Below are 142,737 nucleotides of genomic sequence, written 5' to 3'. Positions count from 1 at the left end.
GCGCTCACTTTGAATATCCTTCTTTCAGTCTCTCTCCTACTATCTATTCCTACTCGCTGCTCAGTTAAGTTGAATATTCACTAATCATCTGAAAAAAACACATTATAGAGCTGCAGGATATTAGATGACGTGCCATTAAGAAAATATTATTGGGTAATGACATAATTACTCATGAATACCAACAGTTAAGGTGTGAATGTCTTTGGGACTAAATAACTGTGCATCTTGCATGATACTGTTTATTGGAAATACACCAGAGATTGTTATTGTTGCATAGAATGAATAAATGAATAATGCACAATATTTTGCCAACAATACAAATAACTACAAGTTCAATGCTAAAGACCAGTTTTCAAAGTTCTAGTTGGACGTATGCAACATGCATGAAGACAAAAGAGATGGAGATCAAGACACTGGGTCAGCAAAACCAAAGATAAGCAGAACGCCAACAGCTGAAAATAAAGAAATCCAGGTCTGTAACACTGCTACATGAAAATACGACTCTCCTTTGGTGAAGGTGAAGACTGTCTGAACCTGGTGATCTAGTTTAATCTAATAACTAAACCAGGCACTGACTGACCTTAAAGCCAGGCTTCCTGCCTCTCTTCTTGGGGACTTTGAGTGGCGACAGCGGCTCAACATAGCGACTCTGTAACTCCAGCTTGCGTACAGGAGGCCGTCCTCGCTTCCTGCCCGGCACCTTACCCTGGGGCCCCACCATGAACTGAGGGCCGAGAGTGGACGTCTGCATCTGCGAGCTGGCGGGAAAGCCACTCATTAGACCTGAGAGGCGGCAAGACCAGAGAGAGAAAAAACCGAAAGTAAGAGGCGTCAGCGTTTATAAAGCTCACAACACTGGTTCAGCAGAGCTGCAGCGGAAACTTTGATATGCATTTGAGATTGACTGCATATAGACACACACACACACACGCACGCACATCAGCACACACACATATAAGCACACACACACACACACACACACAGAAATTCGTGGAAATAGAAGAAACAAAGCCACATCAAGCTTTGTACTACTCTGCACCCCTCCCCCTCTACAGCTGCAAAGATTGCAATAAATATCATTACTGCACTGAGAAAGAGAAAGAGAGAGCGAGAGAGAGACAAAGCACCCCCCCCCCCCCCCCCCCCCCCCCCCCCACACACACACACACACACACACTCACACTCACACAGGATGTGAAAGCAAAGCACATACACCCAGAACACCCACACAATCAAACAATCAATGAAGTGGACTGTCTGCATGGATGCAAACACATATCAGGAGTTTGCAGCGTTTTGTTTTTTTCCCACTCTGTTCCTTTCATCCAACACGGCCATGACTTTCACAATACATCCCTCTTCATCTATTCTGTCTTCTCTCTCCCATTCATGCAACATAATCTCTCACCTCACACGGCCTCTGAGCGCGGCGCTGCTGAGTGCCGCGCCGATCACCTGTCATCCCACACAAGTTGATGCTCCACTAATGAGAAGTACTGACTGAGTCGTCCTTTTTGTTTTGGTTTGTTTTTTTTTATTTGAGGAAAACACCACACTGGTCCAACTTGACTCTATTGCGCACACACACAGACACACACACACACACACACACACACACACACACACACACACACACACACACACACACACACACACACACACACACACACACACACACACACACACACACACAGTGGTGAAAGGACATTTTATTTGTGACTCCTCGTCACGAGCAGAGATTAAGAACGGACCGTGTGAATATGCGTGAAGCTGCGTCCTCCTTTTCAGCAGATTATGACGAAGACATTTTTTTTAAAAAGCTTCAAATTGAACACGAGTTATTGTGAGAGAAAATAAAGCCTACCATGCACACAGCTGTCTGGTAGTTGTGTGTCTGTGTGCTGCTTCACTCCAGCAGCAGGTTTGAGGATGTTTCCCCCTGGTAAACGTTCCTACTCCAATAGTCTGCTGCTGCTTTTCTCTGCCGCTCACACACTGTCAAGACACCGGCAAACTCTGCATGCCTGCTTCTCTCTCTCGCTCTCTCTCTCTCTTCCTCTTTCTCTCTCTTCCTCAATCGCCGAGCACCCCCTCCTCCTCTCTTCTACCCTAACCCCCTTCCTGTGTGTTCCCCTTTCGGTCGTCATGGCAACACGCCTCTAACATCCCGCGGCAGGCGGCAGACGTGCTGAGCTCAAAGCCACGTCTGTGTGTGGCTGTGTGGGACTGTAATGTAATTACAGTTGCTGCAGTTCAGGGTTTTTTTTTTTGGTTTTTTTTTGGTTGTTGTTTTTTTTTGCAGCCTGTCTTAAAAAAAAAAGAAGAAGAAGAAGAAGCTTGAGCGGGTGACAAGGGATTCAAGCTGTGCAGTGTGTGGTGCTCCAAGGTTGATGTTACAAACTGTAATCTGTACTGAAAATGTTCTTTCTTTTTAATGATTTTCAAGGCGCAAATAATTACGCATGATGTAATATGGAATATTTTTCCATCATAATAATTATACAAATTGAATACTTGTAAAACACACTGGCTCTAAAGCAAAGAGGTCAATTTTACACAGAAATAATAACAAAAGAAAAATGGCAGAAATAAACCGTCTTCTCTTCTGCTTTTGAGTGATAATCCACCACCTCCCAAAGCTCTTTGACTGGCGCGTCAAAGAGCTTTTATTTATAAGCTTTTGCTTCAGCTGTAATGTATGCAGCTTTAGTTTTATATATAATGGGAAAAAACAGACACAAAGAAAGAAAAATTTTCAACCAAATCCAACGGCCGTGTCTATTTTCCCCATTGAAAAAATAAAAAAAATGTATTAAAAAAAAAAAGGATTATTTGCTCTTCGGTTACAAGTTGAACTCTGGCTTTTCCAACCCCGCCACCATATTGATTAGTTACGCGCAGGTTGCTTTGCTGATTCCTATTCAAGACCGTATGTGGGTTTTAACACTCAATCAGAATCAGGTTAACCTTTGAAAGGGAGGATCAGGCGCCGGCGTGCCCCCCGCTCCAGGCCCACGGCCTCTGCCAGCATGTAAAGGGATTTGTCAGGAGTCGGCTGTAAAGCACTCGCTCACAAGCAGTTTTTAACAGGAAGTGTGACGGGCCAGACGAATTGCAGTGTTTCATTATGTGAGGGCGACACGTGATAATAATAATAAGAATTTTTTTTTTTAAAAAAGCGACAATAAATGGCAAGGTCAGGACAAGAAGGCTATAATACATGCTGTAGTGCTGGCACACATCCACAGTGTGTGTGTGTGTGTGTGTGTGTGTGTGTGTGTGTGTGTGTGTGTGTGTGTGTGTGTGTGTGTGTGTGTGTGTGTGTGTGTGTGTGTGTGTGTGTGTGTGTAATAGACCCATAAATCATAAAAGTAATTACACAGTGTGATTAATCCTGATGTCCCTCCTCAATCAGTCCCGTCCTATTACAGCGCATCACATTACAGTCAGAGACCGACTGAGAGCGAGCAGATAATCATCTCTTACTTAAAAAGGATTGGATATTAGGAGGGAAGCCCATTAACACTGACTGACAATGTCAGACAACACCAGTTTTTGCAGGCGAGGGGCAGGATCTGCGTCATTGCACCTCACACTGGCACAATACGTTTGGGACCACAGCCTAATTTGTTTATGGCTAATTAAGTAATTAGGTGATCGGTGAACCCCTGTGCATGATTTGATTTAGATTTTCTTTCTCCAACTGAAGGATATTGCCCCCTTTTGGAGGTGGAAAACCTGCAGGAGCCCGACGTTGGAGCCAGAGTGATGCAGCAATGATCAGCAATGATTAGCATAACTTAATCACCAGCTTCGGGGGGATGTAGATTTGTATCTGTTCTCACTTATGCAAAAAGGAAGCGGCCATTGGCCTCACTGAACTGCACACACAATTTACCAAATAATCCAATATGCCACTTCCATCCACACACAAGGAAATGCACGTATACAATAAGTGCATCTTAACTAAAAACAGCATACACTCTCTAATCAATGTAACAATGAGGGATCCCCCCCCCCCCCCCCCCCCCCCCCCCCCACACACACACACACACACACAGATCCACCCCCGAATTTATTTACAGCTCAGGCAGGGTGTCGTCATGGTAACAGACAGTGAAATCGGATCCTGTGCCGGAGTCATGTGATACGGTAGAATAAATAAACACATAAACAACTATGTGTGTGTGCTTAATAGGTATATGCTCTCTCTCTCTCTCTCTCTCTCTCTGTATCTCTCCCTCACTCACACACACACACACACACACACACACACACACACACACACACACACACACACACACACACACACACACACACACACACACACACACACACACACACACACACACAAACCTGCGGCCCCTCCTTATCTCCATTCAGCACCTTAATAACACCACACACTTGAGAAGAAAAGGGAAGGTGAGAAGGGCTGTTCTTTTCACCAGCTTTGGGGGTCGGAGGGAAAAAAACGAGAGAAATCTGGTAAATCACATCCATTAATATTCAAGTGTTCTCTCTCTCTCTCTCTCTTTCTCTCTCTCTCTCTCTCTCTCTCTCTCTCTCTTTCTCTCTCTCTCTCTCTCTCTCTCTCTCTCTCTCTCGCTCCTCCAGACACCCACGCACACTCATTAACACACATTTACCAGTAGACACACCAGACTGCACATTTTTCTTAAGAGGCTTGTGTTTCATTCAAATTGCATGAACAAGTGAGGAGAACTGTTGTACTGTGCTGTTCTCAAGTTTTATGTGGCGGTATCTGGAATTTACTCAGTGTTTGCTGTTATGTTGTGTTTACTGTGTTCATTGATTCCTACTTCCCGTGCAGGCGTCCACATCCCGGCTCCTCAGTCTCTGTCCTGCTGGCTCGGAACTCTGCAGCCTGGTCCACCAGCCGCCAGCGGCTCCGCCCCCGGTGGTCCAGACGCAGCCGCAGTCGCAGTCGCAGCCGCAGTCGCAGACGCTGCCGCAGACGCTGCCGCAGACGCTGCCGCAGACGCAGACGCAGACGCAGACGCAGACGCAGACGCAGACGCAGACGCACACCTTTGCTGAGGACACCGGGCCGCCAGGCAAGAGGAGGCTGAGGAGGAGGAGCCACTTCCAGGTGGGAGGCGGGACTGAAATGCCACCTCCCTGTCAGTCTCATGCCCTCACGGCCCGCCAGAGGACAGCGAGGGACATCACTCTGGAGGAATGAAGGAAAACCAATTACATGCATTATAGAGTCTATAATCCAACTTATGATCACCACATGATCCCTCCTGACGGGGACTTACACACTGGGCAGGTCACCAGGCCATAACTAAGAGTTTAGATCTCGGCAATGAAGCTCAAACATGGACTTTAACTTCAGGAACAACACTGCAAAATCGCATATGCAATAAGTTTGTGGCCCTATTAGACATCATGCAAAGATATTTATTCAAAGTCCTTAAGTTGAAGGCAGTGCTGGCGATAAACATCAACGTCTCTGTAAAACAAAGATGGAAGCCATAAACATACATCACCCGAACAGTTATTAGACAGGTTATTTGTTAATTACCTGTTGTTAAATTGTAGAAAAATCATGCTAATTAAATTCTCAAATTGTCAGGTGCGAGCTCGCGTCGTAGTCGACACCCTACTTAAAAACCACTCACAGCAAATTGATTTGCTCAAACTCACAAAAAGAAATTGTGTGTGAGGTGACACACTTTTCACAATCCTTTAAAAAAAAAATAAAAAAAATTATAATTCCATTTATTCCGAATAAATCCAAGTCTTTTAAAAACATTTAATTAAGACCTTTGAATCCTCAAACAAAAATATGTGTGGAAAAAAAAAGCCTGCAGACAAAAGCACTGAAAAAGAAAAACTGAGTGGAAGATGCATTTAAAAGACCAAAATGAATTGGGGGGAAAAGTGGTTGAATAATTACACCAGCGTGTGTTCAGAGGTTAAAGGAATAAACTGGAGGCTAAAGCGGGAACAGGGCTCCGCTAATGATAAAAGTATTGGGGACAATGTGCCTTTTGTGTTGCAGAGTGAATGCAATTTGGCCTCCGGGGTGCTGGATTCACTGATTAACACCAACTAACTGAGCTTCACTGTCCTCCGTATCGAAAAGTGGATGAGGAAGGGAGGAAAAGAAGCGAAAAAACTCGTTAGAGTTAATGAAAATGTTCACACTATCGCCCCAGTAAAACCATGCTGACGGCAGATCTTACGCTTTGGCGCCTGTTAATTACTATTTACAGTTTAGCAAAGAGCTCGGATTTATTTATCAGGCTCCAGCTTTTGGGAAACAATGCCTTGCAAATTTAGCTCCCGTTTTCCTCCAGCGGGTTAAATTCTCATCAGAATTCACCAACAAAATCCAGCAGGACTGCTAATGCACTCTGTCTAGTAGAAAAACACATTATTGTTTCACTCGATGAAGATTTTCCGTGACTTTTGAATCGTCAGCAAACACAATTTGAGAAGAATAAACGTCGCCAGTGGGTGGTGAAAAGTCATCGCTCCGGCGACATACAGCAGATTCCAATTCTTATCAGATATTTTGACTGAGCGACCGTAATTAACCTTCGACCTCTCGAGCAATTCGACTCGAGAGAGAGGTGGGAGGGGGATATCCTTCAGAGGGGCGGAACGAGATAAACTGCACTCACAAAGAGATTGAAGCATTCTCTCTCTTTTTTTTTTTTTTAAATATCCACCACATCTCTCCACACGTTTAACTCTATTGATGTCAGCGTCAATCAAGGATAACGAGACTCTGCAGCCGTGCAGGCTCCTGTGTGGGATTAAATTCACGTCCAAAACAGCTCCAGGTGATTTTCTGATCCGTTGAAGAATAACGTAAGTCCTTCCCTTCCCCTCCGGTGAAACTGCTGAATGCTCGCAGCTTTTAAACAATAAGGCCAAAGTGCATTCGTGGTTAACGCTCATCTCATGGTGAGAAACTTCCTGGTTCAAGTCCAGGTTAAGTTTTTCTTTTCTCTGAATATAATAACTACACATACTCCAGATATCCAAAAAAAAAAGCCCGTGGACATTTTAGTGGTGATACAGCCAGCCGTCGTAGAGCGACTTCAGACAAGTGAACGTGGAAAATAGAAATAAGAAAGACAGAAAAATAGAAAAGGTCAACAAGTGAAGGAATCCAACAAAACAAAAAAGACATTCAAATGATTTTGCTGTATAAATTAGATCCAAATTAAATACATCTGATGTATGTTTAGCACTGAAAAACACTCGAGGCTGAAGTATAAATGAATAAAATATCAAAGATGCGGAAAACAACAGAGACAAAAAGATGAGCTCTGGAGGGAGAAAAAGCACAAAGCAGATAAAACACTCCTCAGATGTGATCACGGAGTAGATGAAAAAAAATCGACACACAACCTCAAAAAGTCACGTTTACCTAAAAAAGTCTGAAACATCAGTTATGAACACATGAGCACACACACACACACACACACACACACACACACACACACACACACACACACACACACACACACACACACACACACACACACACACACAGTAAAAGAGCTAGAATAAAGGATATGTTAGATTTGATGAAACTCAGTGCAACGCTACACCCCCCCCCCCCCCCCCCCCCCCCCCACACACACACACACACACACGCTCTGGGTCCCATAAGAGTAAAGAACTGCTTTACCTCGCTATTCGACCAAAACACTTGTCGCTTGGAGCGACGCCAGGAGAGATTTTTATCATTTTATTATTTAACTAAATCAAACCTGCACAGACACACAGTAATTCATACTCATACACACACACACACACACACACACACACACACACTAACACACACACACACACACACACACACACACACACACACACACACACACACACACACACACACACACACACACACACAGACACACACACACACACACACACACACAAACACGAGATGTGAAAGACACAAGGAGAAAGTGCTTGAGAGTCTTGAAAAAAGTCTTTCCGGTGTGTGTTGATGAAAGAGTAAACATTCCTCCATACAGGTGGAATGTCTCTGCTACTATGTTCCATGTTGGGATGTTTGTCTTTGTAAACAAGTCAAGCCATTATCAAATATTATTGATTTTTTTTTATGTTTTAGTTTTCAGCATTTCCAATATCCAAGTGATTTGTTATTGTGATATCCAAGAAATATCCAATAAGGAGTCAAATTAATATGTGTGAACTGAATTTTCACACAGTGCAGATAATCTTTGACATGCTGATTGACTCTTGCCGTATATGATTTTCTGGAAAAAGTGTTCATAGGCCTAATTGATCTCGTATATTATAAAGGTAACGACCATTTATCCGATATGTAAACATTGACAGAATCCATTGCTTCCAGGATATGTGTTAATAAACAGGCATGAACCTACATTTTATTTGCACGGAACTATTTTTCCAACAAGTAACTGTGCAAAGTCTCTAAAAGAGAGTTTGAAAGACAGAAAGCTGTTTTCATTGCCAGGTAATATCCTCTGTAATTCTGGTGTATCCGGTTCAGGGCCTTTCTCTGCTGAGTTTGCATGTTGTCCTGTGCACGCCTGGGTTTCCTACACGTGTTCGAGGCTCACTGGTGACTCTGAACTCCTGTATGTGTGACTGCTTTCCCCTGATGTCTGGCTCCAGCACTCTGCGACCCAAAGTCGAATACAGTGGAAGAGAAGATGGGAGAGCGAAGTGCACTAAAACCTCTGCAAAAAAACTTAACTGAAGCAAAGCAAACTTTTAAGAACATACATGGAATTTTAGGAGCTAAAAAGCAGCTTTAGCCGCGCAGCCTGTTTAAAGAGACGCTTTCTCATTGTGATTGATGTGAAGGCCTCTTCTAAAATCCAATAATGTGCATCAATGGACACATTATTCTAGATGGAAAAGCTTTCTGAAACGTTGTAAAGGTGAGGAAAAGGTCAAGGTCAGGTGGGCTAAGTTCCTCATTCGTTCTGCTTAAAGTGTACTTTTAAAAGAGTAGACTTCAGTAAAAGAGAGAATTGAATTAATCAAATTTAATTGGATCACATTGGCCGTAATGCTTTTAATCACACGTTGATTGACAATAAATTGATTGTGTTCAGCTTCAATGTCTCATGTGTCATTCTCCATCTGTTCTTATGAAATTGTGACTATATGAAGTAAAGCATTGATACATGTTCTGTTGTTCCCAGGTTTCAGTCACCAGGCTGAGGTCACCAGTTTTGCTGTGAACTCCAGTGAACAGCAGTGTTGCATTTTAAAGCCTGTTATTTAAACAGTTTGTATTTATGGATGAATATGCGGTTTATGCTTCTTTCAAAATAAAGGTTGAAACAATTGCATGTATATTAGCAATTACAACACAATCACTGCAGATTACATCAGTTAGAAATGTCATGAGAACATTTGACACTATCATCCGTCATGTCAATGTGTTTCTAACCTTGCAAGTTTAACTGCGGATTATTAGAAATAAAAAGTTGCTCTGTTAAATGACGGCTGGAAGTTGACCGCATTTGGTCGACTGTGCAGGATATTTACCAGTCATCGGCGGGGATCCATGTCAGTCTGAGCACAGGGTCGGACTCCCCAGGTCCGGGTGGGTCCCGGTTCCACCGCTGCAGAAGAGGCGCCGCGCCGCGCGCACAGCGCGCCTCCGGACGATCCATAGGAGTCACCCTCACCGGTCCGGACCGGCAGTCAGGAGTTTACATGTCCTCGAGGGTGCAAGTTGAAGACGATGATAGAAAAGGAAGCTGATGTGGATCATTTTCCAATCTGATCTGATTTCCGGAGGCAGAGACGGTAAATAAAAGAGGTCCAGCCTCCTGTGATCACATTAAAACACTGTGCGCCTCCTTAAACTTTACTTATCGGAGTTCAGTTGGTTAAAATACAGAATATATGACAATGACACTCAAATGAGTTATGCCACCAAAATCTGCCACTACAAATGTCAATTTTAAGCGAAATGGAATTAGTTTATTATTTAACTGACTTTTACTATTTTCTTTGTTAAACTAAGTTTAAGTAATTTAATGAAATCAAATTATAAAATGTTCACCCGACTACTGGCCCAGAAGGGCGACCTTTAGGCTGCATTTACACGACAAAGTTCAAAACTGACAACACTACGTCCTTTAAAGAAATGTGCTGTTTACACAACAGTGGCAGACGCGCTCCCAACGATGTAGTTAGTATGTCCACCCACGAGAGGGCGATGTTGCTTGTTTTTGTAATGAAAGCAGACATACTGGTGTGCAGAGAACAAGACGCAGACAAAACGTCAACAAACTTGAGATTACCCGACATTGGTATGGACAGATGACGAATTGGATGCTATTAGAGGAGAATCTCAACTATAAAGCCACCAGTTATTGATTATATAACTAGAATACGTGCCACTAGGGATGCCGCCATGTTTGTTACTCACGCATGGGTAGAGCTATTTAACGCGGTGGTGCGCATGCGCAGTAAGAGCGCTCGCTGCCGCCAAATTTTGCATTACACTCGTTTTCGTGTAAACTGGTCCTTCATCGACAGAATTCTTGATAGAATACTCGATTAGTAAAAATAAAACATAAGTGATGCCCTACCCAACACCAAATTAAAGTTCTATTTTCACATCACACACACAGCACTGTGAGGTTTGGACTCCTGAAAGATGTATATCCACAACTTAAGTGATGACAGAATGAGAAAACTCATTTAAAATTTTTTATTTGAAATGATTTTTAAATACAAATAATATATTTTTCCATTTACAATGACAGTTCCTTTGTAAACAAAAGTGGCAGAGAGATAGTCACTGGGAAGTCGTTTGTCCGAACCGAGGCGGCCTGCTGGCCAGTCGCCTGGATAAAGTCTGTCACGGGAGAGAAGATGGTGTCGTATTTAACCTCACTGCAGTTTCTTGTTTTTGTTTTGTTTTTTCCACACAGCATTAATAACTGATGCTACATTCTATTGCAGAGCGATAAATACTCAGAATACAATATTACCTGTTAGCGTACGCCTGCTCCCAAGTTACAGGAGGGTATACTCTTGTGTATGTGGGTTTGTGTGAGGAGAGCATGCCTATGAGTACTCAAACTTTTATCCCTCCCACATCGACGTGTCAAACTATATACTGTATAGTTTAAAAAAAAAAAAAAAAGTCTTATGGATGGTGAACGATTATGCATTTCTTAAAAAAAAAAAAAAAAAACTGCAAAATAATCAACGCAGAGCTGCACAAGAAAGCTCCGTGGAGTTTCTTGATTTTCTAACACATGTAAAAAAAATCAAGGTTAGATTGCAACAATAACCAGACCCAGACTTGTGTGTAACATTTGTTATAAACTACGGCTCAGACGGAAAAGAAACTAGATTTGAATGGAAAAAGAGGGGCCATTTTGCTTAGCAAGAACCGCTTTTGTATTGCTCAAAAAGAAAAAGGAAAAGAAAGAAAAAAAAAAAAAAACTTTTCCCAGGAGATTTCATGGGGGGGGGGGGGGGGAGAAAAAAACCCAAAAAATACCAAACCACTTTCCATTTTAAATGGCAGTAATCGCAAAGTTCAACCTGTTCAGCTCGAACGAACAATGAGAAAAGGTGCTAGACAAAATACAGTCTCGCACTTAAAGTGGACTCCCAACAGGTGTTTTTTTGTTGTTTTTTTTGTTCAAGAACAGGTTGTGGGATGACGGGTGTCACGTGTCGAGGACTTAATACTCAAACCTCCTTTATACGTTCACGTTTCACAAATAACTGCCAGAGTTGCGTTAAGAGGCGAGATAAGAGATATGTGTCCCCCAAAAACAGAGGAGGAACGAGTTAATATAGAAGAAAAAAAAAAAAAAGAAAAAAATCAGACCGATCTGAAGTAATTGCAGATTTCACACTAAATCTAACAACATTTCCCAGGATCCACCGGTGCATAGCACCCAAGGTTTTGTACGTTGCTGTGTGTCAGTTGTATTCGTAAGGCCTATTTTGGGACGATGAGTGTACACTGGAATGTGCTACAATTGTGTAAATAAAAAGGGATGGAAGTCACCTCTCTAAAAAAAAAAAAAAAAAAAAAGCCACAAGTATGTGTATCTATACATTTTAGCCTCTTACAAGGACTGAAAAGTCACAACTGATTTAATGTACTCTGATTTCAAACCAAACCGTAACACTGCATGTCGTGCCGTCGCTTCCCCCAGGCGTACTTGAAGGTTACGATTCATTTCATTTTTGTCTTTCTCAGAGAAGCACAAATCAACGTGGATCACAGGGCAGGAGATCAGTATTGACTTGTAGGTACAGTGCGTACAAGTACACAATGCCTGGTGTGACAGCAAAAAGAGAAAAAAAGAAAGAAGCAAAATATTATCTGACAAGACTCAACTGTGCCCCCATGCGCGGAAAGAAGTAAACGTCCAAGTGTATTTTTTTGTTGTTGTTGTTTTTTTTCCCTCAACAGAGGAGTAAAGCTCACGTTTCTGCAGTTCAAGTGTACAATAGAAAGTATCATGGGTGTGGAAAACATTGGCGCTGAGTGATTTTAAAAAAACGGAGTACGAGTGTGGATGTGACTTCGATCAGGAAGTCACGTGTCTTTTTGTTAAATTTTGCAAATGGAATTCGCCGTTATACACCCCCCCCCCCCCCCCCCCCCTCCTCTCTCCCCCTCCTAAACAAAGAAGAAAAGAGCCCACAGAGTAGTAGTAGTAGTAATAATAATAGTAGGTCCTCCAGTCCACAGTGTGTGCACCTTTCATACCTGTACAAAGACACACAAGGTTACACACACACTCATACACACAAACACACACTCACTCACACACACACACACACACACACACATGGGCCTGTTAGTATTCACAGAATTCTCTTCCGCCAGCAGCAGAAAGTGAGCGAAAAGGTCTCTGTAGAAAAGGGGAACGCAGGTGGGGGCGGTGGGGTCATGATCACAGTAAATGATATTGTAAAGGTAAAATGGAGGAGGGCTCTGTGTATAAACCGTCCCTGGTGACCGTGGGTGTTGATCCTCGCTTGCAGCTCTTGATCCGGGTGCTGTCGGGAGTGGGGGGGAAGGTGGCCGGTCCGTGGAAGAAGGAACGAGGGAGGGCGGGAGGGGTGGGTGGGGGTGCAGAGCGTGTGCCTCCGTTTGTATTCAATCGTTGTCCTCGTCGTCGTCCTCGCTCTCCTCGATGCCGTCGCTGTCCTCCTGCTCCTCGTCCTCCTCCTCCGTGTCGGGGATGTCCCACTGCGGGTGGTTGTCCAGCATGGCCTTGGCCTCGTGGACCTCCAGCTGAAGAAACAACAAGAAAAGGCCATGTTGGTGTTACGTCACTGTTGGAGGAAGCGGCCATGTTTTACCACGGCGGTTTGCCGTTCAGTTCAGGGGTCTGTGACCTTTACGACCCAAATGGTTTGATTTTCATCCAAAAATTGATTAATCGAATTTGGAGCGAAAAAAAGATTATTCGTTTGCAAATTCAAACCCCCCCAGTTGTCCTCGTGTTCCGTTCCTCCATGTGGGTTTCCATAGTTGCACTTTTGCTCAACCCTTGAACCCTGGGTTAAAGCTTGAACTTGTTGACTGACTGAGCCTCATTTACTTTTTATTTGGGATTGTTTCTATGCATTTTAGCTCCGAGGACAATCGCAGCAATTAAGTTGGACTTTTGACAATATATCTGATGTCTGCAGTCATTTCTGAGTGCATTGAGAGAGAAAAAATTCGAAAATCGAATAGAAACTCGAATCTTTAAAAAATCATTGATTTTTTTTGTTTTTTTAGGCAAAATCACCCAGACTTACAATGTAGGATGACAAACATTTCATTTCATTTCCAGATACCTGATTTCATTCTTCTTTTCCAGACAATAGAATAGAATAGTTTATTAATCCCAGGGGGAGATTCTTTATAACACTGCTCGGCACAGAAAAAATATAAGGTTGAATATCAAATAAGACAAAATGAAAATTAAATACATTTTGAAATATTAATAAGTACAAGGCTCAACCGTTTGTTTATTCTTCTTCCATTTAAGCAGTTTTTGTCTTTTTTAAATTCTAGCCATCAAAGCATTTCTTCTACCCATTTTATTTATTGTGTCTGTTTTTTTAAGACTTTATGACTCTGAGGTGTAAATAAGATAGAAATGAGATAAAGTCTTTGTTTAGGTGTGATTTTGTGAAAGTTTAAGAGAGCCACTACAAAAGGGCCAAAGAGCCACACGTGACTCCAGAGCAGCAGGTTGCAGACTCCCGCTTTCGCTCAAGACTTTAGTTCGCACGTAAAAAAAAAAAAAAAAAAAACTACCAAAGGGGCAAAAAAGAAAAAGAAAACAAACGGTAGAAATTATGCTCCGTTTGTCCTGCACCTGATCCCTTCCCTGCCAACACGCTGGCAGCAGTTACCACCATTGTTTAGCCCGCTCCTCGTACATTTGGGCCCCAGCGGGTCGAGGGTGGCCTGTCCAGCCGCTTTGGCAGGAAATGAACCATTATATCCTGTAGAATTTATACCGATTTGGCTGAAGAAACGACTCGGTTCCTGCCAGCGGAGGGCGACCCCTGTGGGAAAAAAATAAAAATCACACACACATGCGGAGACAGCCGGCTTGGTGATCACCTTGAGTGGTTTGATCTGGTCCAGTCCCAGGTAGGAGTCGGAGCGGAGGATGACGGAGTATTGGTAGTTGCCGGTTTTGGAGGGGGCTGGAAACTTCAGCTCCACCTGGAATACAACACGGGTAATTTACTCCCATTGAAATTCAGAATGACCGATTAGGTTCGTGTAGTAGGTTCTGCATTATGCCACAAGTGATATTGCAGCCCTACAATGGAATAACGTTTATGCAAATGACTCAATGTCTGAACCAGGAATAGGTGGCGAGGGACAGACATCCGAGGTGGGTAATCAGAGGCGTACCACCACATGATGATGGGGTCCAACTGTAAATATTAGGCTCACATTGCCTCAGGATGTCATTACTATGTTGTGCAATTCCGTGTGGCAAACATCTAATTATCAGAACAATGAGGCTAATTATTATTCAGCGTGTGATCGTACAATGAGCTGTGAACATTTTACTGGCACGGCTTGATGAAAGTCGTCTTCCTGCCCGCCCCCCCCCCAAAAAAAAAACAACAACTAACAATAAATACGTAACTGCCACTTTTGCAAATGATCAGCCGTTCAGCAAAATCTGTAATGTTGAGTGACGGAGTAATTGATAGGTCGACATTGACCCGGTCACACATGGGGGGGGGGGGGGCACACGGAACCTCCTGCTGTTCCTTCCTTCACGGTGGAAACAGCCCATCTCGGACTCCATTAGGCCTTTACCTCGCTGTCAATCTGTACCAGAGTTCACCGGGATCAGGGGTGTAACGTTTGCAAAACGAGTCCGCACACAAACACACACACAGGCATAATGACACCAGTGCAAAGGGTTGCCTAGCAACAGGATGTGCCACAGCACAGGAACCAAAAAAAAAAAAAAAAAAAAGTGAACCCGGGCAACTTATTAAGATCTTTGTATCCAACAGGGATTATTGTATAATCTAAACTCTGAGTGCGGTAATGAAACACAAAGACATGATTGCATAATGCTGAACATTCTGAACAACTTTCATGCTCAAACAGTCATTTTAATAAATGAAGAAAATAAAACTGCTCAAGCAGGAACTTTGGGTTCAATTGGAACGTTTTGTCCTCTTAACTATTTTTTGATCAGTTAGTTCTACTGGTTAGAAAATGACTGCAAACCAAAAACATCCAAATAAATAAATAGAAAACGTATGAGATCTGCCACCAAAAACTGTAATTACCAAGTAATGAGCTGATTTTACATTTTTAAATAACAGATTGTTTAGTCTTTCTCAGAAAATGGTTGATTTGGCTTCTGAAAGCCTGAGCTGTCTCCTTACTTTCAATACTTTTCTGTAGCCGTTTGAACAAAAATTGGACAAACCATAAACCCACACATATACAATAGAAATAGAAATACACACATGCAAAGCTCCTGACAATTTAGAGTCACTAAATAATCTCAAGCATCCATTTTTGGGCTGATTGAAGGAAATCTAAACATGCAAACTGCAAAAACAAAGGTCCCTCAAGCCATGACGACATTCTATAACTTAAACATTACTCAAAATCTAATACTTTTTACTTATTTTTGCTTTCCCCCCCCTCCGCCTCACCTCTTCCGTGTCTTTTAGTGTGCAGACGTGATAGGGCATGGACACCAGGGTCTGATCTCGGCGGTCTGCGATGTACAGCCACCACCACTCTTGCTTCTCTTCGGGGAAGTAAAGGCTGTAGACGGGATGCGTCACCTTTGACTTGGTTTCCAACAGCGCCCGCTCTCGCCGCTGAATGCTTTGTTGCAACGCCTCCCATTCCTGCAGAGGGGGAAAGGCGGCGTTACTTTATTCTGCGCCACCTCTGACCTTTTCACGTGAAGTCAATGAGGGTTACTGAATAATGAGTTCCAGCATTTCCCGCCGATACATCTGCCCGAGTGAAGCCGTCTGACCTCCTCATCATCGCCGGCCATCTCGTCAACTTCTGTGTCGCTCTGCTTGTCACTGTCCTCGTCTCTCTCGCTGGGAGAGTCCTTGTTGGCCTCGGCCTCGTCCGACTCGCTGCCTTTGTCTGACGCGTCGTCGTCCTCCTCCTTTGTGGCCGATGCTGCTGATGCAGCCACTGCAACTTCCTGTAGCACCAAGATCGGTCATATTTTCAGCGACATGACATCAACACTGTTGCGTGCGACTGCGGGGGTGACGCTTACATTTCCCGCCACGTTTCCGTTGGCCTGCTTGGCTTTGGCAGGAGCCGGAGTGGCTTTCTTCTTGGTTAATTTTTTCTTCTTGGACTTTGCCGTCTTCTTCGCCCCTTTACTTTTGTTCTGCCACACTTTGGTTTTGGTTTTACTCGCATCTCCCTGCTTTAGAGCATACAGAAAGAAATCATTTAAAAAAGACACTACAAGAGGTATCTAAACTTTGCCTCAATCCCACTGAATTGAATTTGCATTTCGCTGTTTTGTGTTGTACTTACTGCTTCCTCTGTCGATGCTGCTTCTTCTCCGGGACACGGTGTTGATGATTCCTGCTCTTTTTCAAACATGTCCTGCACAGGAGGCACATGCAGGTTTACAACACAGGCACTTTATGCTTTGCACAGTTAATAGCACCCTCTAGTGGCAGTCCCCCAAAAAAGCATGTGCACATGCTGTTCCTGTAACTTTGCACAACATCAGTGTTGAATCAAATGAAATATTCCCTCACCGACATTCGCTTCCTGGTCAGAGTGACGGTTACTGTGACAATTGAGCCTGCTGTGATGTTATTGCTGTCTTCATCATCAAGGACTGCAACGATACGAGCAGACAAAGGTGGTTAATGTCTGCTGGGTGCAAACAAACGTAAACCAGTTGATGATAAAACAGTGTATTTGCATGTGTGTGTGTGTGTGTGTGTGTGTGGGGCTGACCCTGCAGTTTAGTATCCATGGTGAGGTGAGGGAAGCTTCCCAGCACGGCCATGACCTCGTCATACTTTTCCTCCCCGAGGAAACGCAGCATGATGCGTCTGTCCGAGTCCTTCAGACTCACCAGGTCCTGAAGGGTCCGCACCTTATACTGCACAGGGAGATAATGAGGACGGTCAAAAACACTTGAGCGGTTGATCAGCTGCACAGGTTGTACGGTGTGGTATGCCAGCTGCACTGCAAATGAAAAGAAACGACTGCAGCGGGTCATCAAGACTGCTCAGTGGATCATTGGCTCCGCACTACCACGCCGAGAGGAGATCTACCCGAGCCGGCTCCTCCGACGGGCCACAAAGATCCACAATGACCCCGCCCATCCAAGACACACTCTATTCTCCAACCTCCCCTCGAGCAGACTCAGTCATGAGAGCTCGCCCCAACAGACTGAAGAGTAGCTTCTTCCCCATGGCTGTGAAGAGACAGCTGCAGAGATCATGACCCCCCCCCTCCCGGCTTCCACACACATACGGACTACTACCTCCCAGCCAATGGACAATACATTTTGCACTTTAATACCGCACCTTACTATAGACTACTTATTTATTTAACTGTGAATGTGACATGCTGCTGCTGCTATAAGAGAGACGCAACCAAACGGAATTTCGCTGTACTATGTACAAAGACAATAAAGCTTCTTAAGCTTAATCTTAAATCTTTTCTTCACACAGAAAAGAATGGCTTCATCTCCAATACCGACTCAGTGGCTTTGCCATGCTGACTTAGTTCAGGTCATCTCAGGATTTAATTTTTTGGTGGTGGTGGTGGTGGGGGGGGGGGGACGGGGGGGGGGGGGGGGGGGGGGGGGGGGGTCTGCAAATCAATGTTCTAATGTCCTGAGAGGTCATTATCCTGTGATGAACCATTTATTAGCAGGCAGAAGGTTCATTTATGCTCTATAGTTTTGTTAAAACAGGTACTTGATGTAATCCTCACATACGTTATATTTCCATTTGGCATTTAATCCACCAGAGAGCACTACAGTCAGCAGGAGAAGACAGCAGGAGGCAACACTCAGGGTTGATTTATGCTGTTAAATCCATTGAAACATTTTGCCATTTCTGTTATTTTTGCTTCTCATCTGACACACTGGCCTCATGACTCCCTGTGGTACTGCAACGTCCCAGCGGTATTCGTAAACTTCCAGACAGCCAAGAATACACATACAATGAACCCAATGGACAGACGAATGACTGTGCATCCAACTAACGGCACAAATGAGCCTTTAGGGTGGGACACGCCTCCATCCACAGGGGGTCAATGAACACTTTGATGAGAATGAAAATAATGTGTCATCCGTTATGTCATCCGTCTGCAGCAGGTACACAAGAAGGTACGAGCGATGAACACACATTTGGACCAACAGAGTTAGTCAGATGTCGATCATTGGTTTAACTGCTCAGTGGGACTTTCTTCTTGGAAGAATGGTGTTCATTCCTCAAGCTGACTCTCCAGTTGAATTAAGACAAAAATGCACTTAAAGTTGGCGCAGTAGCACAAGGTAACCTGACATTCACGTTCTTTCAATTTGTTCACCACCTGACTGCATGCACCGAGACAATTACCTTCTTAGAAATGCAGTAGCGGAGATGCTCCTCCTCAAAATGAGGCAACTGCAGCAGCGGTGACTTCGACTCCTGCAGGCCCTGCACCGTCATCTGGGTCAGCTTCATACAGTTCTCTATGGTTACCAAACGAGGGGCATGGAGACCTGAGGGGAGGCAAGCCAGTGTCTACATATTAGCAACACAACACCTCCTGTGCTCTTTCAGCAGCCCTGTGTGGAAGTGACCTCATCTGCACGTGTACCTCCTCTGCTGTTCGCCATCATGGTGAGCTGGCAGCCCACGTTGATCATCTCTTGCAGCAGAGCCGGACTCTTCCTCACCACAAACCTCTGATCTGGAGCAGGAACACACAGAATATGTTTAATGGACAAGACCGATGGCCCGCAGTACATTTCAGTATGAGGTTAGCCCCACGAGAAATCTCTGCAGAGACTAGAGTAACTTGCAGATGACTTGTGATCATTGGTCTTCACCTCTAAATCTAATCGGAATTAATGTCGTACACTATCTCAGTAAAATGCAATGCTTCAAATGATAAAGAAATTATGAACAGGATAATGTTCAGTCCATTACTTGCATTGCCTTTTTCCCCCTTTACTGTGTGCAGTGTTGTCCCGACGTGGTACCTGATGGCTTATTCCAATCTAAATCTGATATCATGTAACGTGACCAAAGGGGGCTTATACAAACGAAACAATGCTTAAAACCTATTCCCAAACGCTCTGCGGAAAGAGTCAGGATATGAAGTTGCAATAAAATTATCAAACAGTCACAACTCACCTCCAAATAACTTGTGCAACTACATTAGTAACTGTTTTATTTCCGTATTTTTAAAGAGCCGCCTGCGACACCACAAATTGAGCAACACTTCAGAATGAAAAAGAACATCCTGACACTTCGCAGCAGAAAAAAAAAAAAAAAAGGAGCCTTTTTGTAAATAAAATCTAGTCACTAACAAAAGACTGTCCTACCTTCCTCGATCTCCTCGGACACATCCATGCGGGCCAAGTGTGCGAGCACCAAGACTCTGGCCTTCAAACTGTACGGGTAACAGAAAGGAGGCTCCTTCTTCTTCACATTAATATTCCCCAGCTCACGGATCAACTGCAAATTACAAACAACTCTTTAATAAACACGATAATTATCTTGAGTATCTTTTACCGATATTAGATGGTTAAATTTAGATAGCTAATATAATTGAGAAACTGCACAAAGTTGTATCTAATTTTTAGTGATCGGAAACATGAACTGTTTGTTTAACACCATATTTTACTTAATGTAAAAATAATGCAAACTCTGCATAGCAAGGACCCCATCAGTGTTTCCAGCAGTGGGATTTGGTTGCCTCTTTACTGTCGGGTTGTTTACTGCATTATTGCTGTTAAAAGAACAAGTGTTTAACTGTGTTTATTGCAAGTCCTTGTCCAACAGCAAAGACCTCCAGCTGGGACCTAATAATGCGCTGTCACTGGTTTGCGTCCAGGGTTGGGGGGGTATTTTTGTCAGTGCTACTTTCGTCTTATAAACCGCTCTATCTAGTTCAGGGTCATGGCGGCAATTCAAAGTGACAATGGGTGAAGTATTCTCTGGACTGGTCACCAAGACGCCAAGTTGAATAAAGATGGACAGAAGATGCGCGGGAAGCTGGACACTGGAGCACTTGGATGGGTTTTACCTGTGGCACTTCGATGTTGTCAGTGGGTCTTATGGTGGCTTCTTTATTGCTGCGAGGGTCGAACTCAAACGCTGCTGTCAACACCATGACTAAACCTGGAGGAGGAGAAATGGAATTAGTTTGCAGATAAGAGTATGGTATTCATTACACTGAAGGCGCAGACATTAAACTCTTGCTAACAATCTCCGAAATGACACCATGAGCATATAAATAAAGCAGCACTCACGTTTCATGTTCATGTTTGGCGTCTTGCACATAAAATGCATGAAGAGTTGAGTGGTGTTGATGAGGATTTGGTCTCCACTGTATCGGATTGAGCGGTACCACCATGTGCCCTGTAAGTACGAAGGGAAGCAAACACACACTGAGAAACCCACGGCGCACATAGCTGCGTCCCTCTGTCAGAAGCACAGCGTGAAACAGAACACAACTTGAAATCAGGATGAAAGATTTACCACAACCACAGGCAGGATGACCATGAAGGCAAGTCCATACACCAACAGCACCTGCACAGAGGGAGAACAAAATGTCGAATCAAGTTGTGATTCTGACCTTGACCTGGTCAGGCTGGATAAAATTAGAATGTTCTGTTTTACGGTGTCGCAAGGTGCCGTACAATAAAAACAGAAAACACAGCAGGAAGGAAAAGAGGAACTTCAGGAATAAAATAAAACCAAAACAGAGCTCGACTGAAACGGCGCCTCAAAGATAAATATAAACAATCAATCGTATACAATAATATTGTTTAAACAAGAAAAGTAAATGCAGTGTATCAAAATATAAATGAAGCAAACAAGTGGATACACGATCGTTATCAAGTGAGATAAGAAGTCAAATACACACGAGCATGGAGTTCTTCTGGTCAACAATCCAGGCAGGCAGGGCAATACCAAAGCTGGTTGCTGGAAAAGAAAATACGAGACGCACCAGATCAAAACAGTAATTAATTTCTATTGATATTCATTGAAGAATATAGCAGATGTAAAAACTCCAAAGTGCTGAAAAAGGACAGGTGAGTTTTGCATTTTTGGGTTGTTGAAGTTCCTCCACAGCCACTGACACAGTCTACTCATGAACACAGGAAGGGATGAGCTTCCACGTTTCAATTAATTCTCCACAGTTCAACACTTTCATGATGACGAGGGGCTGAGTCACCAGCATCACTGCAGAAGGTGTGTCAACACATTAAAATGGAAAGAAAAATAAATCTAATGTGTGCGGAAGCATGAAGCTTCGCTCACCTCCTGGGCCATCTGGGTTCCCGTATGTTTCCCAGTTCTGTCGAGACTGTTCATTTGTCAGGCTGCAGGAGAAGACAAAGGAAATGAACAGTTGATCCCAAAGGTTGAGGTGATTACTTTCATTATTACTTCCAGACATTGACACTCACGCAGCGTAGGCTTTGGCAATCCTCATGAATGTGGCCTCATCACCACCTTTGTCAGGATGGTATTTGAGCGACAATACACGGTATTGCTTCTTGATTTCTGACAGCGATGCACCCTAAACATACAAGATGAAGTCACTGCAAATTACCACAAACAATATAGTGTAATAAACACAAACAATCAGGATTTACTGAACGACTTTTCCGGAGAACTAATTGTAGAGTTAGTTGTATGTCTAATGTGCTGAATTTAGTGGCTGTGTGGAATGCACGGGCTGCTTTGTGTGTTTCTTTACCGGGTCTAGGTTGAGTACTTCGTAAGGATTATACTCCTGATACTCTCTGTCCAGCTTGGACACCTTGTAGGCTAGTAGGAGGAACACAGCCCACCCAAACAGCAACGCTGCTTTCCTGAAAAATGTTCAAACACAAACAGAAAGAAAGCACATAAACAGACAATATCAGGGAACAGCAATTGGACAAATCGGCAAAAGAAGCCCATCTCAGTCTGCCGTATGAGAGCAGAAGAAGGGCAAACCAGGTTCAGACGTTGTTGTTGTTTAGTATTTATACATAGAAGTTGAACTTGTTTCCATGACAATGAGAAGAAAAAAAAAAAACGTGGTTTGCTCTGCAGCATCTGTTTCCGTGACAACGGCTCACGAGCCTCGGTGGTCTTGACCAGAATAAATACATGATCGCTTCCTTTAATAAACACCATCACTATGATACAGTCGTGAAAAGGAAATAGATGCGGAGAGTTTGAGGGAAAAGTTGAGACATTCAATTTGACTCACACCGTCCCGATAAGAAACGCGCTGCGCTCTTCCATCACTTTTAGTCACGAACGCAATCATGCACGGGAAGAATTTTTCAAAGATGGCTGTTACGTTTTCGCGAGTAAACACAGGATGTGAATCTCATGATGAAAGGGGAGAGGAAAACAGCGGCATAAAGACACACAGCTGACAAAATGTTTCATTCCAGAGACTGAATAAGCAACACTTCATGCCAGGAGAAATGTCAAGCAGGGAAAATAAACGTTTACAGCTCAGATCACTGGTTTAGGCATAAGGACAACATAAGTAGAAAAATATAAATAAATAAAACAGCACCTGCTTCCTTAGATTTATACAAGCTTAAATTGTGTACAGACTGACATTTGCCTCATCATCCCAGCAAAGTGACAACACCTCTTTGCAGCGGAGAATGTAAGCATGGTGGGAGGATGAACAAGTTTTCTGGGTGCAATTAGTTCAAGCTCGTCACACCCAGGCGACAGCAAAGATGTGGCGTTTGACAAAAGAAACAAGACTTTCATTGCAGAGCCAAAAACATCACAGCTACCTCTATGTCAAAACATCTGCATGAAATTAATGAAAATTTAACAAGTTGGATTTGGGGGTGAAAGGAAGTGTAATCCCATTCATGACTGCAATAATTAATAGTTCAGAGGTGTCTTCAGCTCTCTATCTATCTATCTATCTATCTCTATATATATATGAACAACATTACATTAATTCAGTATCCATCCTCCTTGAATGAGTCAGAGTATACACATGACGATAGCACAGCAATTAAATGAACTCACTTTAATGTTGGAACAATGCTCTGCTGTGATTTCATTAGCCTGAGCCGGTACCACAGACACCTGCCGTGGACCCTCCGCAGGCTCTTCAGGCGAAGTTGTTCTGAAAGACACAGACAGAGAGGCCACTGAACATCTCATACATCCGACAATCGATCCAGACAATACAGACGTTTATCCCATTGAGGAATGATGTGGATAAAATATTCAGTCAGGGAGACATGTACTATCAATGTAAAACACTTAATACATATTGGGCAAAAGGTTCTAGTCCATCAGGACCAGGACCTCACGCCACCAGAACAGAGTCCCTGCTGCAGTCAGACTGCTGGTCCAACTCCCTTCAGTTCACACCCCACCACCTCATAACTCATTTATCTTATTCGTGCAATATATCATTACTTTACATACATATATATACACACATATATACCTCTTTTTGACTTTTGCCCGCTTTGATTTTTTTTGTACCACACCCCACTGTTAAATGCTTAATATGGTACCTGACAAAGTGTTTTTGATTCTGGTCAGATAAATAAACACATTTCACACCAGTTTCCATGTTGTCGTGGATATTTTATCTTTCCAGCAGAAATTACATAAAAGTCAGATTAGCTGTCTTGTTGACAAACTGATAAGTGTACTAAGATAAGGACATATGAAGATAAGGTCATAAAATGCTGACTTCTGGTGCTGCAGCTTCAGCTCAACCAGCCAGTATCGGCTGCATTTATGAAGTTTAGACCGATGTTGAGGGAAAAGTGTGTATTGTTGTTGGTGAAGCTGGCAGAGCAGCGGTGGTAACACTGTCTGGCTTGTAACTGAACAGCCACAGAGACGTGGGCATCATCCTTGTAACGCACGTTCGTTCACACCAACTGCTTTCTGGACTGTAAAGCGTGTCCGTCCAGAACCAGACGCAGCCACTCGCGGACCTCATTCAGTCCTGCCCCCGTGCAAACGCTTCATGTGTGGGTTAGTTAGCGGAGTTAGCTCGGAGCCAGACACAGGGCCTTACCAGCATTCTGATCCCGCGGCCAGAGGTAATAAGTGGCCGGGATCACAATGAGTCCGACGAAGGACGTGAGGAAATAGAAAAAGGTGTTCCCGCTGTCATCGTACTGGAACTGTTGTCCGGCCATTTCGTAGCGGCGCTCGGGTCGCCCTTCTTCTCCACCGCGGCGCTTCCCCCACTTTAACCCGACGTGTGAGAGCTGACAGACCGTTAGCAGCCCGCTAGCATCTAGCAGCGGCAGAGCTTGGTGCTCGGTGTACGTGGTGTACGCATGCGCAATGGACGCGCTCTTCTTCCACTTCTCGGTCGGAGGCTTTTCGCGCATTAGCGCCCCCAGTGCGGGGAAAAGGAAGTGAGCTTCCCCAGCAACTGGAGACCTCCCCACATTCAATTCAATTCAATTCAATTCAATTCAATTCAATTCAATTCAATTCAATTCAATTCAATTCAATTCAAGTTTATTGCAATACGCAACCCAGAAAAAACATGTTGTCAACTGTACATTGAAATTCTTTCTCTTTCTTGCTGTTGAAATGAAGAATGCCAGCAGTAAAATAACATGTAAAAGAACATGTAAAAATAAGCAGTGCAAGACAGGTAAAAACCATGTACAATACATAAGTAGCTACATTTGAACAAATTTGCACACGAACTAAACTAAAGGAAACGTTTGTAGTTGTATTAATTATATATTATAGACTATTTTGCTATTCATATTGCTTTGGCCTAACTAAGATCAAACCGAGTTTGAATGATAATGTGGCTCAACGAAGTATATTAAATGAAATATGAGGATTCACCTTTCTCAACATATCTTAACACCTAATGACAAGAACCAATGTCACAATAGGGAAGACATGAGATTACTTTTTATCAAGAGTTGTATGGTTAAGTCCCACATTTGAAATTAAAGCCTGGTGAAGTTCTTTATTGGGCAAAGTGGTGTCAATTCAGTGGGGGCACACAAAAATACCTGTGGGATTAGGACAGCAGTATCATATTTGGATTAAAACATTATAAAGAACAAATACAACAAATGTTCTCTTCCTGGTTTATTCATTGGGTAATATAATTACTCTCAAGTAACACTCACTCACATTCACACCTAGGGTCAATTTAGGGTCATGAATTAAGAGTACCCAGAGCCTGGCCGGTGTTTGAACCCGCAACCTACTCACTGTGAGATGAGAGCACAAACCACTGTGGCATTTATAATGCCTTGAAACAAGTACATGTCAGATTCTTAATCATGTGTTGTCAATACATCAAGATCAACATATGAAAAACAAAGCACAATGTAAGATATGCCACAAGAAAACAAATTGACATTAAAATGAAGTCTTTTCATGTCATTTCCAGTTCAATTCAAATACAAGAATCAAGTTAATATTCAACAAAAACAAAATTCTCAAAATCAGTTTGTGTAGCCTGAGTTAGTAATTTTCTCAATTTCAGAGCAATTCACCCATGAACATAATTACATTGGTTTGTTTGGTTGATTAGATTTACATGATTGGATTTTGATGGTGTAAAACTGTCACGGTCACTGTGACGATACGCAAATGACTTTTCCTGTTTCACAAGCATGTATGACATTGCGATGACATGATGAGCGAATAGCCAACTTATTTTTCCCCTCTACTTTCTTTTATATGTAACTTTATAAACTAGTTGATCACATTTTTGAGGCAACATACAATGCATATACTCGTGAATTGTGTGCATCATCATAGATGTTTTGTCAGGTTTTCAGTTGAAGGATAATGTTTATTTGAAGGTGAAAAAAAAAACAACCCCGATGCTGTTTCACATCCTATTTGGTCCTGCAGACTGATTGTGTTATATGTGCATCACGATATCCCCCAAAGGCTTGCGTGACAAGTCTGGCACGGTGGCATCAGCGGCTGGGTAACCGACAGGAAGGAGCATCAGGAGCTTCTCGTTGACCGGCCGCTTTAGGAGGAGCCTGAGCCGGGGGCCACAGTTGAGGGGTGTTGATGTGACGGTAACAAGACCAACGTTCTGATTAACAACAACAAAACAAACACACACACACAACAAAAAAAAATTACGTGAGAACTGTGCACTGCATTGAAAGGTCCGTAACTCGGACTAACCACCACAACAGCATGGTACTGCACGTAGAAATGTATGAATCGCTCCAGTTTGTTTGTTTTTACCTGTAAAGCAGCCAGCAGGATCCCACAGGAAATAGAGACGCTAATTTCATTGTAGTAGTGCGTCTTCTTCTTTGAATTTGGCAGAATCCCATAAGTCTGTTTGAAGACGAGGAAGAGATATGGAGCAACATCCAAGTATTCCTTCGTCCAGCTTGTCCTACACACAAGAACCAACTTGTCAGAAAGAGCGAAGGTGTGTGTTGCATTGATACTAATCAGAGTTTTTGAATGAAGTGTATATGTTCACCTGAATTTACCCAAGTCCTGGACCCACTTATCTCCCATCCTCTGCCGGTAGTTTATCTCCTCTTCCTCCTCTACGATCAACCTGACCTGGTGCTTCACTTCAGGATCCGAGACCACAACGAACGTCCAGGGCTCTGTGTGGGCTCCGCTGGGGGCTGTGCCTGCCCAGATTGAGGGGGGGGGGGGGGGGTGGACTGATAAGAGGAGAAGAAGACTTCCAAAGGATGGCTCGGGTTTCATAAGTTCTGGTCAGCGTCATGAAGTGAACTTTATTCTTGTACCTGCAGTGTGAATGACGTTATCGATGACTTCTCGTGCGACCGGCTCTGGGCTGATGAAACGCACGGACCTCCGCTGGTTCATCAAGGAGTAAAAATCTCTGGATTTCTTCAGCATCGTCTCCTCCGAGTAACGCTCTGGTGAATATGGCACATGCGCAACGTCCTCCTCTTCATAGCTGTCCACCCAATCATCCCCCTCTGAACAGAAATGGAGAGAACACGGGGATGGTTACAATTGATCTGTGAGAGTTTTTGTGGGCGAAATTTTTTCTGTTAGTGGTAACCTCCTTTTTTTACATCTGTGTTTTATTCTTTTTAAAACGGTGTTCGTTTCATCTGTACAAGACAATAAATGACACCAACTACATGCGTCTGGTTGAAAAACAAAAGATAAAAAAAACAGAACGAGCACTTAATAGAGTAAATATTATTTACAAATATATACAAATTTGTTTGTGGAACTGAGTTAGCATAGCTAGCATGATAGCAGTTAGCTCCTATCGATGCTAACGAGCCTGTCAAGTAGCAACACCACTGTGTGAAAGACTGAGCAGGGAGAGTCTCCATTGCAACAGACGCTGATCTCCTTTGAGCTCCTCCACAAGGTGCCGCTCTAATCCAATTTGTATGGGAAATCTTTTCACAGTTTTTGGGGAAAATTTCATGCAATAAGGGCGAGTAGTTTTTGCAAAAGGTTGGTAAAATACATTCATACATACATACATACATACATACATACATACATACATACATACATACATACATACATACAAACCAATAAATAATTAAATACATGCAGACGAAAACATTATCTTCTCGGCCCAACCTTCGTTGGGGAAGGTAAAAATGTGAAAAATGTGTAGGCTGTAATAACACTGAAATGTCTTTGTAACTCAATAAGACATGCATGGTGCAGCTGTGTATATTTATCACTATGCTGGATATATGCCAACAATGAGATACGACAGGCCTCTGCGTCCTATAAACCTTATCAACTGCAATATTTTTATATCAAAGCAAAAGCTTTTTTTTTTTACTGCTCATAATGTTATCTTTGGAATAACACATTTTCCATGTACACTTCATTGAAGTGTCATTATCGATAAGCCCTTTCAAACTCCTCAGGTCCAGTACAGTACAGTACAGTACAGTACAGTACAGTGCAGGAAGTACAAACTGCCATAAAACTGCACTATGACAGAACTCTGAGCTTTGACACTATCAACAGAAGAATTCCAGCCATTCAGTAGAGCCAAAGCCACACAGATCATTTTGACCTCTCATTCCTGCAGGCTGAAGAGTTAATATCTTTTCTTCGTTTTTTTAATTTTGGTTAATTTATTTTTCTCAATATAATGTTGTTGTTTTTTTAAATAATAACTGCAAAAAAAAATGTATTCGTTTTATTAGTTTGTTATTATTTGGGGAAAAAATGCGTTAGTTTCTCTCCACTCACAGTCCACTCACACCATCACAGACACAGGACGCTGCACACAGCTTAGCCACACTTGATCCAGGATTTTAGTGTTTTGTTTTTCCGCCAGTGAGTCTTCACTATAAACACTCCTCCTTTGTGCAGTGGCAATGAATTCCCAGCCACTGACCATCCGTGACCTCTGGCTCTGATGTTTGGTCAAACATCTGTACTCCGACTTTATAGTTGTTTGACGGTTCATTAAGGGGCTGCCAGGGGCCACATGCACTCTTCGCAAACATGCTCACTCTCTGGTTTGCAGGGTACAGTGAATGATTGTGCAGTACAAATAGCCATGCGAGAGTTATGAGGCTACACAGACAGGATATGTACATGTGGCTTTTATACAAGTTTTGGCTTTAGGATTAAAGACGGTCAACATTCCCCCCGTGGAAGTCACAGGTAAAATCAGTGATTTTTATTTATTTTGCTTGCATTTAAGAATCCCTAACTTGTAATTTGCTGAATAACATAATATTTGACAAAGTCCTCAAATGAGAGACACCGCTCCAGAACGTGCACTTTGACTCTTGTGTTACATTCACTTTTTCTTTTCCTATTTTCATTCTGTGTTGTAGTTTTGCAATTTTTGCTGTCAATGCAAAACACTAAAAACACTTAAAAACAAACTTTGTAAATAAAGTTTCCTTGCTAACCTATTCAAAATATGTCCAAACAATTGGAAACCTTCTATTCGATAGTTTCCCCTGCTTTGTGCCAGCAGTGTGAAGTCATTATTACAGAAATAAAGAAGGCTTGAGCAGGACTTCCAGTGGATTCACAGGCACAATCCACAGGTCACAAACCGTATAGAAAAATAAAACAAAAACTTCCATTTGCAGAGTGAGAAGCCTACTTAAGTAATTCTGCAGTTAACTTACTGTTATGGGTGTATTTTTAGGTAGGTAAAAATGGAGTACCTGTTTCTTTTGTTGAGATTTCTGAACTGTCCTGTAAGTCCTGGTCCACCCACGGCCTTGAGTCTCTGTTAGAAATCTTCTCCTTCGATCCACCTGAGGATTTAGTGGTGGTCTTCTTCCCCCATGATTTCAGCAGCATTAATCCCACCACCAGGCACAGGACCACCGTCAGGGCCGGTGTGAGGACAGAGAGCACAGCCATGATCACCTGAGCACTGTACTGCAGAGGACACAGTACAACAGCTACGTAATGACTCAATGTCCACACGTCATAAAGCCTGGCTGGGCCAGATTAACCTTTGCCTCGCACTCTGCATGAAAATGGTCTGAACAAAATACACTAATATTGAGTAATACAGTCTGTCCAGATACCTGCAATTGTTTAGTGTAAATAAGTCAGTAAACTACCATGGGTAGGTACTAATAGAGGAATCAAACGTACTTTGAAAGGTTATCAGTCTGTCGCCGAAACAAGGCGTTGTTGAGAAGTTGCAGTTTATTCTGGACCGTCACAGTCGGAGGAGTTGGAATTTCTTCCTAGGAGGCGGGAGTTCACTCATGAAAACGTTGGTTTTTTTTAGACTGAAAACGAGATTCATTCACCTGCATAACACCAACTGACTTTCAGTATCCAAATAAGATGTATCTGCATTCTAATATCAAAACCCATCTGTTCAAACTTGCCTATGCACTTTAATTGGACACTGTATACTTCACTTCACTTGTTTTTATGTTTTGTTTTTTCTTTATTCTTATGATGTTTTGATATCTTGGTGTTTTTATGCTCTTATTCTCTGTAAGGTGACCTTGGGTGACCTGGAAATTAAATTTATTATTATTATTATTATTATTATTATTATTATTATTATTATTATTATTATTATTATTATCAAGTACGAAAGAAGGGGTGCAGAGTACATCCACTCACCCGCATTCACTCCTGTGCAAACAGAATAAAGGCCCTGGATTTGAACCCCTGAACATTATATTATATTATATTATATTATATTATATTATATTATATTATATTATATTATATTATATTATATTATAGATAGATAGATAGATAGATAGATAGATAGATAGATAGATAGATAGATAGATAGATAGATAGATAGATAAGATAGCTCTCCTAATGAGGTGCACGTGTGGTGAGTGAACTTACCTAACAAATTGTATGGAAATTAATAAATGTTATCATATTTCTCTGGTATTGAAACTTAAGTCTTGAATTTTTTGGTCCGATGTATTGGAGCAGTAGTGCACAAGAAAGTGTGAAATTCATCCTGTTGTGGATGTGGATTTTGCAGCTCAAAAGAAAACAATGCTTCTGCAAATGTGATATTGTTGAACCTCACATAAGCTCATCTTCTCAGTCAGGCTCTGCAACCTGCTGCTCTGGACCCACATTTGGCTCTTTAGTACTTAGTGGCTCCCTAAGTGTTTCAGAAAATTATAGATAAATAAACGTTTTCTCTTATTTTTGGCAGATTTACACACCAGTCATTTTCAAATGGACTCACACGCTTACAAGGGGCTTCAAAAAATATAAATAAAATGGGGAAAAATAGCAAAAACCACTATAAAAGGAAAACTGCTAAAACAGAATTACTAAAAAAGTTTTCAAATTAAGGGGAAAACATGCACAACAGTTTAAAAGAGAGCCAACATGGTTTGAAAAAAAAACCAAATAAAAAAAGAAGTGTGAAAGTGTTAAAAGCAGGTCTAAAAAACGGTTGAAAGTCTAATGAAATGGTTCCCATCTTAAAATTTGTAATTGAAACTTCACGAATGAAACTTTTTGTACGTATAGCAAAACTATACATGAAACGTTTGAAGCTGTCTTAGCTTCATTTTGAAGGTGTTTTGAGGCTCCACTTAAACTTGATTTGGCCATAAAAGTCGCAGACCTCTGTTCTAAACAGGACGCTGACATATTTTGGGTAAAGTGGATGAAAGCCTGCACAAGGTGGCAGGAGAGGACAGATAGAAATTGAGGATCAACTTCTCTGTTGTGCGAAACGAAGCACCATTGACATTTCTTTTGGGCTGCAATGTTAAAAAAAAAAAAAAAAAAAGATCACTATTAATGTAAAACAATCCTTATATGTATATTTTCTACAACAAGTTTTTAAATGGTGATTTTGAGAGTTAACTAAAATTCAGTGACTGCTTATTTGTACATATCATATTTGTTTTTTAATTACATCAATATGGACAATGTAATGTCCCGTAGATCGGTGATGTCATGTGGATTATTGGTTTCAATTTTATGAAACGGATGATTATTTTATTATTTTAATTATTAATTTATTTTTTGGGCAGCGTTGGCTCCGCCTCCCCCGGCGCTGCGCTTTAAATAGCAGCTGTTTAAAAGCGCCTCACTTCTCTCCAGTCTGCTGCGCTGCACACATTTCAACCAGGTACCGCGGCCGCCCCATCATCCACACATTTTTAAGTCAACAATAAAGCCTCCTCATCACGCCATGTCGGCCGCCAGCACCGAGACTAGTGCCCCTCTGCCCACCGCCGGGAGCCGCGTCTTCTTCCAAGCTGCGCCCGGAGTGGGCTGCGTCGCGTCCGGCCCCATCACGACGGACGACCCGGTCCAGAAGAAGCAGGGCAAGGTGACGGTCAAGTACGACAGGAAGGAGCTGCGGAAAAGACTCGTCTTGGAGGAGTGGATCATCGAACAGCTCAGCGAGTTGTATGATTGTGAGGTGAGTGGAGAAAAAAAAAAGGGGGGGGGGGGGGGGCGCAAAGTCCGTGGTGCGTTCTTCATCCTCTCTGCTTTAATTAACTTCTGGAGACGAAGCCTGAATAGAGGCTTTGTGAATTCTGAAGGTGTATGACTCAAATGTAATTTCAATTAACCGAATAAAGTTGAGTGTGTCCATCTCCTTTCACTGACTGGATCCAGTTCAGAATCAGGATCAGGCAGACAAGCAGCTCTGAATATGTTGTCTTAGAGCATTGATATTAGGATACAGTCCCACTCCAGTATTTCCAGTGAAACCGGCATCTTACATTGAATACCTCTGTCTAGGCTGTTGGTTTATTGATCTCTTTGTCCTCAGATACCTGCCGGCTTTATGCGTTTCAGGCTGATGGCACAGCAGCCAGTGCCAGGAGAAAATAATAATAAATAATAATAAAAATAAAAAAAAGACCACATACTGTGGTTTTTTCCGTGAAATGCTGTTCAGTCTACTTTATCTCTTGGGTGAGCACTTCTCCATTCCATCGTGGAGGGAGGAACAGGCCCCGGAGGGAGAGAGCGACCGACCGCACGTTTGCGCTTTTTACGCACCAGTCTCACGAGTCTGTTCCGTCTCTTGCAGTGACTGGTATGTCCGATTCCGTTTCCTTACTGCATGTTGATAAGCGGTATTGAAACCTCGCAGTGATTGACATTCATCTCGGGCATTTTTTTTCTCACAAGCCTCATGAGGTTCCTCGATATATTGTGCCAGTAACCGATTTAACAGCGTGGGCAGTGCAATTACCGCTCAAATAAAAACGTCTGACCTTTTAAACTCATTTCACCTTTGAAGGAGGTTCCAGACAATATTGAGAGCCGCATTAATTTGCGCTCTCACGTCTAAATCGCATTGTTTAACATTTAAGGGGGCGGATGCCACGAGGTTGTGTGCGCACAGGAGAAATAAACCGTGTGTGTGTGTGTGTGTGTGTGTGTGTGTGTGTGTGTGTGTGTGTGTGTGTGTGTGTGTGTGTGTGTGTGTGTGTGTGTGTGTGTGTGTGTGTGTGTGTGTGTGTGTGTGTGTGTGTGTGTGTTAGCCACATACAGTATGCTGCCCCACAGAGCCAAGTTGGGGGGAGGGGGCTGGAAAAAGAAGGGCAGTGGGTTAAGGATGTGCTGATGCTGTGACTCTCCTCAGCAGCCAATCACCTCTTCTGACTCTGACCCCCTTCCTTACAGAGGATGGTCTGCACACACACACACACACATGCACACATGCAGTACACACCACAGTCATGCAGTATGTCTGTCGCCTCAGATCCAGCCAATCAGAGGCGGAAAAGGCAATGTGAGCATGGATTCACACGTGCCTGAAGATGTATGTGCTCCTACACAACAGGGCATACGCAGCCTGTGGTCATCCATGTGCATGTGGATACATATTCATGCAAAAGGACACATTAGGTTGTGTGTAGAGCGTGTGGGAAGAGAAACGCCTGCACAAATCACAGCAGGAAGCAAGATGTCACCACGTGTCTCAGGAGCTTATCATTCTGCTGACAAGTCATTGAAATGCAGATATTTCTATCCCACACGGGAGGAAAATTGACTACTGGCATGTGTGCATAAAGGCATTATGATTCCCTATAGCTCGTAACGGCTTGAAACTGCAAACAGCGCTCCAAAAGTGAATGTTTTGGTGGAGTAATTTAAAACACAGTGGTGTTCTCTTTTATGACTGTCATTTTGTTTTGCAAGCTTCCTTCTCTCTTTATCGGCCTGCTGTGGTGAAAAGGAGCAGGAGGCTGCCTGAGAGTGGACCGGTTTACATTCCAAAGCCCGCTCAGTTCTCGGCTGCATGTCAGTCTGTTGTCGGCAGGTGTGCTTGATCTACAAGTCGTATGATGCCTCCCCACACTGAACTATTTGATGTTTGGCATTGAGAAGCTGCACCCTCTCCATGTGGATCCATGACATTTGCCTTTGCTGTTCCATAGAAGGCCGCCCCGTGTGGCTTTATGATTTGTTTAATGCAAATCGTTGTTCAGCTGGTTGGTAAAAAACAAAAAGGCAGCAGATCGAAATGCAATCTTTGCTTTGATTTCTGGATGGAGAGTATCACTTTACTGAAGCCTCTGCAGTCCACACATTGAGCACAGCTATTCCCAGCAGCGCGACACTCGCTTCTATCATACTTTTCACACAGCAAATGAGATAACATCACATGATAGTCCCTTGGCATCAGGCTGGAAGCTGCTATAAGCGCACAGTGTTTTTGAATGATGTGAGAAAGACATGGAACCTGGCAGGATTTCAGGGGACTGGATGTAATGAGAACACTAGATCTTTATTCTGACACCGCGTCACCTCTGGTGTATTGTTGAGGTTTCACTCATACGTGCTGTTTTTTTCCATCTGTGCATCAGCTTGTCCGTCCGTCACCAACTTGAAACGGACGACATTTGAGCAGGTGGACTTTATGGCTTTAACCGATGCTGCTTGCTCACATGACTGTGAACAGGAAATCACACCTTCCGCGTGTCTGTTGATGCGTTTGAGCTGAGGCCAAGACACAGGTGTGTGCTTTGTGTTGTTGGATGTGGATGCGTGAGTGAATTGACCCTGCTGGACAAGCGTAAAGGTCAGCCTCTGGATCAGTTTCATAAGAGAACCTGACACTACATGCATGAGAGACCATTACAAAGCTGTGTGTGCGTGCATGTGTGCGTGCATGTGTGTGTGCGTGTGTGTGTGCGTGTGTGTGTGCGTGTGCGTGTGTGTGTGTGTGTGCTAATGGAGAAATGCAATGCAGTGGAAAAGGAGTTACCTTACTCAATACTGGAATTTGGCTCCTGTTTAAAAGGATTGATTTCTGTGTTCGATAAAAGTGTGCACATGCAATACTTGTTTACACACTGTCTCTATCTCTTATTCAATCTGTATGAATGAATACTAGTTTGTTGTTTTTTTTAAATTAGTTGATGTAATAATGAAGCACTGGATTTAGAATAACCGTACAGTGATGTAGTGGTTAAAACTCTTGCCTCACAGCGAGAAGGTTTTGGGTTGTCGTCCATGTACCTTTTCTCTCGTGTCCAAAAACGTGCATGTGAGGTTTTCTGGCGACTAAAAATTTCCCATAAGTACAACAGTGGCATGAAAACCTGTGCAACAACCAGAAATTTAAACAAACAGCGTGAACTGTTTGCATTTGGATGTCGTTTCACTCTGTGGCTTTCCATCGTTTTATTAAAATATCTTTGTCCTTATTCTCCTTTTGCCTTGAAAGAGCCTCTCTCTCTCTCTTTCCCCCACCTCCAGCTCTCTGGGCAATAGCATAACAGAAGGTGAGTTCTGTCAGAGATGGATTCCCCCTCTGCTCACCTGGGATTTGCTGCCTCTGTTTATTTTGCTGTTCAAAGGACAGAGAAGAGAGAATGGAGAGAAGAGAAGGGGGGTGATTTAATGGGAGAGAGCGAGTCGAGGGTGAGACGCCTGAAGTGTATCAGTGTGTTGATTTTTGTCACGTTGTTGTCTGAGAAAAAGAGCCAACGCAACCAAGTTACGCCCATTGCTCAGATTTAGTGGCTGCGTTTTCGCTTCTTTGGGTAAAACTGATACCTGCAACGTTTTGTCTGTTAAAGTCCTCAACTCTGTGTCAGCAAAATTCCTTACGGCCCGTGCGCATGAAAACCCATAAACACACCTACTGTGCTCTGTGAGGGACTGCATGAGAGAGCAGATGATTGCTGGAGTGATTAAATGGTACAATGTGTCAGCATGGAGAGGAGTCTGAGAGTATCTCGAGTGTAATCGATGAAAGTTATCGAAGAGAAGATGCGTGGCAGAAAAAAAAAGGCAGAGATTGATGCAGCGGTAAATCTGTGGTGGGCTTGCGTGTGCTGAGTTGTGTGTGTGTGTGTGTGTGTGTGTGTGTGTGTTGTTGTTGGGGTGCACACTGCAGAATAAGCAGAGGGAGACATTGCATTGCCCTACTTTTTCTGCGGCAGCTTAACTGGAGCCCCACTCAATGAAGCTTATTCATGTGCACAAGCACAGACACTGTCAGCATCCAGCGCGCTGCCCTCGGGCCTGCTGCGTAGATGTGTTGTTACGTTCCAGTCCACGAGTGTGTATGAGGCTGCACGGGCTCTTCCGAGTCGATGGTGCCCTGCCACTCTTTGGCACACATTGGGGCGGCGAGCAGTCGGGGGTATTTTCCATGAATTGATGAGGATGAGGACAAACTCACAGGTCAGTGTGCACATTCAAACTAAATGGAGCAAAGAGAAGTTGGAGATGAAGCATCTTCTTGATGATCATGCTGATATTTGTGTCTGCTGCTCTCTTTCTCTCTCAATATTCATCAACACAGGAGGGGGGGGGGGGTTAGTTAGTCTCTACACTATTTTGTGTGGGAGGGTCCCCAGGCAGTTATTTGTGTGCATCATGGACAAAAACATGAGGGATTTAATTACTTTTTGCTGAATTCTAACCCCATCTAACATCAACAATGGCTTCAAGCTACTATGAAATCAACATCTTCATCCCTGTCCTCTCCTTGCTCTGCTGTGACCTTGTCGGTAACCTTCCCCCTTGCTTGCCTTTCATGTTTTGTGGCTGGGAAGCGAAGCAGCCGTGTATCATCTGGGTTTGGAGGGATAAAGAGTGCAACTCAAGCCATTTCAGTGACAACAAATAGGCTGAGGTGTGCTGAGGCGAAACGCAAATATCGGCTGAGATGACGTTGCCTTTAAAGAAGATGCTTGCGAGGTTATGGTCATGATGAATCTTTAGGTTTCTATTTTTGCGGTCCCATTTATAAAAATGAATCCATCACGTGTGACAGCTGATGGATGAGGCGTTCCTCAAAGAGCAGCTAAGCACGTCTCACTTTGACCGATGACAAGAAGCAGCAAAGCTTGATTACCTCATTAGTTTGAACATGGCTGCTCTTTGTTGCTCGGGTCTTGGGATCGCTCACGTCGGTCTAAATAAAAAAATTTAATCAATGAAATGCCAAAACAAATTCAAGCAAAGAAAACAGTCAAAACTAGCCAAGGGATATTGGCGAAGCAGTCAATGCAGAAATGAGCGTGACATTAGGAGGATTCTGTTTTGCTTTGCTTACTTTTCGCAGTGGCATTTATGTATTAGTCGCCATAACTCATAGCATCAGTCACACTGTGCGGTGCGACGATACCGCGTGAAATCTCTCAGTCTGATGATCATCTCGACTGTCAGTGGTTGGGTTACCATGGCAACAGCCGTCCTCGAACAACTCTCATTGCGTGACATATCACTACGACCGCGCGTCTTTCGTCCGGGACGGCCACCATCGCACAACGTTTTTGGCGACTTTAGCTTGTGGAGAATAACCATCAGTTTCAGTTTAATGTTGATATAGTTCAGTGATTTTCCTCACCTTATTTGTTTATGTTCTTTAATTTGAATGAACTCTTCATCTTTGGACTCTGCATCTAAGAAATATGACTAAGTATCAAATGAAATGGCCGATTATTATCACACCATCACGTTCAGCTTTGCATTATTCCTCCAGTGCAATGACAACATTAAAAATCATGTGTAGAAACAAACCAATGCTGTAAATTGAATTGGAACCGCACTAATGGTAATTAGGAGTCTATATCCAGGTCTCTCATGCATGTCTTTATTTGGGATCAGATAAGGGGCCGAAAAAATATTTTCAATTGGCTTTAATTGCATTTCTCTGTATCTCTACAGATCCACAGTATACATGATAATGGAACATTTAGTCAGTTGAAAAAGATGTAAAATTTTCTTAAAAACAACCACAGATACTCTGAACAATACAGAATAACCACCAATACATGCGGTTATTGCGGTTGTATTGACAGATTCAATCGTCAGGCGATTTAGCGAGTCGGTTATTTGAATCTGTGACCCTGATGTGTTTGTGGATCTGTCCAGGAAGGTCATCGTTGTGTACGTTATCAGGGCCTGAAGAGGCAGACATTTCTTCATGGGGCATTTAAAATTGCTTCGACAAATATAGCTGCTTGCTGAGCGTCTGTGTCCGGGCGGCACGCTGACACATTTCATGTAGCACCTGCAGACATATGCATGTGCTGCAAAACAAATCAGAGGTGTTGACAAGAAGACCTCTTGGTAAACAGATATCCAGCAGCTGTTGAAACTTTAATAATACTTTTTTTTTTTTTTTAAAAAACCACTGGCAGCAAAGAGGTGTCGAATGTCTATTTCACAAGCAAATCTGAAGACAAGGGTTAGAATGTTTATTGTCCCCTTTTGCCCTTTTCACATTTTCCATCCTGCTGTCATTCTCTGCACTTATCCTCCTCTCTCTTGTCTCAACTCCTGACTCACTGGGACGTCCACCCACCAGCCTTTTATCTTCCTCCGCCTCCTTCATCCCTCTAGAATATATTCCACCGCCACAGTGGCTGTAACAGACGCAGATCAGCCACTTTAGGTCTGCCGTTGACATAAATCACGCACACTTTCCAAGTGTACCAAAAGAGTGCAATCAGTGCATCAATAATGTGGATAACCCTGTCAGGATTGATGCATGACACCTCAGCCGGAGTGTGTTATTAACCACCATAATTGATCAAAAGTGGCAAGGAATCGAACAGAAAAAAAGCAGCGTGAATACAAAAGGCAGTGATGATAAAAGCCTCTGTCTTCATTGGCCTCTGGTTTCATCCCTGCTGAACTTGTGTGTTTAGCGTAGAACCATCCTATAATCCCATCATGGCAGTTTGACATGTTCTGTCCTACCTGGGATGATGCATCTTCCCTAGAAGAGTGAGAAGTTTGAAATGTAGACTGGTGATTATTAGGTCTCTTCAGTTGAAGAAAGGAATGTAATCTGTCCAAATGTCAGACATGGTTCCATTTGAATGATTTGGATTCTCTAACCCAGACCAGACTTGTGTCATATGAAATGATAACTGATGAAAGATTTATCGAGAGTGAAGAGGACCCCCACCAAAGTGGGTCCTGCTCGGTGGAAACCCACTGCCACAGTGGAAGGAAGAGACTTCATTTTGCTTCACCCACTCGAACACAGACTTTTCTGTCTCCCGATGACATCTTCCTCCTATAATCACTGGTTGCATTGTCGGTTCGTAAAAACAATTTATAAACTGGCTGTGTACAAACACTGACTCACTCTCTAGAATTGGGGCTGCGAGAAGACGCGAGACACTGTCATCATTCACACGTATCTGAGAGGAAGACTGGGAGAGACTGATGATGAGGGGGGAAAAAAAACAAATGAAGGAGGCTTCTTGTTTTGACTCTCAAAGTCGGAGGGGGTGTGTTCGTGTTTGGGCGTGTGGTTTTCTTACGCGTCCTGGATGACTGTGCACATTCACAATGCAGTCGTTCACCTGTTAAAAGAGCCAATCTCGGCCCACTTTCTATTTTCAATTTGATGACCAACGTCTTGGAAAAGCCAATTGCCTCCGAGTCCACGCAGGTTTATGATTTCACTAGTTAGTTACTACATCTGCTGTGTGGTTGAGGGTGTCTGACCCTGGTGCTATCGACGTTTTTATCCCAGCTTGTCTGCAGGCATTGTTTTGCAGTGAGGGTAAAGGTCCAGCTGAGCCCCAGCTGTCAATACACTAGCCCCGGGGTAGAACTGTCTGGTAAACAAAACTGTGAAGTAAATCCTGTAAACCGTGAACTAAAGCCATAAAACAGATGCTATAAGTTATAGGCTAGACAACCTGCAGCAGCATGCCAGGCTTTATATGAGGATTATAACCCAAAGGAAGGATGAAATCAAGTATTTTTGACGTATATTTTTTCTTTCATAGCACAGTAAAATTTATTAGTATATATTTCTAGAAGTTGATGAAGAAATGAATGGTAGATTCAAAATGTTTATTAAAGTGTCTTTTTAGAGAGGAGCAATCCTGGGTCGCTGATGGAAGACGCCTATTTAGTTGTAATGAATATGATGAGTGTTATATCGGGCAACATTGAGCTTTTTGCAGTGCCACTAGTTTAGAAGCATATAAAGACGTGTGAACATAAGGGTTTATTGTCATTGCATTTGAAAATAACACTGAAATGTTTTTTTTTTTTTTACAAAAGCAGCAATATATAAAAGAAAACAATTTAAGGAATGAGTATAAACAAATCTGGTACAAAGTAAACAAAACAAAAAAGTAAGGTGCTAAAAAGGACACATTCTGAATCATCAGTTTTAATATGGATATATCACTGCACATAAACTATACTGTACAATATCGCAAGTTATTTATTATAAACAATTTTAGTATAAGAGTGTCGATACATAATAAATATAATTCTATACATACATAGTATTTACAAAATATTTGTAGTCGCAAATAACAACATACAGTGTTATTTCCAGGGCAGCTATATGGCAAATTACAAATATGTGAATATAGGTCAGACCTGGGTGTCTTATGGGCCACAGGCCTGATGACTAACAAATGAGACAACCAAAACATCTACTTTGCTTTTTCCTGGACGGTGTCGGTTTTATTTCTTTCAGTATAAAACGTTTGTGCTTTTGTGCAAATTAAAATTTGATTAACAATTATCAGACAAAACGCACAAATTATATACACACACACACACACACACACACAAACAACTGAGTTGAACTTATGACTTAGTCATAAATTACTCACCCCTGTTCTAAGTTGGCTGCTTGTGTGTTTGCTGCTCAAACTTTCCACAAAAGAATTTATAGTTAAAAGCAAACTGGGTGAGTTGAAGAGTTAATAATTTCCATCTTTTCATTCGCTCATACAAAGCAAAGCCTCTATGCAGCCCCCTATGAGAGTGAATGACCCAACAAAAGCACAGCAGAGGCTATGCGTCGGCGTAGGCAAAACAGACGTGACTCGCATTCACTTCCAGTGCTCTGGAAACCGCAAAGTGAATCAAGGAGTGATATATTGTGACACGGTTCGTACGCGATATGAAACCGGACACTTGGGACTGCCATTTGCCCCTTGCAGGTCTTCCCTCCTCTGTAGTTGTGGCGCCCCAGCAATGATCTAACGTCCTCTGTGATATTATCGCCCATGTGCACAGCTCACGGCGGGCCGTGATTGACATCTCTGACTTGCCACAAGTTTTATAGCGGATACCTTTCCTGATGGGATTCTTGGGGATTCGTTCCCTGACTTTCCAATCATAAGCTCGCTGATCCAACCTCTGGACCGGTGCCACATCTTAAAGTTTCTATTGAAGGGGGAACTTTGGACCAAAGAAACTGTAGGTGACCTGAATTAGAGCGCAGCTGGTTGGATCATGACCGACATGGGATGGATGCATGATGCTTTTGAGACTTTTGCAACATTATTGTCGAGAGTTGGCAAACGCATTGAGATCGAATGATTAAGATATTTACATCACAATGAGCTTATGACTTCCAGTGTGCATAATCAGTTATTTTTAACTGCAAATTTCCTCAGAGGATTAATTTCTCCCTCCCAGGCTTCTTTTCCTACCATTTCTCCTCTCTGATATACCGTGTCCTCTGAGTACAGCTGAATCAGCGTGGGAAAGAGCTTTTGCTGCAGCAGCTAACTTTATCCAGTGAAGTCACATCATCCATGGTGTATGGTTTTCAGCAAATTGCACTGCTGCAGGGCAAGAGGGAGGTGCTGAACGGAGGGAGGTAGAGAGGACAAGGGAGAGGGGAAAGGCATTTGCTTCGATTTAAGCATTTTCCCCCCCTGTACTTTGTAAAACATGAAGTCCTTAGTGAGATCTCAGCCTTGGTTTTTATTTAGTTGTGCTTTATTCCTGCCGCACTGTCGTCTGCTTTTGTCCTCTCACTCACCTTGATCCGCCCAGCTCCGGTTTTTTTCCCCCTCGCCATGTACTCCTTGTATGCGCTGCAGTTTAACTTCCTCTAACCTGGTTTCGCTCCGTCTCCAAAGATGAATCCATCCCACCTTGAGGCGTGACGTGACACAGCATGGCATCGAATCGGGAGGAGAGCTGAGCAATGAGGTTTTGGTGTTGTACAATCCTCCTCTCACGTCTGCATCATCATCAGCGACCCATTTATCACAGCACTCGCCGCTCTCCCAGCATCTTGCATGTATTCTCATTAATGAGCTCGTACGTACTTTTTTTGTTTTGTGCATCATTTCCCACCTTGTTGTTAATCTCGTCTCTGCATGAGTCCTCATCTCACATCCGGATTTCTTTCATTATTCGGCCTTTTGAAGTCTTTCCTTGTCCTGTAATATTTCTGTGCTCTCCTCTTTCATAACATTTTCTTGTAACTTACAATGACAACACTTAGCAGCACTGTACTGCTTGATCCTGTCTCGCAGCGTTGAACCTACTCTTTTCTTTCCTTTAGATTAGTACATGCACCCAGAGTTGGAAATATCACCACATTATCCTCTTTACCAGAAGCTGTGTGGGCTCATCTATCTGCGTCGGCCCCAATGTGTTTATTTGACTGGGAAAGTAGTTTTCAGTACAGCGTTACAGGCCGAGTTTGAAAGTCCCTTGCGCTCTCTGCACTGAACCACAGCTCTTCTTTCCCTTTTCACACCCACACATGCACATAGCGCGCTGAAAATGTCCAGAGAGAAAGTGACGACTGACTGACAGCAGCGATGGCTCCTAACCTTGTATTTACACATCATCGGCACCTGACAGCTGCTGTGGTCCACCAGCTAAATTGTCCCCCGCTGTACCTGCCTTCACTGCTGCCGTGATCATCAGTGCATAATTCCTTCATTTAACAGTCATTAAATGTCACCTTTAAAGCTGAGGGGGAATCAACATTAGCAAATGGGAAAAAAAAAAAAAAAGTTCCGTTCCAGCAGAGTGAGGCTTTGTGTGACCCCCCCAGGAGGTGGCTGATGTTACATAACGGCGCCGTGCAGCCAACTGCACAAACTGTTACAGCGTCTTCTAGCTCAGATTGGGATATTGCTTAAAACCTGATGGAAAGTCGGACTGTTGTCCGTCATTTTTCAGGAACGGACGTTAGGAAAGGTATTGATGGGCTGGAGTCGACCCCAGTGGAATACACACTGGCCAGGTTGCTGCTCCATCACTGTGAAAATACACACGTTGACACATAGAGATCAAAGATCAAAATAGTTTCCCTCCACTCAATCTCTTAAAAAGCTGATGGGGATATGTCTGTGTGTATCTATAATAAGAGTCCAGAATCTTGAAGAAAAGGAATATTCTTTTTTTTTTTTTTAAATGGTCAACTTTGTATGTTCACCTTTATTGTTTGGATTAAACTGAAAAACAGTTCGGGCATGTTCCTGGTTCCTTCTTTAAATTGGAAAAACTGCTGTAAACGGGCCCACTGACACATTTGTGTTGTGAATCCCCGTGCTCCGTCACGTGACTCACTGTTTCTGAAGTCAAGCCACGTTCACTGTGGTATTATTTCAAGCAATTGCATTAGCAGCCAGGCAAATGCCTTTTTGTAATTATCTCTTCGGGGAGCCTTATTAGCTCTTCAACACAACTGGTAGTTCTGGTTCACATAAATAGGACTGATCATGAATCACTTGGCTGCGTGATTCCATATCATCGGGAGTTTGACTCTTTGTTTGCGGACAGTGTTTGAACACAGGCCCGAATAGAGTTTGTGGTGAATCAGCGAGTCGGAGCCGCTCGCGTTAAGCTTTGATTCGCCTCATCACGGATGAAGCAGACTGAAAACGCTGCCGGCTGGTTCACTTTCGGTGAAAACAAGTCTGGCACACATGTTTGCAACACTTCCCCTGCACACTGCAAACACACAGGCTGCCAGTCTTTCTCGCTCTCTTACACAAAGTCTTCACACAGTTTCTTTCAGCACAACAAACACTTTCCTCCTTGTTTTTTTTTTTTGTTTTTTTTTTCTCTCCTCTTTTGCACACACTATCCTCTATTCATGATACAAGTTCTCTTTCACTTCTTTCATCATTACGGCTCTCTATCTGGCCCGAGAGAAGAAAAATATGCACGAGCACAATTTTGTGTCGCTTCCGATTTTCTTTAATTTTCGGTTTGTACGTGGCTGCTTGTGTCTCCCCGCTCGTTTCCACTGTGTGCTGACATTTTATCGCCCCTGACTGTGGAAAAACGACAATTAGCTTGCCGGGAGAAGTGGGTGTGAACCCGGCTATTTTAGGCCCTCAATCACTAGCAGGACAACAACATGTTTGGTGTTTATCTGCATGCAAAGTGTGAGTTTGTCTCTTTCCATTCTGCTTGCAGTTACACAATTAGGTGCAGCTGACGGGCTCTGCGGGAACAAAGCCTTGTGGTTTTCCTTGCAGATGGATAAAAGATGGAAAATCAACTTGTGCGTGGATTTGCAACGCCATTGTTCCCCATGCAGACTATATTCCTCATCAATCACGGTGTCGGGCTGCTGTGTTATGGTCGGGGCCACATATACACCGAGTGATAACCTCCACAGTCTGACCGATAGACGGATGGATCGGTCTCCATTGTGAAGCTCAGGCTTCTCTGTGCATGACAACCTGCACACCACCATATTGCACACAGGTCACAGGACCCCCTTGTTTTCTTCTTCTTCTTTTTTTTTGCCTTATTTCTTATATCTGGTGCATTTTTGGGATTTTGCGGGTGTGAACAACTTGACCTCTTAGGAAGGAGTTGCAATGCTTAATAATGTTTAAATTCCAGTTTGAATTTATATTTGATGAAATCTTTCCTCGGAAAGTGGCTCACCATCATTTCTGTAAACTCTTTTGGAGCTACATTCATCATACAAGTTAAAGCTTCTTCTTTTCTTTTTTTTACCTTTTTATTGTGAAATTCTTGTGATTATCATTGTGACACTTTACTGCAAAATCAACTGGCCTTCCATATTTCTATTCCTATTTGTGTGAGCAAAATATATTCCTTCTATTCCATTCTGAGATATGTCGACGTCTGGAAAAAGGGATATCATTAATTTTTAACTATTAATATCAGGCGTTAAAATTTTGAGGGACTGTTTGACATACTAGTGTTCATGTTTTAGCCCACTGATGTGCTTTGAAGCACATTAGACTGAGTTATATTATATCACTTTGGTATAGTGTCTTATCATCTAGATGCCTTTTTAAAAGATATTTGACGTTATAGACATGAATTAACAACAAAATAAAACGGCCATAGAAAGTTTGTAATTCTAATAAATTCAATTTAAAGAAAACTGGAAAAGACTAACTTGGTCCAGCTGGAGCAATGAAGTTATTTCTTGCTATGAATTTGCCTTTGTTTTCAGCAACTGCACTCACTAACCTTGTTTTCAAATTTTCAAGGTGTGTGTTTCCTTATTTAGCTGTCATTTGTGTTACATTCATATAGCCACGTGTTGTTTTTTTTCACGTTTCGGTCTCCACACCCTCACCTGACTTTCTATGACGAGCCAGGCTTTTGTCTCCTTTGTCTTCCCCTGATCCTCTGTATGTTTAACCCTTTACATGCCTCCTGTTTTCCTCTCCGAGACTGAAAGAACATGAACAGAAATGGAGCCCTTTTTTTTAATGTTCTCTCCACAATGCTTACATTTAGCAATAAACACCATTTCAATGTTGTAACGTCGGTTTCTCAAACGCACATTAACATTTTTGGTTTGATGCACAATTCTGATTTAATGGCGTAATTTCTTTTACTAGAAAGGTAAAAAAAAGGTCATTCTGGCCCTGATGTTTAATGACACTACAATGTCACTACGCTCATCATGGTTTCACCAACAACCCCCCGACCCCCACCCCCATTCCCCTACCTCCTCCTTTTTTATCCTCCTTTCTGCCGTTTGAAATGGCTCATCTTTCCTCTGATGTGGTGCCTTTGCACATAACCTCACGCGTGTGTTTCCACAGCACACGCACTCAAACGCTATGAAATGTCAGGCTTTCATGTGTTTCACCACGTTCCCTGATTTCACTGCCTTACTCTTCAGTTTCCTTAACGAGGGCGGGGGGCAAATCGAGACCCTCTCGCTAAGACGTAGAAAGATTTCAGAGAAAGAGGTCGAAGGGGATGTTCGTCTGCCGAGAGGCTGCTTAAAATGCAGGATGTGTAAATGCCTCTGAGCAGCTTTGGAATAAGGATGAAGGTGGGGGGGGGAAACCGTGTGTGTGTGTGTGTGTGTGTGTGTGTGTGTGTGTGTGTGTGTGTGTGTGTGTGTGTCTCAACTTTAAGTGAGCAATACACACAATCAGGGTTTAACCTTCTGAGAATCAGTGGGATTATTCATTTCAATCAGGGTATATTTAGTAACTGAAACATGTATATTCATGTTTTCGTCCTACACGGCACATGATTCATTGAGGAAATGTCAGAGGTACAGTAATCTACTTCCAGTCAGAATATGTCATGTTTTCCTCCCGAAAGGAGCAGCAACATTTAGTATCGTCATTTCCCAAGGTGTAATTGTGAGATAATTCCTTTCTGGACACATCAGCCTTCCCACGCAAAGCTGAACACAGTGACTGAGCTTTGATGCTCGGAGCTAAAAATCAAAACATCCTTGCGTCCTCACTGCTCCGCCATGTGAATACCAGAGCCAGCTCGGAGCTAAGCCATCCCGGGTCCTCCGAGAGGCTTGAATGTTCATGGTTACTCAGTAGTTATTAAGACTGCTGGTCAGTGTACAGGAAAGAGGGTAGAGAACAGTCATCAGTTTGGTCATAAGGTAGAAGTCTGAGGCTGGGAGCTGAGGATTGTTTCCATTCAGGTTCTAACCTTATGACATGATAATGTTCAAAACACTAGTCGTTATCGCATGTTGCAGAACCAGCAAAACATTTTACTGCACTTATGAGACTCATATGAAATATATTCTTCCTTATTATTGTAGTATTTGACCTTTGTATTTTTATTATAATAAAACAACTGGAACTTTTCCAATGTTTTGCAAAAGGAATGAGGTCAGGAAAAGCCACCGGGTCTGAAGCAAATCAGCAGCAGAAAGAACAAATACAAACTGAAAGAGCTGAAGAATTTGTGCCGCCGTTTCTCCCAGAATCACAAGAGCTTTGCGTTTAGAGGTTGGACCGGGTTTTCCTACGACAACTTGACTGCGTATTCAAGATTAAATGACCGAAAATCTTTTATTGATGTAGTGGGTAACCATGTGTGATTACCAGTAAACAATTTTGGATTATTTTTGCAAAACCCAGCAATACACTCAAAGTCAGAGTTATTGGTTAATGTTGGGGAACAAATAAATGTAGTTTGATAGAAAAAAAAACTAAAAGGAAAACCTTCTTTTAAAGGCGTTTGGAGTAAAGAGATCAAGCTGTGCCGCTTTTATACACACCCTCACCAGAACTGTATGACCACTAATAAGTTAATAGGTGAAGTGAATAACACTGATTATCGTTTTTATATTAGCACCTGTTATTGTGTGAGATTTATTAGGCAACGAGTGGATATACCGAGTGTAAGAATTTGACTTGTTTGACAAATTCCAAATCACGAGGACAAACACGACTGGGTCAGAGCAAATCCAGACCTGCGGATCTTTTTGCATGCTGATGGTCTGCAGTGGCCTGAATGGGGTCTGATGGAAGCTCCGCCCTCGTTGCCTCCAGGACCTAAAGGATCTGCGACTTAAAATCTCCTCCAGGAGAGTCGAGGAGTTCACAAGTCAGGGCTGTTTTTTTTAGTGAAAAGGGAAGCGACACAATACTAGAGGGATGTCATCATGTTTCAGTTGACCGGCGAACGCGTTGCATCACCTTATTTTGGTACCAACATGATTACTTTTTGGGTTTTCATTTAGAGGCTGTCGCTGGACAAAATGCAGGTGATTTTACCTGCAGGACAGGAACTGAACACAGTTGTCACCTCCCATCCTGCTTCTGATTTCTTTGTTCCAAGTCGATCAGTTTCTTTGCAATCCACATCACCGTTTACATTTTACACATGTGAGCTTTGCATTACTCTTCTGATTGATTCATACCGAATTATTTGCTCAAGAACAACATTTTGTGAACCTTTTGATGATTTCGTTTTTTGTGGAGATCGAGACATTTTTTGCTCAATGATTATCAAGCTTACCGACCACACCTCCTTTACTTGGCACTGATTGGGAAAACAACTCGATGTGGACATATATAATTTAATTACAAGCGTCTTTTTTGGAGCAGTTAATTTGGCCGTTGGTTAAGCGCCTCCGCCGCCTGGGTGAAGAAGCTGCCAGTGTCTGCGTGGTTACTTTGGACTCGGTTCCCAGAAGGGGGAATTTAGTGGAAGCGTCATGCGGTAGCTTGGAGGGAAGGGTTGCTCCTCCCTGCATAATTCTATTGCACAAGCCCAGTGGTGAAATAAAATGAACCGAGGAAAAACAGGACCTTTTTGAAGTGGCGCGGAGCTGAATAAAGCCTGTACCCACTCAGCCAGGAAATCGCCCAGCCCCGACTCAATGACATTTCCATACGATGTTCGTCGCTAATAGGCAAACAAGAGGTTGAGCGCTTGAAGTGGACGCACAAAGACGATGTTTTAAACACGGAGGTTGATTCATTGTGAGAGCGAAGGAACTGGAGAGTGTGACTGAGTTTGAAGTCAAGCAATGTGCCGCAGCTGTCTTTGTAAGCACAAATCCAACTTTAATATTCTTGCCCAGTTTCCCTGTTTTAATTTCCTGTTAACCTCGGCTAATTTTGCCCGGCTCTTGTCTGCCTGACGTGCCTCGGTTTCAGCAGCTCAGTAATGAAGAGTGTTTGTGTTCCAGGAGGAGGAGATGCCGGAGGTAGAGATCGACATCGATGACCTGTTAGAGGTCAACAGCGATGACGAGAGAGCCATTAAACTGCAGGTACGTTCATGCCGTTGCCCGCCTGTAATAGTAACCACAGTCCTTCATCACAACATAGAAAACACTACTTAGATAGTCATCATATCATCATGGCTGCTGTAACCTTTTCTTTCGGCATGTTTAATTGCTCCGAACAATAAACCAGTTGTGCATTTACAACGAAATTCACGTTCCACCAGGAAATACCCTACTTTATGCTTGTTGTTGCGACGATGACGAAGTCGATTCATAAAAGGCTAATTGCATTGCCAGGGATGAGTTTACATCCATCTGACCTATTTACATCCACGCTCTCGAGTGATTAGGTTGGCAATTGTGCCATTTTAAACACTACATTTTCTCTTTTGTCTGAACACTCCTTAAATGCTCGATGGGAGGTTTTCAAGGTGAGACATAAGAGAAAAAAAAAACTCTCGTCTTGAAGTCAAACTCGTTTTCCATTCAGTCCCCGGGTAGTTAAACACCAATTCTCAATTGTAACCACACATGAAATAGGCCACAAAGTGCAATTTTCACATTAAGCGCCTGTAAATATTACATTTTGAACATTGTGTTGTAACTTGTCTAATAACTGTTTGTTCTACTGTCTGTGCTCTTCACACAGGAGTCATTAATAGACTGCTACAAACCAACAGAGGTGAGTATTTTATTTTTGTTTTACTATAGCTGCCGTCTGACACACAATAAAAAGCTCAATATCAGTGACCCAAACAACTCGTGTGTAGATCGAGATTATTGATGCTCACATGACACAATTCAATTTGCAGTGTATAGTACAATGACATACAAATGATTTCCTTGTTTTACTGCCAAACTGACCTGATTACAACAAAGGCTAAACAGACCAGAAGCTACACACACACACACACACACACACACGTACACACGCGTGTGTGTTGTTCAGTGTCTGAGTTGAGGGTGAGGTGGGGTTAAGCTATTTTGGTGATTAAAAGCGGTGTTGACCAATCACATCACCTCCATACACAGCCCTCTTGCCCAACCGGGACTCTCCATCTGTTATCTGCGACTCTTTGTGTGTATTGTGTGTGGCAACGAGGTCAGACTTGTGACAGCCATTACAAGGTCACTACAGCAGTGTCCCGCCAGGTTGACAGACGCCGAGATGCCTCACCTCCGCAGAAAGAGACAGACGAGCGGTAATCTTCTTGAGAATGGAAAGGCACAGATGCCATTAAGGGGGAAGAAACGACGGACGGGGGAAAGAATTGAAGGAATCCCAAGCAGAGTTTAAGATGATGTGGAGGAAATGAAGTGAGCTGTTAGGGGTTGTAAAGGGATATAGGAAAGGACAGCTAGGGATATCGGGAAGAGAGGCGGCAGAGAGGAACAAAAGCAGAGCGAGGAGGTAGAGGCATCAGTAATTAGGCCATGTGTAGTGTCACCCCTGGTATAATGAGGGGGTTTATATTCCAGCATATTAGCCACCCTTGTCACACTATCATAGACCAGGACAACGGCTTGCCTGTACCCAAGATAAGAAATGCCTTCGCCCTGTGTCCTTAGTGACTTACTGCTCCAATAATGTAATATTTCCCTGCTGTGGTTTAAAGGGCAAAACTCAGGTGGATGGAGTTTGTCGATTAGCAGTTATTTCTTGTTCCTCTTAATCCGCTATATTTTTCTCGATTTAGCCTGGAAATCCATTCATAACTTAATAGGCTTATAAGGCATGTGACACTGATTCTTGACTTCAATATGTGTATAGGACTGTTTCACCTTTAATGCAAGAAATATCTATGTATTGATAAGAAATAATAAACACTACTCACAAAAAGTTTGGGATATTTGGCTTTCATATACGTGAAATTTATGGAAAACATAAAACGTTAATGCCACAGTCATATCATATATCATACAATGGTGATTTCCTCAACTCAAACAAATGAATAAAATAAAAGCCAACAACATTAATGGTTATACCACAAAAAGAAAATTGTTCATGTCTCAATAACTCGTCATGAGCTCTTGAGCATCAATTACAGCTTGACAATGACGCATCATTTCGTCGGTCATGGCATCCCCATATATATCTTTTTAAGATATATATATGGGGATTTACCATGCCTAAAAGGATTTCTATTCAACCGTCACTAGTGCAACAAAAAATATTCTGTCTGGTTATAGAGCCAATCTCTTGTTATATATATCCGTACAGAGCACTTTAAATGCATCAACATTTTAAAAGACTGCGTAAAAAGTAACTTGCTTGACTGGCTTGTGTGTGTGTGTGTGTGTGTGTGTGTGTGTGTGTGTGTGTGTGTGTGTGTGTGTGTGTGTGTGTGTGTGTGTGTGTGTGTGTGTGTGTGTGTGTGTGTGTGTGTGTGTGTGTGTGTGTGTGTGTGTGTGTGTGTGTAGAAGTGTAACTTTTGCCCCTCTTCTCTCCGCAGGACTTTGTCCGCGAGTTGCTCGGGAGGATAAGGGGAATGAGGAAGCTCAGCGCTCCATCCAAGAAGGGCCTATAATGAGATTAATGTCCACCATCGACCATAAATCATCTCTATTCCAACTACTAAACCAACCCAACATGGACTGTCATGCACACACAATTATTTATCGAGACATCAGTAACTATTCTGCCGCCTGCAAACATGCACCATAAAAGTCATAGAGCACTCATTTCACAATCACATAGAGTCAAACGGTGTATTATAGTATTTGACTGTTGAAGGTACATAAGCAGAACAAAGCCAATGTGTTTGGATAACTACATTAAAGTAGAAGCCTGGAATGTGCCAGACCTACAGCTGTGCTTTAACGTGAACGCCACCTATACTATAACATTACAGAGCCATTTTTTAATAAAGAAATAAATGAAAAAAACACTTTTCAAAACAGCCATACAGATTAATAAAAACCAATAAATCTTAAAAGGGAAGGTGGTAAGAAATAAAGGAAATTTAAAAGAAAAATTAAAAAAAAAAAAGTTGCAGTGGGTGTGAAATTAGCTGTAGCACTATGTAAACACAGTGCTTCATGTTTTCTGTCATTTTTTTACTGAAGTGTTTTGCTGTTACTACTTTTAGAAGAGAAAAAAATAATGATGTACTGTCTGTTGCCATTTCTTGTTCATGTGGTTGCGATGTGGTCTTCAACGGTTTTCGTTTGTCGCCCTCCTTTTATTTTCCACTCCCATCGGTGCTTGCAAATGGAAAGATGCTCCGTGGCCTTGTTTTCACACTCATTTAAAGAAAAGAAAAAACCCACAGAGCATCGCCAATGTCAAATCTGTCCAGTTCGTGATGCGTAGACTCTTTGAAAGAGCGGGGCTGGAGTCCCACCTTTTGAGTGTTCTTTTCACCACAGCAAGGCATGATGGGTGTTGCAGGTCTCCGTGTATGAGACTACAAAACCTGAATGATTAGCAGCCTTTTCACTCATCCCGTGTTTACGAAGTTCTTTCATGCCCTCCCTCACCAGAATGCATATCAGTTGGTAATTTAGGTTTAAGCACAAAACCCGAACACTGTAGTTGTTGCTCACCCGGTTCACTTACTATTCTCTTACCAACTTATCTCTCTGATAACGGCCTTTAAGGACATTCAGGATCAGTTCACTTTATACCCAGCACTGAACCTTAACTACTGATGTACTGAGGGCGCGTGCAGCCGAGTAGGAACCCGAGGACAACTTGAAACTTCTGACACTTTGACCTGTCAAATCCTGCAAGGGAAGGTGTGCCTAAACTGAGTTATTACACTCTCAATGTCATACGTCATGGAGGCATTAGTGTGACACTGCATCACCACACAGATTGTCTGGAAGCTTTTTTTTTTTTTTTTTTTTTAGGAAGTGGGCACACAATTTTAGGATGTTTTAGTACCTCGCTAGGTTGCAGAAAATATGTTGCAATGATATAATCCCAAGTTTAAAAGGGTGGATTTAGTATTTTATTGTTGTTAATTACCTTCTGTGCACCAACACGCTCGATAACCTGTAAGCTCTGATACAATCACGACTCTGTTTCTGGGTTGGGCCCAGTTTTATTTCAGTTGACGGTGAACAAACCGGAATGGTGCAGACCTAATCCTGCAATGTGATAAATGCGCTCGGCTGCCAAAGACAATAGCAGGGCGATGTTTGGTTTCAACACAACACTTGCAAAGCACCCGTCTTGCATGCTAAGAACAAGAGGACAAAACCTTGATCAAGAATATATTATAAACTCATAATTAAGCAAAAAAAAAAATATTATTTAATTTTTTCTTTAGTGCATCTACCATGTATGACTTTGTAGATCTTTTTTTGTTTTAACACAGCGTGATTGTCACGTTGAAGAAAATCCAGGAGATTTTAATAATGGTGCTGTTTTTGATGTTCTTCCCAGAATTTGGTTGGCTTAAAAAAAATTAATAAATAAAAAGGCGTTCCACTGTTGACTGATACTAGAGAAAAATGTCTGTAAGAAATGTATCCGAGCTCTCTGAAGGAGCATGTAGTCTAAAGTGGCATCCTCTTTGCATTTCTATTCCTCAGTCCGAACTGTGCCGGATCGGTTAATTTGTTCAGAGATATCCCGTGTGTTTCTGGCTCGGTGAAATGGAGGGGAAAAGTCAAAGAGGAAGCCATGATGGCCAACGGAGATGAGAGCCAGGATTCATGTTGAGGAACTCGACACGATTTTCTCTTAAGAAACAGTTCAGGGCAAGAGGCTGATATTTTATAATTCATGGGATTTTGTGTGGAGAGTATTTCGAACGTGTCCATACTAGAAAGCTTTACGTTTGCATGTATTTTTAAAGTAGCATGTTGGGGGGGGGGGGGGGGGGGGGGGACATTTTCCTTGGCCTAAAGGTTTTTATTCGATTAAATTAAACTTTCCTTTTTTATACTTTTACTATTATTAATGATATTATTACAAAAATATAAATTTTTTTCAGCTGCAATTTTGTTTATCTGTACATCCACAACAAGCGTTCTTGTTTTTAAATTGTACTGTGGTGTGTGGTTTGTTTTTTTGTTGATAATAAAAATGCAGAATGACTGTTTCATTTAAAACGTCTCAACTGGTATCATTTAAAAGATATTAATCGATCCTTATTGGGATGCATTACTTTTGTAATGCCGCCATGATAATTCTTTCCTCAAGGCATCTGAAAAGAAATGTGGATCGTTTATCCATCCATCTTCCATACTGCGATATCCAACATGGAGTCGCGGCAGGCTTGAGTAAATCACATTGATCAGTTAATCTCAAATGCACGTTTTTGAATAGGGAAAACCCGCAAAGTCCACACACAAATGAACGGAGACATTCTTACTTTGAGGTGGTTCAAGTAAATAAAATGATTAACAAGCGTGCAAAAACTCATGTGTCGAGTTAACATGCAGATGCCAAGTTGTTGATTCACCTTTTACAATCTTTCAGCAGCAGCAGCATCCAGATGTTGACTGTCTGCGCTATTAGCGCAGGTACAACAATGAGTATTACAGTGGTGCACTCCCCATGATACACCAGGGCTTTCAGTGAATTCGGTGTGTTGAGATTCATGTGTTCTTTCACGTGACTGTACTTCTGCACTGGGGCCATATTAAAGCATCCTGGTGGCCAATGTGTTCCCCCTCAGTGCCATACAGTGTGGCAGTAGTTTAGTAGGGCACTCCGGTACGCTGTCGGATTCTGTAAAGAGCTCATCGGGGTATGACATGATTGCTCAATGTGCGCATGAGTAGCCTTTCTCTGCAGCATGTCTAGCCCCATATGGATGAGCAGACTGGCCTACTGTACACTGTTGCTAGGTAGTAGAAAGTGTTCATTGATTCACAAGGCAGGTTTGGGAATGCCTTAAAAGGCCAATTTGTGAGTCTAAAAAATGAATCAATGCAATTGTTGCCACTGGTAAATGATTTGTGAGGCGAGGCATCACTTCAAATAAAAAAGCTCATGTTTGTATTTCTTGAGCAGAGTCATGTGGAAGAATATAGGCCAGTCTAGAGGAGGCAGACAGGGGGAACATGCTTCTTTCCCCCCCCGCAGATGAACGTGATAATGAAGGTCTTCAGATTCACTGACACACATTCCCAAACAGCCTGGTGGATTTCACTGCAGGAGACAGGATTGCTCACACGGCTACTGATGTTGCTGCAGAGTATTCGGATGGACCTCGAGCCAAAGCAGTGCCAGAGCAAACCGCAAACGGCAAAACAGGGACGCGTGTGCCTTTAAATTCCATGACCCACTTTTCACAGCTGGGGCTGGCTGGCAGGGTATGGCCGTGCACGCCGCCTTGAATAATTGGGACTGCAAGGTGAATGTGAGGAGAATAGTTATAGACGGGAGCCCCCCCCCCCCTCTCTCCCCTCCTCCATCCATCCATCCAGCCAACATGCCTGGTTCAGTCGGCTGGCTGCACACCAGCAAATCTCACACCAGCACAGTCCTCAAGTTGCTGTCGGTCACGCTGCTTCAGAGTGATGGAATAAAGACAGTCGCATGACAGAGGAGAGAGAATGTATGGATTGTCTTCAATTAAACGAGACTGGCATGAATGAATTTGTAGCGCCTTAATGATCCATTACCAGATTGCTTTGTCAGGGCAAAACATTTTCAAGGAGCACAGGAGAATAAAAGGCAATATATCCTCTCCTCCAGCTCCTGCTGTAGATTTTCTGTCCTCCCATCCCCCTCTTTATGTTCACTCGCTCCCATATTTTCATCTGCTTCTGGCATTCCTATTTCACTATATCGCCCCCCCACCCCACCCCTCCTTTGTGGATGCAGCGATCCATCACGCCATATTTCACCCAAAGAGAGAGAGAGAGTCAGGAGCGGTAGATTGACAATGCTAAAAGATAGATGCCATGTGCGAGCAGAGCTGTAACGGGAGAGAATGAAGGACGGGGCGACACCAGCTGCATCCCCCACTCTCTCCTTCTCTATCGCTGAAAGATGGATCCCATCTCGGATCCACTCCTGTTCAGCCCGGCTGCTTCATGAGACTAATGCTGCAGGATTGTGTCACTCCGCCATGGCCTGCTCATTCACTCACATGACAGGTAATTCAGTCACACAGCATCACTTATTACGACGGCAGAGTGAATGAGGTGCTTGGGGAAACCTCCGCACACCTTCAGTCGAATCCATGATGTTACACACAAGATCTTCTATCAAGACAAGAACATCATTCAGCCATAAAGCAGAATCAAGAAGACTACAGAGATGTCACTTTGACTCAAGTAACTTCCCACATGAGTATATTTCTGAATATTTTACTCCTTACTCCTTCCTCAGTCTGACCTACAACCAAATCCCTTTAACAACCTCCTGCCTTTACTTTATAAATACTATATCACATACACGCACGTGCTCCACTTTCACAGCTTTGCATGTGTGTGTAGAAGCCTGCCCTGCATCTCATGGGTAATCTCTTTAATTTCACTACACTGAGTCCATTCACTTTAGCACTCCCCACATAAATGGCACAACTCTTGCTCTTTAAGCAAAAAAGAAACGCAAGAGTCGCACATACGTTGCTGAGAACGTGGAAGCAAACACACAGAGCACATTGGACTGATTTGCAAAGTAAGATTTTCTGCATCCACATGAATTCGAATCAGAGTACTCAACTAATATATAGGCTTCGCTGAATGCAGTTTCTTAAACTTGGATGGCAGCGCATCATTTCCTAAGTAAGCTATCCATCCGTTCATTTTCTGTACCACTTTACCCCGGAGCCAGTCCAAGCTATGTGTGAGGTGATGAGATCCTAATTCTATCACAGGACAAACACACAGAGCGACAGACCGTCACACACACATTTGTATTTACACCTAAAGGCAACTTAGAATCCCCATGTAACCTCAAATGCATGTTTTTGAGTTGTGAGAGGAAACTGGAGTACCGACAGAAAACCGAGATACACAAAGGGAGAACATCAGGGCCACAAAACACAACTCAGACTCAAACTCAGACATTAAGACAATAGATGAAAGTAATTCAAAAATCTAAATCTGATTATTTTAAACTCACTGGTAGTATCAAAAATAAAATACTTCTACTATATAAACTATCATTATAAGCATTTATGATTGCCCTTTTGTTTTGTATACAGTTCATTAGAACTGACATAGCACACAGTGACACAAACAGACATTGTGTATTTAATGGCTTATTCTTTAGATTCCCTCTAAGCCTACTCGACACAAATGCCTAGATATCTGACTGTATACGCTGCTGTTCTGAACACACTGCAGACAATACTACCACCACTAGCCATGGGATTAATTGAGGGATTTAAGGATTGATCGCACTATTTACTTGAGTCACACTGCCATATGTCTGCTGGCCTGTTTGTTGCAACTTCTAATCGAGGGATGTTTTCCTTGTTGGGATTGGCCCTTTGTGATCTTGTCCACACGGTCACATGGTCACATGGTCAGCTGTGCAGGGTGTGTGTGTGTGTGTGTGTGTGTGTGTGTGTGTGTGTGTGTGTGTGTGTGTGTGTGTGTGTGTGTGTGTGTGTGTGAGTGTGTGTGTGTTGCAGCAGGGCAAGTCTATCTAGACAACATGGGGGAATGCTGGTGGGGGATTGGTTGCTTCACAAGGTTGGGGTGGTGTGTGTGTGTGTGTGTGTATGGGGGGGGGGGGTTCTTATCATTCCCCTTTATGCCATCTGTTTCTTGTGAATTATGTAAAGACGGAGATAATTAAAGACTTTTCATGACACAAAACAACACAGACGACACGTGTAAAATAATAGTAATACAGGGCATGAGAGGGGAAAATTAGAATCACCAACGTCACGTAAATTCAACGTTGATCTATATTGCATTGTGATCAACATACTTTTACAATCCTGATGTATTTCCATAGGGCATAATGTGCAACCTGCTGGTTCAAATTATTTTTGTAAAAGTCATGAATAATTGTCTGCATGGTCCAAGTGGTGATGTGTTACTGTGGAGAGGCGGCGGTGTTTGTCTGCTGCTTGGGAGGTGAAGTGAGGATAGAGAGAGGGAGAGGGCGACTAAGGCAAAAGTAGAACCAGACACAAAGAGGTAGACAGTCTTCCACAGAGCCCAAAAGTCAAAAAAAAAAAGGCCAAACTAAAAACAAGCCGAGCTTCTAGTGTAAAATATTCATAGAGATTCACAGTTGATCATGAGCCTTCATCTCTTCAATAAAAATGTGGCCTGAGTGACATTAATGTCAACAAAACAGCATCATGGCTGCAATGTAATGAGCTCAGGTATCAGTTCCATTAGCTATATTTGGAAAACATCTGCAAAACTCAATCAGCTCATGATTAAATGCACTGATTAGTTGGTCACACATGTGCCACCAACCACTCGGGCTCAGTCATAGCCGAGAGTGGACAGTGCATATCAAACCACTCTCCATCTCCCACCATGTTTCCTGCCCTCATCTCTATGAGCTGGATAAAAAAATTTAAATTAAAAAAAAAAACCCGATGTTGTGTGAAAATTCACAGCCAACCTGTGACTATCTATTACTGAAGTGCTATTGCCATCACACTGACATCTGTTTACTTACATTTTCTGTGTGTTTTGTTGTTGTGTTACTACTGACAGTACAGCAGCATTCTCTGCAGGCTGGTTGGTGTATGTGTTGTTTACGTATCTTCTATATGGTATAAATCAAAGAACGTGAAGCAATCACTGATACAGGCACTGCATTGTTAGGTGAATTTTAGTTAATAAAGTAAATAAAAACAACTTCAACTTGCTTGTTTGGAAATAACGATGTACTGTAACATACAAAGACAGTATGTAGGTTTTTCAGGGACGTGATGTGGAAAGAATTCCTCAATATGAAAGATGCTGATTGCGGTTTGTGCCTAGATTACTGATCCCACTCGTTAAACCAGGCTTTTTATTCAAGAAACTGATCTGACCCCCCTCCCACCATGAAGCCCATGGCCACAAGATCAGAAATTAATCCAAAACAACCAATGAGAGGCGAGATGCTGCTTGTCCTCAAAATCAGTCTCCTCCTTGATCAGCTTATTCCTCAGCATCCCGCCCCCACCCTCAGCTGATTACATGATGAGCCCAAAGCATCAATCAACATGGCTTCAGAATCACAATATAATACCTGTTTTCCTTTAAAAAACAAACAAACACACAAACAGACAAAAAAAAAAAGGTCTTGGACACATTTTGGTCTGCAAAAACATTAAAGGGTTTTTAGGAAACCATGTATATAGATTGTAAGGATGAACAACCACAGGGAGCTTTCTTTGCTGGGATAAGTCCCCGGGGAACCAATTATAGACAGTTAAAGGAGGTTTTCATCATGTGAAGGCAATCAAACACACATGACTCTGACCCTCACTCCGGGTTTAACCAGTGGACGGCTTCACCTCCAGGCACAAGACACACAGAAAAACAAGGGAAATAGAAATCCAGAATGGACATGAAAGAAAAGACGCAGGGGGTGGTTGGATTTCATGTGAATAAAAAGAAAGAAAAAAAAAACAACCAGCAGAGCGTTGAAAGACTTGGGTGAAACCTCTGGGTAAAGAACAGCCGGGCTCTAAACCAAGCCGCTCCTCCTCAGATCACACTCATCCCTTTTTCTTTCTGCGCCCTCCAACCTCTCCAGACACCACGGGGGCATCCTGGTGTGTGTTTATCTTTCTGTCTGTCAGTGTGGGAGTGTATACCTACAGGCCAGCTCCTCCACTCCACCTCCTCCACCAGAGAAACTGCCAAACAGCTGGTTGCCATGGCTGCTGGTTTTCTGCGCACCAATTGGTGGCCACCTTACTGAGTGGGGTGGGGGGTGGAGGGCATGAGGGGTGGGGTGGGGGGGGGGGGGGTGGGGGTAAGCTCCACTGTCTGGTAATTAGCAGTAAATAGCAGTGATATTAGCATAAATTCAGCTCAGATATAAACTGAGAGGAGTCTGTTTTAATTGTGTCTGACTGATTGAGTATTTGTTGTACAGGCAACAATTAAATAAAACAGTGTACTAGTATTCATTCTGAAGTACATGATGAAAAAATGTAACATGTTTGGGGTGGGCTTAATGTTAATACATGCACTCTGTTGATGTATGAATAAGGTCTAATGAAAACACTCAAATGAGGAGTTTGTTAGAAAATGGCGCCATCTACTGGTAGCTTGGTTCAAGTGCAATACTCTCAACATGACAGTTTTATTAATTTAATAGCAATTAAATTATTGCTAAAATGAAAGCGGATAATTTCTCCATAATAAACTATAAATCCCCAAAGCAAATGGTTTTGTCAATTTATGTTAAATGTTCTATTTCAAAGGCTAATTTTATCTTGTACAATGTAATTGTAACAATGTCAAGCTTCTGTGTCCCATATTATAAAGTATTGTGTTACCTTCCTACATTTCATGGTAGATTATCAGTAGATCATCACAAAAACACAAGTGAAGCGGGGAAGTAAAGAATTACATTTTTCAAAATTCTGGATAAAAAATGGTCAGAACACCAAAAACAAGCAAACAATATATGGGGTCTCAAATAACATTTATTCAGAAAAAAAGATTCAACTCAACTTTAAGTAAACGGCTGTGATTATTACTTCTTAATGATCAATGTTTGTCTATTCATTACCTTTGAAAGCCACACAAAAACTAACATTGTTCTTTTTAAAATTTTCTGGATCATCATGGACCATCTGAAAAGCTTGATGGTGAGTGACTATTAAGTTCTGAAGCAGGCAGGACGTTTGAAACATGATACAAAAAGAACATTCCTGCAAAATACCTAACTAAGTTCACATATCAAGGTACGAGACAATTCAAACACAAAATGATAAAACAAAACTGTGTCCTCAGGTAAAAACGCTGTTAGACTGTTTAAATTATACTTTGTTACACGCTAAAGTTACATAACACATTTAATTGCCTTGTCATAAATTGTATGTATACAATATAGGTGCTTTCAAACCACATAGAAATTGACACCATGGAAATGTATTTTGTGAACAAGATGTTTGATGTATATTAGGCCGACTGTTCTCTGTTACTGAAAGGCAAAGCAAGAGGTTTAAAAATAATAATAATTGAAATTTTGAACATACTCATGACTTTAAAAAGAAGCAAAGTAGATTATATAGTTTTGATTTCATTCTAGTATTGTATGAATGTATGAATCACAGACTTGAAAACATATTCATGCATCAAAAAGTACAAGCGATTCAAAATACTTCCTAATTGCTGTAATTTGAGTATTTTGAAGTCGTTACTTCCACACCTGGCAATAAAGACTGGTAAAGCGATCACTTGTCGTTCCCTTTTCTACCACTAGATGTCAGCATATTACATGTTATAAATCAAAAAAGTTGACTACATGACTTCAAACTCATCCATTCATTTTAAAGTAAACAAAAGAAAAGTCTTCACTTCAATAGAGAAATAATTGTTTTAATTTAAGCATGTAAATATCTTTAAAAACTGTTTAATGGAGCTCAAATTACATTAAAGAGTCAGAGGGGAACTATTGTGAGGATTTATGTTGGTGTGAGCTGATGGATCAACACACCTGCCAGGGGAGGAGACGGACCAGGTCCAGGTCCAGGTCCAGGTCCAGGTCCAGGTCCAGGTCCAGGTCCAGGTCCAAGTCTCGATGGGGGTGAGGATCAGGTCCAGGTCCCGATGAAGCTCAGGATCAGGTCCTGGTCAGGGTGAGGTTCAGGTTCAGGTTCAGGTTCAGAATCAGAATCAGAATCAGGATCAGGATCAGGATCATGACCCAGGTCACAGGATTCAGTGAAGTTCAGGTCCCTCCTGTTCCTGCCGCTGATCCTCTCAGTGACGTCATGAGGGGAAATGGCGGACCTGGACGGCAGCGACTCATCTCCTCCGGAGTCCCAAGGTGAGTCCACCGACAGAAAACCTCACTTTGTCACACTTTTTACCGGCAGCGGCTGAAGTGTGAAGCGAAGCGGAAGCCTCGGCGGAGGGACTGCGGTCGCTTTTCTTTTGGTTTTGTTGGGTTTTTCATTTATTCTTTCCTGTCCTGCTCACGGAGCCGGTCGGTCACGGGAGTGGGATTAACTATCAGCCAACTCACTCGACCGGTTACTTCACGGAGTTTAAACACGACACACCGTGTAAACACTTCACATATTGTCTACTTTTAGCCTTTATTTCCGTCGTTTGTTGATGATTTGCGCACCTTTCGAGCACCTGTTGCTCTGTGCTGCAGTCGACGTGACAGGTGAATTCATGAAGCGCGCGCCCCCCCACCATGTGTCTTTTAATAATTTTAATATTTCGCTTTTAGAAGCATTTCTAAGCACTTTTAAGTTTGTCCACTTCATTGTTAATAACTCAAACACCAACCACACGCTTTTTTAAATGACGTCATCGGTTATGATATTGATTGAAGGTGGCCTTCCTGCACAGTTTTACAACCAAAAGCAATGGTGTCAAACATTAATCCCGTGGCCCAAAAACTGGCCCAAAGAGGCTCCAACCTGGCCCGTCAAACCGAACAAATTGAATAAATTTCAAAGAAAACATTGATTTAAAAAATAAATAAAGAGGTTTGAGCTCAACTATTGGCAGACCCCCACCCCCCCAACCCCTAATATGTATGGATAGATATTTATTTATTCATTTATTTATCCAACTATCTATCAACCCATGCTTTTATTTTCTTCTCGCATCCTTTTGAAACCAATTAATTTCTTCTGCTGGCATGTATAAAGTCAATTCCGATATATTGATAAAAAAATTTTTTAAAAAAAGATGACACTGCAGAATCTTGTTTTGTTATGTTTGTCTTTTTTAATCATCAAACGAAAAAGAAAAAAAGAAATGATCACAGACCATTACAAATAACTTTTATAAAACTACCATTTCACTAAATTAAATTTGAAAAAAACAATATATATACATTTCTTAAGAGGAGCAGACACAACACGGAGACCTGAGTTCAGTTCAGATGACTTTATTCATCCCACAAGGGGAAATTCATTTGTAGCTTCCCAGTGTCCATTTACAATCATACATGCTTTCAAATGACAAATAAATGGTTTAAATGGAATCACCAATCTGTCATGGAAACAATTAGGCATGGGATTTATGGGAGATGTCAGAACAGCAAGATAAAACCATATAAGATAAAGATAAAGCACATTAGATTAAAACAAAACAGCGAGAACAGTGCTGAAATAAATAAGATGAATAACGTCTTCTAAATAAAGTCCATTGAAATTATCGTGGTCTGTGTTTAGGAGCTTAATAAGCAGAGGGAATGAAGGACTTTGAGTAGTGGTTTGTACAAAGGTTCCACCCCTTTCACTATTCACAAATGATTCATATTATAATATGTAAATTGACAGGGGGGAAAAAAAATAAGAAAAAATACAGATTAATCATTATCATGGTAACAAAAGTAATCATCGCGAATGCAGAAAATAGCGAGACAGAGTGCATACTGTAAAGAAAATCAATGAGAAAAGGCATGGAATAAGGTGTGGGGTGAAGTAGAAGGCAGGAAGTGGCTGATTCATGAAAGAAAAATATGTTTTTTTAAGCTGCTTTTTTCCACCAGAAGGTTCCATTAAAATCGGCTTTATGTTGAGACTGAAGTCATCGTATAGTTTTGTAAAAATACAGACTTTTTCGATCAGGATTACCCTGCGCCGCAACACAGAAAAACTTTCCATTCAGGAAAGTTATCATGGCCCCATTTCACCGGCCCGGCCCACTCCAGATGAGATATGTGGCCCCTCAACTGAAATGTGTTTGACGTCCCCCGACCAAAAGCCATTTTCTACCACCTAAACAGGCTTTTTGCTTTATCCTTCAGGAATCAGACTTCTGTTTTATTTCCAGTGAATCATTTTCGAAACACAATGAAGGAAAACCGTTGGTCTGCACTCATGTGAAACACGCACATCTTTATTTTACTTGTTTTAGTTGCGGCAGCTGTAATTAGTAGCTGTTTTCCATCCAGCTCTAATGTCTGAGCTGTCACGCCAGCATTTCTACATGTAATGTGTTTCTGAATGGCTTTCTAAGATAAACACAACACACTGTTAAAGTACGTGTATTTCGGTTTGCGGGGGTCGCGTTGTGGAACGGGTTGGATGAGCAGTTGAAGGGGAAACTATAGAGCACCTTGAAAAGAAGTATTTTAAGAGGGTATGCGGTTGAGGAGTCACAGCAACGGGATTTTGATTGTGCTCCTAATATCACGAACCCACCTCCCATGGATTTGTTTTGGACATCCAGTAAATACTAGAGTTAAGTTTTTTGGCATTTGAAGACTAGTTGGAGTCAAACAGGATGATGTAGCGTGTCAAATAGTCGTCACACCATAAAAAGTAAATGAATACCTGACAGGTGGATGGACAGAAGAACATCCCCAGCTCAACACCACTGCAAAGACATGGTCTCATGGCAGAGTTGTGTTTCTGGATCACATATGTACCTAATAATATACGGATTCGGTGGAGGGACTGACATGTACTATCCCAAACTTCATCATTATATTCATCAGCTGTTATAGATTCTTCATGGCGATTAGCGATGGCAGCTGATCAGGATGGTTTGGCTTCAGGAGTTTGATTTAACAGAGGAACTTCTGCTGTGAATAAATACAGGCGTGACATAGGAGTTGCCTGCGTTTAGATCGTGTGCTTGTTTTATTCTACTTTTAATTTGTGCTCTCTAAAGAGTCCACAGCACGTTGCAGTCTGGGACTAACTAAAACCAACACAAACTGCGACAGTGACTCCCATCATTTACCAGCAGGCTTTAAAAGTAACAGGTTATTATTTAATTATGATCATCACTTTTAAGTTTACCTGTTAAGCTGAAGCATAACACTCATGAGCTCGCCCGCAAATATTTAGAATACCTGCATCCTGCAGCTCTACTGTCCTGCTGCTATCTCTCTATTTGCGTGATTGTTTACATTTTTGTGCAGTAGCTGGTATTTGTGTTAAATGTGACCGCCATCAGGCTCCAGTGTGTCGGGTCACATGACGTCGCGTGTCTTGGCTCCGATAGGCAGCGGCTCCCATTTATGTCATCGATCAGCTTTTTATGTGTCGCTGTGTCGTCGTGACGCCGTCCGACTTCGATGACGGAAAAGTCTGAGAGAAAAATGGAAGGGATACACTGCATGCCACTTTCATATATATATATATATATATTTCATATGAGATCTCTGAGCTGTTTACACAAGGAACCCAAAATGAGAATATAATACAACACGACTTTTTATGCCTTTTTTTCCCCAGAAATAAAAGACAAATAAGACCTGTGGTTTTAGATGCATTATGCATTTTCTTTAATTTATTACGCTTCTTAATACAAATATCTGTGACACAATTCTTAAATGATTGTGTTGATCTTGATTACTACCAAGTTCTCTCTCAAGTCAGAAGCCATTTCCTGTAAATTCAAACTAATCAATAACTAATCCTTTTTTTTCTTTCTTTTTTTTCTTAATTCAAAAAATGGAATTGATTCTCGTGTGTGTCTCCGATCCACACATTTGATAGGTGTGAGAAGGCTGTGCAGCTCGGCCTATCGGGTTAAAGTCTGCGTGTAGGATTACTGCATTGCTGTGTGCCGCCGGGACAAAGATCAGATTGCTCGTTCATGAATGTGTGTGTTTGTACAGCGTGCGCTCTCGACGGAGATGAGGCGTGAGGTCTCGTCCTGGACACTTTCATCTCCGAAATATGTGCGGCAGACGTTTTACCCTTGACGTTTCAGTTATCAAATACCTCGCATGTTGGACTGCTTAACAAGTATTCACTAAACGTATTTTAGTTTACAATGAAGTGCAAAAAAGTGTTGCACCTGTAACACGTCTAAGAAGTGGTTATCTTATTGCATCAGGGTCTCCATGGCAGTATGGCTTGAATATGTTGCGTTTGTTGTTTATTAACTGTATTAGTTGTTGTTGTGAGATGTAGTTTACAGTGTCCTATCGTGTGGCTTCCAGGAACAGTGACAACTTTTGTTCTTTGTCATTTTGACGATTTCCTGTGGCACCTGCCCTATTTTCTCTTTTGCCCTTTTAATTCCGTCGCCTTCTCAGTGGCAGCCACGTTTCATATCGATTGTCGGTATAGAAATTGAACAGTTGAGGATTTGTTGCCGCAATAACACTGGCTGCACACACACACACACACACACACACACACACACACACACACACACACACACACACACACACACACACACACACACACACACACACACACACACACACACACACACACACACACACACCCCGTGATGTACTGCGTGTTGCGTCCTTGCCAGGAACGAGCTGGACTTAGATGGGAAGATGTCCATAGTCATCATATGTCAAATAGATGGTGGCTCTTTAAGCGGAGGATGGGGTGGGGCCATAAACCATGTGCTTATTTTTTGAACACACCCCTTCCACACAGGCAGCTCTCCTGCTGCATTGTTTGGTTTGGTGTGTTCCTCTGGGGTTGTCCCTGTGTGTGTTTATGTCTGTGTACATTACATTAAAGTGGACCTCCACTTTACACTCTCACTTCCACGCTGGCACTCTGGTCATTGGTCCATGTGCTGCTGTTGTCAGGGAAACCCTTTCACCAGAACCGGCTCACCTTGCGATGCTGGATCCACACTGAATATTTCAACAGTGTGTGTGTGTATGTGTGTGTGTGTGAATTGCACAGTCAGTGCCTCTGTGATGTGATTCCTCTGACAAGTTTACATTTACAGAGCCGACGTAGAGGTGGGGGGAGGCTGAGGAGGGATGAGAGGCGATGCAGTAAAAAGTAGTGAGGGCTGAGGAAGCATCACTTGAGGAGTGTGGGAGTCACAAGAAGTGCAATCCTGACAGCGCTCTTATGGATTAAGTCTTCTCTTCTAAGCCAGACTACAGGAGCTCATCCTCAGACTCTGTCGCACTCTGTCTTACTCTCTCTACGCCCGGCACTGCCGTCGCAGGCGGCGTGGTCATTGCACAGTGAGCTGCTGTGTTCAAACGCTCCCTCAGCATCCTGCCTGACTTCATCCTTTACTCCTCATCTTTACCCCTTTTTCCCTCTTTTTCTTCCCTCCCACATCCACTTTCTGTTTGTCACCCTCCCCCCCCCCCCCCCCCCCCCCTCTCTCTCTCTCTCTCTCTCTCTCCCTCCTGTTGTCTCAGACCAGCAATGCTGTAGCAAGAAGAGAAGAGCTGTTAGCATTAGCTCCTAGCCGTCTACGTCTTCCCAGAGAAGAGGGCTCGTAGGGGTGACCCTGTCCACCGCCGCCCTCTGGCATCCGACACTAACCTGCCCTCCCCCCTCCCCCCAGTCCACACCTCCCTCACCCATCAGCGCAGGGTGGGATGGGCAGGGGTTTGGCAAGTTAGCCAGGGGGCTCCAGGGTTAGCAACAGGGCAGGCAATGCCAAAGAGTAAAGGACGAGGAGGAGGAGAAGGAGGAGGAGGAGGAGGAGGAGGCGGCGTGTGTTCACAAGACAAGAGGAGGCTGAGGAAGGGAGGCAGCCGGACAGCTATCCCGGCACTCTTCACCATCACTGAGGAAGAGGAGGGACAGAGGCGAAGAGATGCCCGCAAGAGGAAGAAAAGAGGTAGGAAGGAAAAGCAGAGAAGGTAGAGGAGAAAAGTGACTTTGCCTGTTTGGATTTGCTCATCTGTGGAGCTCATTTAAACAGTTAAACTGTGCGTTTGCGGTGGAGATTGAATGAGGACATTAGTCTCTGGGGCAGAGAGCCTCCTGGACCGGATGGTCAGACTGCACAGTCGGAATATGTGGGGCAACAAGGATGCATACGATACTACCGGTGTCACTTGGGAAAGTTATTAACTGTATAAAACAGCCCAATTCTCTGTGGATAAAAGTTAGTACGTCTGTATTTGCTGGTGTGCATGTGCTCGTGTGTGCGCACGCTTTAATCTTGTGAAGGAAAAGTCGTCTTAACCCGTCAAGCTCATCCTTCCGGAGACAGGTGGTTGACTTGACTGATGAGAAAGCAGAGTTTAGTTGTGTGTGTGTCGGTGGAAATCGGCTGACAAGGCAAGATCGGGTCAAGATAAGGACAGCAGATGAGAGAAGAATGGAACAATTTCATTTTCGATTTTACGGGGAGAACTCTCATAACAGGCGCTTGTTTAATAAGTTACTTATTATTTCATCCCCGTTCATTCATGCCTTGTCATCATTCCTGACCGCTGTCTATTTACCTGAAACAGAAACAAAACCCCCGTATCTAACAGGTAGTGTGACATCAAATACTTCATCTAGACATTTCAGGTTTGTGCCAACGTGAGTCAGCAGACAACAACACTCGAGGTAATCTGAGACTTTCCAGTTCTTTCTGCATCTGCAGCTCAGTAAGACCAGGAGGTTTCACACAACCAAAGCTACACACATCACTGGGTCGAGCCTGACTCGATCGAGCTCCATTCATATGCACAGCTGCCACATCGTATCTTCAAGGAGATAACGGAGTATTTGGTCTCATTTATAAACCATTGTCTCCTTTGCGTGAGATACATTCTTACAGTTCCAGGCTTGCTGTTCCCTCGCGGCGCAAACGTTGATGTAAAAGCTCACTCGAGCCATGAATAATAGACAAGCGGAGATGGCGCGAAAGGGGGAACTGTAGAGATGCTTTGTGCACCAAGTATTATCTCACAGTATCAAATGTGGATTTTTGTTTTACACTGTCTTGGAGTTGATAAGGAATAATATTTATCACTCGTGTAGATTTGAAAGATTGATGCGCTTTCACAGTTTTAGACTCATTTGAACCACGGCATGGTCGAGTCGTTTAGTAAATATTAGAGGCGCTGACAGAATTAAAGTGAAAGTGATGCAAACTTATAATAATTGCAAACTTCTAGAAAATGTTTTTTGAAAGAACAGCTGCAGTTCTATTACTTCATTGTGGAGTTATGCAGCTTTATGTGATAAAATCACAATCAAACATTATCATTGCACCTGCTATCCAGCCATGTTTGTCCTCGAGCTGGAAAGGAAGACTCCCGTCCCTACCCCCTTTTTGCCTCTCTGGTGGTTGCAGCTTACAGTTTAGCTTAGCATTAGCAGCAGCTAATCCTCTCAGGCAGCAGGGGAGGAAGGAGCGACACAGCGTGCCTGCCTGCTACCCAGCGGCCTGGACGGCAGAGCATTAATCGCTAACTCTGACTGTTTAATCTGACTGGCAATGAATGCAGATAGACTGGGGGGTTGGGCACACACACACACACACACACACACACACACACACACACACACACACACACACACACACACACACACACACACACACACACACACACACACACACACACACACACACACACACACACACGCACACATGCACACGCACGCACACAGAGGGAGGGCAGATTAAACAATCACACTCTCCCTATGTCTCGCTCTCTGTCACACACATGTACGCACACACAATCATATACACACACACACACACGGACAAAGGATTGGGGTTGGAAAGTCACCATAACCTGTCTCGCACCGTCTCTCGGCAGCCTAAATTGACCTCCCTCTCCTCCTCCCTCTTCACTCTCTCTTCAATGAGGAAACGGTTCAGTTCTGGAAGGATTTATTTTTTCCCCCTCTCTCCTTGCTGGACCTTGGCGGTTGAACTTGAGGTTTGGAAGATGCTCACGGGAAGTAGGGACGACAATTCTCAATTTCAACTAGTCGGAGTGGGACAGTAGTCAGGGGCACAACAGGTCCCACCCTGGGATCTACACCTCTGGAATTATGAACCACAAAACAGGTAAAGAAAGACTTGTGCTCTGACCTCATTCCTTTAGTATCGACAGAACATTCGATAAAGAGAGTAGAAGTTGTGCTGTCGGGGCTTTGCACAGGGTGAAGAATGTCCTCCCAGCATCCTTCAGTACAGCTGGTTTACTGAGAAAAGCTCACAAGTCCAAGAAGGTGACGGATGAGGAATGAACAGACATGCAGTGCAGTGAATTAGCATCAGCTTCTATTCTGTGAAACTCTGTTGCAGTTTGGGTTTTTAAACTTCTTCTTCTTTTTCTTTTTTTTTTTTTAAAGATTTTTAAAATGGCGACTCGTGGATGTGGAGGTTTACTGGAGGAGGATGTGATAATAAGTGCACATTTTATTGTTGGCTGCAAGGACTCTGTTCCAACTGATAGTCGGCTATGTGTTTGCAAAGCCTGCCTCGTGTCCACAAGCAAATATGCTCACAACTAATAGAGGTCTGTTGATATAATGACCTCTGCAACAGCTGGGTGACTGGGCTGGGCTCAGTGAGGACACACAGCCCACATCATGAGGATTATAGGCCAGGTTTTTGGATAATTAAGGCTCCTACAGTGCAACTGTAGCTGTCCTGTAATACCATAAATAAAATGTGTGTTTTATAAACGTGGTTATGACGGGAAGTTTGTCTGCATGCAATAAAACATGAAGCTTGAATAAATTTTCCACTGAATCAGATGTCATTGAATTAATGTACATCCAGTGGCTTCAGGAAATAAAGTGGACCAAGAATGAAGTCCTTGTTGTTGTTAAAGTATGGAACAGGGGTCTGCATCTGTAACCTTTATGAGCAAAAGAGCTGTTCTTCTGTTCCGTAAATTTGATTTGGTGGAAAGTAAGTGGAGCCGCAAAACACGTTTAGCATAAAAATCAGGCTCAGGCTGTTTAAAAAGTTTCACGTCTAGTTTTGATATGCGTACAAACGTTTCCATTCATGAAGTTTCAATTGCAAATTAAGATGGGAAACATTTCGTTACATTTTCAGCTGTTTATATTACCTAATTTTAGCGGTTTCACTTTTCTTATTTGCTTTTTTATTTAAATATTTTTGACAATTTTTGACATTTAAGTTTTTTAACTGTTTCGGTTCTCTTTTAAGAAGTTCTGCCTGATTGTTGTTTTTTTTTTTCAGATGTTTAAGTTGTTCTTTGATAATTCTAGTCTTTTTCGTGTTTTTTTGTTTTGTCTTGTTTTTTAGCCTTTTTGTCTTTTTCTAAACGAGCTCATGTTTATTTAGGTATAATTTTCTGAAAGCTTCATTGAGCCTCTACAGAAGGGCTAAAGAGCAGCAGGTTGAGAACTCCTGCTATGGAAGTACATGGATAAAGCGTTTCATCTACTAGGTCAGGGGTCTTCAATTGCGGGACTCGAGGGCCGGTGTCCTGCATGTTTAGGTCTCTCCCAGTTGCAACACACCTGAATGCAATAAGTGCTCGTTATTGGGATTTTTTACAAGCTCGATGATGACGCCGACATTAGATTGAGGTGTGCTGAAGTTTGGAGAGACCTAAAACCTGCAGGATATTGGCCCTCGAGGCCCGGATTTGAAGACCCCCCCCCCCCCCACTACGCTACATACTCCTATAAGAAGCCATATGAACAAGAAGAAAAGTTCGGCTGTGACGTCAGCCAGCTGCTGGAAAAAAAAAAGAAGCTTTTTCAGCAGGAGCGTTCATACTCCAAGAAGAAGCTGTCGAATTTGCAGGCCATGCCCCCTCTCTGAACTGTTTCAGTAGTAAAAGAGAAAGTTTGTGTTGGTCTGGTTTTAACAAACTCAGCTGATGGCCTTTAGTGATGCGTTCAGGTGCCTCACGTAAGGCCGCCCTCCGACATGTTAACGAGCTGCGTGGCTCACACAGTAGCGATGCTACATGCTGAACATGATTAAAATATGACTGATGCAGCCATTAGTGATCTGCAACGTGCATGCACAGCACACGGCTGTGCCGACATTTTGGCAATGCGGCACCGGCATACTTCAGCCCAGATGGTTGGCACAGCCAAACCAAATTTATCCGGCCAGACAGAGCTGGCAGAAGAAAATGACGTTATTTTGTCCGGCAGGACCCTAGAGTGCCGAAATGTATTCTTGTTCTTATGGAGTATGAAGTGGCCTTTAGTCTGAGCACATACAGCCAGTTCAGTGTTTGGGCGTGATGATTATCATAACCATGCAACAGATTAATAAAGTCTTTTTCTCAAAATATTTCTTTGCCATCTACTTTTTCTCCCTTCTGCAAGGCTTTGCTTTTCATTCTAGTTCTTCACCCTGCACAGTTCCAGTAGAGTCAAGATGCCCTTTGACCTCTGATAGCCTCACTTTGCTTCATTTTACTGAATTGTTTTATGGAGCTCTGGATTTGTAGACATTAGTTTATTCAGTGTGAGACAGCGGACCTTGTTTTTTTTTTCCACTTTAGCAGACATACAACTGCACATGCTCATCATTTCACTGAATGTACATAATTAGCCATTAGTAGAAACCATCACAGGTTGATCATTTTGTGCAATAAAATAATTATATGATGCAAAATTCCACACTACTTTGATTAAATGGCTCCTGTTCTATAGAATTCACTAAATGCTTGAAGTTCGATGTGCAATATAAATAGTGGGAATATCAATACAAGCTGGCAGAAATGGATCATCTTTGTTAATTCATCCAGTTTTTGCCATCATGCCCCTCTAACACTGCACTTGCTGACGCACTAATGTCAATGACTACAGATGTGCATGTTCAGTCTACGGTCGTCTTATGGCTCTCAAGGGACGCATTTTCTCCACACACATACACACACACACACACACACACACACACACACACACACACACACACACACACACACACACACACACACACACACCCGTATCTCTAACAGAGCATCATGTGGCAACTTGGCAGCAGTTGTTTCTTCTCACAGGAGAGTAATAAAACTGTTTGGATTAACTCTACCTGCAATAGATCTATTTTTAACTCGAGGTGTGCATGTCAGCCTTTTAATTATTTTGAGGATATCAAGATGTTTTTTTCTAATTGCATCATTAACTGGCATTTACAGCAGATGATCTTTATAGTCGTGAGAGGTATCGGAACCTCAGCCTCACTGCTTCTGGTGCAATTATTCAGCATTGCTTGTATTTTGTCCTGTAATACGCAACATTTTCCTCAGAAGTATTGTTGCTTGTTTCCGTATTGACTATTGTGTGTCTGTTTACACAACAAATGTGTTCGGAGCCACTGAAAACGCAACTTTTTGAAAAATGCTCCCAAGGTGGAACTTTTCGAAAATGCTTCTGACATTGTCTCCGTGGAAACGGGGAAAGAAAGCAACTTTTCAGAAACTGCTACATGAGCACCACGACCGTAGTAAATACTTCTTCTGCACGCATCCATACAAACGTCCCAGTACTTGCCATTATTCATATTTATAGAATATTGTTCTCTGTGCTCATGTTTGTGTGATGTCACGAGACAAACAACCAACAGCGCCATCTCATAGCCTGGCAGGCTAACGACATTGTTTCTGTTGTTTTCATGTAAACAAACATCTTTTTCAAAATCTTGCTGCGTATACGCAGAACTTGTGCTTTCAAGGCCCGATTTTGAAAACGGGCTAAGGCCCGATTTTGAAAACGGGCCTTAGACTGTCACCACTGGCCAGGGAACCACTCCACTCAACTAAATCTCCACTTCATCGGTCACCTGAAGTCTCCTTTCATTGATGGGGGAGGAAAAAAAGCTATTCACTGTTTTTTTTTTTTTCCTACAAATATGCAGACAATTGACCTCTCCTGCAGAGCTAACGTAATTTCATTTGTGCTGTTATTGTGTTTCACCAAAAGCCCCTTTTCAAATGTCAAGTATTTGGCTGCAGCACAGTAATGTCCCTTCTCACTGAGCTGATCTTTTGTTTGACGAGAATGATTTTAGGGGCTAAGAGCATACAATCCCCGTCCAGCCTTTACTGCTGGAATAAAAGAAAAGGCTGGTGCACCTGAGGCAGGATGCTCTTGTGAATGCTTGTGTACACACGTCTGCAGATGGCCCAGAGACTTGACATGCAATACCTCCGCAGCTCCTGTCTCTCTGTATGACACCACGTCTTTGTCTCGCACGTCCTTTGTGCATCAGCTCAAAATATCTCTATGAATCAGGGTGGAGACTATGATTAATAACTGACACGCCATGCGACAAACCACCGACTGTGGACGGTCTAATCTCAAAACTTTCACTGGAGCAAAGAGGGAAAACGCCTCAGAAAACATGCTGGGAGGCGACTTAGGTTATAGTGTGTCCTAAATAAATCTTAAAAGGAAAACTAGTTGGAGTAATTAAAAACAATCTTAGCGGTGTTACAACACTGTAATAAACAGTAAAACTCACAATGCTCGTCGTGGTCCATCACTGTACATAAGGAGCCTTTTGACTGACCTGTGTGCTTACTTTAAGCTGTCAGCGCTTTACTTTTACATGCTTGGATAAATCCTAAGTTTCTATAAGTTTTAGGATATTTTTCAGTTTTAAAAAAGTATGCTGGAGTCCAACAAACTAAAATGTACCGAGACAGAAAAGACTCGTATTGAATGTGAAGGATTTACTGCGCACTGGGAACAGCATGACTTTCCACATTCAAGGTCTTATTCAAGGGAAATGTTTTGACGATGTTGCCTGAAAAAAAAGAGAAACAACCACAGATATGTCTGTTTAGTTAATTCCTTTTTCAGAGGTTGTTTTTTCTGTTCTCAGTAAGGAAGGTAAATTGGCATCAGTGCCATTGCATGTGTAAGTACACACACAAAGTGAGCAATGAGTGTACTTTTGTCTTGTCTAGAGTAAACTTAAAGTGCATATGAAACCTGTTCTTTGCTCCCTCGTTCTTCAGTTTCATTTAAATACCAGAGTGGACGAATAAAATAGTTAATAGAGTGAGTGACTGCTTACTTCTGCGATTTCACATTAAGTCTTACTCTTTTTTTTTTTTTATATCAAACTTATTTCACTTCAGTCTGCCAGCACATCGCAGTTTAAAATTTATTTGAACAGTGAAACCTGCTTATGTTTTAAAGTTATTACAGATAAAAAGCATTTCAATTCTTTTCTATGTTACTCTTCATATTTTCAGTTTATAAGTCATGAAAATCAAAAATACAGAACCTCACAAGATTGGAACACTCGGAGATCACGTGCTTTCTTTACCTGGAGGCCATAATTAAGATGACTGAAAGTGAGTAGAGAAATAACCGTCGAAACAATTAACTTTTTATTACATTCTGGATGTTCTCTGTGGAGGTGTAGCTCACAATCATAGAAGTGAAGAGTTTGTGAATCTGTATATGTTAAACAGTTTCAATGTTTAATGATTTATTTACTCATTTATGTATTTTTTTCAGTTTCAAAAAAATATATATTCTCTTGTCCTCGCCTGTGACTGTTATCCTTACGCTTCAAAGCAAAACGGAGTGTTTACTTTAGAGACTGGCCCGTCTGTTTCTGCATCAGGACCAGTTTTCAGCTCTTTGTCCAGAAGGAAAGCCTGAAAATGCTGAGTCACCCCCGAGCTCGATGGTGCAATTAATCATCAACCTTGCTCTGAGCCGAGTGGAGACACTGCAACCCAATGGAGACGGTTACGAAATGCAGGAAACAGTTATTCCGTATGTTTGTTGTTGTTTATTTACTTTCTTGTTAAGTCGCACTGCAGAGCACCAGAATGCAGCAGGAGTCTGCAGACTGGCAGGTACCATACTTGCCCTGCACCACTTATTTCTCTTTTATCTATATACCAAGGAGTTATTTGCATTTTCTTTTCCTCTGCTCACATGTTTATATTCGTACACACATCACACAGCTATTTTAAGTTTTTATTGTATTCTTTCTGAGGTCAGATAAATATTTATGACCTTATTACAGAATAAACTCTAAACGAACGGTTTTCATGTGTGACCTTTTCTAGTGAAATGTGTAGATATCTTTATGGAAACTTTACAACTTCCGCGAATAAAACTGCCTTTTTGCCCAAATTTGTGAGCTTATCCCATAATCTTTGACTAAAAGGTTATTTGTTCAAGCAAATTGCTCTGACAGAAAGTGATGTCTGATCATATTGGAGCCTAAATATAATCATGGATGACTTGGGCAAGAGAATCCTAATGAATGAAATGAAGCATCTGGCAAATATTTACGCTCTGCCTCAATCTTTTCTGTAATGCACCTTTATAATAAACTACTATAGTACTCTAAACCATTTACTTACGTACTGTTCAGGCTTTCATTATTCATGTGATCTATGTACGGTCCCTGTGAATAAGTTAAGTGCCATGTGGTTGTGGAGCTGCTGAGTTGGGAGATAAACCTGTCCACTGCCGTCCATCTAAACGTATCGAGCTTTATCCAGATCGGGGTTGCAGGGGACGGTCCCAGCTAACAGGACCTGGAGCGTATTTCTTTTAACTTGGACTTCATGGGGGCATTTGGGGTTCGGTGCTTTGACTAATGACAATATAACTTATTAACAAGACACAATGAGGAGTCGAACTACCAACCCTGTTCCTACCTTCTGCCTTTCTTTTATCTTCCCCCCCCCCCCCCACACACACACACACACGCACACACGCACACACGCACACACACACTGTGTCCTCTCTCACGTTTTCTGTTTGTTTATGTGACACTTGCTTTTTCTTTTTCTTTCCCCCCCCCCCCCCCAGCATCTAACTCTCAGTATAAGTCGGAGGATGGCAGAGTGTCTGCAGCCACCTGTCCCAGCTCTTCAGGCTCTGGGCAGACCTACACCCCCACCGTGACCCCAACACCTGCCCCGACCCCGAACCGCACCACAGCCAGCAGCAGCCCTAATAATAATATAAATAATGCTGCAGCAAAAACAGGTGAGTCGCTCAGTGTATGTACAAGAACACATTACTAAACCCAATTCAGTTGGGATTGCATGTTTGTGTGTGTATCCATTGACCAAAGGTTGTACATGCAGCATCATTTGGAACAAAGTATTTTCACAGCAGACAATATTACATTATGGACAAACACTTTATTCATCACCACAGATATTGATTTGTGTGACAACTTGTTTCTTCATGTTTTGTTTGACATCAGGTATTTACATTTGTCTTTTCAAGACGGCATCAGTTAATTAAAGTGCATTTTGGATTCTCTGACTTGTAATTTCATTCATTTTCTGCAAAGAATACATGACAATGCTACAAAACACAACACAAGTTTTTAGAATATAGTTGTTGTTTTTTTACTGCAGTAATTACAGAAAAGAAGTAAGTTCCTAAAGGAACTAGTGAATGGACAGAAGCGGCACTAACAGTTTTTGTCTCTTCTGTCCCTCGCCGGTCTTTCAACACGGTTGTTGTTCCTGAGACTGTTTTTTTTTCTGTGTGTGTTACAGACTCGTTACTCTTCAATAAGATTGACGAGCGACAGAGGCTGGCCCGCGAGCGCCGGGAAGAGCGTGAGAAACAGAATGGTGAGCTTTTGTTTTTTTTTGCTTTTGTTTTTTTTTTAACCTTGTCTGCTTGACTGTGTCTGCAAAATGGCTTTAAATACACTGCCCACTTTGTTTACTGTCTCCCCTGCATCGTGTTGGTGATGAACTGGGTTGGTGGCTGTGGTGAAAGTGCCTTGCTCCCTGGTTGTTACATAAAGTCCAGGCTGAAGCCAGGCACCCGGTTGCCATGGGGTCCACGTTACATAATGGTGCAGGCAATGGGACATGTTGAAGGAGGGCTGAGGTTTAGGATATGGTTTATTCTACTTTTCTTGAGCAGAAGTGTGTCTGTAGCATCCTGTCCCAGATGGATTCAGGGAGTCTGAGTTATTTTTCATGTTGTGATTTTGTTGAAGTGGTCATACCGACTGAGGGATTTGCTTTGTGTCGAGAGCTAAAGCTTAGTCACATGACCACCAGCTGACCGTTTGCTGCTTTAAGCCTGGCTCCTTTTTTTTTTTTTTCTTCTTTTTTCTCCAACATCAAATGTACCAGTGTTGTGTTTATTCCTTATATCAGCTGTCAAGGAGGCCCAGTGGCAGGCACGCGAAGAACGAGCCAAGCAGCACTATGAGAAGCACCTGGAGGAGAGGAGGAGGAAGCTGGAGGAGCAGCGCTCGAAGGAGGACAGGAGGCGGGCGGCCGTGGAGGAGAAACGACGGCAGAAGCTGGAGGACGACAAGGTACTGAAGTGACTCATCAACACGCCAGGGCATCCTGGGGTTTTAGTTGTCACACAACTTTTCACCCTTTACACCTAAAACACGTTAAAACATCGTCACAAGTATCTAAGCTATAAAAATAAATGCACATTAGATTAAAGATTGAGAATTACTTGGTCAGAGCGATGGCCTTCGGTGCAGAAGATCACTGGTTAGGATCCGGACAGTCACTGACAACACATTTTAATACATAGACGTTTTGTCAAATGTTGCCGCTGCTTTCTTCATGCAAGAAAATCAACAATTGACTTTAAAAAACAGTCTTTTACTTTGTAGTCTTGTAGGAACAGGATCACAACATTTCAGTGATTTATTTATTTTTTAATAATGTTTAACTTGAATTTCTGTCTTTAGTTTTATTCAAGAAAAGATTCATATAAAGATGTGGAAAACAACAAAAACTCTTGCCTATCATAGATATTTGTATTTTGGGAATATTTTATAGAGGTACTCCTTAAATAACCACAATGACTTATTTCAGCCATCCTACTTCCCAGAAATAGTGTTATCTTTTTATTTGTAACTCACTTTTTCTTGTTTTTTCTTTCATTTCACACATTAAACACTTTACAGCAGACTGACATTAAGGGGAATAGATCAATAAAAATAACTAAATCAATAGAAAACTTCCCAAAAAGCAAAAAAAAATGCAAATCCCAAAACAAAACAGTACTGTCAATTTCGAAATCTTTCCAGGTGAGATAAGGCCTCTACCAGGGCAATGGGACAGTTAAATGTTTACAATAATACATTGTGATGTCAGAATATAAATCCTTTAAGTTGTCAAAGGAAAAAGCCAGGACTGCAGTCAGAGCTGCACTTTATCCAAAAAAGGGCCCCATGTATTTAGTTTTTCATAGATGAAATAGTTTTGTCTCAATTTTATATATTTTTTTTTTATTTCTAGTAGTAAGACTAAATTGGATGGATTTACTTTCATTCTGAATATCTGACTCCTCATTCGTTGATTTCCAACTGGCGCAAAAAATGTCCTTGAAAGCTTCGTGCCCGGCAGCCGATGATCTCCCTGTTGTTTTGACTGAAGGTTCGTCATGAGGCGGTGATGCGGCGGACTCTGGAGAAGAGCCAGAAAACCAGACCGAAGACCAACCGCTGGTCTTGGGGAGGAGCTCTGCACACAAACACTCCCAGCACACCAGCAGGTAATTCAACACATCTCAAACCTGCTCAGTAACACAAACGTCGACATGCTCATAAAGGCTTTGTGGCATGCCGTAAACTTTATTACTCCAAATTGGTGTGAAGATTTGTCTTATTATCATTATCTGTCCAGCCTTCCTCCTATATGAATATGTCTACCTGCCTCTGTGTGTCAGTATTGTTCTGCCGTGTTTATATTTGAACTGTTCAGAGCCGCTGCCCTCTGTTGTTGCTGCTGACTCACACCCTTCTCTGCCTCTCCCTCTCTCTTTCTCTTTCTCTCCCTCTATCTCGAACTCGACTTCTCTCTCACTCACTTTCTCCCTCTTTCACTCACGCTCCGGGATCTCCCTCTGCCCGCTCTCTGCTCTTTGTTTTCTCTGCCATTGTCCTCTCCCGTCCTGGTCCAGGTTTTGTCGAGTCGGCTTTCCTCTATCCACTCGACCTTGCTGGACTGGAGCACATGCAGAGTGCTTTCAGTGTCTGCCGCAGCTATGGAATGACCTCCCAATGTGAATATGATAGCAGTGTGTCAGTTAGCTGGCTAGTGGTAGATCACTAGCCCTAGCACTGTAATTGTGCAGCACTGTTCTCGCTCACTGTCATTAGTGTAAATGTAGGCCAGTGTGAATGGCACGGTTAGTATCTGTTATTTTGTGTGGTCTGAACTTTTAAACCCAAGTCAAAGAATCATTCTAACCATTTTAGTTTTCATGGTAGATAACATTAGTATTAATGCTTTTTGATTTTTTTGTTTTTTTTCCTTTTAGCAAATTCTTGGTAGCTTTTTTTTTTTCCCCCAAATCTAACCAGAATTAACCAACGTAGAGCAACCTCTCAGAGATTGTTGGCATCTCTTTTTTTTCCCTCTGTGCACTTTCTTTTTGTACCACTGATTTGTTTTCTTATGTTTTCTTGGTTCTAGATGCTGACAGGCGATCAGTGTCCACAATGAATTTATCCAAGCATGCAGACCCCGTAATTACGAAGCGCCTCTCGTACTCCTCTGCCACACTCTTACACTCACCTGACCGAGGTAATGAAAATGAACTGTGCACACTCAAGCACCAATGTTATTCATTACAGTCATCAATTTGTGATTGTGATGATTTACATTAGGGATGCACCAATACCACTTTTTTAAGGACAAATACAAGTACGAGACCTAACCTTTATCTCAATGTCGATACCGAGTACTGATAAGAGTACTTATTACACCATATGCTAAGACTATGCGTTGCCCCCAAACACATCCACACATCAAAGCTACGTCACCTCCATCCGAGGGCAGTGTGTAACATCTGTCTATCTATGCACTGACCTCAGCGTACTGTAGACCGAGAAACCGAGCTCGCTGTGTACCACAACATGCTCTCGCTCGCTGTTAACGAGTGTATCAGTCATACGTTAATCAGGTTTAGCATGTAGCATAGCCGGTGTGTGAGCCCCAAACCTCTTTAGCATGTAGCGCGGCTTGGCGCAACTGAATCCACCGAGCAGTTAAACTCACCAGTGACATCGGGATAACTCTGCTGGTCCAAATGTTACTGGTGGTTAAGATGTTTGCGTTGCGTGAGCTATCTCTCGACCTTCTTCTCTTAGTTTGACTTACTTCTGTCATTCGCATCAATTTCAAAAAAAAATAATCTTCAGACAGTGGACATCACTCGTGCTCTCTTGCGTTCCTGTCCGCGACATTGCTGACGCGTGACGTTACGTAGCACTCACCGGGCTGTATCGATTGGGGAGCTTTTTCTGAGTACTCAGTGCCGTATCTGACCCTACACTGGTATCAGTGCATCCTTAATTTACATACATGTCAGTTTCACAAAAGTTCAGGAAAAGCTCAATAACCTTTTTGTAGTGATATGAATCAGATCATTGACTGTATTTGCCACAATGATGGACAGGAAGTTGGGGAAGAGGTTTGCAGTGTTTACAGATGACATTGTAATGTGTGGTGAGAGCAGGTGGAAGACGACCTGGAGAGGTGAAATATAGGTCAACTGAGACAGAATACAGTCAGAATACATGCGTGTGGATTACATGGAAAAGTGAAGACACGAGGAGTGGAGGTAGTGAAAGTGGATGAGTTCAATTTTCTGGGTCAACCATTCAGAGAAATGGACAGAGCACAAAAGAGGGGAAGACGAGACTGTGTGCAGGATGGAGCAGCTTGTGACAGAGGGATAGCAGTGACACTTAAATGGAAGTTTTATAAGAAAATAGAAGCAGTGGCACTGTCTCAAAGACAGGAGGTGAGGGTGCTGATGATCAACAGGATTAAGAATGACCAGATCAGAGGGTCATCAAAGATTCAGGCGTCCAGAGCTAAGATAGAGAAGCTAAGTTGTGATGGTTTGGAATATGGGCTGTGGAGAAATGATGGATATGTTGGACGAAGGGTGTTTTTAAAAGGAGCTGTGCCAGGAAGGAGGAGACGAGATAATCCCTGAGAGGAGCAGCCAAAAGATCAAGAAGTGTCAAAACATATACAGTCAGTCACTGGGAATAAACAAATGACACATGATGTTCACATTCAAGGATTCAAGGAGCTTTATTGTCATTTCAACACATGTAAACATAATAAGATTAACAGCTCGTTATTGTTCCTGAGATCCAATCCCAACAGCATAATAAACAAACAGTGACCGTATCTAACATGAACATTTCTGTGTATTTTGTTACTGCTGATGTAACGTGAAGGTTGTGCATTTTGCTGATGTGTATATGTTGCTAACAGGCTTACAGATGAGAACTGCCTCCTCTCCTGCCATAAGCAAATCTCAGTCCAAACTCCGTCTCCATCAAGAGAAGACCCCCCAGCATAAAAACACAGGTGTCTTCTGGGGATTCTTGCATTGTCCTCCACCCTGTATGCTGCTGAAAGATGACAGGCTGTAAACTGTAAAAAAAAAAATACTGTCTAATAGTGCAGCACTTTTCTACTTGAGTCTCTTCTGGTAGATATTAGAAATGGGTCGATTGCGAAATCACAGAACGGTAGAGATCCACTGTGCACGTGTTTGCACTTGTGTTTCATCGCAGGGATCAAGATTTTTTTTTTTCCCCCCCTCTGGCGTGACCCCTTTCTCTAATCCTCTGTAGGATAATCTTTTTGTTTTTTGTGGGAGCACTGTACAGTATGCTGTTTATATCCCTGCTGAAAATTCTGACACCCACAAAAAAAACCTTTGAAATACATCAACATGCTTATTATTATTATTATTATTATTATTATTATTATTTTTATTTTTATTATTATTATTATTATTATTATTACACTGTCTTGGAGTACTTTACAACTGCAAATACATTATAAACATCATGGTAATACAAGTTCTTAAACTATGATTTATGATTCAAACAATTATTACAGACGTATTAATTTTTACAGTTTCCAGCCTTGTATCTTTATCCTGCTCCACTGAAATTGCCACCTCTTTTAAAGCTGCATGTTTTGCCTGTTACACTGTTCTGGGTCTCCTCTAAGTGAAAGGTCTACTGAGGTACTTGGGACTTTATGCGGCCAAATATTTTGACTCCTTCCATAAAAGCTTTCAGCGTGCATAATTTTGCCGAGCACACTTCTCGACGCACAATTAATGCAGTGACTCGATGCAGATGTCCTTTTGTTCTCCAAGGTTTATTTAAATGCCGTTTGCGCGCCACTGCAGGCTGTTTGCTTCCCGTCACAGTCGGGTGCATGCTGGTGTAGGTGTGACATAGCAGCCAGTGCATGGTTACAACCTCACCTTAGCTCTCGTCTGCGCGGCTGTGCAGTGGTATGGAAGGAATGGGGCGCAAATACAGTAATTATACACATTTTCTAATCGGCTTTGGGTGCGTGCTGGCGCTAATCAGTGAGTAGGTAGTGGTGCTGGCAGTTAGCATAGCTTACATATTATGTGTGTTTGTGTTCAGGGTTGCGTCGCCTTCCATTGACACCATGGGAGAGCAACATTGTGAACCGCCTGCAGCAGCCGACACACTCCTATCTGGCCCGGAGCCGCAGTGCCATGAGTTTGTCTGGAGAGCAAACAGGTATGCGACACACAGCCTTGAGGATCCTAGAGTTGTCTGCCGTGAGGGAACACGTGCACCAAAACCCCATAAAACTTCTCCTTGTGTGTCTGTGTTGCATTTTGGCCGGTTGAACAGGGCAGTTAATGTTAATCAGATTTGGCTGGTCTTAAAGCATTACACCGTCTGAAACTTGACAGCCTGTGTCAGGCACCCAAAGCTCGCTCGCTCGCACGCACACACACACACACACATGCATTTAAAGGTCCAAATAAGTAAGCTCTTTAAAAATCATTTTTCTGTGGTTGCATTGCCCAGTATATTGTTGTTGTTACCACAGCAACAGTGATCATAAGTGTAAATTGTTGATATCTTAAGTAAATATTCCAAACTATAAAAAAATAATTATGTATGTAGGCAAGTCTCCATATGGCTTTTAAGAGAACAATTTATACACAACAGTCCATAATGAATATATTTTTATTTATTTCCATAGCTCCAAAGAGCATGCTTTTAAAGTAAAGAACTCATGTCTATGTCTCTGCTTTGATTTCCTCCTTTCAACATTGTCCACAGTGTTTTGCGTGTGCTTGTATATATTACTGCATGTGTGTTATTCAGTAGTTTCTTTTGAGTGGCTCAGGTAATGATGCCAACATGAGGACTTCTTACAGGTGTTTTCATGCTGTAAGAGATTCCTTCTGTCTCCATGTATCTCAGCATGGTAGTAGTGACAGAAACTGGATTGAAAGCTGCATTCATTTATTTCTCTTAACCCTGAATTTCCCCATGGGGATAAATGAAGTATATTTCTATCAATCAATGAGGGCTTTGTCCCTTCAGTAGCACTGACCAGGTGATGGTTGTGCTGTTTTCTTAGCTGGTCTTTGTAGTTTTTTCCACTAATGCTCTATTTCTCTTCTGTCCTGTTCTTGACCAACATCTCCATTTGATTCCTCTCGATCCTTTGCTCTCCTTCCCAATCCCATGGCTTCTCTTTCATCCGTCTGACGTTCTTCTCATTCCTTCCTCTCCTTCCTGATCTGTTACTCTCTGCTCCTGTTAATAAAAACCCTCACGCTGTCCCGATCCATCCCGCCGCCAAAACACTCCCACCTCGTACATCACCCTAGCCATGCCTGTGTGTCCTCGCTCAGTGTCTTGCCATCCCATGGGCTCCATATCCTTAAAGACCCTGCAGGCCCAGCCTCTCCCTCACTGTCGCAGCCAAGAGAGGAGCCTCAGCAGGGAGACGGCCTCCTCGTCTTCGGCCGCGCCGCGCAGGAGGACCACCGGAGCAACACGGGTACGCATCGGCATCTGTGGACCGCTTCATTTAACAGTAGTATAACTTGCATCCTTGAATTGATGAAGAACCTGTGTGTTAAAATAATAATACCGACATTAGGTCACCAAGGTTATTGCATGTCATCTTGATGTGCAGCTGGTTTTGCTCATTCTTTGCAAGCTTGTTTTCATATTGACACACACACACACACACACACACACACACACACACACACACACACACACACACACACACACACACACACACACACACACACACACACACACACACACACACACACACACACACTATTGTAGCCACTGTCCATCTGCTGTGTCACAGCTTATGCCATTAAGGTCTTAGATGTACAGTACAGAAGATGCCCTAACACACTGACCCACAGACGGACTGTCTGCATGCACATGCTTATAGATAATCCTGACCCACGCCGATATAACAGTAAAGTGCCATTCATTCTGATGTTGCACAAATTGAACGCAAGGTCAGCGAAGATTTTTGGCTCTCTATCGTTTTATTTCCCTCCAAAAAGGAGGTCAATAATGCTGGCTAGTCTCAATGAAAGCAGTTTGGGGTGTCACCGTGGCAACAGCAAGAATTTTTAGCTGTATGTTTGTGTCATAGCACGGGGCAGCAGGTTACGTAGAGCCGGACAAATACTTTTCAAGTCTAATCCTGTTAGTGATCATCTTGAACTGCTGCTACTGAGTCTAGACACCTTCTGTGCTGTTTGATTAATCTACATGTTGAAAGGTTTTAATCATTCGTTCTTTTGTTTTTATTGAATTCCTACGTGGATAATAATTGATGTGATCAAATTTATTCCCTCAATTTCCCTCCCGCAGCAACAGCAGAAGGACAGAGACCATGTTAGAAAGTCATGGAGCAACTTGTCACTTCCACTGGCTCCTGTGTTCACATTGCCCCCCTGCAAGCGCGCCTCCTCCCCTGGCAAGAAGAACAGCAAAGTGACGGCGCCCTCTCCTGGCAGGTGAGAGGAATTTAAGAGTCAGCTCACAGCATGATGGTCATATATGGTATTTCTGAACTGGAAAATATCAGATTTTTTTTTGTGTGTGGCTGCTGCTGGTTGCTGACCAGCGTCCCCTCCGTTTTGTCCCATCTGCTTTGACTGTGGCACATCTTTTGCAGTTTTTGAGAGTTTCTATTTTTTTTTGCAGAAACTGTTTGCAGAATTCTTAATAAAAGCCATCGAGCACTAGTCCCAATTTTTCTGCACAATTTGATGATCTTTGTGTGTACATGCTTCCATGTTCACCAAAATCTACTTTGACTGGCTAGTTTGTCTTTGTGCCTTGGTTCTTAAAGAGAACCACTGCTATGTCCATCCTGATCATGCAATCGTAGAGGTTTACTCCGAGCTACAGACAGAAGAATGTTTATTCCTAATTTAATTATTATTTCACCATCAGTTGGCCAACTACAGCCACACAAAGGAATATCATTATAATAGACATTCAAATTCATCCTCACAAGGTGCAGGTGTTATTCCTCATAAATACAGCAAGTGAAAACATTTGGAACAGCTGATCCCAAAATGATTTTTAGCAGCAGAGCTACATAAAAAAGTCTCCCCACAGAAAATTAAAGTTGGAACATCTGCTTTGAAAAAAAGTGCATAATTTCAGTATGAATGAGATGAATTGGATGAAATGAATTTTGTAATTAGGTTAATTTCTGCATCATAAATTGAGAATAAAAACATCAATTCTGATCCACCACAACCAAAACCATAACAAAGATGTCCTCCTTTGTGTTTGCACGCAGACCTCCCCAGAAGCCAATAGGGCGCCCTCCTACACCCAAGCTGCTCAAGTCTCCAGGGGCAGAAGACCCTGGAAACCTCCGTCCTCTGAAGGTCTCCTCTGAGAGCTCCAGGCCGGGCGTAGCCCAGGAGGAGGAGCAGCTCCTCAGCCCCTCGCAGCCTCGACCGCAGCCGCTGGGTCAGAACAAGTCTTCACCTGAGCAGCCACCAACTCATGGACCCAGCAGTTAGTTCCTCGGCCGTGCAACCAGGATGGGAAACATTTCATTACTGGCTGTGCTGTCAATATGGGCATTTTGTCTTCTAGATGGAGTGAGCAGTCCTCCAGCCCACAGGCCGTCAGCGGGCACCACGGATCCAGAGGAAGCCAGCCGCATCCTGGCCGAGAATCGACGGCTGGCCCGTGAGCAGAGGGAGCGGGAGGAGGAGGAGCGCAGGCAGCAGGAGGAGCAGGCGAGGTACGCCAGCTGGGCCGCGACATCAACATGTTTGAGGCAAGTTTGATGGTGCGTCACGTGTCTCTGTCTTCCTCCGCAGACTCGCGAAGGAGGAGATTGCTCGGCGTAAGGCGGAGGGGAGAGCAAGGAGAGAGGAGGAGGCTCAGCGCCAGGCGGAGGAGAGGAAAATAAAGGAGGAGGAGGAGAGGAAGGCAGAAGAGGAGAGACTTCAGAAAGAGAGAGAGGAGGCCGAGAGACTACAGAAACAGGTCAGAGACACTCCTGCGTGATGTTTTTGTATTTCTGCAGTAATAAGCGCTTAATGCAAAAGAAGTTTACCGTTTCCTCCGAGGTGATCGTTCAGTAAATTGAAGCTTGTTTGTATTTATCAGAAAGAGGAGGAGGAGTCTCGGCAGAGAGAAGAAGCTGAGAAACTCAGGCAGGAGAGAGAGAAACACTTCCAGAAAGAGGAGGCTGAACGGCTGGAGAGAAAAAAGGTCAAATACACTCATTCCCATCAGGACTTATTTTTAGTAGCGTTCAGCTTCTCTTGAACCTCTTCTATCGTTCACCCATCACAGCGTCTCGAGGAGATCATGAAGAGGACCAGGCGCTCAGACACGACAGACAAGGTGAAGGAAGTTTGGACAAAGAGTGAAATCAGAAATTCAACTTAAAACAATCTTCCGATGCTCATTCTGTGTTTTCCTCTCCCATATCCAGAAAGTCAGGAACGGAGACAACGCAGGTAAGTTCGCCCGCCGTCTGCAGCAAAACACTTTCAGGCCAACTCATCATTCCAGGTTCTTCTGACTGATGTCTTTTTTTGTCTATTTCACCTTCAGTGACTGCTTCCTCTCCTGCTTCAGCCGCCGTTAATGTGTCATTAACACACAACAGTAACGGCAGCAGTGGCCAACCTGACCCGAAGCCAGAGCACAACGCCGCGGCACTGAGCCATCCCGGGCAGAGGTAGAGCCCTCGATTACCCATCGAGCACCGCGGTGTGCTCACAATGAGAGATTTACGATTCCCGTCCTCTTGTTTCTCCAGGGAGAACGGGGAGTTTGAAGAGGTGATCGTACTGCCTTCACATTCCAGGTTGTCTCCGCCTGAAGGAGAGGAGCAGCGGGACGGGGAGGGGGAGGGGAGGACTCCCGTCATAGCCTTCACAGAGAACGGCGTCCTCAAGCCGCTGAGTGGGATGATCTACCAGCCCCGGAGGGACCAGGTCACTCAGCATTCACTATCTGTTTCTTAATGCTTTGAGAACAAGATGATCAAATATCCGTTTCCCTCTGGGTGGGATCTTTATAAACACAGCAGAAGAAGAAGCTGTTGGGAAGTTTATTTCTTCTGTCATTGGAAATTTTTTGTCCACACACTCACTGGTGTCATCCTGCAGCAGCAGAATGTGCAGGCTTCTCGTTCCAACTACTAATGCTACAAAGTAGGTGCATGAAATCACCGAAGTCTGAAGAAACGAGACATTTTGGCTTTGACAGAGAAGATTCAGCAGATGTGTAATTCTAAAGATGTGCCACAAGAAACATTAAAACAAACAAACAAGTCAATATCTCTGCATATTTAACCATCAACCTCTTTAACAGACTTAAATGATCAACTTCCTTCCAGTTTCTCTCCTCTGCCTGTCAAGTATTGTTTCATCTATGAACTGAAATTATTCAATTGAATTTAGGCTCCTTCAAACACTAATAATGGACCAAACTAAAATGTATTTTTTTGTGTGGAGTTTATACAGTTGTATGAAAGCAGAAACTGAAACGTACAACGTTTCATTCAGTTTCCAGAAACGTTCTGAAAAAGATCCATTTACTCTGGAATTCATTCGTGACGGCAAAGCAAGTTGTTGATTTGATTTCTTTTGGCGTTTAGATGTTGCCTGAGGACATGTTTGGACACGACCCGACAGCCAGAGAGACGGAAGGAGACGTCGGAGAGTGAGAGCGAGGCGGACAAGCGGAGAACTGAGTCCAAGGAAAGACTTGAGACGCACCGGATTCCTCTCACCCTCCTGCGACAGACGAGTGCCCCCCCCCCCCCACTGCCTCTCTCCAGCTTCCACCAGACTCTCTCTGTCCTGAGGTGAAGGTGACGGATTCCCAGGAAGACGCCCGGACTCTGGCGACGCGTGTGAGAGGAAGAGAAACGGATGTCAAACTGATCTGAGCTGTGAAGTCTTCAGCCTCCATACTTGAAGAGTTCTGTTGCCGCTGCGCAAAAACTAGAATCGGCAGTTCTGACTGGAACTGGAACCGATTTATGGTTCCATTCATATTTCTGTTCGTTTAAACTGAAACCTCATGTTTGAACATTTCAGCTGAAGTATATATATATATATATATATATATACATATAAATATAAATATAAATATATATATATATATAAAAAAAAAAGATGTCGGTGTACGAAGCTAAACTGAGATGACTGGAAAGTGAAGTGCGATACTCTGCCGTGTCGACAGTGTTTAAAAATACTAGAGGTTATTAATGAGGTGAGACGGGGCGATGGAGGATTACGGCTGTTAGGTTTATTAATGACAAAATGAAAACGGCAGTTCTCACCAAAACTGAGAAGATGTAAACTTCAGATAATTATTTTTTTTTTGGTCTAGTTTTATTTAATTGCTGTACAGATGAAATGTGATTCTTTTTGCTCTCGCCCGTCGTCACTTTCTGTTCAAAAGTAGAATAGAAACTTTGGCTTCTGGTTTCGCCCTTCTGTTTTCATTAGTTACGTTTAAAGCCGCACCGGGTCGCTCTAACAGAGGCAGAGGACCAAGCGTGTGCAAAATGGATTAAAATGACTTCCCCGATGACGTCGGATGTTAAAACAATCGGATTAATTTGATCTTATTGAAGGATTTACACAAAAAGGAAAAAAGATGCTGCTAATGTCGACGTCCTTTTGCCTTACTGCACTGTAGGAGGAGCGCGGTGACTCTGGATCACTCACTGAACATCCTGTAATTGATTTATCATTTTGTGTAGGAGCTCTAATGTCTACATGTTTTCCTTCCATAACAGAAGAACGGACTGGATCAAGTGTAAAAGTTCCACTTCTGTGGTTTTCTCTCCATCTCTCCATCTCTCGCTCTCAGCTGCTGCTCTTGCTGCTTTATGGTTTTCCAGACTTTTGCACTTAAGCTTTCTTTATGTTCTTATCTTGCAGTATATGGAATAAACCTCACTTGTCTTGATTATGTAACTGCGGGTCTCTACCACTCGTACAGAGCATGCCGTTAACATGAGCCTATAAATTATGTATAAAAAAAAAAAAGTCCTTATTTTATTAAGATCTACAAGCTCTGGTGACTGATGACCTTTATAGTGACGCTACGGGACCAGCTCCCTGCAACTCTGTAGAACCGTTTGACAAGGAAATTAAACTTTTTGACTGGATTACCGATTGTCTTCTACTTTCTAACCAGAACATTTAAAAACAAAGTGCATGTGAACAAGGGCTGCAATCATTTGTATATTTATTTCTGCAAAAAGCAAAAATAATCACGACAGGGGGGGGAAAAAAGCAGTTTGGAAAGACTGAAGACTTCTTGAAAGGAAATATTTACACTTATTCAAAACAGTGGAATTGACCTGAAATTCTACATTTATACAAACGTGTTAGAAGCCAATAGTCACATCAACTGAATTTCCACACGTCCAGACAGGAGCCTATAAACAGGTTATCGCAGCTGCTGCTTCACCAGTAAAAGGTTTTCGTCAGGAAACCGGCAGCGGCGTTCAGCCAGCTCCCACTGGTGTCTTCCTTCGCCGTGGTGCGTGAGATGGCTTTGTCCACGTCACTCGCCGGGCTCTCCTCCTCCGGGAGGTAATCGGGCAGGGCCGAATGCTGCGGCACTTCTGCTCCGGATGGGTTGAGAGCGATATAAACCTACAAACAACATGATGGGCGTTACAGAAGACTTCACTGTTGCATGTAAACGTCTGTAAATACATTTGGGGCTCCTGCTCACCTCTTCTCCTGCCTCGTTCTTCACCACCTGCTGGGCTGATAACACCTTGGTGGCAGCGATTGCTGTTGCCAGATTCTGTGAATCATGGGGCGGGGGGAAATACCAATTTCAGTCTTATTGCAGCTTCTTGAGAAACCAAATACAGCCCTAGAGTTTTGTTACCTCGGTGGGCAAGTCTGAACGGATGCGAACTGTGCATCTCTTGGAGGCCATTTGGAAAGTGAAGCTGATCACTCCTTTGACCTTCAGAAGAGCTTCTTCACACAGGCCTCGCTGGTCCTTCACGGCAGAGAGAAGAGACTGCGTGAGCAAACTCTCGCTCCTTGGGAAGAGAAAACGTGCTCAGCGGTCAGCCTGCTCACCGTGCTGTCCAGCCCCTTGATGTGCAGAGTCACGGACTTGGCCTTCTTGCTCGAGGAGTTGAGAAAAAACTGGGACTTCTTTTTCCTCTCGGGCATGTGCGACGCCGGGTTTGAGGGAGATTTAAGGATATTATACACCTCCCGTGCTAAAGCTGTGATGTCCAAAGATAGGCCTTCCCTGTGAACAGAAATACATTTCACTGTAGTTTGGGGGGGGGGGGGGGGGGGGGCCTCAAGATGAAACACCAGCTTGATTATTAATTATTAATTCCACAAAACCGACAATGCCTGTCGAAGCAGGTGCACTCCACAGGAGAGAACCCAAAATGTGATATTCTCACCGTGCCATGAGGCTCTCCAGGCTCACCATCATACCCAGTTCATTCCTCATGGTGGGGATGTTAAGGGACAGCTCAGCTAGGTAGCGTAGAGTCTGACGACACAGGAAATAAAATATACATATTTACTATAAAAGGAGACGGGAGGGCCATCTGCATGATACGCTGTGGATTTCACATAACTGAGAGTCTGTTGACTTCCCCACCTGCAATGTGGCAAACAGAACTTCTGGGTCTTTGTGGTCCAGGAACAGGACCAAGCCGGGGAGACATCCCTGGTCCTGGACGATCACCTCTCGGTTCTGTGGCTCCGAGGCAAGGTCCCGCAGCTGACTCACCACTGACAGTGCATCCATCATCTTCACTAATTGCGTCACACCCGAAACTGTGGGATACAATAAACAGTCAAGCACCGATTCTCAGCAGGCTGGATTATTGTAACCGTGTGTTTACAGGTCGATGTAAAATTGTAAACCACTGTGAACTGACTTGCCTTGTCTTACCAAGAGATCAACCGAATTTACTATACAGAGCAAAATCTTCACTCTTTTTTTTTTATTCTCTTTTTATTTGTACAGGCATTATTGCAATTCAAAGACATATTGTCGCATGGCTGTGAAAAGTCCATCTGATTTTGTCCATTTCCACGATTTTTTTGGGAGTACAAATTATATTGGTTATTTACACAAACAAAAAGCAAACAAAATGAAAAAACAAAAAGAAGAGAAAAGGGGAGCGCTCACTGAGAGCAAGCACAATCAAACCAAGCGAGATCTAATCAGTTTCACATAATCAACTCGTTTGGTCCAGCTTTTCTTGTTCTGCCTTGAAATTAAATTATATTTTTCCATGACATAATTTTTGTCAACAACGTCAATCCATTCACCAATGATGGGTGGTTCTAGTTTCTACCACCATCCTGGTAATAGGCTTCTTACTGACTGCCAGTAATACAGCTAGAAGTGTTTTGTCTTTCTTGTCCCATGGGTCTAATAGTAAATCTCCCATATATATTGTTACAAATCTAAATGGGACATTTACACCTAAAGATATTGTTTAAGTGTTTGTGGATCTCTTGCGAGTGAGGCCTTATTACCTGGCAGTCCCGGGAAATATTAAAGTGGTTGGCTTCAGTCTGTTATTTCAAATCCATTTTCAATTCATAGTTTAAAAATCTTTATTTGGGTGATAGTGTGGTTGTTATGTACGCCACGCTAAAGATGGTCTACATCAAATTCTGCCTTTCACTGGAGAAGAAGGGACGAGACTGTTTAAAAACTACATGACAATGTTTATTTACAGCTGATTAAAGCCTTTTAGGGAAATGTTGGTTGTTGTTTTACAGACCTTCGCTCTGGCTAACAGTGGCTAACTACGTTGGCTAACGACTATCAGCACGTTGACAAGCTACAAACTTAAAAAAATAACGTTATTCCAGTTGTTTTATGGCACCGTCTGGAACAACAAAAACATTTACATAACAAATGAAGACGTTTTCAAGCACGGAAAGAAACATAAATCGAGTAAAAGTGACTTTAATTAGACTTTCTTACCGACATAGAAGAGAAGCGGCTCGTCAACGAAAATACAAATTTGGTGCTAACATTTCACGACACCGGATTGGCTGAGAGGTGCGGTAACACGGTGCACTCCTATTGGCTGTTGGCTGTTGTGGTGTGCCTGCAGCCAATCAGAGGTCGTGTTACTGCTGCGGCTTTATTTGACTTCAGACTTGTGCCCTGGACGCGTGAGTAAAGAGAAGAAGAAGGAAGCTGTTGTAAATGCTATTTGTTCCCCCACAAAGACCCTCCAGAGAAATGTAGCTTCAGATGAGCGTTTTGAGGCGGTGAGTGCACACAGACTTGTTATTCAGCATCTCGCTCCGCTACTTTTTGATGATCGCTGCAGGTTTTCACGGTGCGGTGCTCGTCCCAGGCTCCCCGCACTGCTCACGAACTCAAGGTTACTGGCTTTTAACTTTATTTTATCACGTTCACACTTGATTGTAAACAATTTCCTGCAGATGCAGTCATGTCTCCCGCTGAATCGGCACCATCCTGATCATCCCCTCAATCCTCATCACTTTCTGCTACCTCCATCTGATAACAGTTCTTGATTTCTATGTTGTGGTGTTTCCAGTGTGTTACCAGATTTATTCATTCATTCTGTTTATTTTTCTTCTTCCATTTTTTTCTATTGTTTTTCAGGTGTAAAGTATGTAACATAGTGGCATCCTTTCTTCGTTGGCCATTCTCCAAGTCAGTCAGCAGAAAGACGAGCTTTGCAATTGTCAGCTGGTGCAGGAAGAAGCCCTTGTAATGTCTCTCGTGGAGGACATGGTGCATGTGCTGCACATGGTGCTGGACTATTTTGGGGTTCCTCCAGACATGGTAAGTGCCCAGGTGCACCCCTGATGTGTCAGTCTAACTCAGGGTGCTGCAGCCTTCACTATCCATCCATCCATCCATATTGCTTAAGTGTGGGCTGGAGCTATCTATGGGCCAGGGACAAGGCACACCTTGGACAAGATGCTTGTCCATCCCAAGACAAACACAGAGACAGACAAACACACACTCACATTTACTCCTATTTAGAGTCAGAAAATTAACCTGACATGCATGTTTTTTGACCTTGGGAGGAAACCTACACATGCACGGGGAGAAAATGCATCCAAATAAACAAACTTTACTTTTTTTCAAAAGTTTATAAATCTTCCTGTGGCACAATGCTCATTGATTTGTCTCGTAAATTAATTTTCTACTTGAGGGCTGAGACATACGTTGACTTGAGTTTTGCTAAATAAGAGTCATCTCTTGATCAATTGTTTTCATGAGTCACTTTTTTATGAATTACCCTGACTCTGACACGTTTTCTCTTTCCCAGTCTTTTTTTTTTTTTTAAATTTCAAGTTCAGTACATACTATATTTTATTTCATTAACTGTAAGATGCTAAATACAACCTATAATGTGAAAAATGTGACTCTTTCAGATGTAATAGAGCCAATAATTAGAGTCCTTTTCGTTTGATTCAGGATTTCTTAGTGGCACGCTGAGGGCCAGTCAAGCAGGGCTAAAGGGCCACACATGGCCCCCGGGCCTTATGATGTCCCTTAGAGGGAAATTCTTTTTATTACTGTTTGATTGTTACAACAAAAGGAAGCAGATGATAATAGATGAAAAATATAATGACATGCACGGGCCGAATTTAGACTAAATTAACTGCAGGTCTATAATTTTCAGCCTTTAAAAGGAGCAATAAAAATGTAAACAAAATGTTCTTCTGAGACTGTACTTTATATTATCTATTCATGGTCAGATAACTTCAATCACCTGCAGGAATAGGAGAATGTGACATATATTTTATTTGATGAAATAGTGACACTTTCTTAAGTGTTATCACTGTTTCTATTAAAATATTCAAAGTGAAATAAAATAAATGTCTAATTTTCACATCATTGCAACATAAAATTAATTTGTGTTTTTTTTTGCTTATAAAAAACGCATGGCTTTATCTTAAGTTTATTTTGTGTGTCTGCTTGAACCCACAGCTGGTTCCAGTGTGGGACAGTCAGCTGTGTGGTCAGTATCGCAGCATAGTGCGCATGATTGGAACAAATCTGCCTCTGGCGCCGACACCACGGGTCAATTTTCAGGTACTGTGCAACTTGTGTTTTCAAATGCATGACACATTGCGTAAATGTCTATAACTGCAACTCAGCAAATTCTGTATTCGATTTCTATTCATGCCTTTTACATTAGCTTCTATATGTAAAATAAATTAATATCAATATACAGATCGAGCAATGCTGTATGTGTCAAAATGTGAAATCATTCTTGTGGGCTGGCTGAGTTGATAAGAGTTCCCAAGGATGGATCCTCCATTTCATCCTGTTCTTATGTTTAAGTATCCTCGTGCAAGACACTGAACCCTAAACTTCTTCCAACGGAGACTGTGCACCTTTTCAACCTTCACCATTTTTGTGTGATTGTGACTATTGGTATAAACATTTTGAGATTCATGGAGTAATGGAAGTGTGCCATATAAGTCAAGTCCTTTAACATTTGTCCGTGGTTGCTTCCAGGTCCCATTACTCGCCTACAGACCTTACGGATTTGTGGACATCACCGTCGAAGCGCCAGCAATCCCATCATTTGCTGACATCATGTGGGTGTTGGACGATGAGGGTGATAGTTTTGCCAAAACCAGGTAAGGACAAAAATGTCTCTTTTTGAAAACAAAACAAAGTGTTTCCTGGAAAAACTCAACATTAATCCTGAATGGAGCCGTACCAAGTGAAGTTTCAGAATGGAGATGCAGCATCCATACACTAAGGCTGATGTGCGGTTTTGACAGGAACCATCTACCTCCTGCCAGAAAGCAGAGCACTGTGAAAAAGGAAGCGGTGGGGTACCGGGGACCACCGCTGCCTCGGACCCAGAGAGGAGGACGGACTGCGAGGCAGACAACAACTGATCCGGACCCTCTGAAGAAGATCACAGCATTGGAGAGCGAGCTGCTGAAACTACGAGCTCAGATAGCCATGATTGTCACTGCTGCTCCGGCTTCAGGTGCACACACTTTGCGTCATTGAAACAGTTTTGAAATAGTTATTGAAAAATAGAACAACGTGTCCATTTTTTTACAATTTGTTGACGTATAACTTTTTTTCTTTTAGGTTCAAGTGACTTACAAAACGGCCTCTCTTCACCTTTAATGTCTCCGTCCCCACTCACCTCGACACCTCGATGTGCAGCTCGGCCTCCTCTTCCCCCTCCACCTCCTCCTCCTCCTCCTCCTCCTCCTCCTCCCTGCTCCAGCTCCTCCACCGTGACTCTGTCTGTGACTGAGGTGATCCGCCAGCGCAGGAAAAATGAGAAAGACCTCAAGCCTCAGGACCCAGAAATAACCAAGGGCTCGGAAAATAAAGGGATCCCCTCCATGCTGGATGTACTGAAGGACTTAAATCAAGTGAAATTGCGCTCAGTGAAGAGGTAGGCATCAGGATGTGGAGGATGTGTGTTTCAGTCTCTCTGGCTAAGTTATACCATCATTCACCCTCCGACATACAGTACCTTATAAAACATTTCCCTCTATTGTCATGTGCTTTGCTGCTCTCTCTCTCGTTTTCTGTTCTTTGATAAAAAACCTTTTATTCCTTTTCCTTTTAGGTCACCAGGGGGCACACCAGTCAAGAGGAGACGCAGTAAGGGAGGCGCAGCAGTACTGAGCGACCCAGCAGCGCTTATTGCTGAAGCACTGAAAAGAAAGTTCTCCCAGTATCGCCACAACGCTTCCTCCGACAAAGAGAATTCGCTTGAGATTTCACCATTCAGCAGTCCAGAAACACCCAAGGTTCACTTCTATACTCCTAAATTTGATATGTTGTGATGTTATTCCACACACTTATGTGTACTGTTAGGGGAGAAACTCCCCTGGATGGATTTACGTGTCTGCCCGGCTGCTAACACAGTTTCTGTTCCAGGTTCCACAGCACACCCGGCGCAGTCTGGGACGCCGCCACCTCTGATTTCATGGACGGCATCCAGTGGTTTCAAGTTGTACATCAGCCAGTCACAACTCCCACAGATGTGCCTCACGATGGATTCCTACTGCAGCTACGGACTTTACATTTCTTTTAATTTTTGCTTGTCTTTTGCTGTTGTAACAGTTTTGTTTTTCACACAAATCTGTCGATTTGTTTACATTTTGAATGTATTATTTTTTGTTTCTCAACAGTTGGTGTAAGCGATGGTTACGGTACACGTATTTTGTACACTGTTGGATCCTGTTTCAAATCGTATTCATAGTGCTATGTTTGTGTGCACAGCACCTTTTTTAAAAATAATTTAATAACAGATTTGAGCAGGTATGCACTGAAGCTTGTAGCCGCCTGTTTTCATGTGTTTCTATAATTACTTTTCATTCACGCCACAATAAATAAAATCTGTGTTTCTTTGAAATTTACATAGCTCTATTCTATGCAACTTTGTTCGGTTGTTTTATTCTATTAAAAAGTTTAATTGCACTAATACATCTCATTTGTTTTTTGATTTCGTTTGTAAATTGTGTAAATTGCAACATCGTAAAACGACAACCAAGCAAATAAACTACTATATTGAGCAATTGTGGCTCTGAGGTTTCAGGGAAACTAAAAGGTCACAGACAGGATGTGGAAAAGATGAATTAGTGCTAAGTTCAAAACATGTATGTAAATATATGATACATCCTTTAAAAAAAGAAAGTGGTTTAACATATTTGCATTTCTCCATCAACTGATGGGTGGAGGATGAGTGATCATGAGTGTTTTGAATCTTCATCCATCTATGTGAGGTGAGACACAATCATAGATTAAACATGGCGAGATTAACAAACACACAGATGCATTCACACCTCGGGGTCATTTAGGATCACCGACTAACCTCGCATGCATGTTTTTGGAACGTGGGCGGAAACAGGAATACACGAAGGAAACCCCCCACAGAAAGTCACCGCTGGTATTTGAATCTATGGCCTTTTCTCTGTGAGGTGAGAGTGCTAATCACTGCTCCACCTTGCTGCCTATTGAGTCTTTAATGGAGTTACAAATTAAACATTCATCAATCATGGGGTGGCCCCATGGTGGTGTAATTGGCACAGAAGGACGTGGGTTAAAATCCAGGTGAATAAACAAGAAATAACTAGGCCTTCCTGTGTGGAATTTGTACGTAGCTAAATAGACACAATGTGATAGTAAATTATGAGTTTTAAATTTTTGTTTCACTAGTTTTCACCTTCACAATAATAATATACATATTGAATTAAGACGCCTTTTATTGTACCCAATCACAGTCAGATTAGTGATCGTATCCGTCTCTGATTGGCCAGTTCCACCCAAGTCCCGCCTCCAGTGACGCTCCAACTCTCCAGCACCGCCCCTCCCCTCTCTCTGCGGCTCACTGACTGCATGTACACACACACGCACGCAGCAGCACATGCCGAGGACAACTTCAGTCGTACCTTTAAAAGAGCCGACACGGTCCTCCTCACGGGGAACCGGGCCCGGGACCGGGACCGAGTCGCAGGGCGAGAGATGAGATAGTTCAGTGTAATCAAGTGTCAGAAGAGAGACACAGTCACCTTTCGTCCTGCTGCATGCGGCTCCCCGTGACATGAAAACAATCCGCCGCATGCACGCGCCACGCGCCACGAGCAGCAACAGCGGCAGCAGCAGCAGCGATGGTTAAATGTCCTGTTTAATGGTCGAGGTACGTACCCCGTCACTTTACAGCCGTCTCTACACAAACCTCCACTGACTTGTTCACAACAGGCCCGAGGAAACGTCCCTGGAAGGACTCGTGAAGTGTCCTCAGCACTAAAGTTTATTTATTTACTCCCCTGTGATGAATGTGGCGCTAATATGGGTTGTAGTGAGATTTTAATGACCTTGCGTTTGATGGGAATTGTAGTTTCTTTTCTTGTACAAACTGCAGTGGTACAGGTCATAGTAGGCCCTGTGTATTATTGCTATGTGTCAGTGTATTGTCAGATTTACAGCAGTCCACCTGCAGCGTGGACACTGCAGACCTCCATCCTTCCATTCATCCATCCAGTATATACCATCCAATAAATAAAACATAAAACATACTTTTTAAATTTTCTTTATGTGTGGATAAGATATAAGGGATGATTGTGACTCACCACCAAATAATCCTCCACTTGACATTTAAAGAATGTGTAGAGTAAGTAATACTCCTGAACAGTTTTTTCCTCATAATTCCTGAAAACAGTTTTGACTTCAACCTTTTTGGTCTGTTTAATGAGCTTCCCAACACAGTTCACACACACTGTCTGGCTTGGCCCAGAGAGTCAAAAAGTTTGTGTTTTTCCGGACTTCGCTCTAAAGTCTCCAGTTATTTCAGCTGCCACCAGATTTATACATGTTATTTGTCATTGTTATTGTCTGACGGCACATCGGGTTTTGTCTGGCCTTGAGTGTATAGGGGACCGAGGACTGAATTGCAGGAATAAGAATGAGCTAACTTGAAGGTTGCGGTGACTTGCTGTGGAGACCTCTATAAAAGGATCAGCTTCCTGTCTGTTCATTTAAATAGATTATTTAAACATTTGTAGGACATCCATTGAAATACTTCAAAGTGTTAATCAATCCATCCATCTTCTACAATGGTCTGCAGGGTCACTGGGCGGCGCTGGAGCCAATTCCAACTCGCCATGGGTGAGGGTGGTGTACAAAAACACCTTGGAAAGGTTCACATCTATCACAGAGAGACACACAACCACACACATTCACACTACAGGCAGTTTAGGTTCAGTAATTACCCTCACATGCATGTTTTGGGTGAATATTAAGTTAATGTGAAGCACCCTTTTATGCTATGGACAGTTAAATAATGATTAAGTATTTATGCTGACAAGAATCACAATTTCCACCTTATAAAGTCTCTAAATTGGATAAAATTCTCATTAGATTTAGACTGCAACCTATTAAGTACAATTGTCGTACTATACCATGTAATATTTGGATAATTGAAACGCTATAAATTGATAAAACTTGAAAACTATGCGTAGCTTAAGGGAGGTTTTTCATAGTTAATTGATTATTATTATTATGTAATGATTAATGTTATTACCAATAATGGTATCAATATTCATTTAGTATTTTTTATCATCATCCATCATTAGGTGAAATGAATCAAAGAAAAAAGAAGATTTGTCATGGCTGTAACTCAATCATATTTCAGTTGGGAAGAAATATTAAGAAAAGAAGTTGCCAAATATGCTCACGCGCCCAATAATGGGTTAAATAAGTGCATTTGTGTGATAATTGAAGAATCTGCTTTCCCACATCAGTGTTTTCTTCCTCTTGAGCTTGATAGTAAAGTGTAACACACGTCTGTCTAGAGAGGCATGCTGTAGAGGGCGCCCTGCGTCCGGGCCACAGCCACGTGGGCAGGATCACTGAACAGTCATTGCCTCTGGTTTACCTCCATCTACCCGCTTCCTGCCTGCCGGTAAACAAAAACGTGGTATTTCAGATGCAAATCCTCCCACTCAAGGTATACACTCATGAACGTGTACCTTGAGTGGGAGGATTTACGCACATCGGAAGGCACACACTCATGAGCGTCTTCCTGCAGAGGAGCGACCCAGATTGCGATGATCCCAAACCGTCTGTTAGGTGTCCTCCGGTTCAGCGGCGGAACCTGGTTTCTGTAAGGATGTGGGACTTTGCCATCGTGTTTCTTCTCACTGCTTCGTGCACCCAGTCTCTCTCTCTCTCTCTCTCTCTCTCTCTCTCTCTCTCTCTCTCTCTTTCTCTTTCTCTCGTCCACATTACACACAGATGTCGAGCCATTATAACCATTATAGCCATTTCGTACCATTGTAAATAGTTGACCTCATTGGGCAATGTGCTGAGATGAGTCTGCCTGGACTGCAGTGCAGGACTTTGGGTTGTAATTAAGGAACCGGCCTCAGATCAGGGTACCGGGGTTGTACCCTAACAGACACAGAGAGAGACATCATTATTGTTCTTGTTCATCCCTTGATGGGAAATGTTTGTCAGTCAACACTATAATTTCTTTGAAGTGGCTCTTTTTCAATTTTCAGGCAGACACTAAATATCAACTCTTTGCTCAAGCGTTTGGCTTTATTATGCTTTTTACTGCCACTCTTTTCCAGAAAAGCAAAGGAATCTTGAGCATGCGAGTTGCACTGGATACAAGCTTTTATAGCAAACGGCTAAAATGGGACGAGTAAAGACCCTGACCATGAGGAACGACCATGTGGAAGCATGTGATTAATGTGCATATCATTCCCACTGTATGCTGCCTGACCCACTTTTTCAATGTTTGCTACTAGAACAGCAGCTGTCAGTGTCACAAAGCACACCCACGTTCTCTTGCTCACTAATGTCACTATAGTCATGACACTCTGGTGGAAACGTTGCCATTGTCCATCTACTGAGCATGTGCGGAAGAACAATTCCCTGCGGCCCGTGGTGCACATGCACAGTAGCGGCGTTTCCGCCTTCTATGGAGAACTTTTCAAAAAGTTGGGTTTTTCAGTCGCTCCGAGCACCGCTGTTGTTTTAAACGGACACCCAAAACACAACAAAGGTTTTGTGTTTTCATTTGTCCTGTAATGGCGGCCTAAAAGGCCTAAGTCATTTCAAATTAAAAGCTTGTATCGTAATTATCACGCAAAAAAAATGTGTGCTTTTTAATGCCGATGGTTGCTAATCGTAAAACAAAAATATTGGGTCGTCTTTAGGAAAGGAGTATGTGACGGAGCGCGTGAGATGAGAATTCAGGGAGCTGTTCCAGGTTTGAGAGGGGGAGCTCGCCCTCCCACACTCCCGATGCGTATCTTGAAAAAACAAGGTCATATAATTTGTTTAAAATATGTGTTACACATAAAAGTATTCCAGAAAACAAACTAACTCCAGAGTAGAAAATCTACTGTGACAGAGTAATGCTTCCAAGGGAGCAGATAAGTATTGGAAAAAAAGAAGCAGCAGCAGCAGCAGCTCTGGAGATTCACAGGGTCAACGTGACTTTTCACACAGTCTCCATTTGTTCACAGCGTCCATTGATGCCCTTTGATCGCGGTGAGTATTTTTGGCCGGTGAAATATTAATCTAAGCCTTTCTTTCTCCCTCCCGTCCTCAGAGGTGTGGAGCTGTCACGTTTAAAAGGTCGGAGCAGGATGCCATACAAGTTCGCATGCTGGGTAAGAACCTTAACAGACCCAAACACCTCAGTGCACGAGCCTGTGACTCTGTGTAGTCCGCTGCAGATCGACGGTCCACAGAGTTTCCATTTTCAAGCTTTCATGCACCTTTGACACTGATAATAAACTGGGCCAAACACTGCGGCATATTTCTGCTATCTTTGTATATACGCCCTACATTTTCTGTTGAATGGCTTCTGTTTATTAACAGACGCTCCTGGGTAGTTATTCTTGACTCTGGAAATGTTTGCGCTTGTTTCTGTTTCACCAGTGTTGAGTTTTTAAGTAGTATTTAGAAAAGAGGCTAAAAAATAAAAAATGGTACCGTAACTCGTCCTAGTAACCTGGTCATAGCTTCAAGGTTCGATATGTAACGCAGTCAAACAACTGCACTGAAGATGCCGAACCACCACCCGATCTCGGACGCCCTGTCCTGTATTACCACTTTTAACCATTGGAGGGGGCAAAGAATGAAATATGTGAGTGAAGTCCAGCACGAAATGGAAGAAGAAGCTGCACTCATTAATGTTTGATGACTACCATTTGCTATCCTTCAATAGACACGTGAAAAACAACTTCAGGAGATCTTAGGCAGAGCCCAGAACCCCTCCCTTACCTGCTTGATTCGACCCCACACTGGAGCTCTTATTGTTTTCTCCCACTGGATACGGCTGTTGTGTCACATAGGTTTCACTGGTGCTGTGGTTCCAAATCTTGTTCTACTCACCAACATTTCCACCCCAACCCCACCCAATTTCACCAATCGCACACTAATTTTTACATTCAAACTCGGTTGCTCTTGTTTTTACTAAATGTTAGACGGCAAATGTAATATTAGACAGATCAAATCTCAGCGGTGAAATTTTTCGTAACAACAGAGATTAAAATTGTTAAATATTGGACGCTAAATGTTGACGTGAAAAAAAAAAAGCAAATTAAAAAACATTCTACATTTATTTAACATTTTGTACATCAGCGACATTCACCAACAGCCGTCTGCTGTCGTGTCTTCAGAATTAAGGGTAACGTGTCTCGACGACTCAACGGTGCCCCCATATGTGCAGAGTGGTATTACAAGACGGAACTAAAGAAGTGACTCACCTCACTTCAACGGGGTAAAAGTAGTTAATAGTTTATCACAACAAAACGTATAAAGAAGCATTCAAATCCTCAGGGTGGAAGAAACTGATGTTCACTTCTTTATATGTGCACAAACACACACACACACACACACACACGCCGAAAAACACGTTTTCTCTCAGGTCACTTGTTTTACTGGCTGACCCAGTTCCGTGCGTCCCGACCTGCCAGAAAAACAGTTGAATCATTAAGGAGAATCAAAAATAACAGCCAGTCACTCACACACAAAGTGATGCATGTGTGTGTGTTCGTGTGTGTTCGTGTGTGTGTGTATGTGGGTGCACACTTGTGTGTGTGGCAGAGAGAAAGAAAGAGAGGCATGAATCATTTGGCTGTGGCGCCAGAGTTTTCCTGTCAGGACTCTCACAGACCTCGTCTCTTTTCTCTCTCGGAGCTGCTTTCACTGCATCTTTCTTGAGCTTTCTCTTCACGCCTTCCCAAAATTGAGAATCCGAGTTTTCGTTCGGTTATTATATCACCGACAGTGTTTCCTCTAGGATTTCTTTCGTTTTCAGCAGCGGGGGCAGGCTGCCCCGACAGGGGGGGGGTACTTATCAGTAGTATACCTTTAGTACTTCAAGCTTTTGCGTAGCAACCGAGTCAAATATATCTATTCTATGTTGTTATTAAATGATCATAACACAACATCAAGTAAATATAAAATAAAAGTAAATAAATCGAGAAAAGAAAATAGCTTTAGCCCCCCACCAACACCCGAAAACTTTGAAAAAATAGACCTTAAATTATCCATTCTAATGCATTGTGGACTACTAAATACTACACTGTGACGTGATAAATTGTAGGACTAGTTGATATCGAACGAACCAAACACCAAATAATGTGTGATGGAAGAAACATACTTATTTAAAAGCACATAACTAAACCAATATTAAGATATATACAATATAGATATTAAATACAATTTTACTTCAGGGGCCACATACAGTCCAGTTTCACCTTGAGTGGGCTGGACTGGTAAAAATATTGCTATAATAACCTTTAAATTTACACATTTAAAGTTTTGCTTTGTTGTGGCGCACAGTGTACGTGATGAAGGAGCGGCGGCAAGGATTTAGGAATGGCGGCCCGCCACTGCTAAATGAATGTAGAGTTAAAAACATTCAGTATCAAAGAAAATGTGCATTTGGTCAGATTTGCAAAGCTTCATCCAAACTCTTCCCTTATTGTCACAAGTTCAGCCACATGCAGCCACAAGTGGATTTTATTTTCCGGTTTTCGTACACATATGTGACGAAAGAAAACAATCGAATCTAATGAATGAATTTTATTCCAAACATGTTCAGTCCAATTTTCATATATGTACTATCTAATCTAATCTTAGTGTGATTGAATATTTCTTACTTGAATAAGTTGGAAAAAGTACAGGTTCTGAAATGCACACAATTTCAATAGTATGAAGTAGAAATGAACTTATACTTTGCTGAGGCCTCTTTGTTGGTATTTTGAATCTTTTATTGGATGGATGGATGAATTTAAGAACTTTGCTGGACCTTTAAAAAATAAAACATAAAAAGGTTAGATGTGGGACAGTCTGCAGTGTGAGTGGAGAAGAGTAAAATTACCAGATGTGGGATTCTTCATCAGTAAAGTGATATAAACCCCAAAAAATAAATAAAAACATCTTTAGCTTTTTGCTTCATTTTCTTTCACTCTCACTCACAGTGAGACACGACGGTTCAATATTTCTGAATGTCTTTCTGTCTCAAACATGCGTCTCCGGTAGGATGAGTCCTTCAGAGTCTTGAGACAAGCTGGGACTCCTTGTTGACCAGGGACACGTGTGTGTCTCTCTTCATCAGTATTGTCCTGGTGAGTTGAAGCCTCAGCGGCGCTTTATGGGTCACCTGCAGTGTTACAGCATCCTTATATCGTAGGTATGCGTCCTCCGCTTGTACATGCGCATATGATCGTGGATCCCACCTGACGGATCCTTGCAAGATTTTCAGAATAAAGGTCTCGGCCGTTGGCAGAATTTTTCGAAGGATTCTCGACGCTGCCCGAGTCCTTCGGGAGGGTTTGATGACGTTGCCTCCGAGAAATGCGGCCCACCAAGGTTGCATCCTTGAGAATGAGAGACGGCCCTCGGTTCGCCGCCTGCTTCTTACAGTTTCTCACAGTCTGTATCTTTTATCTTAATTCTCCGTCTCTCGTGATTTCTCGTAATCACTTTCTTGCGTCCGATACGGGACGTTCAAGGCTACTCGCCTGACTGTGTGTGTGTATCAGTCGGACTGTCTGCATGTGACCGTTTCTCAAGGGAACGTTTCCCTGGAAAAGCATATCGGTTATGGAGCAGCATTCCCTCTGGTGCTGATGCTGTATGGAGAGGAACACATTTTGCTTTAAGTGCTTATTTTTGCCTAATTATGTTGATTATTGTGCGGATTTCAACGTCCCATTAGTGAAGCCTTTGGGTGTTTATGACATTTAAAAAGAAAAACAGGCTGTGTGTTTATTCTCAAGCTAACATTTTTACACGAGTACACTTGGAGCCAGTCGACTCACGTCTGAGGTAAAAAGGCTCGATAACTGAATCAACCAAGAATCAAGCAACCTCGCTGCCACCAGATAACCAAAGAGACCCTGAAGGTGAACTTCTCTGATTCGGATCAGGCCGTTCTCCCCTTGAGATTTTCAGTAAACATATGAATAGTGAGTCCAAATTACTAAGAGCCGCGATGACAGAGCCTCAAAGGCAAATATGTGCTGTTCCTTTTAAAAAAAATCAATTTGTCTCATGTGATAAAATCAAACACGATAATAAAAGAGATTATAAATCAAAATTTTCTAGCAGAGTAAATATTAAAGTCTGTGCTCTTTTAAACTTCTATTTCTAAAATGGTAAATGGATTTTAGTTGTATAGCGCTTTCCCTCCGCTTGAGCAGTGCCTTGCATTGCTAATCACATTCACACACCAAATGGAGACAGCTGCCATGCAAGGCGCCCAATTTATCCACTGGACGCAATTTAAGCTTCAGCATCTTACTCTGGGGACGCTTTGACATGCAGACGGAGGAGATGTGGAATCGGGAGACGACCACACTAAAAATGAAAAGAACCATTTTAATATCGTTCTCCAAAAAGGGATAGATGTTTTGTACTATTTTAGATTTTCATCTACTTAAATTGATCCATAAAAAAAAACCCAATATGACACTGAAATTATTCTCAGGAAAGTATGACTGTTGACCTCATGCCACCCCGTTCACACTGACCTGAAGCCTCCCGGTCCTCCAAACAAATCCTATTGATTTGCCGTTGAAGTAGCGGCAGTATATTCAGAGCGAGAGAGCGAGAGAGCGTGTGAGCGCGCTCGGAGGAGAGGGAGGAGGAGCTATATTCTCCACAACATCGCTGGCATGAGCTCGACGGCAGAGAGGGGAGAGAGAATGCGGCAGAAGGAGGGAGCAGACTGTCAGTGGTCGGCTCTGGGAGAGAGAGATACGCTCCGATTCCCGTCTCTGCTTTCTGCCTCCAACCTGCTTCACTTTCTTCGTGTCGTCTTCTCCGTCCCTCGGCGGCTCTTTGCACTCGTTCCCTCTGTCCTTCCATCTCTCCCGCGCCTCACTTTGTCTCTCCCTGCTTTCTTCAGCTCGGTGTCCTGCATCCAGACCCGCTGCTCTCAGTGTACCTCCTGCTCTTCTTCACCCATGGCTACCTGACGGCGAGCTTTTGTCCGTCTGTCATCGCTTCCCTCTTTTTTTCTGTCACCTCCAAGTGTCTTTGTCTCGACTGTCATCCGTCCATCTCTGCGGTGTGTCACCATGCCCGTACTCGAGGGGCTCTGGGGCCCTGATCTCGGCATGCGAGACCCCAACCTTGGCGTCGGCGTCTGTCCAGACGAAGCGCCTCGTTCGCCAGTGTGGGGTCCCCTCAGGACTCCCCCCGTCACTTGCGGCGGCCTGTCGCTGGCTCTGGAGCTTCCGGCTCTCATAAGGCAGCTCAGGGCGGCCTGGAGAGCTCGCAGGGGGGGGCCCCGGGGGTCAGAGAGGAGTCAGGGGACCTCTTGGGTGGAAGCTGAGGAAGAGGAAGAGGAGGAGGAGGAGGAGGAGGAGGAGGAGGAAGTGGTGGAGGAGGTGAAGGAGGACTTGGAGAGCAGGAGTGCACATCTGGAAGGTAACACATCAAGAAAGTCTATTGAACCTATCTGCTGAATATTTCATGTCTCCTGCATGTTGTCACTTTCAGTTTGACCCGGCAGCTGTGCTTGTTACACAAAACTCTCTTACCTACTCTTCTCATTGACTTTGGCTCAGTCCTTAACAACATGTCATTCATCTAAAATATTTCTACACCTTTAAATGCAACTGTACCAATTTAACATGTTTGCTGTGTTGTTTTGCGTTGGATAATTCTTTTTCATGTCTGCGTCTGTGTTTGTCACTGTTGACAAGTGCATGTGTGCGATATGGGAGGGATTATCTGGCGAGCGCGCCCCTGGCCGTGGGTTTACGTGCATGTGTGTGTCTGCAAAGTGACGTTGATTGCGACGAAGGTTAAGCACAATCCAGGCCACAGTGCAGAGGAGACGTACAAATGAGGGATTTGGGCTGTAAAGCCAGCGTGTCCACAACGTAACGCAGTGTCACCGTCTGTCCCGCCGTGACATCGGGAATCAACCTCAAATCTGTTTATCTGATGACGCAAAGTAACACTCTGGACAGTTTGAACCCAGGAGTTACTTAACAGGAAGTGCACACTCACACTAATGACAGTGGATGAAGTAAATATTCATATTTAACAATAAAAAAAAATATATATTTTTTTTTTTAAGTGGCAATTTGGACTGATTATAGAGTCTAATACGTAGATCTTTGACGGTTCAATTCAATAGGTACTTTTACAATCTAATGAAGTTAAAAAGTCATTGCAAAAGTAATTATAGGAAATACCAAGTTTCGGTGCGGCTGCAGTCACATGCATATCACGGTGATTCTAATGAGCTGACGTGAATGTGATGTTAGACTTTACTCCACATTGTTTTGCTCATTAACTGATGATTCAAGCCTTGGGGGGGGCGGGGGGGGGGGGGGGGGGGGTTACCTTTTTCTGAGTCGCTACAAAGAAAATGGACGTTCACTGCCTGCGAGTTTCCTGATGACGCATCTTGTAGGAGCTGAAAGGCTATCTGTGTGGAGACCGCATGAGATAAACTGCTTGTTTTGATAATGAGTCATCCTGACATTTAACACAGGAAGCAGTGAGAAGGGTTCAAGCGATTTATTTAGATACAAGTATAAGAAGTACACATTGATTTATTATTTTTTTTTTTTAATACTCCCAAAAACAGAACGAAATGACTTCAAGATTTTCCCGTTTGACATTTGATGATTAGTTGCAACAAAACAAAGCAGAAGCGAATAAAGAAGAGAAAAGATACGATTCGTGTGAAATCATTGTGAGGCCACAGAAGGTTAAAAACACTTAAAACTGCCGCTGTTTTGATTTGATAGTCTCTTATTCAGACTCAGAATTTTAGTTTTATTGTTTAAAAATAACGACAATGTTCAGCGGTTCAAGAATACAATTAATACAATCCTAATAAACGATGATTTAAAAAAGGGTATTTTTGCACCTCGGGTTTTTTTATACATAGTTTGAGTGTTAAAACGTGGCGTAGAGGGTTAAGACGGTGTGTAGAAGCTGTTTTAAATCTGTATCAGCATCGAGTGAGCAGCTGTTGTGGAGGGATCTCTCACAATCCACCTGGGTTTCTTTTGTTGTTAATCAGTTTAAATGTCTCTGGGAGGGTGACATCAGTCAGGGTGTGGGGCTGCTCCTCTTTTACTACTATAGCTGAGATTCACACCGCTGTGTGTCTTTGCGACATTCATGATTATTCCATTCTTTTATTTCTGTTCCGTGATGCTAAACACACTCTAGCAAATGATCTTTTATATCTGGGATCGGTGATTCAACAAGTTTTATTTTTCAGAAGGATTAATAATCAAACAGTTATTGACAATGACTATTGTCTGTTCACTGTTATTGTCTAAGTCGTGGCTTTCATGACTTTTCCTGCATGAAAGATGACAATAGAATCGGGTAAACACGTCTGTTCCACTGGTGGTGCAGCAGTATCGCTGCACAACCGTTGGGTCGACTGTGCGCATCATATATATGAGGTTTCCTTCTGCTGCAGGCGGCCGCGTGTTTAAAACCGTCACCAGCGTTGGCTCCGCATATGGCAGCAATACATCCAACTGTCGAAATCCGCCCCAAAGCACAGTTTGTGCCACAAACACCCACAGATCCACTGACGCCAGCTGAACATATTCCTATTAGCTCCCTCTGTGTGTGTGTGTGTGTGTGTGTGTGTGTGTGTGTGTGTGTGTGTGTGTGTGTGTGTGTGTGTGTGTGTGTGTGTGTGTGTGTGTGTGTGTGTGTGTGTGTGTGTGTGTGTGTGTGTGTGTGTGTGTGTGTGTGTGTGTGTGTGTGTGTGTGTGTGTGTGTGTGTGTGTGTGTGTGTGTGTGTGTGTGTGTGTGTGTGTGTGTGTGTGTGTGTGTGTGTGTGTGTGTGGTCTTGTTTTTACATTTGGATTTAACCTCATTTACAAGTGTTTGTATGTGCACATGTATAGTGAGTGTTCACACGCGGGCGTGCTCACGTCGCCCGCTCCTTTAAACAGCCTTCCCCGGCTGATTCGCGTTTTCATCCTAAATGACCCAGTTCTGTGTTGCGTGGAGACAATGACCTATTTACCACACTGAGAGTTAAAGGAGGAGAAGAGGAACCGGGGAGGGAGGCGAGACGAAAGGACGGATCAGATAGAGAGTGAGGGAGTCGATGTTGAGCAGGAAGGAATGAGGGATGACGGGAAGATTTAGAAATAATGGAGAGAGAGGAGGAGGAGGAGGAGGAGGAGCAGACAGGAACCTGAAGTGAAGAAGAAAAAAAAAAAATAAATGGATTGACATTAAATAGCAGTCTGGAGCCATAGCTCGAATAAAAACAGGAGAAGTGGAGTTTGTGTGAATGTGTTTTTCTGTATTAAAGAGTGATCTGCTACTGCAGTCTTCTTCTTTTTTTTTTCCAGAAGATGTATTTCCTCCTCTGTCTGCCTGCCAAAACACAGGATAAAAAGCAAAGAGGCCTCTCCCCCCCCCCCCCCCCCCTTTCCTATTATTGCACAAACCAGGCCAACGGGACTCTTCTGACTCGGTTTAACAGGCTGAGTCAGGTTCCCTGAGCACCTTCGATTTGTTTGTTGGACTCTAACATGCATAAATAGGAAAATTATGACTTTTTTTTTTTTCTTTCTTTTTTTTTCCCTTTTGAAAACAGATGATCCTTCAATATGCTCCTATCAGTGCACTAAAAATACTGCAGCTCCATTTAACAGAGTTGCCACGGTGACTCCAATAACAGCACCTGGTGCTTTTCGTGTCTCTCAAGCAGGAGTCAGGGAGGTGATGTGAACCGGTCACCTCAGGGATATAACACGCTCCAGTTCCTCACTCCCGGGCTGTAAATGATTCAGCATTCCCATAGTTTTTAGTTTGTTCAAGTGGTAAGTGTCGTGCGTGTGCCTGCATGCCGTTACTTGGAAACTACCTCTGTTGTGTCGTGTTTGTCATTCGGCGCCGGGTGGCTGAATTGTGCATTTTTAAATGGAGGCGGCATTCAGTATTCATGATTCTCCGGTGCTCTTGTGCGTCTTCCCCAACCGAGAGGCTCCCACACAGGGAAAAACATCAACCTCCTTTTTGGACAAAGTGTGCTTATGGGATGTTCTTATACAGCAGAAATGTAAATGCGCAATCATACCTCGGCCTCGTAACCGCAAAAAAACAATTGACACCAGTGCGACACTGCAGCAAAGACCAAACGGCACAAGTGCCGTATGATGCTCTCGGTGTAGTGACGAGCGGAGAAGGACGAGAAACAGGGTTCAGACAGGCTCCGGAAAAGCCGCACATGAGCACGAAATCAACAATCAATGTTCCTCCTGCGAGCTTGGCCCGCTGACACAGTGTCCTAGTGACTCACCGTCATCCAAGATCTTATTGTTTTGTAAAGAAAGGGGGTTGAAAACAAGGCAATAAAATTGGGATTCTGTGAAGCTGGTTTGTCTGTAGCGTTTAGCAACACATAGCCCTGTCCTCCCAGGACCTCGCGGACCGCTCAGCCCTTTGTTCACCCCTCTTGTTTCGCTCGCCCCCTCCTCCCCCCGCCTTCTGGGCAACAGCAATGCTGTGTCAATAATAATATTGACAAAACAATTAGATTTTCTGTCTTTTCTCCTCTCTCCTCTTCCTGCACCCAGCTGATGGCAGACAGAGCACTGGGCATGCCGGTGTGCTGCTGGCCACAAGACGGGGATCCTACCCGCTGATTGACTTGCGCATCCTGAAAAGTGAGTTTTCTCTTTTAGATTCCTGCAAATCACATTTTCTTTCCACACAACTGAATTAAAGTCAAACCCACAAATGCTCTGAACACGGTTAACGTGTTTACATGGACGTCAGCATCCCAGATTTTGAGTTTAGTTGTTTAAAATGAAACAATATTTTAAAAAAATGTCAGTAGCTTCTTTAGTATCTTAAGAGCATTCGGGGGAGCCATGACCTTGGGGCTCGTGAAACGATACAGGATGCCTGCTGGTTAGAATCCCACTACCATCAGGCGACCGACTCTGTGCAGTGAGGGATTAAGCTGGTTGGAGCCCAAATGAACTCTCAGCAGCTTATTAATATTCCAAAACAACAAGCTGTTGCAAGTGAGGCCAAATTAAACAGGTGTTAATTATTTTAATTCATAGCGCTTATCATGCAGATCTATACACTCTTCAAGGGGCTTCGGGAAAAAGACGACAGAAAAACACGTTTAGTAAACAACCGGAAAAGTTTGAAGCTTTTATTTGAATGTTTCCGTACTTGTACCTGGCCTCAGATGCTCCTGGCTCTACATTCAACTGGATACGTCGTAGTTGTTGAGTTCTGCTTTGATAACTATTTCCTTAAGGAGTTAGATGCTCCCGTTGCTGCCACAGTTTGTGTTTCAGCCTCATAAATAAGGTTAAGAGCAACAATATATGTCTGTTTTTTGTTCATTCCACCTCTGAAAATCTGAGTTGAGCCTTTTATTCTTCTTACTGGAATCAGGATGTGGAGACGAAATGTACAAACGACATGTTTTGAGATACTCAAGTCCAATAAAACATTCTTAAGTGGTTTGTAAGACGTTCAAATTGTAGAAATACAATATAATGTTAACATGAATGAATTTATTGTAATACAGCAAGTGCAGTTATTCCCAATAAAATGCTAAAATATCTACATACAAGAGCAAACATTGTTACAAATATTGTAAACTTGAATAAATTGAATTATGTCTAATATATTTAATGCAATACTAACTATTTTAATAAATCACATATTCCTCATTACATATTTGAATTTTAAATAACTTTAACAGGATTGAATGTCTAATCTATAATCCCACAAACCTTGTTGTGTCTGACAGCGGTAGGCTGTGATTAAGCGTGAAGTGCATCTCCAAATGAATATAGGCAGAATATAGAATTATAGTACTTCATTTAAAAAGAGCAGCACACTTGTGACTAGTTTATTTTTTGTACACAAACAACAATTAAAATGGAGAGCCAGAATGAATAAGAGCTTTGTAGAACTACACAGAAAAAAAACATCACATTGAACAATGCACTTGTCGAGGTCATAAATAAAAGAAAACTATTATATCCTGATCGCTGTTCCGGACTGTTTATATAACCTCCTGAAACTATATTGGCACTAACCGTTAAGGACTGTCTGCTCTGTGTATCTGACAAACTGTTCTGTGTTTGAACTCTCTTAGTTTTGTCAGCGAAGTTCAGCTAAATCACCTGTTACACAACTGCGTGTGGCTTTTTTTCCTGTAATGCCGTCTAAAAATGGAAACGTTATCCTCACTTTTTTTAAACAATGTCGCTTCCCTGTGACAGGCAGCTTTTAATTCGGCCTTCAGCGGAGGCTATTTGGCTCCGATATAAACACCTCTGATAAATAGAAATATGCTGCCTGAACAACTTTTTTTTCTTCTTTTTTTTTATAATCAAGGATGACAATTTCCCCCCCAAAAATCTGCCTTTTTGGTCAAAACTCTCCTCTGTCATCAGTCGGACCAACAGCTGCTTTTCTGTGGCTTCATGATTTCAGCTAGTGGCCACCAGGGGGAGGTAGAGTCCGGCACCAGGAGGAAGGTGAAGCGTCTGCTGAGCTTCCAGAGATACTGCCACGACTCCCGGCTGCTGAGGGGGCTGGTGCCCTACACCCCCGGATCCCTCCACCTCCTTGATGACGACTACCTGGGTCAAGCGGCTGTAAGGAAATACACACACACGCACACACACACACAGGTTCAAATTGACCTAACTCTGTCATGTGTATCCATCCATCTTCCTGAGTCCAAATGGTGTCGCGTTGATAGGGAAAGCAGAGAATCCTGGATGTCCCTCTTTCCCACATCTTCCTCCAATTCCCCCCCCCCCCCCCCCCCCCCCCCCCCCCCCCCCCCCCCCCGACCTCGAGGTCTCATCCCCCAAACAGAAGAGAGCCTAAATGGGTGCCAGAACCGCCTGAACTGGTGCCTCTCAGTAACAAGGAGAAGCAGCTCTACTTTCTTACTCTGTAGTGTAGATTTAGATCTTTTCCACGGTGAGGAAGAGCCACTCCACCCTCTTGTTTGTTTGCAGTCTCATTGGAGTTGATTGAACTAGGTGAGGGAAGTAACTTATAGATTATCCTCCCACGTCACAGCATCAGTCCTTTCATCGCCTCTTGTCACGATGTGAGAAGCTGATCACTCGTCTGTCTTTGTTTGCAGCACATGCTATCAAAAGTAGGCACGTGGAACTTTGACATTTTCCTCTTCGACCGTCTTACGAATGGTGAGATTATGTGTTATTGTTTTGGTTCTTTTTTATTTTATTTTTTTCAAATTTTAACATCGTCCCTCACAATGTCCCGCTTGATTTTCTCAGTTCATAGTAAAAGTCTGTCTCCAACAATCCTGTGACTGTCATTGCTTTATTTATTTTTTTGTACAAGGCTTAAAAGTATTAAAGCCCTTTATCTGGTGTGCAATGTGTTTGTGTCCAGTGTTCATGTAAACACGTTGTGCTCTTCAGGTAACAGCCTGGTGACTCTGATGTGCCATCTCTTTAATGTCTACGGTCTCATCCACCACTTCCAGCTGGACATGGTCAAGTTGCACAGGTTTCTAGGTAAATTGTGTTTTTGTTAGTTTTTTTTGATTGAACAAAAAATACTCAAACCAGGAACTGTTGCCGTGCGGCGACGTCGCGAACCCCTACCCCACTATTCTGCCATTGTAACAAACATCAGGCTTTTAACTACACAAATGTGACAACTCCTGCAACTTTAAAAGCTCGTAGACATGGTTCCTCGTTCCTACGAGCAGGAAACTGTACAAGGAATTCCAGTTACTGATCCTCCTCGTCTGCAGACTAATGATTTCCATCTGCATACACACCACTCTTACAAGCTGATACCATACAACGCCGACAATGCAAAAGACACTGAGGGAGTGACCTCCACTGTAGGACCAAATGTTAGAAGGGAAGTGTTTCCTCAGTGAGCGACTAGAGAGCCACAGCGTGAGCAGAGGCTAAGGAAACAAAGTGTACGAAGGGATTAAGCACAAAATGTGATGTAATCTCACGTTAGTTTCAGTTCCCACATCACTCTTTCTGTCTTTACATAAAGATGTAGATTTCCTTTTCTCCAGGTAAATAACAGATCTTTATATATGTTTCCTACTATCTGGATCAGGAGTCTGCCACCTTTTTGAATCCGTTTCTGTGACTTTCCACCAAATGAAGTTTAACTGGAGCCACAGAACACAATTAACCTTCAAAAATGAGGCAGACTAAACTTCTATCGTTTCATATGTAGTTTTGATGCAAAAAACTGTGTCTTATATAGTATTTATGAAGCTTCATTTCCAATTCAGGTTGGCGAACATTTCTTTACATTTGACCTGTTTTTGTACTGGAATTCTGCAGTTTCACTCCTTTTTAAAGTTTTTAAAGGCTTTTTTAAGACCATTTTGACCATTTTTAACTGTTTTGCCTTTAGCGGTCTTGCCCACCCCCCCCCCCCCCCTTTTTTTTTTTTTCAAATTCTAGTTATTTCAGGGTTATTTCCCCCTCTATGTCATGTGGTTTTAGCTGTTTTTCCAGGTTTTACATGTACCCAATTTTAAATCCCTTTTATCCAAGAGTTAAGAGTCCGTTTTCAAGGTGTTTAAATATAATGAAGATAAGTTATATGTATATTTCTATATGATTTTGTAAACACTTCATTGAGCAGCTACAGAAGGTGCAGGGTACAGACCTCTGATATGCATGAATAATCTTTTTCCTCCTACTCTCTGCTGTTACTGAGCGGAATATATGTGTGTGTATATATATATATTTATTTTTTTGCCTTAGGTGTAGGTAAGCAAGCATTTTAGATCATAATGAAAGGTTCAAACACTGTTAATGCTTTGAAGTTTCTAAAGGTTCAATTTCCCGATCTGATAGTTGAGAGAAATGGAAAATAGTTTGACTGAATGTGGTGTCTTGCCAGGCATGGTGCAGGAGGACTACCACTCCCAGAATCCCTATCACAACGCTGTTCATGCTGCTGATGTCACTCAAGCCATGTACTGCTACTTGAAGGAGCCCAGGGTAACCACACACACACACACACACACACACACACACACACACACACACACACACACACACACACACACACACACACACACACACACACACACACACACACACACACACACACACACACACACACACACACACACACACACACACTGCACACTGTAAAGCCTCTCCTTGACATATTCGATTAACTTTGCTCCCTGATGGATTATTCCCGCTCGCTTAGGCTCTGCAACACATCCATCCATAGCAATGAAGAAATCTTTGAAGGCCTCCGACCAGATTAAGTGTCTCTGCATCTTTTCCTTATTCATTGCTTCCGTGTCCTCTGCTGCTCTGGGACGCACTTTGTGAGGCGCCTATTTTGCTAAAAGCTCTAAATGAAATTCGATGCGACACACACGCTTGGCGTGTTATAGATGACAGGCGCACTTGGTCATATGAGATGACAAGCCTCCAGTCGCTATGCTCACCGTGTCCCCATAATGCATCGCTCTCAGCTATAACGCACGGTGGCTTGTTATGAAGTGAAACTCGCACCTCCAAGATTATTGAAATGTGCGTTTCGGATTTTTCAAGTTTGACAAATGCGTTCATGTTTTTGTAAAATAAAACAAGGACTTTTTTTAAGGGACTGAAGAGTTGTTGCTTTTTTCTATTCCTCCTCAGATTAAGATTGGTGTAGATAGGAGACTGCTGAGTTTTCTCTATATGTTATTTCAATGTAAAACCCCATCACTTGACAACGTTGCATTCAGTGTGATCCAAATAGAATGAAGTCAAAATCCTTTTAAAGCGACATTCTTGACCACTTCTTGTCAGACTGGTGTGACGGGTGAAGTAACTAGTCCAGGGGGCTGCAACTTTCATGACTTGACGAGTGATTTTGTGATTTTCCACCAAATAAAATGTGTCTGGAGCCACAAAACATAGGAATTATCTGAAATGAAGGATTAAAAAAAAATAATAGATAAATAAATCCTTTACATATTAAAAACCAGCGATGTATTCATGATGTTTCATCACTAATATTTAGTTATATCTTATTACTATTTTTGCTTTTGTGGGAGCGATTTTAGCTGTTTTTCACATGTTTGTATGGATTTTCCCTGCTTTGACCATTTTATGCATCTTATCTGTTTTAGCTTTTTTTAGCTTTTAGATCAGTATCAGCTTGGTGTGGGTTTTTTTTTTTACAAAGAAAGTTTCAGGGAGCCGCTACAGAGGGGCCGAAGAGCCACGTGTGGCTCCAGAGCCGCAGCTTTCAAACCTGAACTAGAAACTTACCGGAACAAAATTGTGATATTCTCAACACACACCTCACTTTAGCAGTAAAGCTCCTGTTGAAGTGAGTGTAAACCTCTGTCATCCCGTGTGTTGGTGTTGCAGCTGGCCGAGCGGCTGAGTCCTCTCGACGTGTTTCTGGGTCTGATGGCGGCCGCGGCTCACGACGTGGATCATCCCGGCGTCAACCAGCCGTTTCTAATCAAGACCAAGCATCACTTGGCGTCGCTCTACCAGGTAGCCGACACGCGAGCGTGCCGACCGTCAGTGTGGGGGTTCATGTGCAGCTCTGTGTGAAACTCTGTGGATTTCTCATGTCCCGTGCAGAACACATCGGTGCTGGAGAGTCACCACTGGAGGTCCACTGTTGGCATGCTGAGAGAGTCGGGCCTGCTGTCCCACCTGCCGGCAGACATGTCGTAAGAACACACACACTCATTTCCTTTAGCCGTACTCTGAACCTCACCTTCACCGTAACATGTGTCCGCCTTCAAACGTATTGGTTTGTCTTGGAGAGTTTTGAAGGTGGAAAAAAAACAACTTCTAAAAACCTGAAAACAGGATTTGAGTGTGAAGATCCTGATCTGAAAACATTAAACCTGCAACTGAAAAAATAACGTCTAGAATAAAGGATATAGATGTAAGAGTGAAAAATGAAAATAAATCAATAGAATTCCAGAGCTGAATCAAAATTACATTCAATAAACTTTGCATGCACTTATTTTTATTTAGAATACAAAATGTTTTTAATTTTTGAAAATTCAAGATCAAACCTTGAACATTAATTTTCTTTTCAATCACTTTTTTTTGGTCTGTATTCAGCTCCATACACGTGCATCTCGACATGCTCCCGCCAATACAGGGTTTTCTTTTTCAAATACTGCAAAAGGCAGGTTGTCTATTAATTCTGAACCCACTAAATGTGAACATAATTAACAGTGTAAAGCACTTTGGGGGCTGGAAAACGTCCACGATGACCGTTCGGGGTCGAAGTAGCGTGCTGCTTGAAAAAGGACGCAGCCGCGATCGAGTTGGAATCAGCCGATGTGTCCGTGTTGTCGGTGGAGTCAGAAGTGGCCTGACGTTACCGATCTAGTTGTTCTGTCCCATTTAATGCACAATTCCACTCCGCAGGCAGGACATAGAGCAGCAGCTGGGCTCTCTCATCTTGGCCACGGACATCAGCAGGCAGAACGAGTTCCTGCTGACCTTCAGAGATCATCTAGATAACCAGGACCTGGACCTTCAGCTGGCTTCGCACAGACACTTCATACTGCAGGTACGGCAACACAACCACCCCGCGTCGCTCTAAGCCATGATTCTCAACGTCGTCGTCCCTTTTCACAAATTCTCCGTACGGCTAATCCTGCGTGCGTTTCTGCCGTCTTGCCTTCAGATTGCCCTCAAGTGTGCGGATGTGTGTAACCCGTGTCGGGTGTGGGAGCTGAGCAGGCAGTGGGGCGAGAGGGTGTGCGAGGAGTTCTACAGGCAGGGTGAGCAGATCCTCATCACTCATCCCTCACTTCAAACTATAAAACAACTACAGTGCGTTCGGGGGCATTTGTGTGTATTTTTGTCAGGTAAACGTCAAGGACGCCTACATAAATATTCAACATCTTGAAAATGGAAAATCGTGCATCACAGTGTGTGTATAAATGTTGTTTTCTCAACTCTGCAGGAGATCTGGAGAGACAGTTTGACCTGGAGATCAGTCCATTGTGTAACCAACAGGCTGACTCTATCCCAGCCATCCAGATAGGTGAGCGCACTCACGGCAAATATTTCAAAGGATTGTAAAACGCACATGCGCGACTGCTCCTTCACATACCCACAATGCAACGTCATTCGGTCCACAAATGTGGAGCAATCCTGTGCGATCATGTACACTGCAGGAGAAAAGTAAAATCCAGCTTCATCTTCAAGGAAAGGAAATTTACAATAACTACTTACTGTTTGACAAGCAGTCACCTAACGTCATTACTAATTAAAGCAGTGAGCGGTAACCATGGTAAGTGTAAAAACGCTGGTGGCTTCATAGTTCACTTTGGTTTGGCCCCTTCATTTGGCCTTTTTTGGGGCAATCCTGAAGGCTTTTAAACGAGCGTTTGTGCCCCCTCAGGGTTCATCTCCTACATTGCAGCGCCGCTGTTTGAGGAGTGGCACCGCTTCACCGAGCCCAGCCCGCTCAGCCGAACCATGCTGGGTCACCTGCACAAGAACAAGGCCTGCTGGAGCAGCAGGCGGTGTGCGCACTCGTCCCCGGGCGCGCAGGTCGACTCCCCGGACGACGAGCCCGAAGGAGGAGACCGCGAGGGTGAAGACATCCCTTAGTCCGCCCCTCACTCCTCGAGGGTGTCTCATCGTCCTTTTACAAATGGAGGCGAGGGAGTATTTACCCGACTCCTTGCTTGTCCTCTGGCAGATTTCCTCCCGCAGGCTCTGAAAGTGGGAGTTTGGCCTGGATACAGGAGAAATAGCTCCCTCTACTGGAGCAGAGGACTGTGAGCACTGCGAGAGAAGTACGGTAAATAAATGAGAGTGACTCCCAGATGAAGAGATGGATTACCTTCGAAAACGACGCTCTTGGAGCAAACCAAGAAAATCAGGCGTTGAATAAAAAGGCTTTGGTCGAAAGGGATAGGTGGAGAGAAACGCACAATGCTGCTAGAACAATGACGAATTAAAAAGCCAAAATTTTACAGATGTCAGCTGGACTGTGCAGGACAAAACAAGATACAATAATATTTGAAAGAATAAGAAGAGTATATGGAATATATCAACTATATTACACTTTTTCAAAAGAATTATTACTTATTAAGCTCTTTTCACATCGTCTGTTGTTGTTTTTTTTTTTTGTGTACTGCCTGCACTTCTATTGGATGCTTTTTATTACAAGGGTCTCACTTGTCCACACTTTTCACTGAAGTGCGTTTTTATCTTCAAGCACCAACGTTCGTACGTCAGGATACTCAGAAGAAGGTTTCACACTCTCAGCTGGATGTTCGTCGACAAAAGACCGTAACAACAGCCTTTTTTTTTTAACAGTGTTCGTCTTACTGCGTCCGTGTAACCTGTACAAAACTGAACTTCACATGCCAAAATCTCAGCAATGTATTAATCTTTTTATTGGCTGTGGTCGGCGAGACAAATATCTCTATACGCTGGTGTAACCTTTGTAAACAACCTTTTTTTTTTCTTCCCATTTCTAACTTCACTTTACAAAGCCTTAATGTCTGAATCATGTTTTTTTTATGGGGTTTTATCATTTTCTGGACAAAAAAACCCACTTTCTTACACTGTTGAACTGCTCACAGACGGTTTCTGCCCGTGTTTAATTCCGTCTTTCTTTCCGACCATACCAGCAGTTGTGAAACGCTCCCTCGCACGGAACTGTAGCAGCCCGGTGGGGTTCTTCACCCAGTATCGGGGTCAGATTTTTCAAGGTGCCAGTGTACTGTTACGATAAATCAACACCTTGTTCTGTTACCTCTTAGGGTTTTAGCTCTTTTATACACCTGATGTCATGATCTGACTTTGGCTGTTCTGTAACTGCAAACGCTCCAATTGTTATTCGTTCGTATCCCGCAGCGACTCGGTGGACTGGGGAATTTGCTCCGTGTGGAGCTGGTCAGACCCAAAATAAAAAGAATATCTCATTTGTATATACTATTTGGTCCAAGTTAATGCTGTATGCCAATATTGTGTTCGCCACTCTGCTTTGGTCCTGTGTCGTTTAAAGTTTGTCACTTCCACTCTTGCCCACTGTGTGCACAGTGTTTCCAGAGCTGTAAACCAGCTTTATGAAGGACGCTAGATCCTGTACACACTGTATTGTAGGAGGTAATCAAATATGGACAGCTTATAAGTAGTCTAATATTAATAACCGTTATAAAATTGATGAATCTCTACCACAGCTTTCTTTTTTTTTCCTTCTTTCTTCTAAAGTGACACTGTGACTGCAATATAAACGCCTTATGTATGAGGCGCAGTGCAATAAAGTCGAAGGTCATTCGTCGGGGTATAATAAAGCAGCCATGTTTATTACACTGATTCATAGCTCTACTGATAAGTGAATTATTTACATCTTATCCACACTGTTGTCACTTTTCGACGCTGCTGTTTTTACAGGGAATTAAAAATATCTGTGAACGCCCTGATTACCGGAATGTATTGCAAAACAGTTGCCGATTAAATCGTCCTTGTTCTGAGTTTTCTTTTTGGGGGGGGGGGGGGTTTAAATATCGTACATCGTAAGACATGGCGTCATGAATATGCTAGGTAATAAGTGTAGTATTTTAATCGGTGTGAGTTACTGCCATCGTGTAGGCCTGGTCTAGACAGCAAGCGTCAGGCGGCCTTGTATTCCAATACCTCTCCGGTTTAGCACTGATACAGGGTAACTGAGCCATACAGGTTTTACCAAGTAGTACAAATACGCTGTGTCTATATGCCAGAGGAATTATTATATCAACTTTTTATTATTAGACGTTATGGTAAAAAAAATTTCTTCAAGAGGTTATAATATGAACAGATTGTGACAGAAAAAACTGCCTCTCTGTGAAGTATGGAAGTGGTTTTAATGTACACATCTGTCTTTCTTTGTCCTTCCTTAAAGTTTATTTCAGAACAAGCAATAACCAATTGACTTTTTCCACCAAACAACTTGGTTCATTTCCTCTCCGGATTCAATCAGTTTTAAGTCTTAGATGAATGTTAATACAATGCTGCAATCTTTCAAATTCTATCTGGTTTCAGGTTTTCTCGTTCACATGATTCTAAAAAAAAGTTTTTTTTATTCAAACAGTTGAAGTTTTGCTCAGTTGCCACAGAGCCAAAGAGCGCGCAATCTTTGGCTCAGTAAACAGTTTTTATTGAAACTTTTTGATGGAAGCCCTTGGTCGCTTAATTCAGGAGTGAACCACAAAAAGCAGAGTTGTGCATTAAAAGTCCCATATTATGCAAAAATCTGTTTAACATTAACATGTGTCCCCATAGCCTGTGTATGAGGCCAAAGCAGTGAAGAAGACTTTCATCTTCCTCACTTCTTAGTGTGTGCTCATACAGGCCGAACGAGAGCGTTTCCCTTCATGATGTCACGCGGGGAAATAACCACTCCCTCTGGTAGTGGAGCTCTGCCTTGCTGATATACTGAATAAATTCTGTATAATATGAAAACCCGTAGCAGTTAGCAGGATCTAGCATTAGCTACTCAGTAGGTAGTAACTGTAAGAACACATGTGACCAAACTAAGTAACTTATTCCGAAACACAATGTTTTTAACTCACCGTCTTCAGGAGCGTCTCCTTCTGGGTCAGATTGTGGATCAAACTGGGTGGTTTGAATGACAGCGTTTCTACCAGCGATAAATCCGCCGTAATCATTAGCATATTGTACCGGTGTTTTGGATTAACTGGTTTCCCTGTTAAACGGTGACCGACTTAAATGTAAATGCTGTCAAATGGCGTTCTTCAGGACAGGTACAGATTTCTGTCGGGTTATTAACGCGTTATCGGCGGCGACGCTAAAGAGTCACCAGTTAACAGGGGAACCACTTAATCTGAAACACCCAGATGGGCCTGGAGTCGGCATGGACAGACACAGAAACAGCCTGTTCTCAATTGAACTCAGTAGAAGGACTTTTAGACTGACTGAATTTCAGGACCAAGGCTGGATTTGGGTGAATTCATTTGAATACAGTGTTGTTGAACTCCTGACACGGATTGGAAATTGTTGATTTACTGTATAATATGGGACCTTTAAGCGACCCAGACGAGACTTTGTGTACAGCAGTGTTGAAACGCGTCGTCTGAATCCTCAGCTGTATGCGTGGCGTTCTGACGGCCCTCTGAGCACTGTGAACTATGAAATAAACTCTTTTCAATGAATATCACCTGGATTCTAATGTCTTTTCTTTCCCCGTGTGTTAGATTTGACTGGATTTAAATGCTACAAAAGAATTTAGTCGGTAGATTTTCTTAGTTCCTCATATGCAAACACTGCAAAGAACAGTTGACCACTAGATGGCAACCAAAGGATTTCAGTGACATCAATGGAAAAAGCCTCAGGAGGAGAAAAGGATGAGTGTCCTGTGTGTGTGTGTGTGTGTGTGTGTGTGTGTGTGTGTGTGTGTGTGTGTGTGTGTGTGTGTGTGTGTGTGTGTGTGTGTGTGTGTGTGTGTGTGTGTGTGTGTGTGTGTGTGTGGGTGTGTGTGTGTGTGTGTGCGCGCGTGCGTGGGGGGGGGGCATTGTTTACTCTGTAAATATGATAGTCAACCATCAATGTGAAGATATCTGTGTAGCAAGCATAGCTTGGGGGCCTGGGCTCATGTCAACAAGAAGCTTTAAAAAGAAGTAGAAATACAGGCTGAAATCAAACAGCGAGAGCTTGTGCTGAATTGTAGTTTGCTGAGTAAACAACAAAATGAAAAGGAATGAGTCACTGTTGAATCTCACCAGTGAGCCTGGGAAATAATTAAAGTAGACCTTTTATTTAGAATAACATTGGATCAATTGAACTGAATACTAGAGAACAAAATAAACCCCCCCAAAAAAATCAAGTATTCAGAGATGAAATCAAGAAAGTGTCAGAGTGTGTCATACCGAGTTGAGCAAAAGGGAAAGCACAGAGCAGAGATATGGTGGAGGCAGCCTGTGTTTCCCTCATTTACATATTTCTTATTTGCAATACAAAAGAGGCTGGTAGATTCTGTCAGATTCAGATTCCCGGTCACATATTAAACTAGATTATATGGTCCAGACTTGATCCACTCCAGAGGTCCAAACAAGCATGGGCCTGCTTCGGATGCTATGCCACTAAAACTTATATTTCCTATTATCCTGGCATTTTTTTTGTGTCCTTCAGTCAATAAAAAGCGCACACACACACACACACACACACACACACACACACACACACACACACACACATACACATAAAGGCAGAGATCGTCCAGACGAGATAAACGTCTCGCTTTTAACCCGAGTCCGCTCCTCAGAGCGTGACGAGGATGGAAGTAAGACATCTATGCATGCTGTTAATCCCAACTTTCTTCCCCCCACTTGAACACACACACACACACACATACATGCACAATTCACCGCAATCAGTCCGTCTTCATCCAGCATGTGTCATAGTAAATATTGACACTGTCAACAGAGCCCCCTTTCTTGCCCCTCATTCAACCACTCCCTCTGTGAAAACACGCTCTCCAATAGATAATCATCTACCTTCACAACCAAACCAGAGGCCGTTCAGTAGCTGCGGGAGCTCATGGAACACACACCTAATTCCTACAGCAATTAAAATGCGCCTCATCTGTATTCTCTTTCTGCCGAGCTGATGCAGCGTGGATGCGAGCACAGCTGGGAAATGAGATACGGTTCCCGGACTTTTCTTGCTTGCAGTGAAGACCAAAAGCCCCATGTGTAGAAAGTGAAAGATGAAACTTGAAGTGTTCACATGCTATCTTTGCTTCACTTCGTGTGTCACCGAAAGAGTTAATCTCCTGTAGTTAGTCATGGGGCTGATTTTCTGCTCTTTCTATAGGGTTCTGTCTTCATTTGTCTCTGAGTATCAAGGATTCATTTCAGTTTTGTGGAAAAACCTTCAGCAGAGGTCTGTCTCAGTGATTCTGTCTACTTGAGCTGAAAGAGGCTCAGCATTTTGGAATAAAAGGGTTTGGATTGATTTTTGTTTCCCTCCCTTTCATACTGTACATACCGTATATGACCTTATAGGCCAGATCAGTCTGTCTATTTTCAGTTTGATGAAAGAGGAACGACTCAAGCCTTCCTTGACAGACTCATAAACACAATAAAATTATGAATTCTAGTCAATACAAACGCCATCTTATATTGCGCTGCGGAGCTATGAGCTAAAGAAACGCAGAGCTGTTTTGTCACATCATCACACAGCATCTCAGTCAGGACCAACCGGTGCTGCCCCCTGGTAAAAGCAACAGTCAAAACATTGTGACGACGACCAAAACACATTGCCAGAACGTTAAATGATCCATCGCCCAAAACAAAGCAGGTACCTACTGTACATTGAAATCCCAACTGAAATAACCAATGAAATGCAAGTACAGAAAGCAGATTGGACAGTAAACACTTCAGTGTATTCGTATACTGTTTCATGATAATGAACCTTTGAAAATGAGAAAACACAACAAGGCATCCCTCCATACCACTTTATTCCGTGCGAGGTCGCAGGGTGCTGGAGCCAATCCCCCGCTCACTCTTGGCGAGGGCCGGCTACACCCTGGACAGGTTGACAAGATAACACAACAGAGAAACTCATAAAAGACGGTAACATTTCATCTCCAAACTTGTGTCATCAGGAGAGAAGCACTTTATGCGAAGACATCATTAATGCCATCTCACATTGCTTTACGTCGGATGATTCAAAGCCGCATTTTGAGATCTCACTATGATTGACTTAAATGCGCTGTAATCTGGATTTCTGTCAGGTCGAACCCTAACCCTGAGTGTTTGTGCAGCAGGTGGTTTCCAAGTCGAATACTGTAGGCGTGGAATGACTCTGCAGGGAAGTGAAGGGTTAATCTGCCATGCAGTATTGATGTCTTTGACAGGCAACGACACCCACGCGTCCACAAACACTCTGCAAATAAATACATATCAAAAAATCATCAACCACTAACTTTCTCATGCGTGCGCTTCTGTATCCATCTGTTGGTCAAACCCGAATCATTTCAAAAGCAAAGACGCCTCATCTGAGTTGTCGTTTCTTTTTTCATTTTTTTTTTTTTTTTATCAGAAATGTTTGTTTCTGACCAGCTTATGTCTGCATGTGCTACAAAGTAAGCCGTTGCTTACAACAATTTGCATACTGCAAGTGTGTGTGGGCAGATGAGAACTTTTTTCGCAAATGAAAAGTACATCATTCGCATTAGTTTTTTTGGAGTGACCGCCGACACGTTGGTTCGCTGTAGATGAGCACGCAGCTTGATTTCACTCAGGGTCAACGTAGATGTTCATCACTAGTAGAGGTTTGATAGAAAGTGACCAGTTAAGTCACTTTAACCAAAAGTTCTGAGTGGGTTGAAAATGGTTTCCTGTTTTTTGTTGTTTTGTTGTTGTTTTTTTAACTATCATCTGTTCCCTGGTACTGACCTTGTGCCCTTTCCCTCTTAATATTGTGCAAGCGCTGAAACTTCCCTCCTCTGACAGATCTAAATCAGCCTTCGGTTTTCTATTCAAGATTATTTTGGAAACCTTTTGAAAAAGACCAATTGCATCACTTTTGAAAGGGTCAGTGCCCTTTTCATGATCGAATCTGAATATCACTGTACATATTTTAGACGTTTCCTTGTTGTTTTACTCCGTAGTTTCCTCCTCTGGCCTGCTGAGGGAATAAGAGCTGCCTCCTCATGGTCGTGCCTCCTCGTGTTATTACAAGTTCAGCTCGGCCTGCTCGGCCTGTTTCTCCGGCTCTGCATCATTAGTCAAATGGTATTGCTATCAAAGTCACAATTATCCGGGCTGACTAATGTTGTTGTTGCTGTAAACAAGGCATTCAGTCGTAGACCGGTCCAAGCATGCCAGTGTTTATTTTGTCAAGCTATGCGGGAGAGTGTGTAATGGTTATTTGTGGTCTGTAAAGTTAGTTTATTTTTGGGGTTTTTTCTGGTGGGCTTGGTTTTATGATCTCAAATAGTCTCCATCAACTCTGGTTTTTGCCAGTCTGTGTTAAAACTGTCACGCTTTGTTGGTTTAGTGCAGCATTGTCCCGGTAATCCCTTTGAAATAAAGGCTGACTGGTTCACCTGGACAACAGCTTCCAGTAGAGACGCGGCTTCAAAAAAACACAACTTTATTTATCTAAAAATGACACTGCTCCTCTCATCTTCTATTAATAATACAGAGTAATTGTCTCCGGATAAAATGGCTGCATTTAATTAAAGGACTGATTATATGTCATATGATGGATTTCAGGAGGATCAAGAAATGCAGAGGTGTAGTGGAGAGCCTCGCAGTGAGAAAGTCTCATTCTGAGTGGAGTTTATATGTTTTTTTTTACCTCTAAGGATCTGATGCCACAGTGAGCTCAGCTCAGCTCTCGAGGCCCGTGACTTGTTGCATCTTCTTCCTGTGCCTGCGTGGGTTGCATTTTATCTGGGTACCCTGACTTCCTCTTACAGAGAGCTGATTGGTGGCCCTAAATTGGCAGGAAGTCTGAATACTTATCTGAGGGATTGTCGCCATGTGTTAGCCCTGTGATGACCTGCCAGTCTGTCCAGATTAAAGTAGTGCTGTAATCGTTCTGTAGATATATGGATGGCTAAATTGGAGAGCCCTGTTTCACCTCGAGTGTTCTGGAAAATAATGTCATAATAACCTTTAAATTGAAACTTTGAAGGTTTTCCTTCTTGTGACGTGACTATATGGGAGGAAAATGTCTCCATTTTCACAAAACCATAGAATTAATCTGGAAGCCAATTTTAATGAAACCTTCTGGTGCAAAATGCAGTGAAACGTCTAAAGAGCTTCTGCTTTAGCTGGATTGGAGCCTCTGGCAGGCCAGTTTGGGCCCACATGCCTCATGTTTGACATCTCCTGCCACAGGTGAATGGACGACCTAACTGCCTCACGGCAAGACATTGAATTATTAGCTGGTTTAGATATAAGAGAAGAATGAATGGAAGGGATGGATGTGCAATTGTGAAGCATGCACATTAACCAGTGGTGTGACTGTTTTGGTTTTATTCTCATTCACATGGCGTCAAACAGCTGAACGACACACTTTGAAAAGCCTTTGACTAGACACTAATTTTAAAGAAAGCAGCTTAACCTTTGCTGACTCAGTAAGTTTACGCTTTTGTGCAATCTACCTTTAATTGACACAATGATTATATCCATATGTACAATTTTTCTTTTCTCTCATGACCTGACCTTGACAACTGAGGAGTCTCTGATATGTCTTGGCAGAATTGTGCGGGGGGGGGGGAATTTCAGTCCCTCCTTCCCATGAATGGCATTTGACTGTCAAATATGTATGCAAAGTCCCGGTGCCGGAGAGGTTAATGACTGACTGTAAACAGAAGGGCGTGTGTATGTTTGAGCACTCAGCAAAAGAATGAAGTCTTGATTTCATGCTCCATCTTGCCCCCTCATGGCCTCCATTGTCTCTGGACGAACAAGAGAAGATGTTCCCATTAAGACATATTTTGCATGCAAAATTGGCTAGAAGTGGGCGTCTGCCTCGGTTTGTGTGTGCATGTCTGTGTGTGTGTGTGTGTGTGTGTGTGTGTGTGCGTGTGTGTGTGTGTGTGTGGGTGTGTAGGTAAGTGCGCACGCGTGCAATGAGTTATTGCATCACAAAAAAATGAGTGACACATGTACCTTCCTCTTTCCAATTGCAACACACCTCTCTCCTTGTTCTTGCTCTTGGCGCGCTCTCTCTCTGTGTGTGTGTGTGTGTGTGTGTGTGTGTGTGTGTGTGTGTGTGTGTGTGTGTGTGTGTGTGTGTGTGTGTGTGTGTGTGTGTGTGTGTGTGTGTGTGTGTGTGTGTGTGTGTGTGTGTGCGCACATCTTTCTTCATTCATGGCAGCTTCTTGTAGTAATGTGCTCTGATAGTGAAAACTGTGGGGAAGTTGTCACAAAGAAGGGAAGTGTGTAGTAAAAAATAAGTCAAGATATGTCAAGTATTGTTCACCTCATTGAAAGCAAATTTCCTCTTTTTCCCCATGCATGTGCGAGAGGCTGTGCGCGTGTGTGTGTGCGCGTGTGTGTGTGTGTGTGTGCATGTGTGCGTGTGTGCGTGTGTGTGTGTGTGTGTGTCTGTGTGTGTGCAGTTTTGCATGTTGCATAAAGAGGGACACACTCGCCGATCCACTATCACCTTCACACAAATAAAAGGACTGAACATCACGTCGGCTGTTGTTCCTCCTGTCTCAAACTTCCTCCAGTTCAGTTCTCTGTTACGTGCTTACACCATAAAATATGGACGGTTTCTTCTTCTGCTTTCCAGTGCCACCTGTAATTGATGTTGTTTTGGTTTGCGCTCCTATGATATGACCTTTGCCACCTTCCTCGATTATAAAGTGAAAAAAAAAGAAAAGAAAAAGAACGTAGCTGTGGTCATGAGATTGTGTGTGTGTGTGTGTGTGTGTGGGGGGGGGGGGGTTTAGAAACCATATTTCTAAAGGTCGTTTGTAATGGCCTGGAATCGAACCCAAGCCTCATGAAGGCGGAGGAGGATTCTACCACTGAACCACAGGCTGTATATAAGGTATTTTTAGAAATAATTTGAAAATCAATTATCGCCTATGGATGGGTCAATGGGGAAGAAAGGAATTTCTCCAAGAGGATTTAGTTTAGTTTAGTTTAGTTTAGTTTAGTTTAATCTATAGTCTATATGCCATGAGAGAAAGAACCGAAATAAAGCATTCTTTCATTCAAAAGACAACAGCTGCTGTGTCATGTTATTGTGACTCCTTTGTTATCTGTGTAATTATTTAAGCCTTGCTTTAATTCAAGACCATAATTGTACGTCTCAGCTTTCCTGGTCCGTCCACTGGCCTGTGTGCTTTTTGATCGGCTCTCTGATTCTCTGAAAGTACAGCTCTTCTTTATTTGATGAGGGATGTGAGACAATTGAGCATCTGTATAAAAAATATAGATTAAAAAAAAAAAAAAAAAAAGTATTCCAAAATAACAATCCAGCTGTGGCTGCGCCCATTTCCTCTTTAGGCCAGAAGTGTATGAAATAATCCGGGCTTGTTGTTTATAGTCTCAAAATACACACAAAGGCATACAAATGCAGAGACGCACAACTCTAGTATTACTAATGTTCAAGCCCTGTACCTGCTGCCACTGTCACATTATCATGGTAACGAAGCAAAGACTCACTAAAACTACTGATTCAGTGATGAAGGTGGGTTTTGACGTTGGAAATATTAGTGTTTGGGAAATAAGACATACACGTCAGACCAAAAAAAAAATTCCTGGTTCTCAAGACTTGACTGTTTCTTTCAAACAATGGAGTCGTGTGGTTTCACTTTCTCTTCCTGGGAAATGGGGATTGTGAAATAAATCTACTAAGAAGATATTTCATTTCATTCCATACATGAAATATGTGGGGAAAACTAATTCAGGTTGGTTTTTAATTTTTATTTTGGAATAAAAATGTGCAAGACAAAGTCGTTTTTGTCAATAAAATTGCTGATTTTATGGGGCGGGTTTCTGACTAAGTAGATTTCTTAGCTGACATGGAGGAAACCACTGCTCTTATATGACCTCACTCCACTCCATCCATCGATACGCCCTCATCCAACTGATGAATCCGATCCCACGGAGAACCATTTCCCCCTCAAACGCATGTTTTTGAACTTTTGGAGGGGATATGAGCGCCTTTACTCGTGAGTACAAGTACAAACGTATTCAACACAAATGTCCCGGAAGGAACTTTCTAGACAACATAAACGGCCTGTCACATTTAAAGAAGTACAATAAGACATAATTAGCAGTTTTTCTGAAAGCGGCACTCAGACATTCAGAACATGCTTAGCACATCTATACACGGGTTGTAAAATTAAATCAGGTTTTGAAACGCGTTGTACGAGCTTTCTTTTCTTCCACGTTCAATCACTGGGATATTTATTGTGTCTGAACTCACGCGACACCATGAACAGCCCCGAGCAGACATTTTTAAGGTTAATAGACACAGCTACGGACACTTTCACCTTCTGAACATGTAGATTTGACTTTGACTTTGAAACCATTTACATGTGCGGCGATGGAAAACAAGAATACAAATATGGAAATACTGCCGTGTTCTGAAGAAATTAAAGGACCCATTGAAAGGATGGCCAAAAATAATAAAAAATAAAAGGTGATCTAACAAAGTAAAAGGTCATAGTTAAGCAGTGTACAGGTGCTGGATCCGGCTGAGCGAGATCAGGCGAGAATTTCCTAACATCAGTGCGAGTCCTGACACGATGCGGACCATGACGCCGTGCCGGGATGGGATCACAGAGCAGGGAGTGAGACTCGACCCAGAAAAACGGGATTCCACTCTCACTCCCTGCTCACGGAGCAACATACCTCTCCAAGACTTTCCCACGAGAAAACCTCCGGCGTTTTTCGGTCCAGGTAGAACAAGGAAAGGAAAAAAAGACGAAATCAGCAGTGGGAGAGAGATAATACAGATACTACATGGAGCCGCTTGGAAAACTAGGGTCATGGTTCAGTGTGTTGCAGTCGGGTGGGATGGGGTGGGGGGGGGGGTCTGCCAACCTGACATCTAGAGACTGCCAGGCAGACACCACGAGGGATTAAGTGAAAGATTCATGAGAAAAACCACTAGATAGGCATCAGCTGGCCACCTCTGGAGCACGAGGTTTTCATAACAGTCTCGTGATCTCGAATCAGCCCAAAGATGAACGATTGAGTTTCATCAAACTGCTCAACTGTGTCACCAAGAACACAACTTGGCCGGTCACATGCACCTAACCAATTTGAACATTCACGTACAGACACATTTCTACGAAATGCCAAGGTGTGGTTCACCTGGATCACCAGACGTGGCCCAGTAATTCAGCTGGATTAGCCAGCGATGTGACTTTTTTTTTTTTTTTTTTTTAATGTTCTGCTCTCCCTTTATTCCCGTCACTGCTTCCATCCATCCACTTATCCATCCTTTGGTGTGTGTGTTGGAAGGATTTAGTCATAGCTGTTAGACCTGTTCTTTGTCATCTTTTATCAGCTGGATCTGGAGGGATTTCTTTCCTTCACCACCTTTTCCTGTTCCTTTTAGGAAGATTCAGCTCAATCATTTTTTTGCTAAGCAGGTGTAAGTAGTTTATTATATCAGTAATCCTTGTATATGCTCCCTATACCAAACAATTTAAGTACATGGAATAACGGGTAGCTTTAAATTGATGATGATAAGCACCTGCTGGGCCGAGATGACTCCCAGAAGGGTCTCTAACTGCCGATGACCCTGACCTTTTAACCTTTTCAGTTAAGAACTAAATCAAGAGCCTTTGACAATGATGACACACAGGAGCAACAGGAACTTTTGAATTGCCTGTCTAAGTTCCCATATTGGTTTACCTACTTAAAGTAAAAACACTTAGGGCCAACATGTGGTTAAAAAATGAAACGTAAAGTTTAATGCCAACCTTTTTTTTTTCAAATAAGGTTTTATTGTAATCCGTGTTCTTAATATAGTTTAGCTTCCTCTACCAGTGAAATGCAGTCATTTGTGGCCTGTCATCATGGAAAGAATTAAATACTTAATAAAAAATTTATTAAATATTTACATTAATCTAATATTTTGAATTATACATTCATTTTCCATATACCTTCGTTTTGATAGCTTTTAAAAAAATTATAAATCCCTCAATTAGCACATTTCCTGTTCAACTGCAGGGGGAGAAACGTGCGGCGTACTAACTCTCCTTCATTCTGCTCATGCGCAAACCTTCACGCGCCCGCGTGTACACTTAATGAGAACGACTTTACTGTTTTCTAACAAATGTTTCTAACACTCTAATATCTGCCCCTGCCCTTCCAGGGTTCCGCTGGTGTGTATAACGTGTTTATAGACTGTTCAGTGCTCTTACAGCGACAGTGAAGAGGCAGCGGGTGAGGCAGGCAGTTCTTCCGCCTCGTGGAAGAGGGCGCTCGAGAGTCCAGCGACTCTTACGCTGCAGCCGCAGAGGAAAAACGTGTTTACAATCCTCCACTTCATGGCGAAGATCAAACTATCTTCTGAACTGGACTTTAGTTCAAGTGATCTGAATATGAACTGCATTTATAAGTAAAGGTAAGACCCTAATAACAGATTTTAATTAAACGTGCTTCACATTTTGCACAGTTTGTAAAGGCTGTCTGTTTTCATTCACTCTTTTTACTATCTTTAAAGTGTTGTCATCATTTTTGGACAGAACATTTTACTCTGCTCTGTCCAACATGCCGTTTTTTTCAGACACAAAAAATAAATTTCTCGGTTTGCGAGATGAATAAAGGATCATTCATTCATTCGTTCAAATGGATCACTTTTCCCGATTGTTTGTTCCATTTAATGGCTGGATGATTGCTTCTTTGTAAACAGTTTTTACTGTGAAGCCCTTTATTGTGTATGTATTGATTTACAAGTTGCCTTGTAAATATTTATATTTTCTTGTGCATTTTAATATAAAATTGTTTGATACTTTATTCTAGCCTATTTTATGTTTTACTATTCTGTTCTGTTAATATTCTATTCTATTGTGGGGCAACTGTAAAGAATTTCCTTCTGGGATGAATAAATTAGGGCGGCACGGTGGAGCAGTTGTTTCTCATCTGACAGCGACAAAGTCATGGGTTCAAATACTGGCCAGGGCCTTTCTGTGGGGAGTTGCCATGTTCTCGCCCTGTGTGCGTCGGTTTCCTCTGGGTACTACGGTTCCCTCCCACAGTCCCGAAACCCGCAAGTTAATTGGTGACCCCAAATTGAACCTAGGTGTGATGTGAGTGTGTGGTTGTCTGTGTCTACGTGTTTGCTCTGTGATGAACTGGCGACCTGTCCAGGGTGTCCTGCTGCCCTCACCCAAGGTCAGCTGGGATTGGCCCATCCCCTGACCCTGCACAGGCTAAAACACTATAGAAGATGGACTAAGAAAGTTTCTCTCTGTTTGGAACGAATGCTGATATGAGATTTGAAACAAACCCTCTTAGTGCTGATCATCAAATAGTGAATACTCCGCTGCGGTTATACTGTGTATTTGTAAATCCTCAGTAGTACCCTGTGACTTCAAACATGGTCCATATTTGTCAATATGAGTGTGTGAGTGTGTTTCTCTGCGTTTACCTGGATGAATTCACAGCGTTCCCTGTCTTTCTGAGACATGTGTGACGAATTTTGGGAAGTATTAGAATTAAATAAAAGAAAAAAGAAAGACAAAAGGAAGTTTGGGTTGTGTTTGAGCATATCTTAAACTTTATAACTCGTAAATACCACTTCATTTTTTTGTATATGTCTTTGAGGCAAAAAAGGAATTTTCCATAATACGCCTCCCTCACTCTTTGCATCTCATTTGCATACAGCTTTGCATTCCACTGAACTGCTTGCCAAGTTGTCCATTAAGCCGTGTTTAAAAAATATGCACTTTTGCTCACATGTGTACTCAACGTTATGATGAAGTGAATCCTGGACCGAGATTGTTGAGGGTTGTTACACTCTATGCCCTCGGACTGACAGGGTGGCAGACAGACTGTGGTAAATTCCCTGCCATGGGCATACTGTGGACTTACAGTGAAGGATTGTTTTTTTTTTCTTTTTTTCTTTTTTTCCTTTCTTTCTTTTTTTTTTTTTTTTGCTGCTTCACCTCTTGTGCAAACACAAGCAAAAGAAGCTTTTAGGCGTTTGCACAGCTACATCCTGTTCCAAACTACACCCCATACCCACCCCCAGCCACACACACTGACACACACATGCACACATTTATCCACAGATACCACAGAGTATAAAACCAGTTCCCCTTAATCGAAAGAACAAAACTCTCTCTTATAAGCAACTTTGAGCAAATTAATGTCATTTCAGGGTACAAGCATTCTTTTTTTGCTGACTTTAAAATTGCTAGATTTTTCTTTTTTAAATGTTTCTGCTGAAGTTTATTTATTTACTAGAAACTCAGAAAACATAAAATACATAATAATATTTTTTTCAGTATTTCTCGACTTAAAAAAAAGGAGGAGAAAAAAAAGCTCTCATTTAAATGACACACGAACTGGAGCGAATAACTGCGAGTTGCAATCAAAACACAAGCCGCAAATTAAACTATGGTCCATATAGAATGCGTAACTTCGGGTGTCAGGTTCAATGAGGTTGCTACATAACTACGCCATCCTTTTGTCACAAGTGCAACAATGACTCCCGTGACACAACCCTATCATGTTCCTGATGAGATGCTGTACTCCAACTAAGTGCTGTCGGACCGGTTCGACACGTGTGTGCTTTAAGTCATGGCAGGCCAACGTGCATGTTCGGTCTTGTCTCCGGGATTCACGGGAACGACAGCATGTTAATGTGTTTTGTTTGTGTGTAATCGAGAGCAACAGATACATTGAGAGATTAGCGGCGCAATGAAAGTGCACATCCATCTTAACCTTTCAGGTTGCAGTTCCTGCCTCTCCATTGTGGCGTTTGGCCTCTCCAGTTTCTTTCTTGTGTTTTTCCCTGTGTCTCCCTGATGTGGTACCAGTTAGTCCTGTCGAGCTGACAGACTGACAGCCAAGTAGGGAATAGCCACAGCACCATTAATCACTCCCTGTGATAGTCTTGGCACGTAAACCCTCGGCGTATTCTCAAGCCTCACAACTTGTGCACACACACACTCATCCAGCTGCCGTAAAGAAGTAAAAGTAAAGTAAAGAAGATCAAAGGGGGCCCTGCCACTGTGGCACATGCATACACACTTTTTTTTTTTTTCTCACTCTAACATAACTCTGAATGCCCTGTGTGATGTGCCCACGCACTTTATGTGAGCGCAATTACCCCTCTGTGTGTGCTCGAGTTATCGTGGCCCTGTGTTTCCTGTTTTGCAATCCTCAACATGGCCTCCCAGAAAACATCTGCCCCCCGTGTGATTCAGGAACAGCCTGTTTACAGCTCTGCTACAAGGGAGCATTCAACCTTGAGACTTTTTTTTTTTTTTAATGTATGCAGTCTCAGTGAAACCCTAATTTGATATTGTCAATTAGTTTTAACCTCTTTTGTACAAGTAGAAACACAGAAGAAGAATTCTTTTATTTTTGTTTTTGCGAAGCTTGTAAGCATAGGCAGTTTGGTTCACAGTCCCTGCGAAGATTCCACTTTCTATTGTGGTACGAAATAACACGTACAGGCTTTATACTGTAAACCAACTTCACAACATATTCACACTTTGTACTCGCTCAACTGACTTGGTTTACATGACGTTTCAAGCTTAAATAGTATTAATTCTATCCAACTATCTTCCAACTTGTTCACACCTTTTGCTCACCTGATAAAAGACTAGATTAAGATCGTCTTTCCTCCCTGGACTTGGTGTCGATATTGTTGCATGCGTGCAGGTGGGAACTGTGATAGTTACTGGCTGGAAAGGTCCCATTTCCAAGTTCATAGTGGTCACGTGGCTTATAAAAAAAACAACATGGCTGCCTGCAGCCCTGCAGCTTCATCACTGCTGTCAAGAGTCAAAGACAAAAAAAAAAGATGAAAGAAAGTTCACATCAAACCATGAGTGGAAGGGAATGAAGCTCAGGAGGTACAATTTAATGTCGTACAGCAAGTAATTCATTTATGGTTTCAAATGGCAAATGTCATTGTGATTGTGATTGTCATTGTTGTCATTTATGAGCTAAAAATATGTGCCATGTTGAGTGATATCAAACCTTCTTCACTCACCGGGTGGAGAGCTGCCATTTTGACAGCATCCTATTTTATTCCCAGTGGGAAGTCCGATTTTTCCTCATGAACACGTCGGACTGGTATCTGAGCTAAAACGTTCCTCCTAAATGATTTGGCGGCAAATATAGCAGGCTGCTCGCATATTGTGCGTGCGCACTAGGGTTGATCACATACATTCATGACACAAATCCTCAGTTGCTTCAACGTTAGTTACGCCCAAAAGGTTCACATGTTTAGCTCTTGTACCACTTTGAGCATTGACCACTAATAGCTTCCAGGACCGGCGTTCTATTTATTTATTCTTTACACAGTCATGAAAAAGGAGCCTTTATGAGTCACCTCCTGCAATAAAACTGATGAGAGCTGCAGTGAGAAAAAAAAAGGAGAATAAATATTCTCTAATTACTTTTCTGATTAGTCAGTGCATGCTCATACATGTGACAAACTAAAGCGTCACGCCGAACGATCAAGTTGCATACGCTACCTACATGCATGCACCTGCACCGGCGTGTGTGAGTGTGCATGTGTTTGCATATGAAAAAGCTCCTCCTCTCGCAGCAATTATCTGTCCACATGGTTGTGCACCTGCATTTTACAACGTGTCAGACAATGACCCTTAAGCCAAGTTATTCCGTCTGAATACCTGCACCAGTTGCCTGTCACGGGGGTTTCCTGCCTGTATTTATTGCACATTTTGTGTGTTGTAATGAATAATCGATTTATCTCGAGCCACCGAGGTGGTTTCCCCTGCAGACAGATGTGTGACCGTACAAGAGGAACTGTTTGGCTGGGACCTGACCTGAAGTACCTTTCACTTGTCAATACCGCTCATCGATGGATAATCTGACAGGCATACTTACGTATCCAGTACCTGCATGCAAACCAGGGATTCCCATCGTCGCAACAAACACTGTGAGGCGCCCGTGTGTCTGTCAGTACAATGAGAGTCGCTTCTAAAAGTGAACGCTGCCTTTGTGTTACATAATAGCTGGCCTGCGCGGCGCACGCAGGGTCTTTAGGTGCGGTCCCAGTTTGTGAAGGGGGATGGGTTTGATTGGAGTCAATTGTGGTCAAGAGAGGTTGCGACTATGGTCAGATACCGTATCTGTGCGCGTGTGGTTTGTGCTCAGGATGGGTGGAGCTGGGCAGGGCTTATGTGCTCCTATCATCCCCACAAAAGAGTGAGGCCTCCTTACCAGGAAATCAAATGATAAAGGTCAAAGACGCAAAGTGATGAATGGACCTTGAGTGAAACAGGAGGAACACCAGGATGAAGCGCTGAATATGTCGCCGCCACTATGAGGATTATTTATGTCAATCTTTAGTACTATTTTAAAGATGTTTTCATCGACGATAAAAAAGTCAGACGAAGCAATATTTCATTTGTAAATAAACAGCAGAGCTGCACTTTACAACATTAGAAAATCAGTCATTCAGATTGCAAATGTTTAAATTCTAGATTTAATTATTTCAGACCTGCGTTTTTGCCAAACTGATTTTTAAAGAAGTGCAAAGAAATGCAATGTTTTGCCACATCTTTTGCATTAAACAGTTGTCAGAGTTTCCATGTTTTCTAATGATTATGCAAAATTGTTCCTATATGGTTTATTTAAACAAAAGTTTAACTTGAAAGTAACTCAGATATGAAGTTGATTTTTACATTCATGATTTCACTACGACAATATTTCAGACTTTCACAGTAAAAAAGCTGAAATCAGTGGGATCGTTCAGAAGGTGGATTAGGATGTTCTTCTTACGATTCAGTTGAAGAACACGGAAGAACTAGATTTTAACAAGATCGATGTAAACCAAAACCAACATCCATCCAATTCCACATTGAATGGAACTCAAGCCTTGAATAGGAGACATTGTCATTGTAAGTACTAAACACACTAAACGCAAGACGAAGAAATAAATCCCTGAGCAATTAAGAAGTTTATTGAAACACAGCAAAGCTCCGTCTGTACCCTCTGCCCCTCTCCCAGTGAGCAGCTCGCACACCTCATAGTTCACCGTCGGGGCCTTTCTGTGTGCACTTGACTTATTTCTTCTTTAATAAGCACAAATGGGTTGAACGAGCGTAAGAAGCACTGCTGAATTCCACCATTCCCGTATAGAACAAGACCGGCCTTGCTGTGGCTTTAGCATGAGAATCCCAAACTGTGATCTGTCTGTTCGGGCCAGATTAAGTGCAACAATGTTTAGTGTTCCAACCCCACGCCACTGCATTGTCCCCAGGCCTGTCGGGTTGTGGAGCAATTTGCTTGTTATGGTGCAGAGGTGATCCCTCACGTCTGTCTCAGGGAGCAGCTGTCGCTCCCTGCCACTCTGCTGCTGCTGCTGTTGTTGTTGTCGTCTTGATGAGGTACTTTCCCTCCCTCCCACTTCCTCCCACAGGACCCTTTGTTTACGACGAGAGCGCGTACTCCGCGTTTCTGTGTATGACTGTTGTCGAAGGCAAATTTGTGCCACCGTACTCTCAGAATGTGCGCGGCCGATGATGTCTACGTCGGCAGGGACCAACTCTGCACGGCGGCACAATCGATTCCCCACAAGCACGCAGCCTGCTCTCACAATCCCACGTAATTCAACAGAGCTGCTATTTCAATGAGGGACGGCGCCGCCTCTCGCCTGTTTCGCGTCCATATGATGACGCCGCGATTGTGTGACAAAGTTATGTCGTGTGATTGTTTTTGCATAACCTCTGCTTCTCTATTCCTCGAGCGCGCTCTCATATCACTTTACTCAGCGTCCGCTGCCCTGGACAAGCGCGCGGACGGCGGCCATCAGGGGAGAAAGCCTCACACTCTGCTCCTAGGAAGATGGCAAAAACAAAAAAAAAAAACAGACATTGTGTCTGAGAGGGAAATTGCATGAAGACAACAGACAGAGAGCTGGTTTCCACAACACAGAGAAGATTTGCTTACCTCAGCTGAGCCGAGCTGCGGGTGTGTTTGGTGAGAATGTGTCAGCGCCTGCTCGGTGAGAGAAGCGCTGTGAATCCCATGACTTTTTGCTGTGTTGTTTGTCACCTTCTTATTTTTCAGAATCACTGAACGTGTACATGAGAGGCAGGTGTCAGACTGAGCTGTCTGTTTGCATGTCTGTGTGTGTGTGTGGGGGTGATGTGTGTGTGTGTGTGTGCGTGTGTGTGTGTGTGTGTGTGTGCGAGGCAGATTTCTGCAGGATGTCTCGTGGCCACGTGTTCGAGTTTTCCTGTATTAATTCGTGTCCACGTATATGTAGCAACGAACGCGCATGCGCGACCTGGACGACAAGCTTCGCCGCTTATTTGGACGTCCCTGTACATGTTGGGAGAATCATTCGGACTCCGGCTCGTCTTCCTTCAGGAATATCACTGAACTCTTCCCTCACTCTCACACTCCCTCAAGTGAGTTTTACTCAACTTCTCAATCCCCAAATCGGGACCAAGACTCTCAGAGGAATGGGAATTCCCTTGTCAACGGCTTTTTTGATAAAAGCGAGGCGAAGGGCTGCACCCAGCAGGTGGTGTATGGTGAGTGGATGAGGACAGATTGGGAAAGACACTCTAAACACATGTTGAAGCTGTAAATCACATTACTGTGATAAATATGAGTCTGTTGCCTGTTGTCACTAATGTAGAATGACTGTGTGTTTTCGCGGCAAAAATGATGTTTTCGTCTCATGTTGACCATAAACTTTGGTTTCTGGATGTGAAATGATGTGAATAGTTTGTGTGCCTGCATCCAGCAATGAACTCTTCTAATGTAGACAGATAGAGAGAGATATTACTTTTTACTTTAAAGCATTGTTGAAGTACGACCTGTATTGACAGTGAAGTTGTGGCTTCTCTCTCTCTCTCTCTCTCTCTCTCTGTCTTTCTCACACACACTCACAGTTTACACACATCCATCTGTTTTCTCTGGTCTTTTTTTTTTCTCTCCCTCAACACGACAATCCCGCAACTTCTTATCTCTCAGAACGGCTGTACGACTACCACCCTGAATCCTACATGCCCCCCCCCACACACACACACACACACACACCTCAACATCCCCCACTAATTTTCTGCTGATGAGCCAATGAGCCAAGGCGCCTTTGCTTGGTCACACTAACCCAGTGTTGCATCCTGATAACTTCACTATGCAGCCTGTGGTTGTTTCTTTGTGTGTGTGTGTGTGTGTGTGTGTGTGTGTAAGTATGTGAGAACCACTTCTCAAGGTGTGTGTATAATATCCTCGGCTCGACTCAAGATGTTGTTTGTCTCACACAAGAATAAACTAGTTTCAAAATGACATTTAGTCCTTATTTGTCTTATTTTATTTTTTTACATGTCAAAAGCATCAAAATGGGAAATCTTGTCACATTCAAATGAGCATTGTACGAATTCAACGACTATAAACATGAACCTCGGCAAAGTTTTCATCATTTCACATGACTGGACGTCAGTGTACAAGTCTCCTCTTGAGTTTACTAGAAAATCAAATGATTTACTCCGTTTTTCAGGAGGAGATGATAAAAGAAAGCCTGTGACTGAACAGTGTCAATAACTCACATGTATTGAATGGACTATTGCATGTTTACTGCGCTTGATGGATAGTAACTGGAGAGGCAGACAGAAAATGTATAAACTAGGGGAAGGCGCAAAATACTTAGGCCCTGTTCACACGACAACGCCGTTTCATGTGAGCGCATCATTTTTTTGCCGATCAACCACACGCCACCGCGTTTTAGGAGCCTGAGAATGTTTTCAACAAAAAAGAAAAGTTTCCAAGGTGGAGAAATTTTAATGTGCGAACGAGCAAGACACACATTTGCTGAAAATGATGATGTCATCGCCCCACCTCTTGACCCGATAACCCCGCGACCCTCACCGCGACGTCAGTTTGACAACAACAATGGCGGACTACATGCTGCATATCAGGCTGCAGAAGCTATTGATGCTATTTGGTTTAATGAGGCAAGATGTTGGATTTGTCGATTTCTTGCTCGTTCCAGGTCTTCTCCATTTTCTTGTATATTTCCGTGGCAGCTTTACATCGCCACCTATAGACCTGGTGTGTGTACTACATCATTTTAAGTAGTTTTCACGGTCTGGCGTGGACGACAGATGTTTCCTGTGTTGACGACAAACTGTCTAAGAACGACGGGGAGGAGAAACATCGTTTTGGCTCGTGTGGACAAGCCTTAATGTCAGCTGGGAATCGAACCAGGGATCCTACAGCTGAAGACATTTTGTGAATGTAAAATGCAGAGAAACCATTTTCTCCATGAAATTATGTTGATGACAATGCAGACATAGATAGATAGATAGATAGATAGATAGTGCTATGATTTATACTTGTCTCTCTGTGTCAGCATTATATTGCCATACGACTCAACTTACAGGATGCATCAGCTCAGAAAAGACCTCCGAGACACACCTCTCTGCTATCGCTTCCTCTTATCTTTAGGGGGGGCAGGTGTCTAAAAACCTGCTGTCTGCATCGCTGAGGGCATTCATCAAACCCACCCACACTCACGCAAGTGTTTGCTCAAAATTTTCCCGCCATTGATAGCGCGTTTGCTCTAAAGTCATAGAGACTAACGGGAAAGGGTTGGAGGTGCCGTGGTTTCATATAGACGCAAACAAGTAGCCTTTTTATTTACTTGAATTTGACGGTAAAGGTTTATTGTCATATTTGAGCCTCTGAATCCAGCAGCAATATTTGAGGTCTTCTTGTGATATGCATGCGTCTG

At 42.8% G+C, this 142,737-nt stretch overlaps 8 protein-coding genes across 12 annotated transcripts in view; 4 read left to right on the top strand and 4 right to left on the bottom strand.

Moving 5' to 3' along the window:
* Positions 1–2,075, bottom strand: part of scml4 (Scm polycomb group protein like 4) — a 6,844-nt gene extending 4,769 nt beyond the window's left edge. The window contains exons 1-2 of one of the 2 annotated variants that reach the window (XM_080491173.1): positions 1,865–2,075; positions 581–783 (exon numbers count right to left, since the gene is read on the bottom strand). In XM_080491173.1, the coding sequence (XP_080347299.1) occupies positions 581–778 (198 nt within the window). In that variant the 5' untranslated portion in view covers positions 779–783; positions 1,865–2,075. The remainder of the gene's footprint in view (positions 1–580; positions 784–1,864) is intronic. The other variant, XM_080491174.1, reaches the window with a different exon arrangement.
* An 8,624-nt stretch (positions 2,076–10,699) lies between these two features.
* sec63 (SEC63 homolog, protein translocation regulator) lies at positions 10,700–25,040 on the bottom strand. The gene is made up of 20 exons (XM_080491014.1): positions 24,770–25,040; positions 23,755–23,854; positions 22,460–22,574; positions 22,167–22,279; positions 22,018–22,079; positions 21,620–21,678; positions 21,232–21,282; positions 21,003–21,111; positions 20,777–20,871; positions 20,073–20,205; positions 19,343–19,435; positions 19,099–19,244; positions 17,480–17,627; positions 17,275–17,357; positions 17,045–17,116; positions 16,776–16,931; positions 16,518–16,697; positions 16,183–16,383; positions 14,606–14,710; positions 10,700–13,276 (listed from the first exon to the last, which is right to left on the bottom strand). The coding sequence occupies exons 1-20, from the start codon at positions 24,891–24,893 to the stop codon at positions 13,139–13,141; spliced, it is 2,283 nt and encodes a 760-aa protein (XP_080347140.1). The 5' UTR covers positions 24,894–25,040; the 3' UTR covers positions 10,700–13,138.
* Positions 25,041–25,204: 164 nt separating this feature from the next.
* On the bottom strand, positions 25,205–30,301 carry iyd (iodotyrosine deiodinase). The gene is made up of 5 exons (XM_080490519.1): positions 29,868–30,301; positions 27,474–27,671; positions 27,194–27,353; positions 26,947–27,103; positions 25,205–26,788 (listed from the first exon to the last, which is right to left on the bottom strand). The coding sequence occupies exons 1-5, from the start codon at positions 30,067–30,069 to the stop codon at positions 26,606–26,608; spliced, it is 900 nt and encodes a 299-aa protein (XP_080346645.1). The 5' UTR covers positions 30,070–30,301; the 3' UTR covers positions 25,205–26,605.
* Positions 30,302–32,256: 1,955 nt separating this feature from the next.
* Positions 32,257–53,574, top strand: ppp1r14c (protein phosphatase 1, regulatory (inhibitor) subunit 14C). The gene is made up of 4 exons (XM_080490063.1): positions 32,257–32,587; positions 49,295–49,378; positions 49,983–50,015; positions 51,787–53,574. Exons 1-4 carry the CDS (start codon positions 32,354–32,356, stop codon positions 51,859–51,861), a joined length of 426 nt encoding a protein of 141 aa, XP_080346189.1. The 5' UTR covers positions 32,257–32,353; the 3' UTR covers positions 51,862–53,574.
* An 8,571-nt stretch (positions 53,575–62,145) lies between these two features.
* On the top strand, positions 62,146–89,145 carry map7b (microtubule-associated protein 7b). The gene is made up of 19 exons (XM_080491386.1): positions 62,146–62,210; positions 76,825–77,004; positions 77,529–77,606; positions 78,147–78,310; positions 79,395–79,512; positions 79,921–80,022; positions 80,436–80,546; positions 83,435–83,554; positions 84,691–84,839; positions 85,685–85,830; positions 86,628–86,851; positions 86,933–87,083; positions 87,163–87,331; positions 87,455–87,559; positions 87,644–87,694; positions 87,786–87,810; positions 87,908–88,034; positions 88,116–88,293; positions 88,959–89,145. Exons 1-19 carry the CDS (start codon positions 62,165–62,167, stop codon positions 89,025–89,027), a joined length of 2,313 nt encoding a protein of 770 aa, XP_080347512.1. The 5' UTR covers positions 62,146–62,164; the 3' UTR covers positions 89,028–89,145.
* A 449-nt stretch (positions 89,146–89,594) lies between these two features.
* Positions 89,595–93,371, bottom strand: armc1l (armadillo repeat containing 1, like). The gene is made up of 7 exons (XM_080490220.1): positions 93,314–93,371; positions 91,967–92,145; positions 91,764–91,855; positions 91,423–91,600; positions 91,223–91,339; positions 91,061–91,135; positions 89,595–90,978 (listed from the first exon to the last, which is right to left on the bottom strand). Exons 2-7 carry the CDS (start codon positions 92,117–92,119, stop codon positions 90,787–90,789), a joined length of 807 nt encoding a protein of 268 aa, XP_080346346.1. The 5' UTR covers positions 92,120–92,145; positions 93,314–93,371; the 3' UTR covers positions 89,595–90,786.
* Positions 93,372–93,472: 101 nt separating this feature from the next.
* Positions 93,473–97,882, top strand: mtfr2 (mitochondrial fission regulator 2). 3 transcript variants are annotated; one of them, XM_080490115.1, is made up of 8 exons: positions 93,473–93,606; positions 93,968–94,150; positions 95,309–95,413; positions 95,843–95,967; positions 96,136–96,329; positions 96,437–96,752; positions 96,930–97,113; positions 97,244–97,882. In XM_080490115.1, the coding sequence occupies exons 2-8, from the start codon at positions 94,079–94,081 to the stop codon at positions 97,286–97,288; spliced, it is 1,041 nt and encodes a 346-aa protein (XP_080346241.1). In that variant the 5' UTR covers positions 93,473–93,606; positions 93,968–94,078; the 3' UTR covers positions 97,289–97,882. The 3 variants fall into 3 exon arrangements, with proteins under 3 accessions (XP_080346241.1, XP_080346240.1, XP_080346239.1); XM_080490114.1 differs by having other exon boundaries at positions 93,483–93,722; positions 96,115–96,329; positions 97,244–97,791; XM_080490113.1 differs by having other exon boundaries at positions 93,489–93,606; positions 96,115–96,329.
* Positions 97,883–98,712: 830 nt separating this feature from the next.
* LOC308126188 (3',5'-cyclic-AMP phosphodiesterase 7B-like) lies at positions 98,713–121,521 on the top strand. Of its 2 annotated transcripts, XM_080490373.1 has the most exons (14): positions 98,713–99,005; positions 102,429–102,489; positions 111,919–112,008; positions 113,810–113,973; positions 114,477–114,540; positions 114,781–114,876; positions 116,246–116,346; positions 117,727–117,858; positions 117,949–118,040; positions 118,756–118,900; positions 119,018–119,114; positions 119,300–119,380; positions 119,741–119,935; positions 120,044–121,521. In XM_080490373.1, the coding sequence occupies exons 1-14, from the start codon at positions 98,985–98,987 to the stop codon at positions 120,124–120,126; spliced, it is 1,422 nt and encodes a 473-aa protein (XP_080346499.1). In that variant the 5' UTR covers positions 98,713–98,984; the 3' UTR covers positions 120,127–121,521. The 2 variants fall into 2 exon arrangements, with proteins under 2 accessions (XP_080346499.1, XP_080346498.1); XM_080490372.1 differs by lacking the exons at positions 98,713–99,005; positions 102,429–102,489 and adding an exon at positions 107,031–107,767 and having other exon boundaries at positions 119,741–120,068.
* Positions 121,522–142,737: the final 21,216 nt, after the last annotated feature.

Source organism: Lipophrys pholis (genome assembly GCF_963383615.2).
Source record: "Lipophrys pholis genome assembly, chromosome: 21".
Lineage (NCBI taxonomy): Eukaryota > Metazoa > Chordata > Actinopteri > Blenniiformes > Blenniidae > Lipophrys > Lipophrys pholis.
The sequence above is the reverse complement of the archived record's forward strand: the minus strand, read 5'-3'. Positions and strand labels throughout refer to the sequence as shown.

What these genes read in the sequence shown, in the direction of transcription:
- sec63 (XM_080491014.1), bottom strand. Translation starts at nt 24,893, where the DNA reads ATGGCCGGACAACAGTTCCAGTACGATGACAGCGGGAACACCTTTTTC. An exon ending in GATGGCGAACAGCAGAGGAG is followed by an intron (nt 19,245 to 19,342) that starts GTACACGTGCAG and finishes GCCTCCCCTCAG; the next exon opens with GTCTCCATGCCCCTCGTTTG. An exon ending in CAGCATCGACAGAGGAAGCA is followed by an intron (nt 16,932 to 17,044) that starts GTAAGTACAACA and finishes TATGCTCTAAAG; the next exon opens with CAGGGAGATGCGAGTAAAAC.
- iyd (XM_080490519.1), bottom strand. Translation starts at nt 30,069, where the DNA reads ATGGCTGTGCTCTCTGTCCTCACACCGGCCCTGACGGTGGTCCTGTGC. An exon ending in AATCTCAACAAAAGAAACAG is followed by an intron (nt 27,672 to 29,867) that starts GTACTCCATTTT and finishes ATTTCTGTTCAG; the next exon opens with AGGGGGATGATTGGGTGGAC. An exon ending in TAACGTCATTCACACTGCAG is followed by an intron (nt 27,354 to 27,473) that starts GTACAAGAATAA and finishes CAATCTGGGCAG; the next exon opens with GCACAGCCCCCAGCGGAGCC.
- ppp1r14c (XM_080490063.1), top strand. Translation starts at nt 32,354, where the DNA reads ATGTCGGCCGCCAGCACCGAGACTAGTGCCCCTCTGCCCACCGCCGGG. An exon ending in AGAGAGCCATTAAACTGCAG is followed by an intron (nt 49,379 to 49,982) that starts GTACGTTCATGC and finishes CTCTTCACACAG; the next exon opens with GAGTCATTAATAGACTGCTA. An exon ending in ACTGCTACAAACCAACAGAG is followed by an intron (nt 50,016 to 51,786) that starts GTGAGTATTTTA and finishes TTCTCTCCGCAG; the next exon opens with GACTTTGTCCGCGAGTTGCT.
- map7b (XM_080491386.1), top strand. Translation starts at nt 62,165, where the DNA reads ATGGCGGACCTGGACGGCAGCGACTCATCTCCTCCGGAGTCCCAAG. An exon ending in CTTACACTCACCTGACCGAG is followed by an intron (nt 80,547 to 83,434) that starts GTAATGAAAATG and finishes GTTTGTGTTCAG; the next exon opens with GGTTGCGTCGCCTTCCATTG. An exon ending in ACGGCGCCCTCTCCTGGCAG is followed by an intron (nt 85,831 to 86,627) that starts GTGAGAGGAATT and finishes GTTTGCACGCAG; the next exon opens with ACCTCCCCAGAAGCCAATAG.
- armc1l (XM_080490220.1), bottom strand. Translation starts at nt 92,119, where the DNA reads ATGATGGATGCACTGTCAGTGGTGAGTCAGCTGCGGGACCTTGCCTCG. An exon ending in TCAAGGGGCTGGACAGCACG is followed by an intron (nt 91,340 to 91,422) that starts GTGAGCAGGCTG and finishes TCTGCCGTGAAG; the next exon opens with GACCAGCGAGGCCTGTGTGA. An exon ending in GTTCAGACTTGCCCACCGAG is followed by an intron (nt 91,136 to 91,222) that starts GTAACAAAACTC and finishes CATGATTCACAG; the next exon opens with AATCTGGCAACAGCAATCGC.
- mtfr2 (XM_080490113.1), top strand. Translation starts at nt 94,079, where the DNA reads ATGTCTCTCGTGGAGGACATGGTGCATGTGCTGCACATGGTGCTGGAC. An exon ending in AAATTGCGCTCAGTGAAGAG is followed by an intron (nt 96,753 to 96,929) that starts GTAGGCATCAGG and finishes TTTTCCTTTTAG; the next exon opens with GTCACCAGGGGGCACACCAG. An exon ending in GCAGTCCAGAAACACCCAAG is followed by an intron (nt 97,114 to 97,243) that starts GTTCACTTCTAT and finishes TTTCTGTTCCAG; the next exon opens with GTTCCACAGCACACCCGGCG.
- LOC308126188 (XM_080490372.1), top strand. Translation starts at nt 107,416, where the DNA reads ATGCCCGTACTCGAGGGGCTCTGGGGCCCTGATCTCGGCATGCGAGAC. An exon ending in GCTACTTGAAGGAGCCCAGG is followed by an intron (nt 116,347 to 117,726) that starts GTAACCACACAC and finishes TTGGTGTTGCAG; the next exon opens with CTGGCCGAGCGGCTGAGTCC. An exon ending in TATCCCAGCCATCCAGATAG is followed by an intron (nt 119,381 to 119,740) that starts GTGAGCGCACTC and finishes GTGCCCCCTCAG; the next exon opens with GGTTCATCTCCTACATTGCA.